Genomic DNA, 144,179 nt, shown 5'->3' with positions numbered 1-144,179 from the left:
CTTCTGGCATCCTTAAATAATACCCTTTTCACATGATAGTTACACTGCTCCAAAGACAGTATGATAAACCATGCCAAAAATTCTTCTGTTTCGTTTGCATGAAATTGAACTGACAGATATACCTGTCTATGTTACGTCCAAGAAAATGTCTTGTTAGAAACGTGTGAAAATACATTATATGACAGATGCTGAAAATGTTTCAGATACAGCAATAAATTGATTGTGGTTTCTGGACCAGATGTGAACTCTGTTTAAAATTCATCATGCTGGTCTCTATTCTAGCTCTGCACTTAAATAAATGCAGAGAAGTGGCTTTGCTTTTCAATGAAACCCATTATAAGAATAGAAGAGCTTCTTTACATCTAATAAAGAATAGCCCTGACAGTAAGGCTTGCATCCACAGAACAAGTATTAAAGGCACAAGCTGAACTGAGAGAGAGCTGTGCCAGGTCTCAGTTTTTGCTTTATTAATGTGCATGAAAATGCTTGGCATGTTGAAACCACTGCAACCAAGAAGACTGCGATGTGCATTATTTTCAGTTTAGAGGTAGATTCACAGCCACAAAGCAGGAGGGAAAAGAACGGGGGTTTTGAAGGAACAGTGATATTAAAGGGGAAAGAGCCAGTTGAAAGGTGCTACAGACATGACCGAGAATCAGTCTGTGCTTCCCAAGCCCTTTATTTTGCAGCCATGTGTTCCCTTTCCCTGCAAGGGAGCGGGGTGAGAGCCAGACCCGTTTTTTGGCATGTATCTCAGGAGCTGCACTACCCCAGCTGGGCAATCCAGACTGCTGAAGTCAGGTGCTTAGGCTGCCCCTTCAATCCACAGGCACCTCTGAAAACCAGCCCAGAAAGACTGATGTGCAGAGTCTGGAAGAAGGGAAGAGGAAATGGGGGGCAAATGGGTGTTTGTGAGTCTTTCCAGCCACCTCCCAGCTCCAGCACCTGGCTCTGAGCAGCGAGTTTGACACCTCGAGCTCCATGCTTCTGAATCCCCTTCTGGTATGGAGACAGCAAGCACCTATTTCTCTGGAGCTGGAAGATCAGAGCTTGCCCATCCTTTACTGTTAGTGCCCTGGCCTGAGAAAGAGAAAGCCCCTGAGGGAAAAGCAGAATCTGCTTTCCTCCCTCTGTGCAGATCCCTGGCATGGGACAGGTGTTTTCGCTCAGGGCTGGTTGTGTCCACATCCTCCTCGGTCTGTGGATATTATTTTAATTTGCAGGACAACAAACCTCTTGTGGTCTATCAGAAAAGTTGGGTGTTTTTGCAGTGGCAAGTGTTACGAACATCATGTGAGTTTTATGACTACTCCTCTGGATTTGCTAATTGCAGTCAAGGGTTTTTTTTTCCCCATTCACTCACAAAAAATGTCTCTTTCTTCCCCTTTCTTTATAAAGAAAAAACAGTTGATTTATTCCCCCACCCCAAAGGAACATCCACAAGGAGGGGAGAAATGACCCAATATGTCTCTGCTGTCTTTTAAAGGGTATTTGAGGCTGTCATTTAAAATATTATTAAAGATGCATTAATTCATCTCTGCTGTCAGATGAAGGCTTTCTTAGAGCACAGCAGCTCTTCATCCATATATGTATCTAACCCTCACTAACACAATACCCTGCATTAGAGAAATATTTAGGCTCATAAGATGCCATCTATAGTGATTCTATGTGGATTTTACTACTGTCCCCATTCTTTTTGCCTTCAGATCCTTAAATTGAAAAATATGTTAAAACTTCATATTCCAAAAGCTCTCTAGTTGTGGTAGATTGAATCAGAACTGTTTAATTTCTTGTCTGATACCTATCTGCAACTCCTCTACATAATCACAACCACCTTCTTATCCTCCCATGACTTCTAGTTGTCTGAACCTTCTATCCATAAACACTCCTAAAACTGGACTGCCTCTTTGTTAAATATGTGTACTCAAACCCAGCAAAAACCCATGCCTGCCATGGATGTAACTTCTGTCCTTTCTGTAACTTGTAATCATATTGCAAGCCAGAATCCCTGATTAAATTACAGTTGTTATGTGGGTTGGACTGGAAGGTTTTCTGAGTTTTCTGCTTGTTAAATACACTGTTAACATTGCCAGTTTATTTTGTTGAATGTCACGAATCTTGCCATGGGCCTATAACCTTTGAATGGTATATATTTATTTATATATAACCCTGAATATATATGTACATATATATAATCTTTATATATCTATATCTTATAATATGCATAAAATCTTAATTCAGTCTATAACCATTAAATGTTACAGGCTGAAAATATTAGTTAAAATAGGTATTTTTGGCAGGTCTTATGTTTAACTTGGGGTATGAGAATCTTTAAAGTTCATGTGTCCTGGCTTCTCTCAGAAATTGCCTTTTTTTTTTTTTTTAGCACAGCAACAAACAAATAAAAGTTAAATAGGAGTTTATAAGAAGTTCACAAAAGTCAGGAGTTGAGTGTTTAGGAATAGCTATGCATACTACAAAACTCATGCTAAAATCATGTTATTTGGCAAGATTTTTTTCCTGGTTATGAAAAGATAGCTATAATCACATCCACAAAACCACCGCTGCCCAGAATAGGATTTAAGTCATGATTGATCAAATGTGAGGCCAAGAAGCCTGGCCATCTTCTGATTTAACAAAAACAAATGCTTTCAAAATCAAGACTGAAACTCAGCCACTAAACAGTCCTTTACACATCCTGCCTCATCCAAACAGTCCTGAAGAGGGTTAGTTGTAATGGAAATGCTGACACAAGCTTAGCTGTAGTGATGCTGTAAGACACTGTTATGCTAATGTAAGCATTACACTCTAAGAAAACATACTGGGTTAGTGATACATAATTTTCTCCTGCATAAAATCGCCAGGGGAACAAAGGTAATTTGCCACGAGGATGCCAATGTTTATAAGTGACGTACATGCGCAACTTACCACCATATAGTAAAAATCAGTCCTTCTTGAAAAATAACCATCAACTTGCTGTGGGCCCTCTTTGGCATGGCAAAGCCTACAGTTTTTCTGCCTTTTCTTTTTGAACACTGCTCATTTTCTTTTGGAAGAGATAATGATTGCTAACAGTAACAACACAGATGGGCACAAACTGCTCAGAGGGACAGGGAATCCCCTGGAGCCTGATCCGTTTTTGTAACTTAAGCAAGCCAGTTTTGTGTCTCCGTGAACGTTAAAGTTAAGGGCTCCTGATGGGGATGTTGAAGGCTGAACTTGGCTCCATGGCATCCTTTCCGAAGGGAAGTCTGGCTGTCTCTCTTCATGCTGAACATTTATCTCACAGCACATCTCCAGGTCTTCTTTTGAGCTCATCTTTTTGTGGCCTAAAGAAAAATGCAGATGTTGTCCTTTCCTATGGTGGCCCCAGTTAGATGCTTTACTGTCTTTGTTGCTTTTTTCCCTCTTGCTTGTAGAAAAACTGCTTCTTATGCTTTTTTCTTCCAAGTGCTCTTATCTGTCTCCTGTGGAGAGTAATACAAAGGTTTGTTCAACCCCAGCATCATACACAAAGACCCCAAAATGCTATTCCTGATTAGATACTGCTGCTTAGTACGCTGTGGAGTTGGGCTACAGTGAAGCTTAACTTCTCATAGTCTTTCTAGGCTTCACCCAGCCTTATATCAAACACAGTCATGAGATTTCAGGCACACGGAGCACTGGACCAAAGCCTGGGGCTTTTGTGTGGATTCTCTCCCTCCAGTCGCAGGTGAAGTTTTTTAAAAAAGCAAGGTGAAACTAGATGCTTTGTTCATGTGATTGCAGTAATTCTTGAGTGCATCACGAATCCACGGGCTTCCAGAGTGCAAGGGAGCACTCTGGAAACTTCTGGTGATGTCCTAACACTCTCATGCAATCTAAAAGTCAACAGAGCACGCGCTGAAAGTGTGAGGCAGCCAGATATTGTTTGCAGTTCTGTGTGAGGAACCCACGTTTCCAGCCTCAATGAACCTATTCACTATTACATACCTTAGAGAGAGATTATATTGGGCTCTCCTGGGAACCACCTGATGGGTCGTGCCTAGAATGCCCTGAGTAAAGTTTCTGAGACACTCTTGTGAAATGGATGGGGGAAAGGAGGATTCAAATCCTTCAGAAGAAGGGGAAAAATAATTTAATTCAGATTACACATATCATGGACTCCTTGATCACTGGGCTATGGGTTAAGGAAGGGATAGCACCTGCCTGGGCTTTTATTCCCTCTACTTTTCATCCCAGTGACTGAAAATGAAACAGCAAAACGTGAAGCAGAAGTGAAGAACACCTTTTAGCTCCACCCCCTGACCCCCCCTATCCTTTTGTGCCTTAGGAAGATGATTTGGGTTGATCCGAGCCGAAGCTTTGAAAACCTTTTTCCTTCTGGTTTGGCAGCCAAGCCTGAATGTTGGCTACTTGCACAGCTCTTGTTGGGTGAGCGAGAGTGCTTCCTGGGGCCTGGCCGGCGGCAGCCCTGCACGAGCCCTGCCAAGAGCACCAGCAGCAGGCCTCTCTAGAACAGATTGAATTCTTGACCTCTAAATGTGCTATTTCTAGCCACATTGGTGTCCTCTCTTTAGCAGCACAATTAAAATAAAAGCAAACATGAGTTTTGGTAGAAAGGGCAGGTTGCTGGTGTTTGCTTACGTGGAGGTGATGGGACACAGGGTCCTGGTTTGTGGCTGCTTTTATGGTTTTGGAGGCTGCCTGAAGCCTTGCAGGAGAAGCTCCTTCTGCCTCACCTCATGGCCTGGGACATCCCACCACACACTTATGTAAAGCCTGCCAGGAGCACAGCTTGCTCTCATTACCAGGGTGTCCCAGCCCCATCCCGCTGGCATTGGACAAGCTGACTACCTCTGTCCTATTCGGCTCCCTCCTCCTCTCCTCAGGGAAGAAGGAGATAGGCATAGTGACAGTCTCTCAGGTGGGGTAGCAGTTTTTCCACTGTCTGCTTTCTTTCACCAACATTGCTTTGGATTTTTATTAGCAAAAAGGGGCCAACAAGTGTGTACTAACTTACGGAGCTGCTGGTAATGAGATCTGCCTGTAGGAAGCCTCTGTGCCCAGGCTGGTTTTTACTCTATTGTAGTTTTCATATGCCAGGAGCGCACTTGTCAACCACTTTTCTCCCTACAGCTTTAGGTGAACTTTTAGATGTCACTGTCTATGACCACTGGGTACCTCAAAGACAAAACCTGAGGCTGTGAACTTGAATGTTTCAGAAGGGCAGAGTTGAAGGTGGAGAAGGACTTTAATATGGTTTGATGATGACTGCTATTGAGGAAGATTTTACCCAGTGTTTTTGAGCTGGAGTTTTGTAAGGGCTGACAGCTTCATGTCTGTGTGGATTGCTTTGCTGAGGTCTTGCTGCAAAATGATGAAGGAACGTGTAACCTGTGCCAAAAAACTGTTAGCCAGGATGTCCTGGGTAAACAGGGATTTTTAGAAAGTGTTATTTATAAAAGTTAGCAAGTGAAACCATTGCATCAGTGAGGAATTCAACAACGCTGTTAAATTACCAGAGTGAATTGACTAGTTGTGCATGTGGGCATATCTTCAACTAAATGATACTGGGCGGGGCTGCAAACTCTCCAAAGTACTGTTATTTTCAAGCTAAACCTCAGATAACCTCCAGTCTCTTAAAAATATCTGTTGCTGAAAATATGTCCTCAGATAACCTTCATCCTTGTATAACCCACATAAAATCAAAGGCGGGGGACTAATAGGAGAAAGAGGACTTGGAAATAAAGTTGTCCTCATTGCCCACACATATGAGCAACACACTGCAGCTGACTGGTGACTATTTTTACATATAACCCATGTGTTCTAAGCATGCAAAAAGAGTGTCTACCTTTGCTTAGCAGCATGGTCACTGTCTGTTCATTTAGCCAGGGATGACCCTGGTTGATTACCTGTAGAGCTGTGGATACTGCTGGCACTCACATTCTCGCTGTTGGCTTCATTATCTATGGGCTGACATACTCACCTGGGTAGGATCTAGGAAAGATGGGAATATGAGTCTCAGAAAACTGCCCCCAAATGGTCTGAGACCTTCTGAGAGGATTTCTGTCAGCGGTTTCTGCTAGCTGACAATGGAGTTTTAAAAGTTAAGTTTGGAGTGACTTCTGCTATCTCAGGAGATGTGAAAAAGGCACATGTTACTGAAAAAGAAAAAAAAGAGAGAAAAATTTCTGTACCATCTCAGCACCCTTGCTACCCACTTGATCACTGAGTCTTCAGCTATGGCCAAAATTCAGAGCAAGGTAAGGAAGACACCAGCCAGCCAGCAAACATGCAGCCAGATGCATGCTGGGGGAAAAATCCAATGCTTCCAGGTTCCTGCATGTGAGCTGCTGAAGCCCTAACCCATGCAATTTGATTACAGTCATGGGAGAGTTTGATAGCCCTTGTTGAGTGAATCTACTCTTCCCCAGGGTGGGAGTCTGCCTGTCACCTGGTAAACAGGGTCAGAAAGCATCTGTATGTTTTGTGAACCTCCCTGGATGTCTATGGTCTTTTCTGCAAAGCAAGGACATCATATGCAGCACTTGGCAAATAGTTCAGCTGAGTGCAGGGGCACAGAGGTTTGATAAAACAGTTTGCTGCCCCAGATAGTTCCTCTGGGTGGGATTTGGCAGCTCTAATGGAGGCTGAGAGTAAGGTTTGTATTCATTCATCTGACAATAGAAACCTGAGCCAAAGCTAACATAGAGTTTTATGCTCATTTACAGACCTCTACAGACCAACGGGTTCATAAAGGAGTTCACTGATACCTTGTTGACAATGGTGATGAAATACCCTGACTTGTCATCCTGGGAGATTTCAACACACACATCGACAAGACTGCCGATACAAAGTCCCACAACCTCACCTCCTGGATTTCCTCCCAAACACTCTCCCGGTACGTTCACATTGACATTGACAGTCAGCCTTGAAGGGTCCCCTTCACTGAGTCTGAGTGGCATGTGTCACCCCTACAGCAAATCTCAGTGGGCTGCATCTAGGATTTGGTGAAGCCCCCAGGTCATGGGCAGTACTAGGAAGAGGTCAGCAGCCAGGACCACAGTGTTTGGTTGTGCTGAGTTCATTTTCCTGATGCCTCCAGATGTGAGGCAGTGAGGTTGATAGTCATGCTCAGTAATGGAGCTGAGCTCTGGCAGATCTCTGAGCTTTTGCTGTGCTTGGGGGTCACAGTGTAGGTGTTATTATTATATTTGGGATAAGCTTAACAATACTTCTCACTATCAGTGCCGATAATATTTTCTGATTTAATTTGTGTGCTCTTTGGTCTGCTCCATACTGATAATAATGTGGACCAACCTCAAGGGTTGTCTTGAACCTGAGGCAAGCAAAACATTTGGTCCCCACAAGAGAACAAGAGCAGACTAGATCAGGCAGGGTTAGCAGATGAGATAACAAGCTGGCGCAGAGGAGTAGCATGAAGGGATCTCTAGGCATGTTAGTAAAGATAGGACTTAGAGGACCTTTAGCTCTGATTTAGCTTTTATCAGATTCTTTTCCAGCAGCGTCCCAGAGGAAAGCAGCACTGCACTGGTGGACCAAAGTGCTTAGAACCTGGGAAACTCCTCTTGCCCTTCACGAGCTCTCTGAAGTCCTTACCCCAGTCTCCAAAGGCATCTCATTCCATCCACCCACACAGAGCACCTTGGGGCTGTCACCCTGATGGGCTGAAGATGAAGAGGAGGGAGTGGGAAGCCAGGGTCAGGAACCATGAAGGCAGCACTGTAAACACAACATTTGTCATTGTGATTCCAGCTCCAGCCTTGGTAATCTGGCATGAGAGGTCAAGGAAGCTTCATCAGCTTCAACAGCAAAGCAGGAAACAGTTCTTTATCCACCAGCAGTGATATTTCCAGCCAAATCAGCCACAGGGAGCAGACAGCAAGCACGCCACCAAGAACCACAGACAATGACTCAAGGGATCCACTAATACCCCAACTGATGTAAAACCAAGAGTGGGTGAGGAGCGGCGGAGGTTTGTTACCTTTAAAAATGCATTTTCCTTCTTTCCAAATCACTTGTAACCATTGGGAGTTGTTTCTTGGCAAAAAACCCAAACAAATTAAGCTCCTGCCCATAAAAACTCTTACAGATAAGTTTGAGATTAAATCAAAACACTCAATCAGCTAGAGATTTCCTCTTCTCTCCCTCTCCTTCTCCCTCTCCCTCTTTCTCCCTCTCCCCCTCTGCTCCTCTTGGCTGTCTTAACCTCCTTTTTTCTCCTTTTTTTTTTTTTTTTTTTTTTTCCTAACGGATTTGACCATAACATAGTGGGCATAATTTATTTGCTTTCACTTCAGCAATGTGTTTCTTTCCCCCTGGCTGTTCCAGTTTCCTAACAAACAGCCACAGATTCCCTGTGCTGTCCCAGTACTGTAGGAATAACTGCACAGGACCAAATCTAGTTGCTGAAACAGTGATGAGGAAAACGTCACTTTGCTTTCTGTTGACAGAGATAGCTTGTTGCTAGTCAATTAGACCTTTGACATGATCATCAGAACAAAATTGTTAACGTAAATGGAGACATATTTTTTAAATTACTTGCTAGAAAACATTTAGCCATCATTCCTAAAATCAGTGAATCTTGTCTCACAGGTGCAGTTACCAAGAGCTTTTTTTAGTGTTTTTATTTTCATCCAAGCATAACAGAACTTGACTCTAGATCACATACCTTCTGTTACTGAAATCTGAGTAATACATTAAGTAATGGATGAATCTGTCTGGATTGACTAATGTGGTTACAGGAGTTTATCCTGATTTGAGATGCATGAATCTGGAATGAGAAGAGGCAGTTTTAATAAAGTTTAGATACCTTGTGGGGACTTAGGGGGAAAGGAGATGTTTAGGTGCTCACATTCCCCACCTGCACATGGCACCCACCCACCCTTGCCTTTTCTCTCTCTCGTTTTTTTTTATTCTTCATATTTCACACCCCCCCCCCCCCCCCCCCCCCCCCGTCATTTTTCTTGGAATGTTGCCTAAATGAATGAATTAAGCCTGTTAGGACCTGGGTTGATGTTGTGATGTTTATGGCCCCAGCAGTGTGATGATTGTTTTATGATGTTTGTGTTTTGGCATCAGTGATGCCGTGATGTTTGCACTGTGATGTTGTCATCTAGGGAGGGTAGGGCCAGGGCTACATTACATATATGTATCCCATACGTGGTATAAAACACACATATAAATCATATGAATGCTGCATGCCTGGGGCGTGTGTTTGTAGGCCCTTATCCCACAAACAAATGCTCATGAGGAACAAGTGTGTAGTCACACAGACAGGCACAAATGGCTGGGGACAGCTTGCAGGCCCCACAGCCTGCCAGACTGATGCAAATTTCCATCAAAAGAACTGGTCTGTGTTGGCTCAAATATGTTCAACTCTTGCTTACATCTTCCAAAAATTCTCCTTGGCAAGCTGGAGAGAGGGTCTGGGGTCAGGACTTATGCCCTGGAGCTGGTAGCATTCACACGTTGGTGTGGAGGTGGGTGCCGAAACTTCCCCAGAGTGACGTGGTATTGCAATTCTTCTCAGCACCCAGGGAAACAAGACAGCCTTCGTGGCCTGAAGGATGAAGCCCTTGCCCAGAAGAGTTGCTTAGTCTGTTCCTGCTGATTATTCCACAGGGGCTGCTGGAACCTAAGTGGAGTGACTGGAAGTGGAGAGACCAGGGGGAGCAACAATGCAGCCTGTGGGGCATATGTCACTGTGTTTCATCCAAGGGAAAATGTTTCTCAGGAGATACTCTGCCCACTTCCCGCTCACAGACATGTAAATGATGATAATTATTTTTTTTTTAGTGAGTATTTTCCTTCTGAACTGAAGACTGTTCTGACAGCTGTTCCTTCCTGCTGTATCTTTCTTCAGCTGAAGTGTTGCTGAGGACATAATCATTAAAATGAAATGTAAAGTCTTGCAGTGCTAAAACCTCCCTCTTCCCCGCTCAGCCATCAGACCAGATATTGATTCCCAGCTTATCTTGTGGGCCTTTAAGCCAAGCATGAACCATGTTTCTGCATCAGTGACTGCATGTGAGAACGGCACATTTCATGTTCCTTTCCCCCCCAGCCCTCTGCTATTGTTATCAAACTTTTGTCACTGGTTTCTATTTCAGTAACCAATGTGTAATCTGTAAATGCCAGACCCCTGGTCCCATCCACACGCTAGATCTGCATGTCCTTCTTTAGCTAAACTGTGTTTTCTGCTTAATCTGTCTGCACTCTTACCGCATTTGCTGCAACAAACCAAGTGCCTTTGTTCTCCTAAAGCAATACTGCCCCAGGCTATCCTTCCAGTAGACATCAGTTCTTTTGTTTGGGTAAAAGGGTGTCATCACTCATTCATGATGAGAATATGATTCAGCCCTGTCTCTTCACATTCACAACCCAGTCTTCATAAATACTTGGGTTTACAGCATATTGTATGTGTATTCAAATGGTTGACATCAATGGGCCAAATTCTGCCCTGACATGAATCTGTTTTATTCCTGCTGTTCATGTTATAGGAATTGTGTAGAGTCTAAATCAGAGGAAAGTATGATCTGTACCCAGGCCTATTTCAGTGCAGGCTTTCTTTGGAAATAACAAGATGTGAGAGTGCCAGCCACTGTATGGAATTACTCCCAAATGAAGAACAAACAATAAGAATAGTTAAGTAAACTCATTTTCCATTAAGCATTTCTGTGATTGTGGGATCACGTATGCCTTTGTAAATTGAAGACAGCACAGACAACTTTATAGGCAAGACATGGGGTAATTTTGTCCCTCCCTGATCACCATGAAGATTGGTTTTGAGACCTTTGCACTGAAAACTGTGAGTCTTTGAGACAAAACTCCAGCTCTGTTATCTCAAGGCCATTAAACAGAAAAGCTACATCAAAACAAAGGGACCTGTGCATCATCTCCAGTGCCTGGACCTGTAGCCCAAGCCCCAGGATGCAGCAGTGTTCATACTAGTGCCTACTCCTTTTTACCCTGTTTTCCACCCCAAAGAAACCTGATGTTAGCAGCCTGGTGGCAGTGGTGCTGTATCCCAGCCAAGTCCTTGCTCTGGGGCCAGCCTGCTGAAGCATGTGTGTCACACACTGGCTGCTTGGGCCACTTTATAATCCCCGTAGATGAGCTCACAAAGGAGAATCTGGGAGTTTTATACCACTGAATCACAAAATAGTTTGGGTTGGAGAAGACCTTAAAGATCATCTAGTCCAAACTCCCTGCAGTAAGCAGGGACACCTTCCACTAGACCAGGCCGCTCAAAGCCCCATCCAGCCTGGCCTTGAACACTTCCAGGAAGAGACACGGGTTATATTTATATTACTGGGATTTAAAAAAAAGTCCTTAAAAACTTCAAATGAAGTGTTGCCAGAAAGTAACTTCCAGCAGTTTCTGAAATGGCAGGGTCTTAACAGTGACCTGTTATAGTACATGTGATTCTTCTCATCATCTTCACTGAACTGTGGGTCTGTACCTACCAAGTAAGATCCTTAGTGTAGTTGTTTTCTTTGTGGCTTCAGATAGACAGCCAAAATTTACTTGAAGTGCACTTTTAAAGCTTCCCAATTATGTGTTGTTTCTTCTCTTTTCCCCATGACTGGTTGAAGTTTCTCTTCTACAAAGGCTGTATTTGGGCAGGGATACCACTGAAAAGCAGTGAATAATAATAACAAATAATCAGCATTATCTAAGGCCTCTCTTGCTCTGCTCCTGAAACTTCAGATTTGTTATTATGCCTGTAAGGCAGGGCAAATGCAATGCCTTCTCTGCCCTGAGGTTTCACCCCTCTCTGATTTTCCAGATCAGAACTGCACATTTTAGTGCACAGCCGTGTCCTAAACTGGACCTCTGACAGCTCAAGGGAGAAGTGTGGATGTGAGAAGACTTCTAAAATATATAAAAATACTTTGACTGCAATGATTTAACTTGAGGCTGGGATTATTTAGTAACAGTGAGGGTGTGGTATAAATCTCTGTAATAATTTTATTTTTTTATTATTTTTTTTTCCCCTGGACAAAACCTCCTAAAATTTGTTGCAATAGAGCTAGAAGATATGGAGAGATACAGGATATGAGTGACTTTAAAATAATTCCTCACAACATCTGTTAACACTGAGACGAGCTAATGTTACTTTATTTCATGAACTAAGGAAGTGGAAAAGAGCCTTAAGGAAAACACATTAGGATAAGCTTAAGGAAGAACGTAGAGCATATGGTGGCACATGGGTAAGGAGGCCTGGATTACTCTGGTTAGTAACTTACCCAACACGTTTCTTTTCTAATCTATTAATTTCCATGTTGACCTTAAATTGCTTTACATAAGAATTTCATAGACCTAACCATGGCTTTCCAGCGTATTAGAAGGTTCCTGTTCAGCATAGAAGGACTGTGATCAGCCGAAAGTTTCATGGCCCTGTTGCTAATGTGTTAGGGAGCATTCCTGACATCAACATTTATTTTAAGGAAAGCTTGTCCTAACAGACAGAAAAGCCTCTAAAAGCTCATCTGTTGAGCCCTGAAAGCTTTTTAGAGGCTACTCTAATGTCCACTGAAACCAGCAGAAAGGCTCCCAGTGACTTCAGGGTGTATTTTATTGAACACTTAAGCAAGGAGTTGGCTGAAGTGAATATGTGCTTTGAAGATGTTAACATTTATGGACAGTACAACATCCAGAAATTATTCATTTTAGTATCCATTCAGTTTATTTTGTGAAATAAGAGTATTTTTCATAAGTTTCCTGCCAACATTACCATGACAAAGAGAGTTGTCAGTTCTGAGCTTGGCTTGGGAGGCAATCAGCTTGCTGTTAGTTAATCTGATTGAAAAATTAATGGGTCACGTAACTGGGTGAATGGTGTTGAGAGACTTTATGGTTCTGTCTGTTGCTGAATGATGCAGATGCATTGGATACCTTATGGGGAAAATGATGGCAAAAAACTGTCAAGTTATACAGCGATTATTTTTTTTCATATTGGGTTTTCAGGACTGACAGCAACTTATCTGCTACATGAATCTTAACCCTTCCTCTCCAGGAAGAATGATGGAACTTGGTGGGAATTCTTGCTTGTAAGTGTCATCACAAAAATAGGACCTGCAAAGCTTTCTCTGTGATTCACCACAACAAAAGACTTTTTGTTTTGAAAGCCAGACAAGACTAGTAATGGACTGCATACTTGACTAACACGTCATGTACAAACGCAACCACTTAAAATCATGGAAAATTCAGGACATCATAAATCTTACACCAACTGCATCATTTTATTTTTTTTTTTCCCCCAGATATTTAAAATAAATAAAATATGTTCCTACATAGGCTCTAAGCACTCTGCCAACTTAAAACTGCAAAACCAAAATGCAAAATAATTGACTCACTGCTTCTACCAAACTGAAGTAAATAAACACTGGACCCCCATTTGTCAACCATCAACCTCTTATAGCTTCTCAAAGAGCTGCTCTAACACACGGATCTTGTAGCATGTCCTAAAAGTCAATAAATACAGATGGTGTCAGACTGCAGGAAAGGATTTATGAAGCCTAGGAAGCTTTTTCGGAGTATCTTGCTGGCTATACCTTCTCTGTTATATTGAAGGGAACATAATCCAGTCATCAGTACTTCTAATGCCTGCATCTATGAGAGATTCATTACTGGCCATTTGTCTTAGGAAGGATCTTCCCTGGAGGTTCTGGGCTTTCTAGGCCCAAACCATCATACTCAAATCAGACAGGCCACTCAAAAGTAGCTGACCTGAGTCCCAGAGCAGAGATGCACATACCAGGTGTGTGATTGCTTTCTGCACCAGAACCTGCTTCCAATTAAATTGCAATGTAGCCCCATGTGAAGGATGTGCTGCAGGACTAAGCCAGAAATGACAAAAATACAGCTGATGAGTGCTAGTTATCCATCTGAAAGTAAGATCTGTGGCCATTTAGTAGGCATATGTAATAAAATCTGTGAGACCCACTGTCAAGAATTAATGTAGCCCAGGTGAAGTGAGAGGACTGTGTATGAAAGAGGGCCTCTGTATGAATAGTGTGCTGGAGGTTTAGCAGAGGCAAGTAGAGACCTTAAAGGACTCAGAGAAACTGAGGAGGTCTTGAACTACTGGTCTTGTTAAGCATAATTTCCCTGGATTCAAAGGAAATATTGAATGTGGTGACAGCCCTCAATTTGTTAGGTGACCTCCTAGAACATTAATTTTGATCCCTAAAGCAGAGGGAGACAACCTGAAGAAAGTGGCTGGGAAGTGGCACATAGGTGAGTGCTATGAGCTGACCATCTTTGAAATAGAAGGATGGTTTTGAGCATGTTTTTCTACCTTCTATAAGAAGAGGTGTGAAGTTTGGGTATATTTTACTCATTGGAAAGGGAGGCAGTTTGTTACTGGAGGGGCTGGCTTGAATAGCCAGAAGAATATTAAAATGAAGGAGCTTAGAAAAGGGAACATAATGCTTTTATTGAGTTGAAAATCAGACTCCTAAACAAGCAAAGAATAAAGCTGTCTGAGGATCTGAGGCTGACAACTGCAGTAATTCCTAATTCACTAGTGTTGGGTGACTGGATGAATGTTTCATGCAACAGTACCAAAGCTGGGAGACAAAATTTGCACAAGTAGAATATTAAGTGGTTGGTAATAAATTGACAAATATGATCAGTGGATTTTTTTTTTTCTTTGTGAATTAACAGAAACTTATTTTTGAGGTAGTCTGAATGTTCTTCTTATTCTAGGTGTGAATAATAAGAAAGTGTATATTCAACTTTGACCACAAAAATTAACTACAATCTGAATCATAGAATCACAGAATCATTGTCAAGGTTGGAAAAGACCTTCAAGATCATGAAGTCCAACCATCTGCCCTACAACCCCCAACCACTAAACCATCTCCCAGAACACCACGTCTAACCCTTTTTTTAACACCTCCAGGGACAGTGCCTCCACCACCTCCCTGGGCAGCCTGTTCCAATGCCTCACCACTCTTTCTGTGAAGAAATTTTTCCTACTATCTAATGTGAACCTCCCCTGTTGCAACTTGACCCCATTTTGTCTTGTTCTATTGCTGGTCACTAGGGAGGAGAGGCCAACACCCACCACACTACAACCTCCTTTCAGGTAGATGTAGAGGGTGATGAGGTCTCCCCTCAGCCTCCTCTTCTCCAGGCTCAACAGCCCCAGCTCTCTCAGCCTCTCCTCATAAAGCAGGTTCTCCAGACCCCTAATCATCCTAGTTGCCCTTCTCTGCACCCTCTCCAGCACATCAATGTCCTTCCTATACTGTGTTGCCCAAAACTGCACACAGTACTTGAGGTGCAGCCTCACCAAGGCGGAGAAGAGGGGCAGGATCACCTCCCTGGTCTTGCTGGTCACGCTATTCCTGATGCAGATCAGGATAGTGTTGGCCTTCTTGGCCACCTGGGCACACTGCTGGCTCATGTTCAGCCAACACCCCCAGGTCCCTCTCTGCTGGGCAGCTCTCCAGCCACTCCTCCCCAAGCCTGTAGCACTCCCGGGGGTTGTTGTGGCCAAAGTGCAGGACCCAACATTTGGTCTTATTGAACCTCATGCCATTGGCCGTGGCCCATTGATCAAGCCTGTCCAGATCCCTCTGCAGAGACTCTCTACCCTTAAGTAGATCAACACTCCCACCCAACTTAGTGTCATCTGCAAACTACTGAGGGTGCACTCCATTCCCTCATGCAAGTCATCAATAAAGATGTTAAACAGGAGCGGCCCCAATCTGTGATCATTTTAAACTCTATTTTCAAGGCAGAATGAAACTGGAAAGCAAAGGCTAGGTTTATTAAGGAAGATGAGTTCAAAGCATAATTATTTAGGGGTTAGGATGCTCACCCAGGTCCACAAGGGCCCAAGTTTCCTCTCTGCCAAATGTGTAGCAGAGCCTTGAATCCAACCTTTCCTAATCACTGAACAGAGCTTTTATTTCATCTGTTAGCATTTCAAATGCAATGAAGTTCAGCAAAAAACTGATCTAATTATGACCGATAGAGAGAAATTTATCAGAGAGCTGAAGCAAATGTCTTGTTATGTGCAAAAGATCGTGTCTTGATTATATTTGTGTGCAAAAGGAGTAAAATGCAAACCAGTAATGTACATTCTTGGCTCTTTGAAAAGGCCAGTTTTGTAAAGCTGAAAACAATTACAAGCCAAATCTACTGGTAGAATTTCAATAGAAACATATGAATGATAATTGCAAACTTAAAAAACATTTTACTAAAAACCCATACATGTTATTAAGCAAAACAACATAGCTTAAGTGAAAGCTGTTCCATTATACAAAACCCCACATGTTACAATTGGAAGAGTGAGGCAACAAAAATTAAACTAAACTAGAAGATACGAATGGTGATAAATTTGTGAGGGGGGCAAGATAAATGTAAGTAGAGGTATTTGCCCAACAGAGTTAAAGATCATGTAAGTTAAGAACAAGAACAAGTTTTTGAGGGTTGTTAGGGAAGGAAGCATATCAGAGATGCTTCTCTCAGTGGATATAAATGGTGGAATTACTTATGCCAACAAAGAAAGGACAAGAATAGCTTTCTGTGTTGGCTGGAAAAAAAACAGTTGAAAAGATATAAACCCACTATAGTGATGATGTATTTTCAATTACAGCAACAATTCAAGAAAAAGTTTAAACAGCAGCTACTAAATTAGGTATGTTAAATGAAAGGCTTGAAAAATTTCTGTCCACAAGTTTGAAAAGAACAAGTCAAGAAACTCCTTTGACAATAAATAATGGTTTTCCAGAAGACACTGAGCTTTAGAAAAGTTTGAGAGGACTGGAAAGATACAGTTTTATTTACAGGATATGTATGGGATGAGAACACCAATTGTGCATTTCCATTTGACTTTCTCTGGTCTTAGAGAAATTAAAGTTGATGTCGGACTCTGCTAACAATTCTGTGAAAGAGATTATCATAGTAAAAACCTGTTATTAAGTGCTTGTACAACTAACTTGATATCTTTCAAAAACAAGATGATCATTATGGTCAACACAGCCAATAGTATTTGATGTAAGGTGCTTTGTACTCTCTGGTATTTAGCTTGGTACACGATGAATATTAGATTAAGAATACAAATGTTTCCTTCATTATAGATGTTAATTATATAGATATGAAATTGGCATGTCATACCAAAAGTGGATTAAATGCTGGCACAATGGTTGGTCTGAAAATGCAATTGCTGGTGGAAATTTATAATTTACTTGGTGTTTTGAACAGTGTTCTCAAGAAGTGATAGCCGATCTTCTGCTGTTCAAGAGCTTTGTCTTGGAGATTCCATAAAATTGTTCCTAAAACATCATGCAGGAGAAAAAATCAGCAAAGTGATAAACACAGAGATGAACAAAGAAGGTCCTGGATTAGTTGAGAATCGCAATTAAAACAAAAGTGGTTTGTTTTCTTGTTTCTTTTTAATCATGATTTCAGTAAGATTCCATGTATCACTAGCCATATCTACATTAGCAAATAATTTGGCCAAATAGGAGTGGAGCAGCTCACACTGGGATCTGTACATGTGATGCAGTGTTTGATGTCAAATCAGATTTAGCTGGGTCCCCCAGACTGATCATCAGTTTCTTGTTCAGAGCCTAATGCCTGCAGCAGTGGCTGGGATGCATGTGGTGCACATTGGGGAGCAGCATTAGTGATAGGACAAGGGGGAGGGTTTCAAGCTGAAAGAGGGTAGATTTAGGTTAGGCATTAGGAAGAAGTTCTTTAGTGTGAGGGTGGTGAGACACTGGCACAGGTTGCCCAAGAAGGTTGTGGATGCCCCCTCCCTGGAAGTGTTCAAGACCAGATTGAATGGGGCTTGGAGAAACCTGGTCTAGTGGGAAATGTCACTGCTCATGGCAGGGGGGTTAGAATTAAGTGATCTTTAAGGTCCCTTCTAACCCAAACTGTTCTATCATTCTATGATCCCCTACTGCTTTTCCCCAGCAGGAATCCAGTTCCCACAAATCAAATGTGACTGGGTGACCTACACCCATATGCAATAAGTGGGGTAGGATGAAGGATGCCTCAACTCACCTCTAAACTTCCCTACTGCACCAAACGCAGTGTTTGGTGGATGTGGCCATTGAATCCACAAAGAAGGTGGGATCAGGGTGGGAGATGCGTGTCAGTTGAGCAGGAGCTGCTGGCGGGGGCTGTCCTCCAAAGACCTGGTCCTGAGACTGCTAACTAGGAAGTGGGAGGCTACATCTGCCTTTGGCAACATTGTGGGATGTTGTTCTTTGGGCTGAGTTCCACAATTGAAGAAGGATGCTGGATGAATTGGAGAGAATTCAGAGAGGAAAGCCACAAGAATGATGAAAGGTCTGGAAAATATGTCTTACTGTGATAGACCAGAGGAGTTCTGTCTGTTTATCTAACAAAGAGAAGATTAAGAGGTGACTTGATCACAATCTATAAATACGTGCATGGGGAACAGAAATTTGATCACAGCTTGCTCTTTGCTTTGGCAGACAATGGATGTGATAATGTCCTACTGCCAGAAGATAAAACTGGGCAACTTCAGATGAGAAGAAAGTGGTGTGTTTTTAAACAAGGAGACAATTAATCACTGGAGCTGCTTACTAAAGGTCATAGTAGGTTTCCCACCCTTCACTATTTCAGAACAGAGATTGGTGTTTCTTATTAAAGAGGTGCTCTAAATTACTGCTAAGCATCCTCCCCTTTTCCCTCCCTGCCAGAGGATCACCAAATCCTTTCAGAAATAGAATACACAGATGGCCTGGTAGGGTGCTTGCGCAATGGCTTTCATTTGCAGTCAGCTCAAAATTAGGACAAACTCTGAATGTTTGTTTATTCCCTCTATTTCCCCCTATTTTATTCACTTATTTGTTTGCATATGGGGAAATGTATATACACATGTGCACACACACCCACACACACAGGTGTTTCCCACTACAGAGCTACAGATACAATGACTGTAATAAAATTTAGAGTAAACGGTTTTGCAAAATTTTAAAGATGTTTTGTTCCCCGCTGAAAATGTCCGGGTTCCACTAGTAAAAATGTAATAAAAAGTTTCATATAGATTTTTAAAAAATCTGGCTTGAGCTGAAGTCACCCAAAATGAAACACTTGGTTCAAATTTTTCTCATAGGATTTTTCTCTATAGCAAAATCAAAATCTTCCTGTGGAAAATTTCAGTTCTGTACTAAGTGCATTCCCATTAGAAAATAACTGCTCTGTGAAACTCCCAGCCAACTCCAGTAATGATGGCCATCACAAAGAGGGGAGGGGGGGGAGGAGAGTGGATTTCTTTGCACTCTCTCACTCAACAGAGAGACAACTGAGATTCTCCCTTTCCTTTTTCTTTTAGCAGTCAAGTTTCCTGCCACTTCTTAAGCAAAAAAACCATATGTGTATACATTTATTGCTTGGGTATTGAACTGATAATATATTAAAAGGATTATGATTTACTGCTGTAATTATTGGCCTTCCAACTTTCACCCACAATTATTGTGTGCATGTATCTTCTGGCTTGCAAAATTCCCACATGCCCATATAAATGATGTGATTGCATTACTCTGTACTTTCTTTGCTGCCCTAACTGCTCATTAGAGCAAACACCTCAAAGTGTGCATGTAAATATGTCTGGACGGCTGGGGCTATCTGGCTCACTCCCTCTTTTTCTCTCCTTTTGTTGCCTTTCCCTCTTTTCCCTTGCCATCACCCCCCTTTTTTCCTGCTATTGTATATCACATTGTATTTTCCCTCCCATTTTTCTAAGGGTCCAAATATTCTTGTCAGATTTATTTATGTCTGACACTATTTCAGAGTGCCCAGTTCATTTCCTCTGGGACCATTCTGCTTTTATCTCTCTTCATTTGGATGCTTATTTCCTCCTGCTCTGCTGCCCTACTCAGCTTCTCCAGTACATAGTTTTCCTTCCCTGCCCTGAGTTTCTTTGCTCTGACATTATTTTTTTCCTCCCTTAGTCAGATCCCTTCTTCTCCTCTGCCTCTCCCCATACCCTGTTTGTCCTCTTCCATTTACTTTACTTTTATATTCCTTCTTCCTGTACATACCAATATGATCCAGAGAAGCCACTTTGCTCACCTAACCCTGTTTCTGCAAAAAACCTCCAGCCTGCGCTTTCCCCTGCTCCTTTTCTTCCATTCTGCTCTTCCTCCTTTTCTTGTCTTATTTTTTTTTTCTTTCTTTCTTCTTTCTTCTGTGTCTTCTGCCTTTGCCTGTGTTTAGGCTTACCTAAAGCTTTTTGCTTGATGGGGATGTGCCTTCTCCCCAGCCTCACCCCCCCAAGGTGAGATGAGGGTTGAGGACAGCCCTGGCTGTCCATGTGCTGTCCCAAGACACCCCCGAAGGCTAATCCCACATGTCCCTGGAGCAGGACAGAAGGGTTAAGGAACTCCGTGAGGGAGAAATTGGGGGGAAGCTCTTGCCTGTCCCAGGGCAGCCTCTGTGTCCTACCCAGCCCTGTTGCAGCCAGAGAGGTGTAGGTGGCCACCTGTCACAACACAGACTTGAAAGAAGTCACGGGGTTGCAGACCCAGTTGCATCCTGGGGTCCAGGAGCACATCTCGCCCTGGCCAGCGCTAATAGGCAAGTGAAGCGCCTCGAGGGCCACTGACTTCCCTCCCATAAATCTGCATGTGGTTTGAAGGGATACTTCATGAGGTGTCTCTGTATGCTTGATCCCTTGTATTTTTTTCCTGCTGTGAAGCCTAAGGCTGTCCTTCACAGCTCCTGCAGTAAACCAGGGCCTTGGGATCCAGAGTCTCAGGGGCACCACAGGCAGTGAGCATTGGCTTTCATTGAAGTCGAAGGTACTTTCACCAGAGAGCTGCTGTGTAGCCCATGTCTGCCTTCCTTGGAGCACTGCTGCCAAGTGCTGAAAGCCCATTTAGGAGGTGGGTGAAACTAGTCTGGCAGAGCTTTGTCTCTTTGTTGCTCCAGTGCTCAGGCATTGCTTCTCTTGTTGGGTGTGTGTCCTCTGCCAGTGTGGGAGAGTGGCTGTCTCAGACCCTTTGTCCCCTCTCTGGTCCTCAGCTGAACTAGCTGGTAGCTAAGGTGATACCAACAGTGAAAGAGAAGAAAGGAACAAGGAGAGGAAACCCTGAACAAAGAGAAGGCCTTGAAAGAAGTGATGGTAAGGAAGGGCATAGGAAGACCAGCTGCTGGATCTCCTCCATGGCTATTCACTCCCACAGCTTGGTGCCCACAGAGCATCTCCTCTGACAAGTGGCAGGGCTTCCTTGCACAAGGATGATATGGCCAATAGCTGAGCTTACCTACCCTACAGGAGAAATGACAGCAGGATTTTTGGGATCCCCTCATTGCATCCTGGAATGACATACAACTTCTCTGTGAAAACCAGCTTAAGCTGGTTTAATGAGTTCAAGCTCTATAAGGACCATAAGAATGAATGCTCCAAATCCACAGAAATTACCTGCTGCACAGTTCTCTGAAAAGAGTTCTCGGGTAGTGATCGTAAATAAGCAAAAAAGAAACCTTACCTGCTCCAAAAATCTCTGTTTCAAAAGTCTTGAACATGGTGGACACAGGCTGTAGCTTTCTGGAAAGGAAGCAAAAAATAATGCATTGCATCTGCCCCCTGTGCCTCCAGTCTCATGATGTTACAAGAGGAGAATTAACCAGCTACAGACAGAGTTTTTTGCAGGCACAGTCATATCAACTAGTGATTATCAGATTGTTTGCCTGTAATGGCATATCCAGTCATATGTTTTCCCCATCAAACCCAAAATAAATGAAAGGAGGAAACGAAGGAGTGTAAGAGTCCAGCACTTCATTCTTCATACTTCAAGAGCTACAGCAACAAATGCTAGGGGAAAATTCCCAAGTGAGAAATGATACCAGTTCGAGGTCACAGAATTTGATGCATGGAGGTTCATTATAAGAAAACTAGAAAGCTATTTTTAAGACTGTCATTGTTTATTGAATGCTTGGAGGAATTGTTTTGATGTTCTGTGTTTGGGCTTTGGGTTAGCAGTTAAACCAATGGTTCAAACGGAAGGGGCTGGGAAATGGGCAATTCAGTATGCTGCTCCTGAGGACCAGAAGCTAGTCCAGCTTTTCTGAGCCTCAGAAAAGTTCCCATTTTCACACTCAGGACCACCAACATTGTATGTTCCTGATAGCACTGCAGGAAAAGCTTATTTCTTAATTTCTTAGTGTGATGACAGTCTCTGTTTCATGGGGAAGTGCTATATGTTTTTGTTACTACAATCCCTCATTAAAAGAAAAGTGGAGCCACATTATCCAGGGAGAAAGTATGTAAGAGGTGCTGTACTTCGGAGACATGTCATATTTTATGGCGCTTCCACACATAGCATGGTGGAAAATGTGCTACTGTTTTCCTTCAGCAGCATGGGGTGTGGGGATCTTCTGGATTACTCCTTCCTACCAAAGCTGCCCCTTATGAATCAGGCTCATAGGAACTAGGAGGAAATGCTAATGATGTATGAGGAAGTCAGATCTCATGAGACATGAGAGCAGCAGAGGATGTCCTACCACACTGAAATATGCCTGCTTCCTCCTTCCCTCCATTTCTGTGGGGTATGTTTAGGCCCTAGGCAGTATAGGGAATGTGCTGATCACGTAGATAGCTCTGGGAGTGAGGTTCAGCAGACTTTGCATAGATCACACCACTGTCTGCTGCTTGGGCAAAAGCATAAGAAGGGAGTGACCCAGAGCTTCATATCAAATGTCATTATTTTGGCTTGTTAGGACTGCAAGTTCAGTTGAGCACTGCTTGCATTAACCAAAACTCTGCCTGAAGCTAAACCAGGGGTCAGGTTATGCAGGAAAATGGGCCTCATCTTCCGCCTTCCTGTGGGACCCAGGGCGACTTGTGGTTTCTCCAGGAGGGGTTTTTCCTCCTAGAAACACCACAGTGGGCGCAAGGAAATCTTTCCAACAAGAGCATCGTTGATGACAGCACATTTTTGCTGGCCATCTCAGATTTACCAAACAGACAGCTTGTATGAAAAAACTCCCCTGTGAGGGCTAATAATAACAACACTTGTGCTGCTCCACCCTCGCTCGGTTCATTCATCGCAGATGGTGAGCATGTCTGTGCGGGGACTAACCACTGCATGTGTGCTGGGGCATGGGGCTGCCTCCAGCCTGGGACCACGTCCCTCTTCTTATTATTAGTATTATTAATAATAATAATCTTGCAAGACTGGCATATGCTGCCTGTGCTTCCTGCAACAGTTGAAACCAAGCCTGTGAACAAGTCTAACTTCAGAGATGACTGGGCTGAGCAGCTGAGACCAGACCCAGGAAATGTTGAGTTGTCATTGTTTCCTCAGCTGTGAATGAGGAGCTCCCATGGATGATTAGGAGAGTTTTTCCCAGACACGTGAGCCCTCGCCTCTAACTGCATCTCACACAACCTCTGCCTCCAAAACTCTGGTGACATCAGCCTCTTTTTTTCCCTTTGTTTCTGTGTCCTTAAAGTGGGAGACTGTTATCTTCCTACCACACTTCAAAAAGGGAGAAATTAGTTGTGAGCATTCATAATGGACATTGCTCCAGTATTTGAATAATCACATGTTCAGGGCTTTGTTTGGTGAGGTAGTGCTTCAAATGTAATGCATTTTGTTTGGGCTTCCTGGGAAATTATAAGATGCACGTGTATGTGTGTGTACAGAGTGAGCAGGCGACTGAGACCTGGTTTTATACGTGCAGGGAAAGATTTACGGAGCCGTGCTTTCTGAGGTCTTCATGCCATCAGTCAGTTTAATGGTGCTGTGTACTGCTGAGCTTTCAATGTTTTGTCATTTGGCAATAGCGGAGGGAAAACCTACAGCAAGGCTGATCCCTGCTGGAATGCCATATGTTTGGAAACCTTAACTGTCTTCTGCTGTATCCCTGTACATATAACTCTAGCACTTTGCCATGTGAAAGGCTATCCAGTAGCTCAGCGAGTGCAGAGTCATTTGAATTGGCATATTGGAATATGTTGCACAAGGGAAGATACTCTTTGCACAAGAGGTTTTTCTTGTAAACAAAGTGGTGGGCAGGCTAGAGCAAAACTATTGAGTCGTAGCAAAGAAAAAGGAAAAGTCATACTTCCTTTGTGTTCAGCAGGCTGTTGTCAGTTGATGAATTCTGCTATTACTGACCTTAACAAGGCCTATTTTGTTACTGAAAGAGGTTTTCCTGTTCCCTGTGTGGATTAATTTGAGCTTAGAATATCCCATTATTTTTATTACAGACTTTCATCTCTGCCTGTTGTGTCAACATCTCCCAGGAAATGGGAGTCAACTCATAGCACAACATTGTTGGATGTGAGCGACGGTGCCAGTGTGAGCTCTGGGGGAACCTCATAACAGCCTTTTCACACATGAAGGGGGCCTACAGGAAAGCTGGGGAGGGACTTTTCACAAGGGCTTGCAGTGAGAGGACAAGGGGAAATGGTTTTAAACTGAAAGAGGGGAGATTTAGGTTAGAGATCTGGAGGAAATTCTTTAGTGTGAGGATAGTGAGACACTAGTACAGGCTGCCCAGAAGAGAACTTGTGGAAGCCCCCTCCCTGGAAGTGTTCAAGGCCAGGTTGAATGTGGCTCTGAGCAACCTGATCTAGTAGGAGATGTCTGTGCCCATACAGGGGAGTTGGAACTTGATGATCTTTAAATTCCCTTCCAACTCTACCCATTCTATAATTCTATGATGTTCACTTCCTTTTTTTACTAAGTGGCCATACAGTGTTCTCATTTAATACTTCTATACTAATTAAACCTGTCATTTAAACTTATTTTCATCAGGGTTTAAGAGTCCTCCTTTGGTTCAAGAACCAGGACAGGCCATTTGCAAGGTTATTTGTTTTTTGGGAACTGAGCATCAAAAAAGTAAGAAGCAAGGAAGAGGCTCCTCAAGCACAAGGCAGAGAGCACCAGTTACTACAGCCAGATTTAAGTCAGGCCTCAAACCACAGAGAAATTACAGGGTATTTCTGTGAAATGTTTAATTCAACAGAAGCTGTATTATGGATGGACAAAGGAAGGTATTCAGTTGTATAGTGTAACCATCCCTATTCTTTGGCCCTGAAGACAGAGGGTTTCTATCAGGTTGTCTCCTTGCAGTGCAGCTTCCTGGATTTTTAGATGTTATGGCTGGAGAGGTTTTTGCTATTATCTACTACAACACCGCCTGTGGGCTTGAATCACCAGCTCAAACAGATAGGGAGATATCCCACCCTTAAATACCACACATGGTAGAGAGTCTATCCCATTCCTAGATAAATTGTTGCAGTGTTTAATTCCCTCCCTTGTTAAAATCTTGGCGCTTACCTAGTTTGGATTAATCTAGTGTCAGATTCCACTTACTGAATGTCATGTCTCTTGTCTGTTGATTCAGAGATCCCCCTGGTATCAGAAATATAATACAGCTACTTGAAAGCTAAGACTGAATGAAATTTGGAATTTTCACACAGTGGGCAAATGCGACTTGTTAACATTTGTTTTCACTCCAAATTATACCAAAAAAACCCCTTATTAACATAAAGGAAACCCAGAATGGAAACATACAATCAAACAAATCTAAGCAAAATTATAATTTTCTTTAATGTAGGACCCTTCTTTGAATGTACTGAATTGATTGACCAGGGTTTTCTTTTGTGTTGGTTCAATATTAAAAACAAATATTTTCCCATCATGCTACATTGCTCCTGGGAATTATAGCCAGAACAAATACAATCCTCATTCAGCTTAGGCAGAGGTTTCTTGGCTGGACTACAGCTCCTGTAATGTTATATACAACTTGGAATTAAGTGACAAATTACCCCGTGGCTGGCCCGTAGGAGAAAACAGGTACCTGCACTGGAGATAAATGTGTTCACAAGAAGGTGAAGTTTAAAGTTTCCTTGAACAGAACAAATTGAGGTGGAGTGGCTTACAGTTCACTGGAACTATTTCATTCTGATTGTCTTCAAGGAAAATTAACATTTTTTTATTTATAGAAATTTATGTGGAAATTTCATTTTCTATTGTTGAGACAGAAAACCCAGCCAGCTCAGTTACAAACCACAGACAAATCACCATTTTTTCTCCTGTTGGATAAATTAAATGAGTTGAGATTTTTTTTTTAGCATCTCACTAACAGCTTTTGCCAATTAGAAGTGTATAGTAACTCTCTCTTGAACTCATTCCATTTTGTCAGTAACATTTTTGAAAATATGGACATTGAAGCTGGACCTGCTCTTCTACAAGTAATATTTCAAGGAACAGTGAACATCTGTATTTCCATCCTTGTGTTTTATAGTCCCCTTCTTGCCCATATCATGAACGTTTTCTTTCTTCATCAGTGAATTCAATGAGGAACTCTTGTGCAGCTCAGCTGATTATCAGCCGTGACCTCTAAATCCTTCTCTAAGTTTCTGTTTCTAAAATATAGCCCACATCCTCAGTGTACAAGCTATCTGGGATACTCAGAACTATGCACAACCGTACCATAAAATACATTGGGTTATTATGGCTTCACTAAGGGCAAGTGATGCCTGACCAATCTGGTGGCCTTCTACAACAAGGCTACAGAGATGGTGGATGGTGGCAGAGCAACTGGTGTCATCTACCTGGATTTATGGAAGGTGTTTGACACTGTCCCACACAACATCCTGATCTCCAAACTGACAAGGCATGGATTTGACAGATGGACCACTCAGTAGATAAGAGATTGGCTGGATGGCCCCACCCAGAGAGTTGTGGTCAATGGCTCAATGTCCAAATGGAGGCAGCTGACAAGTGGTGTCCCTCAGGGGTCAGTACTGGGACCAGTGCTGTTTAACATCTTTGTTGGACACATGGACAGTGAGACTGAGTGTATCCTCAGCAAGTTTGCTGATGATACCAAGCTGTGTGGTGGGTTGACACCCAAGAGGGAAGGGAGGCCATGCAGAAGGACCTTGACAGGCTGGAGAGGTGAGCCAGTGCCAACCTCATGAAGTTCAACAAGGCTAAGTACAGGGTCCTGCATCTGGGTTGGCACTGGTGAGGGGCTTTTCAGCAGAGAAGATAGTGATAGGACAAGGGGTCATGGTTTTAAACTGAGAGAGGGGAGATTAAGGTTAGATATTAGGAAGAAATTCTTCACTATAAGGGTGGTGAGGAACTGGAATGTGTTGCCCAGGGAGGTTGTTGATGTCCTATCCCTGGAGATTTTTAAGGCCAGGTTGGATGATGTTTTGTGCAACCTGGTCTAGTGGTAGGGTTCCCTGCTCATGGCAGGAGGGTTGGAACTTAATGATCTTTAAGGTCCCTTCCAACCTTAATGATTCTGATTCTAAGATTACTTTTTTTTTTTTTTTTTTTCTAATGAGCTCAGGTTACTATACAAACCAGATTTCTTGTAGAACAGATCTGCTTTTCTCATTATTTACCACTCCATGATTTTTGTGTCATCTGCAGACTTTACAAGGAATGAGTGTAGATTTTTTATACTGGATGACAGATAAACATACTAAATAATGCAAGTAAATCCAAGTGGCCCTCCTGTAAAATATCCCCACTGTAAGGACACTCTCCATTGAGTTACTCTGGGGACTCCTCAATTTTTAGTACCTTTAGTATGTGCTACAGTGCCTTTCTAGAAAATCCATTTTCTAGTATATTGTGCTGTGCTGAACTCAGACATTAGCAGGAGTGTATTACATGGGAAGAGTTGTGTAAAAGAGCTAACCTTTGTAGCTGCTGTCTAAAACACCCGGCTGACTTTGGGGTTATAAAGTATTAAATTAGAGTTGTAATGTTATCCAGTGTATTCATCAATACACCATTTTCCACCCAACTGCAAAACAGCCTTATTCTACATCGTTGCCAAAGACCTTATCTTTTCTAGCTATTCTGGCTATTGCCTTACACTTATGGGAATTGTGTTTGTAACATCGGATGTGTTTATAACCTTAGTGATACAAGCTGGGAATATTTGCTTCGTGCTTTGATACTTGGCTACTTAAAGGCATTACATTATTCTTTGCACCTATCAAAGCGTTTTTCATTGCATCTAAATTTTGCTCTGCAATGTTATTGCTTTTCTTAAGTAGGTAGAACAAGAAGGTACAGGAAGAGTTCCCAGCATTTAAAATAGAAATAGCTGAAAGTGTGACTAGTGTGCTACAATCCTTCAGAGCGATACTCCCCTGCAAATCACAGCCATGGGAAGGATGTGAAATTGTGTCTTGAGTACAGCCTCCTCTTCTTGCAAGGAAGTTTGACACCATCTTCCTATTTACTTACAAGAAATATCAGAATTTCCAATGACAAATCTAGGCTGCTGCTGATTTTAAAATTAGTAAGTATGGTCTGTGTTACTGGTTTACGCTGAGAAGACATGAAGCTGAGGTTTTGCTTTCACCTCTCCAACAGATGAGATAGGTCAATCAGGAAACATTTACCAAGCCATTTACACTACCAGTGTCTCTGCTAAGGGTCCTGTGGGCTCTGCTTCTCTCATGCCTCCTCAGCAAGAGGTGATAGTTGTTATCATGCCCAGCCTTGCAATGCCAGCTCATAGCACGTGAGACCATGGGCTGAGCAGCACAGCTGGAAAACCACATGGTGACTTCAGTTCAACGTCTGTTTTAAGGCAGCAGGTACAGAGAAAGCAGAGCTTAAGGTGCTTCATGTTGGTATTTGTCAGCCAAGGCTACGTCTGGTGGCACCCACTGTGGAGTAAGGGTTGGAGGTATTTTCTGGAAGGTTGTTTTGGGGTCATTGTCTAGGGGACCACAAGGGATTGTGCATCTTCCACTTGTAGTGGTTTTCTGGGACCTGCATTCAGATCCCTTTCAGACTCTGTGGAAAAGCCCTTATATTACTATTTACTGTGGAAACCCCTCTTGATCTTAGTTGCACATACCAAAAGCATGTGATGGAAAGGCTCAGGTGGGAAGTACAAGAGTTTGGGTTCATCATTCTGCCCCTTTGTATCAGTCTTGCAGGATGTTCCCAAAAGGTATTGATGGAAGTGATGCTCATCCCTGGGTACCCAGAGGATTCAAGAGTGTGCATGACATGATTGAGAACAGGAAGCTCATATACTTCAGCCAATATATTCAAGATTTCTACAGGCAGGGTGATTCCTCCACTGGAAAATTCAAAATTGAAAGGAGTGGAAGGGGCCAGCTCCCTGGTCAGCAAGGAGAGAGACTTTCTGGTTTCAAGAGGAGTTATATCTTCAAGCAATATAGCAGAGCAGAACCTCTTTCTCTCCAGGGTAACTCTAGGCTAAAGTCAGCTGTGGTAGACAACCTGCAGAAAGCTGATGCCACATAGCTTAAATGTCCAATGCACAGCCCTGACACAACATAGAGTCATGGATCAAAAGTGAAAATGCTCATTGTTTGTAAAAAGAGTTTGCTGAATACTTCAAGTACGGTCATATGTGAATCCAGGGAAAACAGTGAAAGGGAAAATAGTTGTTCAGGAGAATAATTTGTTAGGATTAGTTTTTCTGTTTTAATTCCTTCCTCCCAATTCTTTGGACTACAGGGTTATTAGCAATGTTTTAGAAGCTCGATACAAAAATCTAAGTTAAACTCACCTCTGTGTAAAGGCCCAACCTTGAGGTTTTTCTTACACTAGGGTGCCATGAAAGCCTGGTTTTGAAGGTTGCCCTGGTGCATGGGCCTGGTCATGACCATCCAATGTGATCTGGTGATGCCTCAGATCGCTGCCTGCAGGCCCCTGGTTTCTTACCATGTCCTTATTTGCATAAGAAAAGACTTCCTATTTTAAAACCTTCCCTAACCTACAAATTAGTTCAGATGAATGGCCTCTTGTTGGAACTGGAGTGGTTATCCTAGTTCCAACAATAGCACAGGCAATGCCAGATTTTAAACCCTCATAATGCACATAATTGTGTGATATTATACCAGAGGGGAAATTTGTTCTGTAGTCCAGCTGGTGATTAGCTTTACATTGAGGCAATGGGATTGGATACCCCTTGAAACTTTATCCTGGTTAACGTAACTACAGCTGGTATTTTGTGGTATAACAATTCAACCCTTACTCCTGAGAGCAGTCCCACTGGGACAGACCTGGAAGTCCTCACTTGGATTTTACTCAGACAAAACTCTTGCTACCTTCAGTTAAAATTTTGACCCAATAAGGTCTGAGTATGAGCACAAGGAGAGGATCCACCAGTATTTTGTTGAACTTGATGACCTTAAAGGTCTTTTCCAACCAAAATGATTCTATGATTTCTTTGTTTGTTGGACATTGTTTATTCACTGGAGTAAGGATTACAAGATCAAACCTAAAACTAGGTATAAGTACCTGCTAGAAATGTAGGAACTGCTGAGTTGTATTTTATTAATAATTCATCTACACTAATATCCTAGCATCACTGAGAGCAGCTACAACGTCTTTGGAAGTTACTCATAACTCGGTTTTGTGTGCTGATCTGTTTTTTCTCTAGGATTACATTAAGCCAATAATTAATGGATGGATGATAAACAAAACCATATCTATTAATGACTCTTCCTTTCTGCATAACCAATTCTCAATGTGCATGGTCCTACTTTTCCTTCTGTCTCTAATCTCTTTTTGAAACTTACGAACTAAAGTAAATTCAAATAATTTACCTTGATGGGTATTTCCATAAAAAGAATTTTCTGTTATGAAGAATTCCCTCATGTATCACCTTGTTTTGTCTTTTTCATTTTAATTTTTGTGAAAATAAAATTCAAAATGATTTTTTGAAAGTTAAATTGCAACATAGTTTTTATATTTTGTCCATTTTGAGAAAAAAAAAATTCCCATAAAAAAATGAAACAGCCCAATACTGAACAAAAAAACATACAAAAACCAATGCCAGCTGGGAGGAAATAAGATTCTTCCTTAACTCTCATTCTGACTGTTAAAAAATTATGGATTAAAAATGCATTTCAAAATTTAGTCTTAAAAATGAATAATGTCAACAGCACTGATTTGTTTTTTCAAGTGGGAACAGGGCTGAAACTCCTTAAGATAAAACAGAACAGAAAAAAAAACCCCTTCCCTAAGAAAACAGTTAAATCTGTTTGCTATGGATTTCAAAGTTGTGTGGTAGCAGTAACCTTCAAAAGGTATTTGGGAATTGCAAAAAAATCTGTCTTCTTTCACTTGTATTTTGTTTAATTTTAAGTGTTTTGTTTTGTTTTAATTTTTTTTATTCTAGAAGGGTATGGATAGAAGCATAGTCTTGGACTTCCACACACACTCTATGTTATATATCTCTAACATATGTTTTCCTTTGTCCATTGTAAAATAAATGGTCCTGTTTATTCTTTTTTCTTATATCTCCTGTAGAAATTCCCTCCCACGCTATTAATTCTTTGAATCATTTTCATTGCAGCATTTGGAACCTTTTAAATGTCTTCTATGTCTTGTTAAATAGGATCAAAAAGGACTCCAGAGTTGTAGATGAGAGCACATCTTCAGCCTTTCTACAACGTAGTAGTCTATATTATGTTTCTTCTATTTTTATTTTACTTTTTTAAGTCTAGTGTCTTTGCACAATGAGCCACCCAACATAGCACCTTCATGCTGAAAATACAGGAGAGTTAGGACTGCCAGACTGGTTGGGTCAGACCAAAAGTCACTGTAATGTAATAGTTTTTTGAACAGTAGTAAACAGCAACTGAGTGGGAAATGCAGAGAGACGGGTTGGCTGGGGGACGCTTCTCCCCTTCATCCATCCCACAGTCTGTCTCAGGTTGCAGCTAAACCATCATTTTTATAGTCACTAATGGCCTATTCTCCACTAATCTGGATAATCCCTTTCTGACCACTTTTAATACATTTGCCTTCCACAAACCTCCTTTGCAATCAGTTATGGGACTTGTCCTGTACTGCATGAAAAAATACATCTTCATTTGTCCTGAACTGGTTGCCTCATGGTTTAATGTGTGCCCCTTGGATGTGGTACTGTGAGAAGCAGCAGTATCATTCCCTGCTTACCTCTGTTGGGCTATTTGGGATTTTATTTTGTTCTCCATCCTTTTTGTCTTTTCCTTAAAGAGCTGGAAGGTTCATGTAGTCCCAGGAGCTGAATGTCAAAGTAAATCTCTAGTGAGGTAGGCATAAAAAAGGAGAGAAATAAAGCTCTGATTTACTGAATATTTTGTGATAGATGTGATTGAATTCCTGAGAGCAAAACCTAATTGGACTTAGTTGTGAAGCCAGTTGCTCTAGTAGAAACGTATGTAGAATTTATGTATTTGGCTGGTATACTCTGTGGAGTCTATGCTGGCCAATGGAAAGATATAAAGGAACTTGGCAGTGTAAGTAATACAATTCATTGAACTGAATGTTTTGGTTAAACTGATAGGCAATGGGATTCATGTCTAAGCACAGGACTGAAGGGAAATCTTCTGGGGAAAGTTCTGATATTCCAACACGTAACAAGGTGGAAAAGAAAGAAGGAAAGATTAAAAAGCTCCTTTGAAATAATTTCCAGCTTAGTTCTGTTTTAGGGGAAGCTTGTTGCTTAGTTGTGCTCTCTGTGAAAATGCCAGTTGCTTTATAAATGAATGGTGTTCCTTCAATGTCTGAGGATGGTTTAGAATCACAGAATATAACTTTTCTGGGGAGCTGAACCCTGCCTGCATGGGCACAGACCTGAGACACCTGCTATGCTGCATTCCCATGAGCTTTTTGGAATCAATATTGGTGCTGTTTGACTTCTTAAGTATGGCAAGTTGTATTCAGCAATTACACTTGTACCTAGACTTGTTGAGAAATTTTGCATTGAGAGAAGGGCATTTATTAATGCTAAATGCTTGAGTAACAAGCAGCCTATGAGCTCTCTTCCATCTCTCTAATGTCTGTCCTTCAGTGATGTAATTTTGAATCAAGTATTAAATTCTCTCTGAAGCCCAATTTTTTCAGCATTTACTAAACACTAATTGCCAGCTCCCTGAGTAAAACCTTTCTGCTAAATGTATGCATTACATATTAAAAAAAGTAGGGCATATCTTAGGATTTAGCAAGGAGTTGGCTGAAATGTCTCATGATTTCTTTTCAGTCTTCAAGAAAATTATTCAGAAGTAAAGGAAGCAAAATATCCTAAAGCAAGAAAATGAAGATAGGGCTGATCTGCATTACAATGAGATCACCAGAGTCCCTGGGGGAACCTGAGGAAACTGGTACAGTGCTAATTCTCTGCTGGACCCTGCCCCTTGAAGTGATGGAGGGGCATGCACCTTTCATCAATGATAGGAACAATGCAAAGGCGATGTTTAAATCTTTCTTGGGCTTCATGAGAGCCTCAGGTCAGCAGCACCGGTGCTGAGGTTGGTAGGAAAGGGGCAGGTTCATCCAGTTAGAGCATGGAGAACTGGACAAGCTTCTCCAGAACAAGCACGGGGTAGCAGGATAACATAATGCATCATGTGGGTAGCTTGATCCAGGGCCTGCACAAGGTGACTCATGGACTAATATGCTTATCTTACCAGTATAAAGCCTGGAGGAAATTTGGGCCACAGAGCTGCATGGGGTCCATGGAGATGGACAGATGATTTCCTGGGGCTAGTTGGGGGCATCCTGCAGTGGACAAGAAGGCGGCTCCCCAAGGCTGTGGCTGAGCTCCTGTGGTGCATGGGGGAACCCAGAAGGGTGGGTGCATCTCCCTGCAAGGCCTTCGTCTGTTCCCACATGGCCCTGGTTGTGAGCGCGAGGAGGTGCAGGTGAAGAGCAGGGCTCAGGGCAGGCTCTGGGAGCTTGTGCAGAGGATGCAGAGTCCCATGCACTTGAGTAACAGCTCCGCAAGCCCTGGGACCACTTTGTTTCTGCTCAGGTGATCTATCAGCAAGGCACTGCTCTGAGTGCACTTTGTCCTCTCCAGCAAGAAAATGATTACCTATGCAGCTATTGGAAACATTAAAAATGTTCATGCTATCAAATCTCTGTCTGTTGCCTTCATTATTGTGTGAACCACAACAATTTTGAAGATACAAGTATTTTCCATCAAGACTATGAATAACACTACTTGGCAAACCATCCCTATAACAAAGAATAAGCCTCCAAATTTTTTTAGTGACTTTACATACAATGTGCCTTAATTACTGGCAAGCATGTCAAGAGCCTATTCCCACATGTGTCAACACTTCCTTAATACACTATAATTCATCATGTTAGCATGGCAGAAACAAGGTACTCTACATCTTTACACATATCCTTCTCCAAGTTCTGGTCCTGAACTGAGTATTAAATGAACAGAGTCTTCATCTGGTGAACAAAGAACAGACCACAGCATCGAAACAGTAAGGTCCCCTGAGTCAATCAAAGTCATACATCACAGAGCACTTTATCATATTCTTCACAACACTGTTTAAATCCAAGAAGCACTACTTTATTGTCAAAAGGACATTCACTTAATAACAGCAGTAAATCCAGAAAGGCAGGCTAATTTTAGACAGAAAACTTGGCTCAGAGAGAACCCTATCGTTTCCCACTCCTGACATTTTTATTCATTGAGTTCATTTTCATGCTAGTTGTGTGATTAAATGCAGATAGGGATTTATTTCCTTTTAATAAAAAAGTACATGATTCTGAAAAAAGCCAAAATTGCAAATAAGGGACCTGATCCTTTTCCCACAGAAATAAACAATAGTTTTTTGTTGGCTTCAGCGATGACAGGAATCAAATCCATGAATCTCTGCTGGAAGAAAAGGTTAAAATTCCATTTGAAAACTCTTCTTCGACCATACATTAACTCTCTGGCAGTTATGGGGGCAACCAAGAACCAGCATGATTTCTTTCCTAATCTGCTTGCATGTGTGTGCAAATGTATGCGGTGGTATAGGGAGCCATTTCATAAAGAAGCAAGTGAAAATAAATCTGTCCTCAGTGTGTTGAAGTGAAATGTTTTATTTGCACTCGTAAACCAAAGTGCTTGCTGTATTTTCGCATTGCAGTTTTATTGTCAACAGTGATACAATCTCCCTTCCTTATGCATAGATCCCTGTATAGAGCCAAGAATCTTAGAAGAAGGAAAGAGGTACCATGTAGTGAAAGCAAATGTGTGAAATGCTGACTTTTTTGAAGAGCTGGATGTGAGCTCCAGAGACCTTGTATATCTTCCCTTTTAGTCACTCAATCAAAAGTAACTCTGTTTCAGATGTATTTAGAGCAGGTAGCAATTGCTTGGGTAGAAATTACTTAAATTCCACTAAGGACCAAATTTTGATCTTTCCTATACCACTTTAAAATTGTTCGGACTCCACTAAATCAGAAAAGTTATTCTGTAATAACAAGCTGAACAGATTCTAAAAGGTGATGCTCAGAGAGTAGGGTATTAATAAAATATTTGTATCCTCCCACAGGCAAAATAAAATAATAAAGAAGGGAATTTATTTTAAATAAAAAATATAGCTTCCTTCAATGATGTAGATTGCCCTGCTTCAGCAGTGCAAAACCAGCTGCATTTCTACTACAGCTGTCCTGACTGAATGGGCTTTGTGGCAGGAGAACAGGACGAGGACTTCTCCACATACTTTTTCATCTTCTCCACAGATACTTCCTACAGCTTTTCCGTTGCTGTATGGTAGCAGGCAGAGCTGGACAAATAGTTCCTAAGAAGTAACTAAATAAATTTCACTTCCCCTTCTCTGTTAAAAAAGTTTCATCATCTGACCACAATGTTCTTTCATTTGATCATTACTGAAATTTATTTGGAGTGATTAATCAAAAAATTTCTATGAATAATTCTTGGTTTGTAGCTTGTTTGCAATCAGTTGGTCACGAGTATATTGATACTTGAAATTCAAGCTGTTTTGGCTGGATGCAAATAATATTCCCTAAATGAATACATTTAACATCCAGAATCTTTTTTCCAGTGCAGTTTCTCTCCATTACAAGTCCCAATTTGACTTTGCAAAAATATTCTGCAATATTAATTTTAGGTGATTTTTGGTGAACGTTCCTTGTTACAAAAAGCAGCCGGTTCAAGTCACAAGAAGTGAATGCAAGAGGATTTGCAAACACAAGTTGGGCCAAATTTCTGTCCACAGCTGAATTAATACCTTCAGACCTCATGCAGAAGTGACAAGGTTGTGTTGCAGCTTTGGCATCATTCTGTTCCTAATTAATTTCATTGCAGTTTTACAATTGATGTGACAGAATAACAAACTGATTGTGAGTACAGGGACTTAGATGTTTTTCTGGTTTCTGTGCATCCATTCCTCTGCAGCCTCACTATAGTATGTGCAAAAAGGATGTGTTACCACTGCTTCATGTGAAAAACACACTATGAAAATACTAATGCATTTGGTCCACAGTAAGGCACACACAAAATATGATGTGGTTTGGGTCCAAATATGTTCACTGCTTCTGCCAGAACTTAAAATGCTAGTAGAGCTTGTCTCTTAAGGTAATAGTTTGGTTAAACAGGAACATCCAAAATCTGTCTGAGTGTTTCTAAATTACTCAATATGAGATTTGGTGTATTTTTTTTTCCAGTTGTGTGTTTCAGTGAACAGGACAACGTAGAAGGATTCTCCAGGGTAAAAATGAGCTTGGAAAGGTTTTGTTTGACCCTGCCATACCTTTCTGAAAGAAGCTTTCTTGGTTAGGACAGCTAGGTGTTTCTTGTATTGTTGAATAGGATTGCCAGAAGGAGTCTGTTCCTTACGGCCGTAACTGCAGCCAAGTTCTGGTCTGTTCTGTACATGGTAAAGCTATGTTGCTTAGATTTCAAAATACTAAAGAACTTATACATCTGAAATAAAACATTTAATCCTGTTATTGTCTTTACTAGCTCACTAGATAACTATTGAAGAAAGCATTTCTTTATCAAAGAGATTTGTACTCCCCTGTATGTGACAGAGACAGTAGTGAAAAAAGATACTTCCCCCTTACCCTCCTCCTCAGGTTTAATAGAAAACATGGGCCAGATTTTTTTTCTCCATGGAATTAATCTTTTTTCATTGTATGTACTGATAAATGTTATCTCTCAACTCTGTATGAGTTTTCACCAGCAATCGGAAATCTCACACGTTAGAAATCCCTACTACAGACTTGTTGGTTACAGTCCTTGCCCCCTGATGAGGACTGTCTGGTCTGATGAGTATGAACTATTTCATTTCTACTAAAGGAGAATTATTGCTTGTGATTCCTTGGCTAATAGTAGTTCCCTCAAATCAAGTGTGAGTGTTTTCTTACACAAGCCCTAAAACCTACTGGGCTGATTCCCATTTACACTAAGGTCAGTCTAAGTAAACACCTTCAGCTAGGTTATAAATTACACTTTCAGCACCTTTACCTGCTAGAATTGATAAGGTAACTTTAACATAACTGAGAGGCAGGCATTGTTGACTTTAAGTCTATGACAAATTAAGTTCCCCTACATCATCTGGAGAATAGCCAGGACAGGAACTCAATGCTCTCGTCCGCAGTGTTTTGAGTGGATGTTCATCCTCTCTAGTCTTTGTGCTTTAGGTCATAGCTGAGATCTTGGAGGAGATGAGGGAAAGAAAGATTCTCCCTAGCTCTCTAGTTATTAGGGATGTGAGAAACCCTGGTGCAAACTCCTGCTTTGATGGAGCAGATTTGAGTTTCTCGCAGTGCAGGTGGCTGTGCTGAGGGCACAGGGTTTGCTTGTCATGCCAATCTGAGTCTGTGGATGCAAAATGAGTCCTGAAGTCTCCATGTTGGCAAATCAAACTGTGAAAGGAGAAGAGATGCCTGTGTCCTCTGTTGTGATGATGCAATAGACTAAAATTTGGGTTCTTGTTTTGGGACTAACCTCATATCCTTTCTCCAGAAAGAGCAAGGGAATGTTTTGAAACAGAGAGTTCTGTTCCCTGTTCCACCTCTTATCTGGAAGCTTGTGACACATACAAGAAGCAACATTTTTCTTCCTGTACTATCTCCACACCTCCTCATAGCCAGAATATATTAATTGGGCTGTAGGGATTAGGAGAAGCAATCTCACTGACTCCTGGTCAGATCACAGATGAAGTGTCTGAATTCCCTCCAAGGAGGATTGAACACCCTCAGAAGAGGACACTGAATGCAGTTTATTATAAACACAAAAAATAGGCTTCCCACTGAGCTCATGCACAAAGGATGCAGTAGTACAGTTGCAAGTGTTGGTTCTTCCACCCATATTTGTGGTGAGATGGATTTATCCAAAATGCCTGGAGAAGCAGGTACTTCTGGAGAAACCAGCTTTAAAATGTCCCTAGAGCTATCCAAAAGCTCAATGGGATTTCACTAGGTCTGAATTTTGGAGTGAGGCACCTGAAATGACTGTTAACCACCAATCTGTGTTTTTTGTCTGTTCATGCTGATGAGCCCATTAATGGCATGACTAGAAAAACATCTTATCTTTTTCTATTCTGGCATTTCCTTTAGACATAGGAGGCTCTTCCCTGGACTTTGCTTTCCTAGCCCTCATGTGTAAGGTAACCCATACAAGAGGATGCAAAACCCTTCCTCCTTTACACTGCCTGGCAAAAGGCAGGCCAGCAGAAAAGCTAGTTTGACTCTTTGTGTCACTAAATACCTTGTAACAGACAAACTGCTGTAATTTTGACTTGCATAATAGAGGATTTACTTTTTCTACAAATTAGACAATAGCATATTCAATAATTACAGTGGAATGAGAATTGTCCAAATAAGTGCACATTGTGATTAATTATTCCTGCTTTTTATTGTTGTTCTTCATTTGCTTTAATTTAGTGTTTTGAAATGAGTCTCCAGTTCTTAGAGTGAAATAGGGAGGACCTACTGTTCAGTCTTTTAACTTAGTAATAAATAGTAAAAATAACCTGATGGGTCAAAGTCTGTCACTAATGCGGGTGTTTTGGAAACGATTGTCCAGCCTCACTACAGAGGAAGTAAATAACTTGTGGTGAAGAGAAAATAAATATTTATTTATTATATGTACAAAGCATGTAACAACTTGCTGTCAAGAACCAAGAACAGCTTGTCACTACAGGGAGTATGTGATCCATTATCATTCCATCTTCTCTTCCCGTTTGCCTCTGCTATTTGGGAAACACTTCCCTCTTTCACTTCTGCTCCTCTGCCCAAGTCTCAAAGCCTTTGCCTTTCCCAGTGTCCAGAGCACTCACTCTTTTACTTCTGTTTTTGATTTAGCTTTCGTGAAGCCTTGAGTTCACTTCTTTCTCTCCTCTTCCTTAAGTTTCTAGCTGACAATTTTGTTGTTCTTTGTCGTGCACTTTGTTGACTACTGAGGTTGCAAGTGATGTAGGAGGACACGGCAAAGATGGAGGTGGGGTCAGTCTTGCAGGTCTGGAATGTTGTGGAGGGAGTCTTCAGAGGATCTTTGTCATCATGTGAAAGGGCAAAAAGATGAATAAAAGGCTCAGGATGAAGTATGGAATTATCCACAGAGGCACAAAGATACTCTCCTGCAGTGATTCATGAAGGACCTGAGGCATTTATTAGATGTGCAGATGACAGCCCCTATACACCATCTCTTCCTCCAGCACAGCGCGATGCCTTACCCAGAGGTTCAAGTGTTCTCCCCAAGGCTTCAGGTAGCTTTCAGTGTGTGGCAGCTTCCCTTTTCTGCAGATGGAGCCCTTTCTCATTTCCAAACTGCTTACCAGGCTGATTTGCTGGGGCAGTAGCATAGCTATCTGTTCTGTACTTTGCACATGTGAAGCTGGAGAGGTGCCTTCAACATCCTGGGCAGATGGGAGGGGAGCAGTGTAGATTGCAAGTACCACGCAAGCCTCTGGGTGCAGGATGCTGCCACATCTGATGGAACAGTACTCTCCAAACACAGTCTCCTCTGAGAAAGGGCAGGGTGGGGATGAATAGAAATGTCTTGTGAGCAGCCCGTGTCCTGTCACATGGACTGTGTTGGCAAAGCAAGATATAATAATACCACTGACTGGAAGAGCTTTGGTTAGTACAAAGACAGATTTCTGTGCAACTGTGATTAAAAAAATAAATAAGCAATCAAATAAAAAACAACAGAGAAAAAGTTGTTATGCGTGGAAACTTCAATGTATAATATAATGGATCAACCATGCGAAGCGTTGTCCACCAGACCCATAGTGGCTCAAATTTGTGCTTAAATCATAGGAACTCCTAGTGCCCTTACTATTTCTAGCTAGTCTGGGGACTCTTCCTTGCCATAAGGTATTTCCACATTCATTTTTCTTCTCAAAGGCACCATAAAACTTTGCCTTCTGACCAACATCTGGAGACTACACTTCACCTTTTTGATGAATCTGAGATGAGCCCACCAGTCAGAACAAGAGGGGTTTCTTTCCAACAGTATTTCATCATGTGGCAATGGGCAGCTAACACTGCTGAGAGCAGTATCCGCTGCTAAGCACAACGTCTTTCCTCTTGCCATGTGCAGAGACTGCAAAGCTGCAGACCCACCAGGCATGCCAGCACCTTCTGTTTAAAATCTATTTTTCCTTTGGGCTTGGGCCAACAGCTCAAAGCCAATTGCAGTTGTTTGGTCCAGACTGCTACAAAATGGCTTTCTTGGGTAGCATCTAATACCTTTCCTTGACAGCGGGCTGTGCTGGAGCATGTTTTCACATCCTGGCTGGGGCTTAGACACATTCAGCATATCGTACAAAATGGAGGCTCAAATGCAAAATGGAATTCACAGTTTGAGACCACTGTATCCCACTGTGTCATGGCATAAATGGTACTCCTCCAGCTGCCTGGAACGGCACTCTCGCCACTGGTCTTCCTGCCCTGGAGAGAAAACAGTAAAACTAGATAGGAAGATGGACAATAAAAAAAGATTGGAGGCATGGAATGACTTCCATATGAAGAGAGACTGAAAATGTTGGGATCATTTAGAGAGGAAATGAAAAAGAAAAGTATATGGTTGAGCTATCCAAGATAGTTAATTGAGCTGGGAAGATAAATCAGATGCTCTTCCTTACCATTTTTCCTTACAAAGAAAAGAATCAGGGGAACAGTCAATGGAAATGAGATATCAAATTAAAATTTATAAAATCAATTGCACTACATATATTTAACTTATGAAAGTCACTGTTCTGGGGTATCATTGAGGTCAGGAATATACAGGGCATAAAATGAGTACAGAAATTTTTGTGTATTGGAAGCACCTATAGGATATTAACTATGAATTAACAAGTAGAAAAAAACCTAAGCTACTCTATATTGGTTTGAAGATCTGTAAAACCTTCCTCTTGTTTACTGAACCTGGTTTTGATGCACTTGGAGAGAATTTGGTGTCCTTGATCTTGCACTTGCAACTATCTGAAGAGAAAGGAGAGCCTCCGGAGGATGGAGATTAGGGGGAGGTGCTGATGCCCTCTTCTCCATGCCAGCACTTTGAGGATTGAAGCCATCAGCACCTTTTGAAACCACTGGCAACTGCTGGACTATCGGGGGCTATTGAGTTTGGCATAAAGGAAAGCCAGAGTAATGAGACATCAGGGACAGGACCTAACTGTGTGGTAGAACTTTGTCAGCAAGAATGTCTGCAGATCCTAAGACCTCTTGGTCTATCGGTGCCTCTGCTATGGATACATACCTATAAGGCCCTCAGGGCAAAATTCAAAGAAGGATGTAGATGCCTAACGTATGATTTAGACTGTCTCCAGGTGCCAAAATTTGAGCCAAGAAAGCTCTTAGGTTCCTACAACTCTGCAGCTGTGTACACTGAGAAGTCCTGCTGGTTTGGCTGAGCTGAACCTAAATCTTTCAAGAACTAGAGTTCAGGAGCCCCTGTCACTGGGGAAGGTGTCCAGAAAGGAAGAGCATTTCTCTGTCCTCATGAACTCCCATGTCTCTTTTGACAAAGGGGTTGATCTTTGTCAGGAGATGTGGGAGCTGCTCCACCTGCCTTTCAGGCAAACAACTGATGCAATCCACGGTTGGGTGGTTAGGACACCTTCGTGGGAGTGGGTGATATGGGGTCTGAGCACTCAAAGATGAGGGAACTTAACCTCTCTCTCTTTGAGGAAATCACTGGCTAGCTGCTGAGCTGTTATGTGTAAGACTCTCACCACCATCCCTGTTAATGAAAGCTTTCAAGACTGTCAAAGAACTTTAGGTGTGTTTTGAACATGTTTACTGGATCCAGCCTCCATGAACTGAGGCAAAAGCCATGAATCTCACAGTCTTTGGCAGAGATGGAGAAAAAGTATTTGGCTCAGCCAGTATCATGGTTCCATTGGGCATGCTTTGTAGCAGAAATGTTGACGCCAAACTAAGCTTTCCTGTCCAAACTCAAGAGCTTATAGACTCTCAGATATCTAAAGGATTAAGCAAATCCTTTGTGGATCACATATTTGGACATGGTTGACTAAATTCTGCCTAAACTGCTTGAGAAGTTGGTTTGTGCACATTGTAATTTTCCAGTTCCTTCCAACTAACCCTTTGGTGTTCTATTGGTGATAATGACCTCTCTCTCTTTGACTGTCTGTCTCAAAGGAGCCTCTTGTCTCAGTAGCATAACTTTTTGCGCAACTGGTAGAAACCATCTTCTCTCTCAAATCACCTCGCTGATAAACGTGGCAAAATTCAGAGCAATTGTTCACATTCCAGATACAGCTCTGAAGTTTGCTGCTTCCCTTTATGAACTAATGAACAGCTCCTGTATCTCATCTGTTTTTTCCTAACCATTTCAGCTGGTATGATGCAAGATGTTATTTCTTTCTATCAACTTTACCTTGTTTCCATGAGAGCATTATATGTACAAGAGCATTAAATGCCTGGGAAAGACACATCCAATGTCACAGAGCGCTCTCAACAGCTCAAAGGAAAACTAGGCATTTGTCTAAACATGTACCTCTTGCAGCCAGAAAATAAATATTCTGACCGTGAGTGGAAAGAAAAATGACTTTTCTACCACTGACAGAGAACTGAAGATCTGTGGAGGTAGACACAGTTATTACAGTCCTACTGCTCAGCCACTGTGCTCCCCAAAGAAAAGCTGTGCAGCTGTTCTTCTATTTTTCACAGGAGACTGACTCCTTTTCTAGCTGGTTGTACCCTGAGGGAGCTACGCCAAGAGTTTTCCCAGACAGAGTAAGATTTGGGAGGGCCAAAGCCAGCTCCTCATCAGGAGCAGGCAGGAGGCAAAGGCTACCTGTTGCAAAGAAATATGAAGGGTAGTGAAATATCCAGGGCAAGACTCATCCTGGCCAGCTACTGATGTCAAGTGTAGAGACGTCCACACCTGTGTTAGTCATCTAGCTCCCCTAAGAGCCCATGGAGATCTATTTCAGGCATTCTGTGTTAGAACAAGATGAAGTGTGTCCTAAAGTGTCTGTTTCTCTCCTCTGTCCCAGTGCCAGATGAGCCCTGTGGTAACTGGGTTAGACATAGACATCTACATCTTACCAATCCCATCCTCAACAAGCACTTGCCAAAGATGAAGAAAGTTGATGCTTGCCTCTTTGTTGAGGCTGGCTGGACCCACAGAACTTGCTCTCACTCTGTGCAGTGTGCTGCTGCTCCAGAGAGGGAGGCCACATTCTCTTTGGTCCTTGCTACTCATGCCAGAAAGGCGGTGGCACATTTGCATCTCTCCTTGGTCACATCTGGTTAAGATGCAGAAACAGACCCTCTGTACAAGGCACCTCCTGAGGGCTACAAGGCGAAGACTTTGCCACAGTGTTTGAACTAAGGGTGGCCAGTGAGAGTTGCATCCCTCTTCCACTCATTTTATTTTTACCCACATGGCACGTAGCTGCTTATGGAATTAAATCTGGCCGTCTAGGATACACACGTGCTTGCATGTGTTGGGTGCAGACATATAGATATGTGTCTGTATGTGGTTTATTAAGAATTAAAAATGATTCTTTTTGCCTCAGACAGTAATTCCAGTGCTTGCCTTTTCAGTTGGGGGGACTGTGTTTTTAATCTCGCTAATACAAAGAAAACAATGGACCTCTTTCTCTGCTAGCTGTAAAGGGTCATAAGTAAAATGAGTTTTGGCAGACTTGTTCCAACTAGACATGCAACCACATGCAAAAATGACTCTAAATTTAGCATGTCATTTGTCAGGGTTAACCCTTCCCTTCCTCAAAGAAAATGAACTTATTTGCTATCTTCTTGCAGTCAGTATTTGCAAATGGGTCTTGCCTCTGGAAAACTCCGAACTGTGGGAATTTATAATGGCCTTTTCTGGTGTAAACCTTTATTTCTCTTCAGAGTTATGATAAATGTAAGTTTATCCCTGCTTCTGAGAACAGCACAGAGTACTTTCATGCAAGAACGAGTGCACTTAAAACCTAGGAAAGTGTTTTCCTCTCATATTTCAGATGGGGGTGGGATGCTCTTGATTTTTTATATGGACCTTAAAAACTGTTAGACTCAACCCTATGTATTCCTGCAAGTCCTGGTCACAAGTATGAAAATAGTTTAATGGAATAAGGTTACTGCTGTGAGAAATCAGTGAACTTCAGTCAGTCCAGAAGTCTCTGAGAAATATTATATTGCACCTGAGACATTATGCACACAGCCATTGGTGTAATACCTGTTACAGCAAGAGAAACAGGAACTGACCTTCAGCTGCAGCTATTTCCAACAGGAAAAGAAACACTGAAAACATCCCAGTCCATTTTCAAGCCTGTGAGGTTTCTGACCTTAGTGAGTGTTGTTTTATACAGTTATCAAAGATAAACAAGCAAGGGCTTCAGTGCAAATGAAGTTCACATAAATCCTTGGTGTAAGCTAAGAAACGGATGTCTATAGAACAGTGCCAGTAATTACGTTGGGCAAAGCAAATGGTTTGGATGCATGAGAGAAAGTGGAAGACTAACCACTTTGAAACACATTTCTTGGAAAAACTGGCCTGAACTGGTCTGATTCTGTCTGTGTTTCTCCCTCTTATTCTCTTTCCCCTCCCCCGACTGAGAGAACACCATTCCCAGAAATCCCAGAGGACATTCCTAATTGAAAGCAATGATCATGAGTCATTCCTGTATATTAAGTGAAATACTCTTGCATGCCTCCCAAGGGATAAAGTGATTAAACCCACTAGAGAAGGGCCCAGGAACTCCTGCTGTCCCTGCAAACCTTGAAATTAAAAATCAAAAAGATAAGATAGTAGAACAGTATTTTCTTTCAAAACATATCTTTCTCAGAACTACTAGAGCCCGCATACAAAGAGGCAGAAAATGGATGACTTTTCTGACAGTTTAAGATTCAGATTTTGTCAACTGAGCCTGTTTGTTCTTCTGAACAAACTCTATGTTACGCTGTCCTGTTGTCTGTGATATAATGGAATATAATGTTAGCCTCGGACAGTGGTTGTTGAGCCAGTGCCAGCCTCACTAATGAGCATGTGGTTTCAATAATAATATGGCTACTTGTAAGATGGCTGGGCACAAGCCAAGCACTTAATATGGAGGGGGCAACAGATGTAAAAAAGTACCATCCCTGACATGATTGCATTTCCAAAAATTCTCTGGCAAAAAAGTTAAGACTCAGCAAATCAGGATAATGAAGTATCTCCCCATATCGGGAAAGGATGAAGCACTGACAAATGAAAAGGAGCCCTATGGGCTTTGTGCACATATGGTAAAAAATGAGAAATATAAGAACAGGGGTGATAAAGAAACTGATAATTCTTTGTGGAAAAAAATCAGGCTGATAATAAGAGGTGCTGAATGCTTTCTTTTCTTTTCTTTTCTTTTCTTTTCTTTTCTTTTCTTTTCTTTTCTTTTCTTTTCTTTTCTTTTCTTTTCTTTTCTTTTCTTTTCTTTTCTTTTCTTTTCTTTTCTTTTCTTTTCTTTTCTTTTCTTTTTTTTTCTTTTCTTTTCTTTTCTTTTCTTTTCTTTTCTTTTCTTTTCTTTTCTTTTCTTTTCTTTTCTTTTCTTTTCTTTTCTTTTCTTTTCTTTTCTTTTCTTTTCTTCTTTTCTTTTCTTTTCTTTTCTTTTCTTTTCTTTTCTTTTCTTTTCTTTTCTTTTCTTTTCTTTTCTTTTCTTTTCTTTTCTTTTCTTTTCTTTTCTTTTCTTTTCTTTTCTTTTCTTTTCTTTTCTCTTTTCTTTTCTTTTCTTTTCTCTTTTCTTTTCCTTTCTTTTCTTTTCCTCTTCTCCTCTCCTCTCCTCTCCTCTCCTCTCCTCTCCTCTCCTCTTTAAAGCTGTTGACATTCCAGGCTTGGACCTAAAAGTTCAAGTGCATCAAGACAGTGAAATGAATTACAGTTTAATAATATTCCCACCACACAGACAAAATGGATTCAATTACATAATGGTAGCATTAAATGTTATTAAGAAAGGGATCCAGAGTCTTGAGGCCAAACTTTCAGAAAATCATGATAAGCTGCTTAAAACAGCTGAAATAGCACATTTATAGGTTTTCCAGCCATAGGTTTGCTGAGAAGAAGGAGCAGAGGGAAGGAGTCATTACATTTGCTCAGAGGCTCTGGTGTGCTAATCTGTTATCGAGGATTTAGTGTGTAGAATAGCAGTGCCAGAAAGTTTCCAATTTGATTATTACATCTTAAACTATACTGTTTGGGGATGCTTTCTGGAGTGGCTGCTGTTACAGGAGAGTGCACGTGAGAAGGGTTTGGATGGAAATACTGGTTTTCAGACTCCAGTCATGGTGGCAGGGGATGGTCAAGCCAGCCAAAAGGCGGGCGCTCCCAGCAAAGCACAGGCAGAAACAGCCTTGTGCTTTGTGAAGCTGCCCAAAATGCTCCTTGCAGAGTCACCTGTAGGCTTTCAGGTGACATGAAAGTGCTGAGTTGCATTAATTCTGTCTAGGGGTGCTGAGGAGGCCTCTGAGTGGATGGGACACCACTGAAACATGGGGCATGCTGTGCAGCTCTCTCAGAACGGGGCAGGCACAGCTCAAGCACTGTTTTTTTTCCTACTAAACCCTAAGAATTCTATTATAGATATTTAGAATTACAGTTACAGATAATATTTCATGTTCCTTTACCCATGCGTTTGGGTTGTGGGTTTTTTTTTTCCATTTTTTCGTTTGAAAAGTTGGAGATACTTTGTCAAAAAGAAGAATGGTCAGAACACTAAAATAGAAGGATGATTTTTTCTGATCACCAGCACACAAAAAGATTGTTAATTTCAGGTAAAGGAATTATTCATTCACATTGCAACAGCACGTAAGACATAAATGTTCCCCCTGAATTTTATGGCTTATACTATTAACCAAATTTCATAGGGAATTTTCAATTTCTATAATTAATATATTTCTATGGCCCCTTTAAAACTTGAGTTATTTTGGACAATTATGGCATAAAGTGTTCCAAATACTCCAGACTCCTTGCTGTTTTGATGGTGTGTTCCTGAATATTTCACCAGCTTTGAATGTGTGACCTGAGTTCCTGTTTACTACTTACCAGGGAATGCTTCTTTGTGAAAGATACTTGCACCAGAATAATGGTGTGTGCCAGGATTGGAAGACATTTCAAGCCCTGTTGAGTTGCCAGTACTTTTGTCAGGGTGCTTGCTGATTCATGGTCTTATGATAAATGGTCTGTGACCAGTGAACAGCATACATTCATTGGTGGTAGACAAGAGAGCATTTCACTTCTATGCTTCTTCTAACAAAATGTCCACAAGCATCTCAGGTCATCATTGGTCAAATATTAATACCTCCCAGCTGTGGTTTGGAGGTTTATCTTAGACGAGCCCTGAGGTTTCTGAGTCCTGAACAGTCCTGTGCAATATGATACCTGGGACGATGTACACACCCTGGCTACTGAAAAAACCAGCCGTGTGAGGCTTCCTCCATCTTTGATGAGGAAGGAGAATGACAGAGGGATCTCTGCAGGGTGTTTCATCTCTGTTTCATCAGTAGTGAAAGAGGAGATGAATTGTCCTGTGAAGGTGCTGTTTATTTATTTATTTATTTATTTAAATCTCAGAAAGGGCTAAACATCTAGCTGCCAAGATTGCTAATGTTAACTGAGATGTACCTCAGCTGTACCATGGACTGTTGGCAGTGTTGCATCCTTTGCATCCTGCCGATCTGAGAGTGCTCTGCAATTGTCATACAGCTTTACTTTCAATGAATTGATACTGCAGATTCTTATTTTGGCTACAGTGCATTAACGGTATAAACAGTCGAGTAAACTGGGCACCACAAAAGCTTGCTGGCTGGTTGCTGCAAGCCCCCTAGGCAATAAAAACATGTGCAAGGAACAAAGAGCTGCACAAATCAACTGCAGATATGACCACACACGTTAAGATGTGACACGTCATTGAGACAGGAGAAAAAGCCTTTGTAGCAACCAGCACTGGGTGAAACTGGCTAATCCCATTAAAGAGCACCAAACCCTATTGATAATGGGCCAGCTTTTGTGCTCTCACTTACGCTGGGGAAAACCTACTGACCTCAGGGAAAAGGAGCTGAGAGCAGAACTTGACGAAGCACAAGTCCCCATCCTTGCCTGCAGAGATGGCAGCATGTGTGGTAGGCAGCAGGGTTGACATGGGAGCGTGTGTGGCACTGGTCTCTCCCAGCACCCTGCTGTCTGAGAGACAGAAGGTCAGAGGAAGCTTATAAATCTACTCACGCCAGGATGTTATGGCTTGTGAATATGCAGATTTCAGAGGAAAAACAATGAGAACTGTATAGAAACAGCAGTTCTTGGGAAACCCACTGCTGCAGGCTTCAATCCTCAGAGCTTGCAGGCTCTCCCAGGCATCCCCACATTTCAGCATGCTGTGAAGCTCTGGTAGCTCTCTGCTAGGTGCCTGGATGGGAGACTGGGAAACACAGAAAGTAAGGTACCTGCCTGCATGATCCATGAAGGAGGTGCTGACCCAGTTCCCAGCCAAGACAGGTACCCAGGGATTCCCAGGAGGTATTGTGCTGATACTTGTTTTTCAGACTGAAGGGAGGTTGCCACCTCTGTTCTTGTAAGTGATCACACAAAAAGTATAAAGGAAACCGAACTATCACAAATAGCTCCTGTCGTGCCATTTTATACTCTTTTGGATTTTGTATCAGTGATGGTTTGTCTCATTTGGACTTGCATTCTTTGACTACAAATGCCCTGACCCTGTGATGACAGCCGGAGCGTATCCCAGCTCCCCTCCAGCCGAGAGGCACCTCGTAGCTGAGCGCACGTTTGTAACCTGCCTGTGTGCTCACTTGCCAGCCAAAAAGGCTGTGCTGGCTGCCCAGGCTGTCCCTGCGAAAGATAACAGCTCAGTTTGGTGCTTCCTTCCCTCACTGGGGTCACAAATTCTTGTCTATCTTGTCTTCCTTCACTTAGTGCTGGTTGAAACTGGGAACAAAACTTCCTAAGGTGTGTGTACTGAGAAGAAGGGGAGACTAAAAGACAGGCAGGCAAGCATGCAGGGCAATTGCAGAATTCTTATTTCCTAAGATAAAATTAACCAAAGGTTGTACAAGCTTTGGTTTGGGGTGAGTCTTGGTTGGAGGAGCAAACCCTGGTGCTAGACTAAGCAAAACGGTCCTGAGGCTGAGATGGGGTGAGAGGACAGAGCCCTGTTCTTCCCAAGGGTCCTTCTAGCCACTTCATTCCTGGGCTGTTGCTTTGGGGCCACCTACAGGAACACCACCATTGGAGAAGAGGGTCCCTCCATCACACTGTTGTGGGGCTCAGGGATCCTTCCTGCTTCCTATATTTGTCAGGGTGAGCCCCTAGATAAAGAAACAGAGGGTGATTGGGCTGCAGGGAGCCCTAGCACCTTCCAGACCCCTTGGGCTGGGTGCCCTGGGAGACAACATGCCTGCTGATATGGTCAGCCTTGCCCAAGTGCCCAAGCTGATGGCAGACTCCAGCCTTTCCTAATCTCACTGCCTCAGACCATGGTGTCTTTGTGAGATCATTTGCTTATGTGAAATGTTTAAAAAGTTTGTCTGACTAGTTAAAAAAAAAAAAAAAAGGTTAACTTTAGAATTCTTGTTTCTTTCCACATTGGCCTGTTCCTATATACAAAAAGTTAAAAATAAAGGTGAGGAATGCATCTCTGTTTTTATAATTCTATTTGGAGGCATTTGCCACATATAGTTACACATACTTAATTTTGCATGAGCTCTCTGCAGTTCATCTCTACGCAGATGTTAATCTACACCTGAAAACATGAGAAGGGCTCAGAGTTGGCTCAGCCAAGAGAAGAGAGACCAATCACCTAACAAGTGAATTTTTACAGGATATATGTTTTTAGACTAAGAACTTTAAAACCTGTGCATGTCTGTGAATGTGGTTGTGGATGAGGCTTTCTTTTTGTCTGTCCCCCAGCCCCACTCCCTCCTTTTCTACTCCTGTCAGTTTCCTACCTCTCCCCCTCCCCATCCTGCCTCAGAAAATTAGCTTTCATTTGGCTTTTATAGCTGCACTTTTAAGTCAGTCAAGAGTATTTTCTGGTGCTTAAATTCCTAGTTAACATGTCATGGTGCCATTCAGTGCTGGAAATGATGTAATTTATTGGGTAGTTAGTCAATTGCACAAATAGCTGGAAAAACAAGTTTAGCTTGATATAAATAACAAGACACAACAGTATACACAGTACAACACCTTGCCTCCTGCTGCAGACCTCCTGATTTCTGTTATTCTGGTTTCAGTGTGCCTAGCTGCCTCCTGAAATTCACTCCTATGAAATAAGATAATTATAGCACAAGTAAATATTACCCAGTCAATCTAATGTAACAACTGTTAAAACAAGCCATCTTATAAATTTTGCTAAAAAAATATGCCTCAACCCAATGTACACAGAAGTTAAGTTTCTCTGACCTTGAAATAAATTTCAAGAGCAAAACCATGTATAATGAAGATCCAGTGATGAGAGGCAGAGCTGAGGTCCAGCCCTGTTTCCTCTGACCCCCTGAAATATTCCTGAGCTCAGTGGCAGAAGGATGGTGTATTTTGTAGCAGCTTCTCTTTTCATGTACAGAGTAAATAGGAGCAGTCTTTTGAAATCACAATTTCCCATCTTCCCTGAAGCCCACTGAATGGACTCAGGCAAATTAACCCTTCTTCCCAGGACAAAAACAGATTCCAGTTATTATGGGTGTGATGGACACACACAACATCAGCTATTTGGTTCAAGGAAACCATAAAGCCTCTTCAAGAACCAGAGCATCCTTTTTGTCTCCTGACCAAACCCATTTAAAAAGAAAAAATAACAAACAGAAAACACAAACATAAACAGAGATCAGAATAAGTTTCTCTATGGCAAGCTACTCACATTTTGATGCAGAAAGTGCTGTGTGCATCACAAAATTCTGTACAGCAGAATATTGCTCAAATCAAGGCCAAACAACTGTAGCAGCAGGTCTGTTTTGAAATGGTTCTGGATTTAAAGTTTCAATCCAGGCAATGCTCTGTAGGTAACCAACTCATGATTAAAAGACAATTTCTACTGGGGTGGGGTTAGAGAAGAAAATGGAGCCAAAGTGCCTGATTTCAAAGATGGATGCCTTTTAGAATAAAATAAAGTTGTTCTGAATCTGTGTGTGGCAGAGAGAGGTCTTGAAGAAGCAGCTAATTATGATATACTGCTTAAATATCATTGTGCACTAATTACTGTAGAAAGACCGTGAATCTGAAAACCTTTGTGTGACTAAATGCAAGCAGAGCAGGGCCAGTGTTTGCCCTACTCTGATTTTGAAAACCGTACCACAAGAAGCAGTCGGATAATGCGTTACCTGGACATCTCCCAGCCAGCATGTGTGGAGTTGCCAACACAAAAAGTGAAATATGGCCATGTGACCCCTGCCATATCAAGGTGTCAGAGGGAGTAGGTTAAGGGTGGACCTGCTGGAAAGAGTCCGTTTCTCTGGAGTTATTCAAAACCCACCTAGATTCTGTCCTATGTAATGTGCTCTAGGGGATTTTGCTTTTGCAGGGGAGCTGGACTAGATGATCTCTAGAGGTCCCTTCCAACTCTGACAATTCTGTGTGTCTGTGATTCTTAGATTCTTGACACAGGCTTCTTAATGAACTTTAAAGCTCTTCTGCCAAACATTCCAAAAACTGACCAACTTTGCAGAAGTAAACCTACAGGCAGGGGGAAGACACACTAGAGAGCAGCCCTGTGGAAAAAGACCTTGGGGTACTAGTGGATGAAAAGCTGGACATGAGCCACCAATGTGCATTTGCAGCCTAGAAGGCCAACTCCATCCTGGGCTGTATCAAAAGTAGCAGATTGAGAGAGGTGATTCTGCCCATCTACTCTGCCCTGGTGAGACCTCACCTGGAGTACTGTGTCTAGCTCTGGAGCTCCTAACACAAGAAGGGTGTGGACCTGTTGGAGCACGTCCAGAGGAGGGCAATGACAATCATGAGAGGGCTGGAGCACCTCTCTTATGAAGACAGGCTGAGGGAGTTGGAGTTGTTCAGCCTGAAGAAGAGAAGACTCTGGGGGAACCTTATAGTGACCTTCTAGTACCTGAAAGGAGCCTATAAGAAGACTGGGGAAGACCTGCTCACAAGGGCATATGGTAGGTTCATGTAGGACAAGGAGTAATGCTTTTAAACTAGAAGAGGGTGGATTTAGACTGGACATTAGGAAAAAGTTCTTTAACATGAGAGTGGTGGATCACTGGAATGGGTTGTCTAGAGAGGTGATGGGGGCCCCATCCTGGAGACATGCAAGGTCAGGCTTGATGGGGCTCTGAGTAGTCTTTTCTAGTAGGAGATGCCCCTGCTTATTGTCGGGGGGTTACACTATGTGACATTCAGTTGTCCCTTCCAACCCAATACATTCTATGATTCTATGATTTTATTATTTGTTTGCTGGGGTGTGACTTCCCCTGGGATCTGGCTGAATCTGCTGCTTCTGGCAAATTTTAAAAACCATAGATGAAAGCTGAGGAACATACAGAAGATGTCTGGAAATTCAGTCCATGACCTGGTGCTCTCTGGTCAGAAAGCAAACCCGTTTTTCCATTACATTTGATGTATTTTGGCTAAAAGAAGAAGATTTACTTTCTGTCCTTCCAAGGAGATGCCTCTGGTTTCTGTGTGTCACCCATAGTCACCCAGTCCATAGAGCTGAACGGAATTCATTGTCTGACATATGTCTTTTGTTGCTTTTTGCTGTAAATCTGGTTTTCTCACCAAGTTATATTTTGTTTAAGGAAAATTCTCAATTTTGAATAAAAGCAACGGTTTTTTTGTTTAGTTTAGTTTAGTTTGTTTGTTTCATTTTTTAGAAGAACAAGCATTACTCACCCTTAGTGAGGTGCTGAGTGTGCATATGGGGAGGTGCAACCCCAGATACTAGTATATGTGAGGAACACCCAGCTGGGAAGCAGCTTGGCATAAAAGAACCTGTGAATCCTGGAGGACAACAAGTTGAGCATTAGCCACCAACAACAATGTGCCCTTGTAGCAAAGAGTGTGAATGGGGTTTGTATTGGAAAGAGTGCTGCCAACAGGCTAAGGGAGGTGATCCTTCCCATCTACTAAGCACTGGTGAAGCCACACCTGGAGTGCTGTGTCCAGTTTTGGGCTTCTTGGAATGAGAGAAGTGGACATACTGGAGAGTCCAACAAAGGGCCACAGAGATGATTAAGGGACAGCAGTAGGGAAAGGAGTGTCTCTCCTCTGAGGAAAGGTTGGGAGAGCTGGGACTGTTCAGCCTGGAGAAGAGAGGACTCAGGAGGATCCTAACAATATATATAAAAACCTGAAGGGAGAGTGCAAAGAAGATGAGGTCAGGCTCTTTCCAGTGATGTACAGTGACAGGACCAGAGGCAATGGATATAAAATGAAACACAGAAGGTTCTCTCTGAACATCAGGAAACACATTTTCACTGTGAAGGTGACTAAGCAGTGCTAAAGGCTGCTCAGAGAGGTTGCAGAATCTCTTGGAGATATTCAAAAGCCTACTGGATGTGATCCTAGATATCCTGCTCTAGGTGGCCCTTCTTGATCAGGGGTGTTGGACCAGATGATCTCCCAAGGTCCCTTCCAACCTCAGACCTTCTGTGATACTATGATTCTGAAAGCCTACTGGGAGATAACACAGCAATAGCGTAGGAAACTGAAGCAGCTATTATCTTGCCTGTGCTCTCCATACAGAGTGGCCCTTGAAGTCAGATATTCCAAAAATCATACATGGAATTACATTTTTAAGAGAAGTTACTGATTTGCTCCAAAAGAGAAAAAAAAAAAGACACACAGAGAAGAGATGGGGACCTGGGAGTGAAGATAGGATCAAGATTATGTGAGAGGCACCTTGAGCTGGGTCTAAAAGGAAGGAAGAGGTTCCCAGCAGGAAAGAAAGTTGGACTGGCAGAGGCAGAGCCTGCTTGACAGCCTGGACAGGGCAGGGTGGGAAAGCTGCTGCCCTTCTCCCATTGGAAATCCTACTTGTTCCACGCTGCCTTGTGTCCCAGCATGGGGCCAGCTCTCTCTGAATAAATATAATGCCTGGCATTCAAAGCTAGACATTCAAAATGGCCTCAGCACAGCTTTCCAGTCAAAAAAACCAGAGCGAATGTGCAGATCTGACTGCACTCAGCTAGAAATGGAACAGGCTCCACTGGTTTTCTGCCTCGATGGAAAGATCTAGGTTTGTCACTGCAAAAGCTAGAGGCAAGCTCACAAAGCCAAGCCTAGACCAAACAGAGAAGAAAAGAGAGCAACACACTGTGCAAGGGCGGAGAACAGGAGCATGGGATTTGGGGTGTGTGGTTTTGGGTGTGCATGTAAATTGTTTGTGTGGGTAATTTGCTGTTTTTACCGTGAAAAATCCTGATCTTCCAAAACTGCCTGTCTGGAAAAAAAAGGGAGTGCAATTCTCGCTACTCAGATTTATAATCTGCTCTTGAAGGTATGCCCACAGGAAGTAAAATTAGAATTTTCTTCTCAGGACAGTGCTAGCTCAGGAGTTTAAAATACATCTTGAGCTAACATTTTTGTGAGTCATCCTGCATCACTGAATGAAGATATACATGATGCAAGCACTGCAGATTTAGGAACAAGCCAGTGTTGTTTTGTGTCTTGCTCCATTATTGAGAATTTTCTGATTCTGCCACCAGTGGTTCATAAGGGTGAGTCTTTCCCTCCTACAGCTCCACAGGATGTGATGGATGACTTAGGTCCTATAAACATGCTGCTAAAACCTGAGCAGCCAAAATACGTGACTATGGATTTTTGTGGCTTTCATGGGTATCATTATACAGAATAGGTGGGTACCAGCTCACAGTCTTACAACCTCAAAGGGAAAAATTAACTCCAATTTCTATGTGTTAAATTACTGTGTTTAACAGGAGATATATCAATGCACTTCAACAAGTGTGTTTGGTTTGTAATTACACCAGCTGCATTGGGAGAATAAAATAGGGGTTAAACAAGGCCACACGTTTAATCAGAAGTCTCACAGGTCTATGAATACAAGGAAAGCTGATCTTTTTAAATGATATCAATACAATGCAGTCATCCTGTGTGGGTTTTGCATACCATCCTGTCCACAGCCAGAGGAGTGATTTTCTATTTCGGTAAGAATTAAAGCAGAGGAAGAACAAAGGGGTGAGGGAGCTGATCTGCAGGAGATGATGATGAATCCCACTGCATCTTGTAAAACCCTCCTGCTCTTTGCTCCACAGCAGCATTATTTTCCCATCATAACCACTTCCTTAATAAACAATTAAGCTTTGTGTTTGTAATCTAAACATAATTTTTTGGGGCAAGGGGGAGAGGCACTGGGTGGCTCAGGGTTTGGCAGTCATACAGGCAAGAGTCTACAGTGGTTTGAATTTGATCCAGGTTGTATTGCCCTTGATTCATTACCCATCCTGGTGCAGGGGAATTACTGTCTCCCCTCTGTACTGTTCTGGTGTGTCTATTCTGTAGTAATATAAAGCAAGAAAAAATGGCATGCATTTATTTTCTCATAAGTATCTGACTGATTTGTTTTGAGAAGGGAATTCTTGCTGATGCTGTTCATGCCCTTCTGTAACAAAAACTCAGCTCAGTAGTCAAGTGAATGCTGAATAAATGAATACAGGTATTCAGTCCGGATGTTTGATTACAAAAGTGACAGGGACAGAAAAACAATGAGCCAGGTGGCTACATCTGCAGGTAGGGTCCATACCTCTGCTGATAGCTGTGGGGATGCAGCATGCTCAATCTGGCCTCACTGCATGAGTGGACCAACATGTTTCCATGAGCAAAGCAGCCACAAACATTGCATGACTGCCAAGCTCTGCCTCAGGAGAGGCCTTGCCTCCTTCCCCCCAGCTAAGGGACATGTAGCACTGCTGTGGCCTTCTGGCTGAGCCCTGGGGTGATGGTCACCCAGTGTGAGCTCTTTCCCTTGCTTTTGGTGGCCTCCAGCCCTGACCTGCACTGAGCACTAACCTCCCTCCTGGTGCTTGGCCTGTGTGGCCTTAATGTGAATAGTTTGTGAATAGGTCCTGGGCTGAGAACTGTTTGACAGTTCTGATAAATAAAACTATGAAATCATAAGCTTTCTGCAGAAATACACTCCTCAAATCAGAAGTGAAAAAAAATAACATGGAAAAGGACAATCTAGCAAGTGGCTGGCTATAAATAATTCCTTTGTCTCCATGATAAAGCCTGGTCTCCCAGCCTCTGCTCCCTAACTAGAGGCTGTGGGGACAGCTACACTGCTACTGTCCACACTGGTCTGTCCATGGCCTGAGATATTCCCTTGCTTTTCAGTGCCATCAATATGGCAGCTTCTCATTGTGTGTAATTATTATTATTTTTTAATTTTGTTTTTCTCCTGAAATGCTTGCAAAATGATGAGATAGTTTGCTAACCAACAGTTTTCATGTAAGAAGCAGCTGGGTTGTTCTGCTTCTAGCTCTCTACAAAGGCTTTCTGCATGTCTGTCGAGCCAGGGTGTAGCGTGATGAGCTGTTTCTGTTGAGAAACCAGAGTTTACAGAATAAACAGAGTTGAGGTAAACCCTGATTATGGGGAAAGTCTGCACGTCAGGCTCCCTCACAGCCTTAGCTCACACGACTGGCCTGTATTTTTGGAAACACTTCCAAGGTTTTTCCTTTGTGAATTGGTGCAAATGGCTTGTTGGAGCCAGGCGTGCCTAAATTCTCACCAACTTTTCCTTAATCTCTTTGACTCGAGCAAAGCCTCAGACAGGCATGAGAAGATCAAGAGGGTCTCCAGGGAGTTCTCAGCCAGCAGGGTACCATCCAGAAGAACTGGCTCTGCGCTTCCTGCTCCTGGTCATGCACATAATTCTATACTTTCCTAAATGGGAGAAGAAACAAAGTGATGTATGTCAATAAACTAAAGGAAATTATCTGGTGTACAAGGAACAGCAAGCTCTATGTTTTCCCTTGTTTGTTCTGGGATTCTTGCAATTTGTACTAAATTTGGCATGCCAGAGGCTGAGCACAGCCTGCTCTCCCTGAGGTCCACAATTCAGACATGTTGGGTCCTTGGAGTGGAAGTAACACAAAGGGGGGTATTTGATAAAAAATCAGCTGCAAGGGGAAGTGGTGGAGCTCAAGCAGCTCTTTTTCTTGGACTTTGTGCCTCTGTACAACATAACAGCAGCCTCATCTGAGCATTGTGACGTGGGATGAAAAAGTTCTCCTATCACCTCCAACTACTCCTGCTCCTCTCCATGTCCTGCCTGAGCCCCCACACAATGAAAGCATGCAGAGCCCAAAACCTTTTAATCAGACAGCTATTGATTTTTGCATAGTTACTAATATTGGTGTAGGTGGGATGAGGCATGTGCTGATGTGCTTCACCAGCCCAGAAAAGATCGTGCAATTCAAATGCTGATGTATGAGCCTGATTGCTTGTTCTGCCATGTGGTGGGAGTTATGCAAGTGTCCTTGGTGGGCGTGAAATGCTAGATCATTATTTGGACAGACAAAAAGTATCTGAGATCTGGTGTTGACTTTACTTCAGTCCTTGCTTTAACAAAATCTCTTCCCCCTTCGTTGTGGGATTACCTGTAACAGGGCTCTAGGTGGTGTGGCATTAGTGGCTGCTCTTTCCAGTGCAGTGGGATTTTGCAGTTTTGAAACCAGGAGGTGAGTGGCTTTCTAACTAAATACTCCAAAATTTCTGTTTATTTTATTTTGCTCAGAAGAATGTTCAAAGATAGGAGGCTGATTAAGAGTGATGATGTGTTCCCACTCAATTTCTGACTGTCCTTTATCCAGACCTTCAAAGATAATTTTATTTGTTTGTGTTATGAACTGGATTTCTTGAGATTTGTGCTTACAAAAGGCTGTGATATTACCTGGGAATTATTAATTGGGAGATGCTTACTACCTTCTCCCGCTTAAAAACAACTAGAACATGTTGTTTGTGAAATGTGAAAGAAAAATGAAAACAATTTCCTATTTGCTCTCTTTGAAGTTAAGGGGGAAAAAACCCTCCGAGTATAGCTGAATTACCACATACAGCAAAATTTCTTTTAATTATTATTACTATTATGTAAAGATCAAAGTAGAGAGAGAAAAGTATTGTGAGGAGTTTACTTTGGTGAGTTTGGTTAAAAATCAAAACTTGGTTTGATAGGAGAGATACAGACACAAAGCACTATGTGCCACGGATTTGCTGAATATGTTTAAAAAGTGCTGAGCAGTATTAAATTAATGCAAAACTGAAGATTACACAAGGGTAAACACTGCAGCTAATGTTTGACTAGAGCTGAACTGAGGGCTGAGTGCCTCCACTTAATTTGCAGACCATGCCCACAGCAACCCCCAGGAGGCTGGGAGTGGAGCAGACAGACATTTTATAGTGAGGAGCCACATTATTATTTTTAAATTTAGGGGAAAAAAAAAATACCTGGCTAAAGTTACTGCTTCTAAACATTAGGGAGAGGCAACTGAGAGAAAGCAAGGAAGAAGGATCAGTGAGTGGCTTTTGGAGCTGAAAGAGAAAGATCTGCTAAGCTAATACCTAGTAGGTGCGAAATTCTCTAGTAAATACTAGATCATAAATAGAGCTGAGAAAATCAGCGATGTTCAAAAGGCGTGCTGCAGAGAGCTATTAATCCTGGAAGGGACTTGCAGAAGCTGTTCAAGCATGTGCATGAAAATCCTGCTTTCCAGGAGTGTTCATTTACATACCATCCAGGAACAGAATGGTTGTGGTGAGTGAAGACCACAGCACAGGGAAAGCAGTAAAATACAAAGTGGCCTTCAAGATCAAATGAATATTTGAAAATTATTTCTTCTACTCCACCCAACTCAGATCATGATACGTTTTCCTTCCCTAGCAAGATGGGCATCCCCATCATGCTGCTTGTTGGCCTGATCCTGCTTTCTGGAATGAAGACCACAAAAGGCTGCCTTGCTTTGCAATTAAGAGTTTTGTGCAAGATCTTTCACTTACGAAGAGCACGTTCGAGCCGCTTACAATCTGTTGCAATTCCTACCTACAAGAGTGGTTTAAGAAGTGAAAGGAAAGAAAGGAAGTCAGCACAGAATTGGGACGGTAGCTGATTTAAGCTTATTCCTCAGATAACTTTTTTTTTGGTCATTGAAGCCATAAGTGCCTTTTAAGCATGATATGCTGTGTCTTCAGTAGCACAGCTGTGGATATCTTTAGATTGGGTTTTCATCATATACTTTAGTTTGCTAGGCTGGGGGATGACCATAATTGCTGAACAATTCAATGCAATGGAATGGGCTAATTCAGCACTTTTTACTGCATTTTTCCACATAATATCTAAATTTTTTTTTTTTTTTTACCATAACCCATGTTTATGAAAGCAAGTACTTAACCCGCACATTTCCTGGGCTTGAATCATTTCCTTAATAAGGCATAAAATTTTGCAAAATCACTCCCCTTACATTAACACATCATTATAAGGAGATATCAGTGTTTAGCACATCAGAGGCATACACTAGTCTGTGCAATGTACAGCTGCACCACTCAGCTTCAGAGCCATGTACCATGGCTTTCAAATAATAATTCTATAAAAGCAAAAGCTTTCCTTTCCTTTTGTTTCTTTCTTTATTTTTTTAATTCATTGTTTTCTTCCTAGCTTTTATAGGCAGCTCTCTTGCCCAGGATTAAGTATGTCAAGCATGCTAGCTTTACTTTTAGTTTTGGCGTTGAGTTTGATAAGTGAAAACAAAGCAGCAAGCAATGGCTATGGTTTGAAACTGCTATAATCACAGTTCATAAAACAATATTAAAAGATGACAAAAGCCATAAAAATCTCCGTGTTCCTTTTTGTTGCTTTTCTCTGTCAAGCAAGAATCTCCTTTTCCAGGGAGACACTGAGAAGGCTGATATATGACTTTAAAAATAAAAATAAAATATGTATCCAAACCAGATTTTCTCCTGTCACGGGGCAGTGAACTTATTTTACTGCTGCAGGACTCCTGAACATCCAGCCCCAGTGACCTGGGCACACAGGTAGAGTAATTCCTGTGAGTTATTCCTCTGACATCAAAAGATTTGCTTGCTTGCATTGACTTAAGCATGTGATCAGAACCTGATCTTCATGAAGATTTCCCATTGCTATGTGAACTTTGGGTTTGAATAAGACTTTTTACCAGAATAATTTTGCTGCAACAGCTTTTTGCATAAACAAGATGACCAAGCTAAAAGCTCCATACCTTCTTATGAGTTGAACGTCTCTCTGTGCTCATTGAAAAGGTGGAGTGATCTGTGGAGCCAGGGGTGTGAGCCTGAATCTTGCTCTGTCTTCATGCATGTCTGAGATCTGTTAACTTAAACCACTCTATGGGAAGGGTGAGGTCTCACAACTCTTGAGAACTACTAGTCAAGCAAGTTAAATATTGCTTAATTTGTGAGTGGGGACAGAGCTCAGATCTGTGTGCGTTTCAGGCACTTGGACCATATATTTCAGTAGTCAACTTTTGCTCATGAGAAGGCCACTCAGCAGCTTTGTTCCTGGCTAAATCATAACAGGCTCAGGTTTAGATTAATAAAAATCATTAGATGCCATAATTTCACAAGCTAGCAGAACACAGGGTCTTTGATGGTGTCCCTGAACCTTCTCCCATTTTGTGAGCACACAGTAGGATTTGACCATTCAAGACATGCTAGGCTGAGCACACCAGAAGATAAAAAGAGTTAAAGGTTTAATGAAGACCCGAATGACACAGGATTAATGAAAAGTAAACACATGAGGTACCAACCAGAATTAGTGCTGGTAGCCTCCTAGGTCAGTTCTTTATAGTGTATTCAGGTTTAGGCTGAGTGGCTATCAGCATGTTACTACAGTGAGGTTTTTTCTGTAGGACTAGACTTGGTTCTCTTGGAAATGTGAAATCGTAATTATTTGGTTCCTTTTAGTTTAAAGCAATCCAGAAGTGATACGTCTTCTGAGTTTGTGGGAGCAGAATTTCTTTTTTTTTTCTTTCTTTCTTTCCTGCTTTCTCTCTCACTTGTCCTTTCCTACTTCTTGATTCTAATTTGTGACAGTAAATAATACTGGAAGAATTATGAATACTGAATAATTTTTGTCAATGTATTTCCTCCTGGAAACTCTTCAAGCACATTGTAATTTCTCTAGAAAGCATTTGAAAAATGCCGCTAACTGTGAGCCACATAGTATGGTTTCCCTTTTCTAGATGGATGACTGGCTCTGTGATGATGCCTCTGATGAGAGTGCTCAAACAGGTCAGGAATGTGAAGCATCTCCAAGTCTCGTGAATTTTTAATGAGTCATGGAATTTCCATCAGGTCAGAGCCAATTCCTTTGGTTAAAAACCCCCAAAAGTTTATCTATGTCATAAATTTCAGTCCAGATCAAGAAAAACCCCACTTCCCCTTACTCTGGCTGCCCATGTTTTTTTCCTGTGTTCTGGGTGAAGAGCAACCCATGAGAGCCCAAGTTGGCCAAGTTAATCTACATCTCACAAATAGTTTTGTTAGGGACACATATTTCCTACAGACTTTCTGCACTAGTAGTAGAGATACTCTACCAAAGATTCTGGGGAGAGCAGTCTGAGCAGAAATTTATCTTCCCTCTGAACACCAGTGAGCCCACTGGGAAAGGAGATGTCACACATGCTCTGACTAAATGAAAATATTCAGAGCTCAAGCTTTACTCCTGATAGGATAGTCCAGCACTGGCCAACAATGAAATTGGTCGGGTCCTGCACTTGGGCCACAACAACCCCAGGCAATGCTCCAGGCTTGGGGAGGTGTGGCTGGAAAAGTGTCTGGCAGAAAAGGACCTGGGGGTTCTCATTGACAAGAGGCTGAAGATGAGCCAGCAGTGTGCCCAGGTGGCCAAGAAAGCCAATGGCATCCTGGCTTGTCTCAGAAATAGTGTGACCAGCAGAAGTAGAGAGGTGATTGTCCCCCTGTCCTCAGCACTGGTGAGGCCACACCTGGAGTATTGTGTCCAGTTTTGGGCACCTCAATTCAAGAGAGATATCGAGGTGCTGGAGCAAGTACAGAGGAGGGCAACGAAGCTGGTGAAGGGCCTAGAGGAAAAATCTTATGAGGAACGCTTGAAGGAGCTGGGAATATTTAGTTTGAGGAAGAGGAGGCTGAGGGGAGACCTCATCAGTCTCTACAGCTACCTGAAAGGTCATTGTAGAGAGGTTGGTGCTGGTCTCTTTTCACAGGTAATTAGTGATAGAACAAGAGGGAATGGCTTCAAGCTGCAACAGGGCAGGTTTAGACTGGACATTAGGAAAAATTGTTTTCACAGAATGAGTGGTTAGACACTGGAATAGGCTGCCCAGGGAGGTGGTTGAGCCACCATCCCTGGATGTGTTTAAGGGTCGTTTGGATGTGGTGTTGGTGGATATGGTTTAGGGGAGAACTTTGTGGAGTAGGGATGATGGTTGGACTTGGTGATCCCAAGGGTCTTTTCCAACCTGAATAGTTCTATGATTCTTTGATTCTATGAAAATAATGTATATAATAGAGTCAATAATCCAGGCTGGCACTTCTTAGGCAATGTATAACATGCAGCATGTATGTGCCTGCTTTGAGGGCTCTTGTTGAGGAAGGCAGACAAATGACAGAAAACCACAGATAGGAGAAACTACAGTCTCCAAGTTCATCAACAGTCAGCAGCATGACATGTCTGATTCCTCCTGACAGTGACCTACTGCCTCCTCATGTTGTTGTCTTGGTAAACAACTATTCAACACCAAATACTTTGTGGCCCTCACATGCCTTTAGCATCAAATGTCTAACTGAAAACACTACTGGTTTTATATGATTCTCTGGACCTTACCCAGGGCCCTATTTCCAGATAGTTTTTCTGTCATATTCGACCACACATGGTTACACTTGGGTGGAGAAATGCTCTAAAATGTAATTTGTAATTTCAAGATAAATGTTTCAGATAAAAGGGTTTTTAACAGGTGCTGAGTGATCTGGGGAGTAGAGAAAATCAACCAAGGGCTGGAAAATTAGGGAAAATGTTTATTACTATGGTGTGACTGAACTGTAAAGGGACAAAAAGTAACAGTAAATAAGCTAAGAGTAACATGTGTTTCGTTCTTTACCTTGCGTCTTTCTTGTTTAATTCCTTGCTTGCTTTCTTGCTTGTCAAATTTTCTCTTCCCCATCAGTCTCTCCCACTCCCTCTCCCTCTCTCCTCCTCTCTTCTCTTCCCAGCTGTAATGAGGAAAGACTCAGGTTGGTTATAGCTCTGATGGTGGGAGGGAGGGAAGGAGGGAGGGGAGAAGTATCCTGGGGTGACCTCACCTGACATCAGACTTTGTATCTACTGCCTTTTTCTGTTTCAGCCTGAGAACTAAATCCTGCATGGTGCTAGTGCAATGTTGGTGGGTCAAGAAGGTTTGCCTGTTACTGCTTGCCTTTCTAACCAATTGACCTAGTTAAATCAATTAACCTAGTTAAGAACCTAGTTTAATCAAAACTTGTAACTGGAGCCCTGATTCACAATATAGGAAGAGCTTTCTGTCTAGGTAGTTTCTGGGGACCTAATTTTTGGTGCTCTCAGCAAACCACTGGGGGGTCCTGACAGAGCTTACAGGAGATGTGCATAATCCACTTCCAGAGTGGGTGCCCTGTCTGGCAGAGAAGCAAAGCCAGGAGAGAGGGAGAAAATGAGAGAAAGATGACATGGAGGTTTGCAAGAAAGAGGAGGAGAATTTAAAACAAAACAAACCCCAAGAGTTTAAAATAAAGACTCACAAAGAGTCTGTTACTGAAGAATCTTGAGCTTGGCATAGCAGGTTACTAGGAAAGCACCATCAGAAGTGTACAGGCAGGTTAATGTCCATAAAATAAAGTATGGGCCAGTAATAACAGGGTCTTAGAAAGATCAAGCTACTGCTGATCAGAAAGTCTGCACAGTAACACACCATTAGATTTAGCAATCTGTGTATATACAGAAATCTGTCCCCACTTCCCAACAAACACCAGGGACAAACAAAAAAAAGGCTTTTGCTCCAGATGATAACCCAACGTTGGGGTGAGACAGTGCCCAAGAACAGAGCAGAGGCTCTGAGCCCCAGGACCTGAGGATGCTCTCCTTCATTGGTATAGCACCAAACCAGGCAATCTCATGAAGAAGTCACCAAGAGAAAATTGGAAGTGTTACTGTGAGGCAACATCATAAAACTTTGTCAATATAACAAAACAATGAACAATACAAACACTATTTCTTGCTCGGTTTTCATATGTATTGGGAACTGTGCAGGCATAAATGAATTTTTCCCAGATATTTTTTTGACAGTGAAATTCCTCTCTATGGAGAAGAACTAGAGATAATGCATGAAAAGAGACATGGTATCCTATGATTTTAAAATGAAAAAGAACCTTAAATGTACTTTGTGAAGTAGTTCACACTGAAGTTCTGTTAACAAATTCTTTCTTTTACGATTTTTAAATACTAGTCCTTCTCCCTGACACCTGTTCATGTGCCTTCTACCACACTATGCATATATCAGACTATTTCTTCAAGAAATACACTCTGAAAAATATCTACGTCTTTTGGCACAATGACAAGCATTTCCCTGTGTCCTCATACAATTTTATTATGGTGAAAGCACAGAAGAAGCCGCCTGCATATGAAATATTGTGTCTGAAAAAAATCCATACAGATGGGGATATTAAAAATGACAGGAATGGAACAGTAATCTATTCCCATGTATAACTGCATTCGTTCTGCAAATGGCATGTTGTGCAGTCACTGGGAAGCCAAGGGCTAATCTCCTGGGCTCTCTGCCTGCCTCTACATTTTCACAGTCTCACGATGGCACTACCAGTTTTTGGGAGGCAAAAATCTGATGCAGGAAATTAAGAGTAATTCAAGTAAGAGACTTACACCTTGAAGGGGTCAGCATGTCTGTCAACTGAATATTTACATACCTGTCAGAGTGGGGGCTCACTGAATGGGGCTGCTCAGGAGCAAAGGCAGATGGTAAAACAGGATTGCCCAAGAGCAAGGGTTTTCACTGAAGGCTGGCCAAGATAAAAGGAAAATGGCATCTCTTGGCTGAGCAGGCTGTGGCAAGCTATACCTGTGTAGGAGCAAATCCCTATGTGGTCTGTCCATCTGCAGTTTCTTGCAGGATGAGGGCTGTAAGTTTTTCTGAGAGACTTGATGATTCAGCAGAATAAAATTAGTCTCTTTTTCTTGGCATGAATACTCTTCTCAGGATGTTCCTCTGCCCAAGACTGAAAATGCTTTTATAAAGAGATTAAATTCAGAAGTCATTGACAAACAAAGAAACAAACAATCAGGCAGTAAGAATGCAGAAGATATTCACCCGTCAAGTCTATGTAGCTGACATTATGGGGAATCACAAAAGTCTCAGCAGTAGACTAAATGTACAATATATATAGTTAACATGCAAGGGACACAAGAAAAAAAAGATAAAAAGCAGGCATTTGTTGTCTGCAACCCAGGGGCTTTCTGTAAAGAATGTGATAACTTCGTGAGAGCAGGAAATCCCTGATCAATAAGAAGGGTAGACATATGTGTTCACTATGAACTAGATAAAAAAAGAAGGAAGAGCTAACAACACAGTCTCAGAAGGATCTGCCTTCCAAGACATTATAACACTGCTTTATGCACAGCTCTGGACAAAATGGACCCCTTGACTAGGAAGAGTGGTGACTGGAGAGAGGAGGTTTGGCTTTGTTTGCCCCAGGGAAGGACCTTCTCCTCCCAGCACCTCCAGCTTCTCCTGTGTTTGTGTGAATGTAGAAGACATCAGGTTGAGTGGTTGCAACCAGGATGTGATGCTGTGTCTTCTTTTTAACATAACTATTAATTAGCAGATTATCATGGTTCCTCAGTCTAAATTGCCTGATAGTGACTCTCTTGGGCCTGTTGCCACTGATGCTGGTTTATAAACCCTTGTAATGCCACTGATTTCAGTGGAGTTAATCTGAAAGGTACACACGTGGGAGATAGATGAGAATCACTTCCATGCTGAATGACAGGGCCTGGCAAACGTGTATGTTTAGTGGCACCACCACACACTTGGGATAGTAGATGTTGAAATTACATTAATCTGAATTGAATATTCCAAGCAAAACTACTGCCAAAATACACACCTGTTTTGGTAGTGGCCACGGAGGGAAGGCAGCGCTCCTTCTTCCACCCTCCACAAAGAGTTCATGTCTTCAAAAAATTACTGAATGCTCAAACCAGGGGAATGTCATCGTCACCTGACAATAATGATCACATTTCATGGTAAATAATTACCAGCTTCTAATTAAAAATATGAACATCTTAAAATGCCAGAATTCATGGCAGTATGCTTGCTGCCTCCAGTCATAAATCACAATTTTTACTAGGGTGTGGGTGAAAGAGCCATCTGTGCTGATTTGCAGTGAAGCCTCCAAAAAGCCCAATTTATCAATATTGTGTTCATCTTTCTGGCCATCTCCGTTGGCCCAAGCTTGTTTCAATAAGTGTCCTGCTTTTCCCTTCCAATTCAAATCTCCAGGACAGACCCTCCAGTATGCACATCTGACCCTACAGCACCTGTTCCCGCTGTGCCTGCAGTAGTGGCAGAGCTGCTTAACCCATGCATACTGACGACCCCCCTTTTAGCAACTCCCTGGTATGCCTTGTTTGGTTTTCTGCAGCATGGTGTTTATGATGAGACTAGCAGGCATTATTCATTTTTTGCCTGGAGGTACACCCAACAACAAGGCTCCTTGGTAAGCTTTCAGAGCAGCAATACCTTAGTGTTCACGTCTCTGCCACAGTCCAAGTGACTCACATACAGTGCTACAGCTGTTTCAGCCTTCTCACTTTTATTTCTTTCTTTCTTTTTTTTTTTTTTTCAAAGCCAGCTCTATTTGTGACTAAAGTTTATGTAAGTAATCTAGACGCTCACTATTTACAATATAAAAGCACCACAAGAAACCCCTCTCAGACCTTCAGCTTCTGTAAGATTTAATTTGGGGGAATTTTATTTGAAAATGCAATATCCTTCCTTCCTTCCTTCCTTCCTTCCTTCCTTCCTTCCTTCCTTCCTTCCTTCCTTCCTTCCTTCCTTCCTTCCTTCCTTCCTTCCTTCCTTCCTTCCTTCCTTCCTTCCTTCCTTCCTTCCTTCCTTCCTTCCTTCCTTCCTTCCTTCCTTCCTTCCTTCCTTCCTTCCTTCCTTCCTTCCTTCCTTCCTTCCTTCCTTCCTTCCTTCCTTCCTTCCTTCCTTCCTTCCTTCCTTCCTTCCTCTCTCTTTTTTCTCTTTCTCTCTCTTTCTCTCTCTCTCTTTCTCTCTCTCTTTCTCTCTCTCTTTCTTTCTTTTGGAATTAAAAGAGCAGGTCTTGGATGGAAATGCACTATATATAAAATTGAGCATACCTTGTTTGTGTAAGAAAGCAAAGACTGTCAACCTTGATTAGAAAGCAATAACTCTTTAAAGAAGTCGAGCAAGGCTTCATATTACTATTTTCTCTAGGCCTGAAATGATAGCAGTTTTCAGAAATTTTAAATAAATAAAAAAACCCAAATGAATATGCAATTTAGGAAATTAGTGTGTGTAAGAACTACTGCCAGGGCTGTTTAAAAAAAAAAAATAATTAAAAAAGAAAGTAAAAACTCATCCTGTCTTCAGGTTCTTAGGATTGGAAACATTACAAAATGCTTAGAGGAAGCACTATCAAACTATGCTCCGTTCTGAGTTTTACTACAGCTATGGCCAACTACAACTCTAGGACAGCAGATTTACACTGAATTTTTGCAGTGCTGAATCAGGTCCAAAGTGTCACTCCTATTTCTGCTTATTTCATTGGCCTTTTTAGCTCATGCTCCTTGCCACAACAGTGGGTTAAACTCCACACAAAATTGTTTTTAAAATTATTTCGTTCAACTGGTGCAAGATGTGGTCACTCAGACCTATTTAAATCTGCTCTGTATCAATGTAGTTTAAGTCATTTCCTGATCACGTTAAGCCAAATCAATGCAAATCAACTTTAAATAGATTCTAGTATTTGCACTGGCTTAACTAATTTGATTTTAAAACACACCTTTAATTAAACCAGTGCAATTCTGAGTGTGGAAAAGGCTTTGCAAGACAGAACTGCTTGTCAGTGGTAATTGGGTAATATTTTACTACCTTGTTGTGCTAACTGTGACCTGTAAAATACAGTGAAAATGCAATGCTATACTTAAGAAGTGTGACACTATGTGAGATTAAAAAAAAATAAAATGCTATGTCTTCCCCATGGCTTAGGGCAGCTCGGGTTTGGGAAGGTAGTTGTGGCCTGTCAAAAGACAATATATTTACAAGGAGGACATGTTTCTTTTATCCAACAGGCCACTCTCTAGAGAACCAGTAGCAGTTGCAGAATGCAGCTGGACCTGTAGCTTGGTACAGCTTGTTTCATTTCACTTTTTATTTGGTTTCCATCTTTTTGACTTGGATGTTCTGACCATTTCTCAAAATTTTTTTAGAAAGGGTAAATTTTTATTCCCTAGAATCATAGAACTATTCAGGTTGGAAAAGACCCTTGGGATCACTGAGTTCAGCCATCATCCCTACTCCACAAAGTTCTCCCCTAAACCATATCCACCAACACCACATCCAAACGACCCTTAAACACATCCAGGGATGGTGGCTCAACCACCTCTCTGAGCAGCCTATTCCAGTGTCTGACCACTCATTCTGTGAAAACAATTTTTCCTAATGTCCAGTCGAAACCTCCCCTGTTGCAGCTTGAAGCCATTCCCTCTTGTTCTGTCACTAATTACCTGTGAAAAGAGACCAGCACCAACCTCTCTACAATGACCTTTCAGGTAGCTGTAGAGACTGATGAGGTCTCCCCTCAGCCTCCTCTTCCTCAAACTAAATATTCCCAGCTCCTTCAAGCGTTCCTCATAAGATTTTTCCTCTAGGCCCTTCACCAGCTTCGTTGCCCTCCTCTGTACTTGCTCCAGCACCTCGATATCTCTCTTGAATTGAGGTGCCCAAAACTGGACACAATACTCCAGGTGTGGCCTCACCAGTGCTGAGGACAGGGGGACAATCACCTCTCTACTTCTGCTGGTCACACTATTTCTGAGACAAGCCAGGATGCCATTGGCTTTCTTGGCCACCTGGGCACACTGCTGGCTCATCTTCAGCCTCTTGTCAATGAGAACCCCCAGGTCCTTTTCTGCCAGACACTTTTCCAGCCACACCTCCCCAAGCCTGGAGCATTGCCTGGGGTTGTTGTGGCCCAAGAGCAGGACCTGGCACTTGGCCTTGTTGAAGCCCAAACCATTATTAACATTAGCCCAACAATCTAATCTATCCAAGTCTCTCTGTAGAGCCTCCCTGTCCTCATGCAGATCAACACTCCTGCCTAGCCTGGTGTCATCTGCAAAGTTACAGGTAATACACTCTATGTCCTTATCAAGATCGTCAATAAAGATGTTAAACAGAAACGGTCCCAACACTGAGCCCTGAGGAACACCACTTGTGACTGGTCGCCAGCTGGATTTGACTCTATTGACCACCAAACACTCTTTGGGCCCAACTGTCCAGCCAGTGCTTGATCCAACAGATCGTGTGCTCATCCAGGCCATGAGCAACCAGTTGTTGTTTCTTTTTATGAGAGTTCTATGGGGAAACCGTGTCAAATGCTTTTTGGAGGTCCAGATAGACAATATCCACAGCCTTTCCCTTGTCCAATAGTCGGGTCATCAGGTTATAGAAGGAGATCAGGTTCGTCAGGCAGGACCTGCCTTTCATAAACCCATGCTGACTGGGCCTGATCCCCTGGTTGCCCTCAATATGTCTTCTAATGACATTCAAGACGATCTGCTCCATGATGTTCCCTGGTACCGAGGTCAGACTGACAGGTCTATAGTTTTCTGGATCCTCCTTTCTGCCTTTCTTATAGATGGGTGTTACATTTGCTACCTTCCAGTCCATTGGGACCTCCCCAGTTAGCCAGGACTTCAGGTTAATAATGGAAAGTGGCTTGGTGATCACATCTGCCAACTCTTTCAGCACCCTAGGATGGAACCCATCCGGTCCCATAGACTTGTGTGCATCTAAGTGGTGTAGCAGGTCTCTGACCACTTCCTCTTTCATTGTGATGACCTCATTCTGCATCTCCTCTCTGTCTCCCAGCTCATGGGGCTGTGTATCCATGGAACAGCTAGTTCCACTGCTAAAGACTGAGACAAAGTAGGTGTTGAGCACCTCAGCCTTTTCCTCATCCTTTGTGACTAAGATTCCCTTTGCATCCAATAAAGAATGGAGATTTTCTCTAATCCTCCTTTTGCTGTTAGTGAACTTATAGAAACATTTTTTATTACCCCTAACAGCTGTAGCTAGTTTGAGCTCTAGCCATGTTTTGGCTCTCCTAATTTTCACCCTGCATAGATTCACTTCATCTTTATAGACTTCATGAGTGACCTGTCCCCTCTTCCAAAGGTCATAGACCCTCTTTTTGTTCTTAAGGTCCAGTCAAAAGTCCCTATTTTAGCCTGGCTGGTCTACTACCCTGCTTCTGGTTTTTCAGCACACAGCCTGCTCCTGTGCCTTTAAAACTTCTTTCTTGAAGTATGTCCAGCCTTCCTGGACTCCTTTATCCTTCAAGGCAGCCTCCCAAGGGACTTTGTCAATCAGTCTTCTGAGCAGGTCAAAGTTTTCCCTTTGGAAGTCTAAGGTGGCAGTTTTACTAACCCCTCTCTTTGTTTCTGCAAGGATCAAAAACTCAATCATCTCATGATCACTGTGCCCTTGATGGCCTCCAGCTTTTGCTTCCCCCACAAGATCTTCCATGTTCACAAGAAGCAGGTCCAGGAGGGCACCCTCCCTGGTCTGCTCACTAGTCAGCTGTGTGAGGAAGTTATCTTCCACACATTCCAGGAACCTCTTGGAATGTTCCCTCTCTGCTGTGTTGTATTCCCAGCAGATATCCTGAAAAAACTGACCATTTTTTGCAAAGTGAAGTCACATTATAGGAAAGATTTACTCGAGGAGAATACACGAAACTCGCAGTTTATCCCAGGGTTAGAATTTTGACTGTTCTTTGGGTTGTTGAGGTGATTTTTTTTTTTTTTGCTATTTTCACAAGCATTGCTGTGTATACTCTGCAAGTCATGTTAATTATGTGCTTGACTCAAACTCTGAAATTTGCACAGTATTTTTGGTTAGTAGCCTAAAAGTGCTAGAATCATATGTAATCTCCTCTAAATAATGGATGCTTCAAATAACAAACTAGCCAGGAAACCTATGTGTTGTTACTGCTATTTTGCTAGCAGGAAACTGAAAATCAGTGAAACACAGAACTTGAGATCCAGCCCTCCTTTCCTGTGCATCTTGCATGTCACCAAGCAGGCACACACATCTGCCTGCAACATCTGCCTGGGCTGCTGGAGACATGGGTGGGAATCAAGAGGGGCAGGGAGAGAACCATTCAGGATCATTTTTCTTTCTCCATCATTCTGCTGATTCTGCAGAGACATTGAGCTCCTCCTGGACTGATAACATCTTCTTAAGCAAAATGTCTTCTTCCTCCTTTAAGGACTGAGAGTCATCAGGAAACTTTATGTGCCTCCACACACTAAGGATGCACATTGCCCAGTTTTGTTTTTTTTTGTCTTTTGTATCTTGTTTGATTGGGCCAAAGCAAAATGGATGTTATGAGACTAACCAGGTGTTAAAAAATAAAAATCCATCTTCTCCATGGTGTGAAATTTTAAAGGTTTTGTTACTTTGTCTTAGAAGTCTGCTAAAAAATAAATAGGGCTTGGCAGCAGCCTACATATTTAGCGGTGGTGCTGACTATTGCAGCTGGAAATGACCTGCTCCCTGTGAAACCCCACAATGCCTCAGGGCTGTATAAACAGGGAAAGAAGTGACTCCACTGCTTCGGACAAGGAGAGGAAGGTAACCAGAGCTGTTATCCCTGTGCTCCCTCCATCCTCTCAAAGCAGGAGTGGAAAAGATGTTACACACTTCCTGAGGAGTAAAGAGGACAGGCTGTGTAGAAACCTTGCAAATACTGTGACGAGACGAAGCAGCTGAGGGGGACCTTGACCTCTATAGTGACATCAAAAAGGTGTAGGCATAGCCTACACAGTCTCCCACACATCTCCCAGCTCTGAAGGGTGAAGAGAGGATGGCAGATACAGTTCTCCATCCCAGAACAGGTTGACAAGCCAGAGTGAGCTTAGCTCTCCTTGGGCTGGTTGACAAGTAACTAACTTAAGTCTTTCTGCATGGTGCAGATACACACCTCACCCTCTGCCTGAGAAAAGTCAATAGCATTGCATTGTTCCACTTATTGCTTGGTTTCACTGTGTAAAACTCACCTATGAGTGTCTTCATTTACATGAACCACAGTTGCAAAGAAGACTTTCTTTTAGATTTGATGTGACAGAGTTTGCTGTCCATAGGCCAGTGTCACCTAGGAAGAGCCACATGGTAGCCTGCAGCAGTCGTCCTGTTTTAATTAATGAAATGAAACCATGGGGGCCAACTCCCCCAGTGCAGTGCCTTATCATGGCTACGGGGTGTTTCCTCTCATCAAGATGAAATGGAGCATAAAGGAACCTGAAGCCTGAAGGCCTCCTAGATGGGTAATCTAGCTGTGCTAGTTAATTAATTCGAATTGGTTGGGACCCTGACAAGCTGCAGGTGTGTCTAACAGTTAGAGGGTGAACATGTATTTTCTTTGGATACTTCTTAGAGCATACAAGAAGTTAAAAGTATGCATCCATGTGAATCATAGCAACTTGCATCCCACCTTGTAATTTCTGCTTTTAAGACCTATCTGGATGCATCAGAAGCAGCACACAGAGAATTCAGCTGCTAGTGCAAAGAAAGCAAGTAACCAGGACCCCTTCACTTACTGTGCGATTAAAGCCTGCAGTCACCTATGTTGAGCTGTTATTCTTCGTGTTGTGATGGTGCCCAGATTTCCAAATGGTATTTGGGGCTGAATACTGTAAGCACATTAGAGACCCTGTGGGGCCCAAGCCCTGGCCCCTGAAGCTGAACAGCTCGACTGGTGTAGAAGGATGGGGTGAGAAACAGGCATGGAGAGATAGCATGACTTCTGCAAGATCGCTCCAGTTGCAGAGACAAAATTAGATTAAAATTGAGTCTGGTGTAAGAGGTTATTCACTCACCATTTGAGAAACAGATGTGAAACAGCCGCTGATGGGGCTCAGACCTGCTCACGTACATGTGTAATGAAGGCAGGCTAGAATTTCGACCTTCAGCCAGAAATACCTCAGCAAACCAGCCATGCTGAGACTCACACTCTTCCCATCACAGGGTTTATGATATCATGCCTATTCAAAATTGCACAGAAGACTGAAAGTTGGACCAAAGTTTGTCCTAGTTAGTGATGCAGAAAAAGTCTGGGCAGAGCAGATGTGGAAGGAGAATCACAGGGATCAGTCTGAGGCCAGGTAAACATAGCTGAATGTGGAGGCAAGTGCACACACCCTTACTTTGCTAACTGTAGGTGATATCTTAGGGAAATATCACCATTCCTCAAAGAATTTGATCTAGTCACCACTGGAGTCTGTGCAGAGGCTGCTACAGAAATTAAAGGAGCTATTATCAGGCCTTTAGAGAAAATCAGGGATATTCTGGTGAATAAAAAATCTGTGTCCAGGGTACACAGAAAGCTGCAATAGTAGCTTTCTCTTTTAGTAATAGTGCAGTGCTCTACAGGACCGTGGGTTTGCACTCACAGAGACATCTCTGCACCAGCAACACACCCACATTATTCTTGCAGACTCCTGAATGGAAACTTTCCAAAAGCAATACCACAAAATACATATATGTCTCTCTCTTCGCGATAGGCAGTGGTGTAGTTAAGGGTAGACTTGGTTAGACAAAGTATAATCACTTTTTATTTTTGGAGTCAAAAGTTTGCCTCCGTTTTGGCAACTGTAAGTGTGGGTACGCTAGCAAAAAAACCCAACATCCTTGTTTACCTTCAGTAGCTTCCAACCCTTTCACTTTCTGAAGCTGTCCCTTGGATGATATCCTGTATGTATACCATGGTATGCATGATGGTGCTGTGATAGAAGTCATGATAATATCCCAGATGCTTGATAAATCAGACATTGTCTCCACATAATCATCTGGGATGCTAATTAAACAAAGTAGGAGAAAAGCAGAACTTTGACTACTGACTGCTTTTCTCCCCTTACCAGTACCAAAGGTGGCTGGCTTTCTCAGCCAGCTCCTGTCAGACTTTTCCCCTGCTGAAAAACATGAAATGTCATCGCTCTTCACAAGAGTTCATCTTCATGGCTTGCATTTCCAGAATTGGCAGCCACATCGACATATATGTACAATTGACAAAAGCACTGTGGTGAGTCTTATCTGGCAGCTGGCTTGCTGAAAAGGACGAAAATGGGACAGGAAATTTGCTGTATCTGCATTAAAGGACTGTCCAACGAGCAAGGTTTTAAAAAAGAGCTGTCCAAAGTAAGAGATTTTTGACGTATGCAGAGGTACATGAAAGTAGTTTTTTACTAAAGAAGCAAGCAAAAGCAGAACTTGAGCGATAGCAATTTATAGACAAATCTCTTAAAATATGTAAATATTGGTTCCTGGGCCTTACATGCTCAATTTATGGAGCTAGTCAAGAGATTAGGATAACTATTTATTTACATTTTGCTCAGGACCGCATTAAAATAGTAAGGCCTGATCTTACATCTAGTGCAGTGAATGGGCAACTTTCCACTCATTCACAGGCTTTGGATCAAGCCACCAACTATCATTTGGTCTGTTTTACTCAAAAGCCAGAAAATGTCAGAGTTGATGGTTTTGTTTTGCTTTGTGTTGTTGTGCACAGCCAGTTCACATAAGGGCAGAAAATACTTTCCCAGTAAACAACACCAACAATTTTTCAGTGATTTTTTTTATAAAACCTGTTTCTAAGATAACTTGTTTTCACTGAAATTTGAATCACCTTTATGAGATGACATGCCACTAGTGAGAGCTGCCTTAATTTTGTGTTCCCTGACTTTGCATATTTAGTTAACTTCAGTGTTTCAGAAACATGGATTCCTCTCCCCAGAAGTTTCCATTGTTGATTAAGCAAAATAAGGACACAGAAGATAACTAGATACATTGTTTGGAGGTTTACTTCTGCAAAGTTGGTCAGTTTTTGCAATGTTTGGCAGAAGAGCTTTAAAGTTCATTAAGAAGCCTGTATCAAGAATCTAAGAATCACAGACACACAGAATTGTCAGAGTTGGAAGGGACTTCTAGAGATCATCTAGTCCAGCTCCCCTGCAAAAGCACAGTCCCCTAGAGCACATTACACAGGACAAAATCTAGGTGGGTTTTGAATAACTCCAGAGAAACGGACTCCACAACCTCCCTGGGCAGCCTGTTCCAATGCACTGACATCCCCATAGTAAAGAAGTTCCTTCTCATATGTAAGTAGAACTTCCCGTGTTCCAGCTTGTGGCCATACTTGTAGGCATTAATAAGGTCTCCCCTCAGCCTTCTCTTCTCCAGGCTAAGGAGTCCCAGCTCTCTCAGCCTTTCCTCATAAGAGAGATGCTCCAATCCACCCATCATCTTTGTTACCCTCTGCTGGACTCTCTTTATTAGCTCCCTGTCTCTCTTGAACTGCTGAGCCCAGAACAGGATGCAGTATTCCAGCTGTGGCCTCACCAGGGCAGAGCAGAGGGGAAATTACCTCCCTTGACCTACTGGCCCCACTCTCCCTTATGCAACCCAGGATTCCATTGGCCTTCTTTGTGGCAAGGGCACATTGCTGGCTCATGGATAAATTACTGTCTACCAGGACTCCCACATCTTTCTTCTCAGAACTGCTTTCCAGCAGATCCACCCCTAATCTATACTGCTGCATAGGGTTCTTCCTCCCCAGGTGCAGGATCCTACACTTGCCCTTGTTGAACCTCATTAGCTTCTTCTCTGCCCAGCTCTCCAACCTGTCCAGGTCACACTGGATGGTAGCACAGCCCTTGGAGTGTCAGACACTCCTCCCAGTTTGGTATCATCAGCAAAGTTGCTGAGGATACACTCTGCAAGAATACATTGCAACCCACTGCATTACAACCATGTCAAGAACCTAAGAACCCATTCTTCTGGGTGAAGAATACTGGAGGAAACAAAGGTCCGACACCCTATTGGAATCATACTCAAAATTTCTTAAAATTCAGGAATGTTCTGATCAATGACTGACTTTATTTCCTAGTAGATAAAGAAGGCCAGATTCAGAACTTGCTTGTCAACCTAGGTCCAGGCTTCTCTGAGGTTTGTTTTGGAGCTGAATAGTTCTGCTCCTAAAATACCTGGGAAGAGGCCCAGTGGAGAATTCAAACTACAGGAGTTATATGATGACGTAATGTGTTTATCTTTTGCTATTTCTTCACATTTACTTAAAAAGCACCCATCAGGAAGACTCCACACACTTGGGTAATTATTTTAAATACACATGGTCATGGATAAAAATCCAAGATATCTTAATTTGCTCTACTGCAACATTTCCTGTGCCAAAGCAAGAGTCTCCCTCAACTTGCTGTGTTGATATTTGCTCGACCTGTCATCTCCAATAAAAACCAAGAAAAGAGATGCATCTTGCCAGGATGCCCTCAGGTCTGTGAAACTGAGGTTTTTTCACACTAAAAGGGGGGAGGCTGCTCCAGAAAGGGGGACCCTGTGGGGGAAAATACCTCTTATCAGTGCCTCCTTCTGAAACAAAGGATCTCTTTGCCCAGGATTGCACCTGTGGCAATATCATGTGTGGGAAGAAGATCTGTTGAACAGCCACAAGCCAAGCACTCTGGCTAAACCCATCTATTCCTCCTTGACACTTTATATTCTGGCTTATGTTCCAGTGGTTGTAAAATGCTAGCCTTTTGGAGCTCTTCCACACTGGAAAATTGCATCATGATAAAACACAACCCCGAGGAATCTTGGTAACTAAGACAATGCTAAATATGCTGCTAAACACTGAACACAGGCAGGGACAGTTGTAGTTAACATCACATCAGCTGGTTGTGGTTAAGCCCATGGGCTGAGCAGCTGCCACAATGCTAAACATGATGGTGACTGCCTGTGCTGAATATTTGACTGTGTGTTAGCAGCTCCAACTCTCAAGGGTCTTTTTTTCTTACATGATCTGGTTTTCTGGCATAGGCAAACATTATACTGATATATGTGACTGTTGCGAGCTACCAAATTAACCAGATTGGAAGTGTTTACATGGTAATCCGATTTATGTCAAGGACATCACTAGTTGAACTCCTGACTAGAGCAATTGCAAAAACCATCTTAGTTCATGCCTTGCAATTGTTCCTGCACGAAGTGTCTCTGTTTCCAGCACAGCTGGGTTGTTATTGCATTGGTCTGATGGTAAAAATAGCAGGCAAATGGTACCTTTACAAACCTTGTGTTTTTACAGAGTTCTTATCCTAGCACTGGACAAAGGGAAGACAAAATGCTTGAACAGTATTTATGTACCAGCTAGATGGTGAGGAAAGAAATGACAAGCATCTGCTATCCTTCACATGATTGGGCATGATGTATTGGAAGTACTCTCAGCTCTGCAATGTAAAAGGATAACACCAAGTTATCATAATGGATCAGTTCCAGAACTATTTCAGCCCCAAGAAATATGTGGTGTTTGGATGTCTCTTTAATTTATTACCAGCTACCATACTGCAGCAGAAACCATAGGTCAGTACGTGAATGGTCTAAAAATTAGGGCCAAGTTTGTGAGTTTGTGCAGCTTGGTGCATGACATTTTCCCCAAAAGACTATTGGGATGACCAGATATTTGGCTTGTGAAAGGGAAAATAAAAGCATGCAACAAGTGAAATCAGTGATTTTCCTTAAAAAGAGATAACCTCCCCCAAACAAATTACACACATGATTTTAAGGTGGGAAATGGATATCTGGGTAAGCATTTTTAAAATAGCATATGGTCTGAGAGATGGCCAGCTCTTATTGCAGCTTTGCCACAGTCAGAAGGGATGTTTTGGGTTTTTCTCCTCACTTTACCTGCTGATTTCCCAGTCACTGAAATCATGGCTTCAGCTGCACTACTTAACATTTCAAAGTTGTGGGAACGTAGAATTTTGAAGTTTCTTTACAGCTGCCAAATTTTACTGAAATTATTCAGTGGCTTCCATTATGAGGCAGGAATTATGAAGATAATTAATAAAATCTGCCTTTCCTAAGAAGCAGGGTTAAAATGAATGGGTTTCATTTTAGTTAATGACATTTTTTTTCCTTTTAAATAGTTTTTGATAATTTTTTAACATTTTTTTTTCTATAATTTTTTAAGAAAGGCTGGTATTAGTAGTGCAGGTCCAAACAGAAGACAGAAATTTAGAAGATACACAGGATGAATCTGAGGCTATGAAAAGAGTACCCAAAAGACATATCAGAGTTTTCATGCAAGCACAGAAGCTGCTCAAGGAGGAAAAGGAATACACAGGTGGAGGAAGAGGAGGGTGAGCTTAAGTGGGCTGAAGATTTATGAGATGGGAGTAAAAACCCTGAACCCTGTGTGGCATCCTTCTCCCAAATCCATTTTCACTTCAAATAAAAATCTAGACCTGGACACAAATCTAAAGTGAAATAACATCCATGTACGTAACATTCTATATGTAACCCTTGATAGTCTTCAACAGAATTTGACTCCAGCTAAGAGTTTCCAGTGGCAGAGAATGAGCTGAAGAAGCAGCAGCTCAGTGCTTAGGTCAGCTTGCATGCTGCAGAAAAGAATTTGAATATTCTGAATTTAGGATGATTCAGAGATTAATAAGAATCCATTAAACTCTGCAGGTGGGATATGTTGAGTAAAAGAGATATTTCATTCTCAGTACTTACCCATAGATTTCACTGTGCCAAAGAAATACTGCAGGTACAAGTGAGGTTGCAGAGACCCTCTCCTTCATGTCATTAACAACTTGTAAACCTATTGTCCAGGCCCAAGGATGCTCCTTACCAAAAGGGAAGCAAGACTGCTGGTGGACATTTGTTGTCAAAGCCAATTTGCCTCATCCTGGTAAGGATTTAAATTCTAAACTTCATGGCCAAAAAAATCCTCATTTGACCTAAATTCCATTGCCATGTCTAAATCAAAGGCTTCCTAGGCTCTCACTGGACCCCAAAATTACTTTTGTCAAAAGGTGCCCAGGGGCTAAATTGGAGTTTAAATGAGAATCATTTGGACAGAAAGGATCATGGTATGATGGTGTCTGAATTTCCCCTTAACATCAGTCATCAATAGATCCTGTTCTATACCCCTAGTACTCCAGTGCTCTGAAGAAGGATGAGGTAGGTGAAGAAGTGGCAACAACAACCAGCCTACTTTCCTGACCCCAGAGTGTGTGGTAGGGTGAGATGGTTATTTATTGTCTGTATTGCTGTAGTCTGTAGGATCCTTTACACTCACCGTTGCATCCTGATTTTGGAAAGGGAAAAACTGTTGTGTGTAAAGAGACTGTGTCGTCTCAGCTCAGCAAGAAACGCACCCTAAACATTCAGGATTTTCTGCTTGCAAAGGCACAGGATTGTGAAAATCTTTCTTGTCTAGCTCCAAGGTTACCCTGTCTAATGGGATAGCAGAGTAAGCAAGCAGAACTGTTGAAGGATTTACTTGCTGAGCCAAAAAAGCCTATAAGTAGTTAACCAGTGTTTAGCCTTGCTGAACTTTCATAACACTGCCATTGATAATCAAGTGGGACTTGCACAACACAGACTCATGGAAAAAAAGAGCTGGACTTGTCCTTTCTCGATTATAAGAGACCTCGTAAGCCCCTGGTGCTGAAAGATGTCAAAGTTAAGATGCCAGTAAAAAGAGACAGCTGAAGGCAAAGCCATTGCCCACTTTCTTTGACAGAAGTGTAGTAAAACCACGAATGGGGTGGTCTGGTACCGCATGTGCAGTTGGAGTTATATTTTGTCCCCCTGAAGCATGGATCTGAGGCACAAGACTGCAGAAAACAGAGAGAAGGCCACTGCCATGGGGAAAAGCTTTCCTATTCAAGCATTTGGGTGACAATGTAAGCATGTTGTGAGTAAGAGGCTATGGGAAACTTAAACCAAGGTTATTCACATTTTTATTTGTAAGTCTAAACCCAAGGCTTTAAAATATTGGGGTTTTTGTTAGTTTTGTTTGTTTTGTGGGGTTTCTTTTTTGTTTTGTTTTTGTTTGTTTGTTTGTTTGTTTGTTTTTAATTATTATTTAATATGCAGGCTCGTTTCTAATTTGACCCCTGATATTCAAAGGCCTGTCCCTGTTGGATGAAAAGTGGGACTGGGGAAGGTTTTAAAAGAATTTTCATGTGGTGACTCTGCTGTAAAACTAAAGCAAGATATCACATGACCAATTTTTATAAGGTTTTTTTTCCCCACAATGGAATGGATTCAGGTAAATATATATCTAATTAGAGGACAAATACCCAAACATTTAGGCAGTTATCTTCCAGGGATATGAAACCCAGTTGGATATAGTGAGTTTTTTAATTCTCTGTGACTATTCCAAATTTACAACTAGTAAGAAACTGACTAGATTATTCCCTGTCTTCAGGAGTTGATGAACATCCCCAGCTACCAAGCTGTAATGGGTCTGATTTACCAGAGGGGAGTAGCCAAATTTCTGAGCTGTATGCCAGTATATAAAACCAGGTGAGAGTTATCAGTTACCTCATCTGTCAGAAGGCTGAGGAAAGGGAAGACTTAGGAGCAGGAGCTTTGCCGATGTCCCACCACCACACTGCCCACTGGCCTGGGGCTGACCACACGATGGGCACCCAGGGTTACCCATAGCTTTGGCCAGAGCTGTCTTCCCTGCCCGCCTTCTGTCCCAGATGGAGAAGCAAATTCCCCAGCAGCCTCGGTGCCCCGCTAGCCCCAGCCCCTGGTTGCTCGGCATAACTTCAGGGGAAGAGCTGCGCTTAACAGTCATGTACAGCTTAAAAGCAACGAGTTTCCCCTTCATGTGTTCAGCTCTGGAATCTTCAGCACAATAAGGACATGAGCCTGTTGATGCAAGTCCAGAGGGCTGGAGCACCTCTGCTGTGAAGACAGGTTGAGAGAGTTGGAGTGGCTGGAGAAGAGAGAGCTTCAGGGAGACCTTATAGCAGCCTTCCAGTACCTGAAGGGGGCCTATAAGAAAGATGGTTTTAATCTGAAAGAAGGTAGATTTAGACCAGGAATCAAGAATAAATCTTTTACAATGAGGGTAGTAAAACACTGGCACAGGTTGTCCAGAGAGTTGGTGGAAGTGCCATCCCTAGAAACATTCACGATCAGGTTGGATGGGGCTCTGAGCAACCTCATCTAGTGGAAGATGTCCCTGCTGACTGCAGGGTAATTGGACTAGATGATCTTTAAAGGCCCCTTCCAGCCTGAACCATTCTATGTTTCTATCATCCTATAGTATGAACTATCATTAATAGCTCAGGGTATTTAAAATTACATGTTATGGCACATGAGAACTTTATGGAGCCAGTCTACACTGGATTATGCAGCTTGAGAGTGAAGACAAAAATATAGAATATATATTTGGCTCTAAGAACATAAATTTGGAGTGTATCAGAGCGGAGAGAAGAAGCAAGTGGCAATTTTGACTGTAGAGCAGTAGTCCTCAGTATGGTGTGCTGCTAACTGGGCTGAACTGCTTCAAGATCCAGAGAGGCTGGTGTAGTACCTTGCTGGGCACCTCCACAACCACGTGGCTCTTCTTGCAATCTGCATGACCACCTTGCTGTGACCAGGTACAAACTGTCTGGGAAACCTTGTGATTGCTACTGGATTCTTTCATTGTTACTAAAAGGGTGGATTTTCTGTTTTGCACGCAAATATACAATACAGTCAGCAGTCTGGGAAGTTGTGCTCATGCCACAGAGATGTAGAAATCCAGTCCTCCCCTTGACAATGTGCAGTTTGTTGTGCTAGTGATGGAGGTCACAAGTAGCAAAATTCTGCAGTGCTACATCTAAAGGCTTCATTTCCAGATGTGCACACAAAGCAAGTTCCCACTGTTTCTCTTGATAGGTGGTTTCTGTCTGAAATGCTACATTTGCACATGGATCTGTAATAATGCAGAGTTGCTGTGTCCTTTCTTGCATTTGCTAGGTCTGTTGAAGAAGAGTGAGAAGATTACTTTTTTAGTAGAGGTCTCCAAACAGTATCTGTATAAGCAGAGTTAAGCCCAGAAAATCTGTAATTATCTGCTAAATAAACAATTTAATTAGTACAAACTCTGGGCTAGATCCCAGCCTGACTTGGCAGTTTTATTCTATTTTGGGGAGGTCTAAACCAGTGCCAAAGCCCCCAGATCTAGCCTTAAGGGATTTTCCTTTTGTAAGAAGTCCAGGTGTCATGCAGAGGTGAGGACCTAGCCCTGCAGGTTAGAAAAATGCTTCAGAAAAAAATAAGAACTTACCCAACTGAATCCTTTTCCCCCTTTTAGTTTCTTAAAAAGGAACTCTGTTCCTCACCCCAATCTCCCATCATTTTTTTTTCATCTTTACATACATACACGTTCCCTGTTTTTTGGCTGGGACCAGATGTACAAGAGCCAAATACTGTTATAGATGTTTTAGTGTTGGTTTCAACCCAATTGGAAGCAGGAAATACTACAATTCTCCTGGGTAATGCTCCTCTCTGGAGACTTCCAGTCCAATTTTGCAGATTCATGAGTGTTACGTGCTTTAGGCAGAGTTCAGAGATGCAACTAAAGCCGATTGCTACAGATATGCTGAAATGAGACACAGGGAAGGCAGTGAGTTTTGCATGCCTGTAACATCCTTTGCTATCAGGGCACTTGCTTGCGCCAAACTACTGCAGAGTCTGTTTAGAACTGAGTCCTACATCATCCTGTTTCTGCACATGTCCAGAACTTATTCTGCACTACTTACAGTCTGAGGGTTCAGGGTGAAGCCATCAGAAGAGACAAGCATAAAAGGAGCAGACTGCACCATCCTCACTTTGGTTCTCATCTTTGCTGAGTTGTATTACACCTCCCTGTCAGTAAGACTGTGTGTGACAGACATGCCCAGTGTGGCACGAGTGTCTGGAGGCTCCGTTGGTACCATACACAGTAACAGTGTTGAGAATTCAGGATTTTGTTATTGTATGAAGGGCCAACTGGGCAGGAAAATCCAACTGCCCTGCACCCAAGCAGCATTTGCACCAGCTGTGGTGGGGACAAGACATGTGAGCACTGCTGGAGACAACTTGGATGTCTTCTGCTAGCTTCTTTCTTCTGAGGACAAACAGCAAATTTAAGCTGGTTGGTTCTGGGAGGAGCACTCAGGAGTGATACTCCTGCAAATACAGTTCTCCACCGTGAATGTGAGCTCAGATCTGCTGATGGCAAGCATGATTAGAACAGTTACCATGCAATAGCACTACCATGTAATGGAAATTTCTACTGGCAGTGAAAAAATGACATCTTTTTGAGAAAGAAAAAATATAAGACAGATTAAACTGAGGAGCTGTTGGAGGAATGGGAAGGGAAGAGTGCTGAGTTCTCCTCGTATCAATGTGATTTTTATCACTAGTGCACAAATAATCCCACATGATACTCCTGTCCTCACTGTGTGCTTAGCAAACAGCACGGACACACAAAGATTTATGGACATCAGCCGCTGTCAGAGAACAAGGGAGATTTGCTTCATGAGGCCTGGTTCTGGGGGAAAAAAACCTGAGCATGTGTTTCTTTGCCTGCTCTGGAGCTGATCAGAAGATACTTGTTTAATAAGTCTATTATTTAGTATTGTTTGCAGGACATTAGCACAACATTAGCACCCATTGAAAGTGGAGACTCATTTCAAGTGGCACTGTACCCAAGCACAGTAAGAGACAGTAGTCGTTATGCTTATCAGCTGAAGAGACAAGATGTGGTATGTCCCTTTCCAAATGGGGAATTGATACACATGAGAGATGAAGTAATCTACCCCACAGATATTCAATATACAAACACAAGCATGACAGCCAGCTGCAATACTGAACCATGGTAAGAGGTTTAACAACACAGAAAACAATAGGCATTGTATACTGTAGGCTTATAAAATAGGGCTGGATTTAAAAAAAAAAGGTTCTTTTCTGCCTTGAGAAATGACAGATTTTTGTCAAACAAAATTTGGCTGAAAACTGGAATATGGACTGATTGGAATATCTTTTGTTTGGTAGCCTTCATTTATTTTAAGGCAAAATGCAAAAGCAGACACCTCTCATGGAGAATTTGTTTTTGGCTAAAAAAAAAAGAACAATTTTCAATGAAAATTTGCTTCAATGAAAAATTTGCAGCCAGCTCTGATGTAAAGTACCTTATGGTAGGTGCCACCTTTCTGTTTGCTCTTGCATCCAGCTCTTCAGTTCTGCACTGCTTTGGCCTTTACTCGGATACCACCTTCTGCTCCGCATACACCGCTGCCAGCTCCAGCAGCTCGAGCATAAATCTTCCTAAATTTGAATGTTTGGGTGTTGTAAGGGGGGAGGAGGAGATGAGGAAGGAAGAGACTAGCCAGGGACAAGGAGGAATTCAAACCCCACTATTAGAAGACAGGTGTGCAGCTTTGGTTAAAAATTAAAAAGGAAATGGAGTTTTACCTGTTGTGGAGAAAAGATAAAAAATGTGAAGCTCACAGGCTGAAAAACCACTCAGCCATGGACAAAGATTCCTGCTTTTCCACTTTGTTGGTAATGCTGGTGGTTGAGGGCCCTGAATAGGTCAGATGCATCACAGCTTGCTGTGGGCATTTGGGGCAGGAGTTTTTCTCAGCATCTCTGTCTTGGTGTCTGCCCCATGCTGGCCCAGGGGAGTTCTCACCAGCCAGCTGCCCCTGCTCCTGCATGGCCTCTGCACACCTCCAAAACTGGGGAGGAGGAAGAAGCAGCTGGTTTGTCCCACTGCTGATTTTCCCTGATGAGCTGCAGAGGTGGAAAGCTCAGAAGAAGAAGGACCTTGCAAGGACTATGTACAAACTTTTGTCTGGAACAGCTCTGTTGCAGTAGTGCTTGTTGCAAGTAACATGCCCAGCAATTATATCACCAGCTGTTTCTGGACTGTTAGTGATACTTATACCCATATGGTACAGGGCTACTTGTATCCAAATGCTGCATGCTGGTTTTGTGAACCCTAACTACCCTCTGCCTCTTCCAGCATGAGCATCTTTGCACCTTTTTTTTTTTTCCTGGCTGGATCTCCCTTCTGTTTGAAAGCAGGGTTAATTTTCTCCCCATTAAACTTCCTCTACAGTAATAACACATGAAATACTGTTTTTTCTTACCTCAGGTTAGTCACTTCCCTACTCTGAACCAAAAACCTGAACCACATTGATCTTCTGGTAGCTCTGGGAGGCCTTTGTGTAGGACCTGTCACCATGAGTCTAAGCAATATGTTGAATAATTTCAACAATATTCTGCATGTCCATCGCGTGGCAACGTGGGTGCTGAGGAGGGGTTTGGTGCAGTTTTCAACTCCCTGGGTTGCCTGCCAGGTGCCGGGGGAAGTCAGAGGCAGACTTCAGCTGCCAAAGCAATAACTCTGGGGACAGCTGGCAGGAACAGAAGCAGAACAGAAGTAAGAGGGCAGAGGGGGGCTGTGAAGTTAAGTGGAACTGAATAAGCAGAGATTATTTATTGCAGAAGAACAAGAGCTTGTTCAGAGGGTCCGAGCAAGGCACTTCCCAGAAGAACTTTGGGGAAAGGCTGAGAAATGCTGCACTGGACACCTTCACCTCTGAGGACCAGATCCACCCATCAGGAAGGATGTTATAAACTCCTGGGAGTGCAGGGGAATATGTCTTTGCCTAGATTTCATTACAGAAGTAGTAGAAGTAGTGTGGAGTCGTGTCTAGCTTCTATATTTATCCTACCATGAGACAATGCTACTGTGAACAAACTCTCCTGCCAACATGTTTAAAACAGTGGAAGAATGTAATGATTTAAGCTTTTTCATACCAGCAGTTTGCCCCGTAGCCCTAGGTACATGACATTAGACACCACCTACAGTACTGCTGAAAATCTATTCCCCTGTCAAAAAATTGTAACTTTTAGTTCTTAGGAAGTACTGAGCTACTCTCATACGTAGCAAGATATGTAGGCCAAGTGCTCCTTATCAAAATAATTTCACAAATTCTAGAATGTTAGGAAACTTAAATCAAAGCTAACACCAGATGTCCTGTGACATAAACACCATAATGAAATACTTTCAGATATTTTTCTCTTCTTTGCCTGTTACTTTGTGTGCGAAGTATACCATGGAGTAATGAAAAGGTTATGCCAAGTGTTTAAGAGAAAATTCTGAGCTTCAAATACTATATAAAAATGGGAATATAAACAGAGTTTTTAGAAGATGTGTCTCCAGGGGGCAGACTGGGTGGCCCTAATGGTTAGAAATGCCTCATTGCACAGGGTGTCTTTCACATACAGTTACTTGGAGGACAACACACATTGTTTGTTAATTAATTCCGTAGCAGAAAATGGGTTGAAAGAGTGAAAACCACAAAAATGTGGGGAAAAATGTTTGCAGATCTGCTGATACCTTTTGAAGTAAAATCAGTTGAATAGTTACGGTAGCACAAAGACTTGTTTGGGTGGAAAAGACCACGGGGGGAAAAAAAAAAAAAGGAAATTCTTAGCATCTCTGTCTCTGTAATGTTTGTTTGTTTTACACTGTTTTTTGTTTTTCCAGTTTCCAACACTGATTTGTGTAACTGCCCTTCTCTTCTCACGGGATTGTTGGGTGAGGGAAGCATGTGCTGGTGGGTCAGGATGCTCTCTAAAATGAAAGATTAAGATGTACATTACTCACAATGAACACGGCACGTATTGCCTGCATGAATGCTTCTAAGCAGTTATTGAAAATTAAATACAGTGATTCTCAGAAAGGAGGAAAACCATTTTTATAAGGTTTGCTGTCAGACATCACTTGTCTGCTGTGAATTTATTTTCAAACAGTCATCTTAAGTCCTAAGCTGTTCTTGATATGAATGCACTCCTGCAAAGGTTGTAAGTAGCGCTTCCTTGATTGATTGCGAAACCTTGTATCATCTGGATTGCCATTTAAGTTAGTGGGTACTTGATGCTTGAAAGGACTATATATGGGACTGGAAGGTGTGTGAGCAACCAATACAGATACACTTGACATTGAATCACACTGAACTGGCCCCATTGGTATGGCCACTAAGTCAAGACCATATGTGTGTCACTTAATAGGCAGTGGAAGAGCTTGAAGCACTTTTATTGTTTATCAAAGCACAATACAGACCATCTGTATCATGGTATCACCTATTATCCCTTTGTGACTGAAAACATTTACCTACTACCAAATGTCTCTTTTTTCCTTTCAATAATTTTGATATGTCTAACATTCATGTTTCTTCCAATCTCAGAGAGCTGCTTTTTTGTATACTTTTTCTAACTGACTGTATGTTTCTTAAATTCAAATTCATCAGCAAGTGATAAAAAACACCTTGTGCTTTCTCAGCTTATTTTCCTTGCAGATATAAGAGTCCACACAGAAGCTTTATTTTTGTCCTTACTATCTTGGTTTGCAAAAGTTACCATACAAGTACCCCCTTAGATGCAGGAGAGAGTGTACACACACACACCCATATATATTTTTATATATATATTTTTATATATATATATTTTTATATATATATATGTATAAAAACCCCTGTACACACTGCGTTGATTACAACTAAATTGTAAATAGCTCTTGCAGCAGGGAATTCCCCAACTCTGCATTACTCTGTACTACAAAAGTAGCAGATGACTCAGGTTTTCCAGTAAACAGGACCAGAAAGCAACAGCAGTGAGGAAAAGCAACAGCCACAATGAGACTTGTCATGACACGAATGTCATTACATTTTTGTCTGTCAAGTGTGTATTAGTGAAGGGTACCTCAGTTACTGAGTTATTACTTAAAGGACCACAGATAAATCAGAGAAGCAACCAACTGCTTTCCACACAGAGGACTTTGAGGTTTTTCTGAGCTGTTAATCCACTAAAATGCTCTAGCAGTGAGTTAATAATACACCTATTGCATCATCAGAAAAAAAGCTGCCACTGGTTGGAGAATTATCTGGGGGATTCTCCTCCTGGGAACTTAGGACCCTTTCATGGCTGTGTAATGTGCTGCACATCTGGGACACCAGGGTCTGACCCTTCTGTACAAGTAAAATGGTACCAGTTAGGACTGTTTGATAAACGGGGTTTTCAATTGGCCATCAAGGTCTCCCAAGAAGAATAAATCAGGCAACAAAGCTGGTTTAGCTTCACCCAAAATTTTCTCCTAGTTTTTCTAGCTGAATTGAAAACATGAACACTGTTTGGAGCAAGTGGAATATCTCATATCAGAAGAAATGTCATCTTGCCCTTTCTCATACTAATGGGCAAATTCAAGAAGAAAAAGGACTAGAAGTGAAAAAAAGGTTAGGGAACAGTGCAAATGTGTGGGGTTTTATACAATGGTCCAGCGGCCATGGCATGCACCCACCTACAGCCTGGTTCTACTAAGAAGCTTCAACCCAGATGTTGACCTTCCCAGGCTGTACCCTCACTACTAGGTGACGCAGAAGGGACATTGATCTTTTCCTGGTGGCACCAGTCTCCTCCACACAGTGCCATGGGGTCTAAAATGCATCTATGCCCCCTGCTACATGGGACACCAGGCTTCTGTACCCACTCCACCAGGCATTTGTCCATTTATGTACAGCAGAACAGCATCAAGAAGAGAGATTGAAACTGACCCACAACCCCAGGAAGATGAATGGTGTCTGTCTGAGGCTTATGCAATTGGCTCAATGAATAGGACTTAGATGCTAAATTGGTCCTGAATAAAATTGTACAGCTCCTGCTTCTGTGTCATATAAAATCTTTAAACCACATAGGTATAGCAAGACTTGGAAGAAAATCCTGGAGCTGATTCATACTTTAAACCCATAACAACCCAAGAATTGAGGCAAAAGGTATTATTAGGCTGGCAGAGAAGAGGAACATGGGAACTGTAACTACGGTGGATGGCAAGTATTTTTTTAAATGTTGATGGGAGGTGTTTCAGGAGAAGACAGTGAGGCAGGACTGAAGAGGCTTATTAGGTGACATCTGAGACACCAGCTGTATATAATATTTGTGATAATTTTAGATCAGAAGTGAAGAAACTGTAGAAAAATGAATGGGATGAGAAGGGGGATTTGCAGAAACCCTCTGCTATTTCAAGTGAGAGTTTGAATGTAGGAGGGAATACCTATCCCTCAGTATGCCTAAAATATGTCTCCAGTGTATGTATGCAGATCTGTCGGTCTGTCCCTTGTTGCCTGAAGCCCTGATCTATGGTTAATAATCATCATGCAGTGTTTGAAAAAGTAGGAGTAAAGTGTTTATACTAAAATTAGAGTGAAAAATAACCTGAATTCCTGTTTTCCTTACAGAAGAAGTGCAGAGAATTGCACTAATTATAAAATCTAAATGGAAAGCTGCAGCCCTCAAAAGGCAAGATGAGGTTTGTGCACAGAAATTACTTGAGATTTGCTGTGATTTAATTAAAACTTGTTGCATCCATCCATCCATCCTGGCCAAGTACTTTGTCTGGTGTAGCTCTAGCCATTAAAGGATCAACTGCAGTGAAGCCAGCATCAAACTGCTCACAAATTCAAGTAAGAGCCACTCCAAGTGAAGGAAATAGCATTTAAAAGCCACCCTGGTTAAGTGGCGCATGTTGGTATTGATCATGCCTGGCTGCTGGTGGGTGCCGGGCTCTGAGGTGGGTGCTAGTGGGGAGCTGTGTTCCTCCCATGGGTTCAGATGCTAATGCCAGCAGCAGGGAGCAGCAGGCAGACCTCGTTGGCTCTGAATGCAGCCCTTTGGTGGCAAAGTGAGCCAGGTGCTTGTTTTGAATTAATGGGCTTTAAATCCTATTTATTTCCTATCCTTGCTTTCTCTTACTAGCTTGCAACTCTGCTCAGGATCTGGGATTTCTATAGGGATCAGTGTTGTGGGGGAGGCTTCTTCAATTATTAGCCTGTTTTACAATCTTTTGCTTCACTTCTAAGGCAGACAGATTGATGGAATAACTACTGTACAGCGGTGCCACAGTTGTAGAAGTGCACGTTCTGTTACATTTTGGTGTGGTTTTGTTTTCACGCACTGGCTATTTTTTTGTTGAAGTAACGCTTTTTTTCCTAATACCTCCAGCCACAAAGTAGTTTCATCTCAGCAGATGTCTTAAGCACAGTTCAGCTGCATCAGCAGATATTCCGGTGATGGTATTGCTCTCCTGTGACTCTCAACAGGGATTTTATTTTATTATTATTCTTTTTTTTTTTTTTTTTTTTTTTTTTAAGTGCTGGCAACATGGTTTATTTATAACAAGGAACATATTTCAAGAGCATTTTCTATATCCATATCTATTTCTTCAATCTTTATCTCAGTAAATAGAACTTCGTGTTCGTATTTAGATTTTTCTTTTCCTCCCCCTCCCTGTACTCTCTGCACTTCAAACAGCAGCATGGCTAAGAAACGTTTGGTGAAAGTGCTGTTGGACCAGCATTACAGTCTAGAGCAGACTCAGCGGCACTATGCAAACATTTTCTTTACAGCATTAGTTCTTTCACCTACCAGATACATCAAGCTAAAAGTTTGTAACACTGCTTTTTTCCCTCATGTGTGTTTCAATCTTTCTGACATCTGGAAAAAGTGGTTTTTTGACTTGGTCTTTCCTGCATAACTTCTGTTTAAACTCGATTCACAAAAAAGATATAGTGTTTGCCTAGGGTTTGGGTGATTAAGACCATTTCTCCTTTTGCCTGGCAGCGCTACAACTCTTTGGTAGAAGGAGCCCCAAAAGGACTACTCTGGGAATTGTCACATTTTATGATGTATGAGCTTCTCTTTCTTTTTAATTTTACCACAAGAAAAGAAGAAGCAGTCTCCCATCTGCACGGATCTCCTCAGCCTCACAGAAGGTTGAGGCTCAAAGCTGTTTAACCATTAAAATGAAAGGCCAAAATCCTGCAGAGTCCTCTCAGGAAAAGGTCCTGTCTCCTTTGGTAGGTGCTTTGCTTGATTAAACATGGAGAGCCAAACCCTTAACAGATGAATAAACAGGTTTTGTTGGCAGATGAGCCTTGCTCCGTGGACTGGGATGGGGTCCTTCCCCTGAAGTAGGACCAGAGCACTGCTAGTGCCCGCTGTGCTGTGGTAACAGCTGCCATCTTTTAGTCTCCTTTTAAAGGGAGGGTTTTGTTTGTTTGTTTTTTAAAGTCAGTGATTCTCACTCTTGCAGAGCCACTGACTGGGCCCCATCCCCCTTTCCTCCAGATGCCTCCAGAAGTAGGGCAAAGGGCCAGTCACTTCTGGGCTCCCAGAAGACCAACTAGTCTTCACTATACATTCAGATTCAGAAGAGACATTTACATAATCAGTGAGGGAACTAGGGTAGGACCTGAAGTTGGAAGTTTCCACTGGCATAAAATGATCAGGATGGAAGACTTCCAGCTTCTGCACCTTAACCATAAACAAAGGGGAAAATGATTGAGCTAAATGAAATTTGTCTGTAGGGTTAAGCTATCTTGTAAGTGAGGTCTGGTGGGATCCTGCCTCCTGGTAGCTAAAGAACGGTGGCTCTGTATTTCCAGCCCCTTTGGCTGCAGGAAAGTGATTGACCACAGTGCTAAACTGTTAGTAGGGTCCTTAACATGGGTTTGGCTTAGGTCAGCTGTCACCCTCTGTTCCTGACTGGTGGGACTGGAGTTAGCATAGGGAGGTAGAAACTCCAAAGAAGCAGTTTCATTGTGGGCATCCCATTTTGGAGAGTAAGTGAAATGAGTAATACAGATGTGGGTTATTCTCAGTGTTGCTCTCAGGGCCAGAGGCTGGTGCTTGGCATGTTTAATTTACTACTGTATTTGCTAGTATAGACTTCAGTGCCCCTTACTGTTTTTGTTATGGATGTAGAAAAACACGAAATAAGAAGCTTTGAATGTTCCAGAAATCTGCTTTGAAGTCTTCCTCACTATTCATTGCTGGAAGGAATACTCATTTACTGTGTTCATGTGAAGATGAGACTGTTTCAAAGGACTAGTGTTTTTCTCTTCTCAGCACTAGATCCTGTCATGATTAACAAAGCCATTTGAAGAAAATTTTCTATTTCTCTTTTCCAGCTGCCCTACCTTGCCCTGACCTCTAATTAGTCAAATGAAATGGTGACCTTCCTGAATGTGCCCTCTCCGTTTTGTAATTCCAGGCTCTGTTTTGTCCAACTTGAAACATTGTTATATGGATAAACTGTCCACCTTCAGCTCCACTTTTACTATGTCCCATGGTAGCCCTGCTTTACAACCCCTTTCATTCACAACCGTCTAGTATTTTCACAGGAGAACCACTGCAGACAGTATAAATGAAAAAAAGAAAGAACTCTCCACTGTCCATACTCACAAAACACAGTCTGACCGTTCAGCTGCAAAAATCTTCAGAGCAGAGCTACTGAGTCCCATTTTCATTCCTGATAGTGTTATTTGTGCAATGGAGAAATAATCAAACCTCTTTCCTTCATGCACATTTTTAAAACACCAGGGACATTTCACAGTACTGAACTGGGAATGAATTGATTCACCCTTTGTAACCTCCTTATGGTCACAGGAAAGGTTTGTTGGGAAAAAAGTGTGGTTACACAATTTCTTCACTGGTGATTTGGGTCGTACAAGTAGCCAGAGAAGGACAGGGACTGCAGCTGTTGTGTGTCCTTAGCAAGGGACCTATTTCTATCCTGTCTGCCACCACCGTGCTGAGTCTTGGGGCTGCCTGTGCATGGGGTGTGCCTGGGCTGTCAGCACATGCCTCCTGCCCTTGCACCACCATGACTCTTCTGAGAAGGTTCATATGTGCCTTCAAGCCTTTCTGGCCTGATGCAGTAACTTGAAGGACAGATAGCTAGTAGGAAACCTGGAAGTTGCCTGCTCTGAGGGCAGAGCTGCCCTTGGGTGACCCTGTAAACCCTGGCCAGAGATTAACTGCTTCCCAGGAAGTAACTCTGGGATTTCTCCAGCCTGGTTGCAGAAATGGTGTTGCTCCAGGTGGTTAATGAGGGCTCCTGGCTGCCTTATCCTCCAACCTACCCTTCAAGTCACTCATTGCCACTGTGCAGGTGGAGCCATTTGTGATGTCACCAGATTGAAGCTGAGATACTCTTAGCAATGGTGACAACTGAGCTGGAGATGGCAGCAGACCCTTATAATGAAAAAGGAAGCTTACAATTTCAAACTATCTTTTAAAATTGTCTGTTTCCAGAATGTCCAAGGTGCCTTTTCTGAATGGAGGCAGCGTTTTTTCAGATCACCTTCTTGCTGTCTGGATTTTATAGGCCTGACACCCAAAGTCACATTCATGCCAACCTATGCACAGAAAGCCTCCTCTGACCCCATGAAACTCCCTCTGAAGTCTCAGAGTCTCCATCGCAGCCTCCACACTTTTGCCACTCAGTGCTTCATAGTATCTGGAGTCTGTTGAACTTTATGGGAGATGAGCACCTCCACCTTGTCTCCGTCAGAGAAACAATCCAATTCCCTTGTTTTTCTTAAATCAGGGGGGCAAATTTGTATTATTAATATTTCACCAAGTACTTGTAGAATTGCCACCTATCTGCATGCCTTGAACATATGACTTCTGCCTAAATTGAGATGGCAGTAGAATCTCACATGCTGAAAGTGGCAATCCTACTCCCCCATTTCTAAGCTTGATCAGCAGCTTCCCACTAAATACGTGTGTTTCATTCTCATTTGGTTCTTTTGTCATTAATTGGTTCTTTTCTCCTTTTATTATGTTTGTCCTTCACTTCTGGATGAATTCTGGACACATACAAGTGTAACTCCTTAAAATGAAGAGCCACATTTATTTTCATTTATCTTTTGCTGGACTCTCCCATATTTCACTTAGAAATGTATCAGATATTGTTCTCCATAAAGTGATATAAATGTGGGATAATTCCAGAAACAGGATTTTCTCAATTTTTAAACACAATTTGGCCTCCTAATGTGTCCAAATGTCTATGCAGTGGGAGAACCGTGACCCCATGACACGCTATAGCACAGTAACAAAGCATTTCAGCAGGTTGTGTAATAGTGTTGTGGCATCCATTTAAAAATATATTTAGCAACAAAATCCAGACCAATTAAACCAGGCTCTGCAGTGGATGCTTAGGATCAAACCATTGCTTTTAGCTTGTTTAACTGAGAAAGCTTTAAAGCACCATAGTTGTTTGCAAGAAAAGAAAAAAAAAGTTCCAAAGAAAAAGTACTGACATGGCAACTAAATGCCTAAATAACAATATTGAAATATTTTTTTTTTCTGCTGACAAAACAAGGTTCTGAAAGTAATGTGGAAAAAGTTATTTCATTTAAAGAACTCTTAGCCAAAAACCCATATGCTGCTCTCAGTGCAGGCTGAGCTTCTTAGGAGACTGGATATCCTAAAGATTCTTCACACCCTGATGTCAGTTGTTTGGTCACTTCCAGCAAGATAGAAGTGCAGGCATGGTGAAAGGTGAGCATTGGAGTCTTGTGTCAGCCAACTGGATGAGGTCTGTTGTTAGATGCTGGTGCCTTGTAAGAGGACAATATTTCTGGTGAGTGCAAGAAAAACACATGGTGCCAGATCTATAATAAGGTTGTTGGCATCTTGGCAGTTTTCAGGTGAATAAAACCTGTGGTTCCCCAAACTTGCTCTCTCAGCAGATTTCTCATCTGGCCATCTCCTTTTCTGGTCCCAAAAAGCATCTAGATGCTGACAGAACCATGTAGTCTTTGGGCTGCACCTTTATCCCAACTAATCAGATAAGTATTTTTGTCAATGAAAAAGCTATCTTTATCAATGACCTTGATGAGGAGATAGAATGCACCCTCAGTAAGTTTGCATTTGACATCAAGTTGGGTGGTATTGTTGATCTGCTTGAGGGTAGGGAGGCTCTACAGAGAGACTTAGACAGAGTGGATCGTTGGGCTGGGCCCCTCAATACTACAAAGACATGGAGGTCCTGGAGCAGGTGCAGAGAAGAGCAACCAGGCTGGTGAAAGGCCTAGAAAACAAGTCTTAGGAGGGGAGGCTGAGGGAACTGAGGCTGTTTAGTCTAAAGAAAAGGAGTCTGAGGGAACACCTTATTGCTCTTTACAACTACCTGAAAGGACATTCTAGAGAGGTAGGTGCTGGTCCTGTCTCAAAAGTAAATAGTGATAAGACAAGAGGCAATGTCCTAAAGCTACACCAGGGGAGGTTTAGGCTGGACATTAGGAAAAAAATTTTCTCTGAAAAGGTTGTGAGACGTTGGAACAGGCTGCCCAGAGAGGTGGTTGAGTCACCATTCCTGGCTGTGTTTAAAAATCATATAGATGTGGTGCTTGGGGACATGGTTTAGGGATGAACATGGTAGAGTAGGGTTAAAGGTTGGACTTCATGATCTTAAAGGTCTTTTCCAACCTAAACAATTCTATGATTCTACCTCTTAGGGCTACCTGAGGCGTGTGACTGCAGAGGCGCACTCCATGCACAGTGACCATGAGACAAGAGCGTGTTCGCTATCAGTAGTCCCTGTCTTATTAAAAAAAAATCACAACCTTAGTGCCTTTTCACATTAGGGTGTGAGTTGTGTGCTATGACTAAAGGGCAGAAAAGCTGGGTACACCACCCTCATCAGCCTGAGGACATTCAGAACCACATTTACTACTGAACTGGGGGGTACCTTGAATCATGCCCTTGAAAATCAGGTTGTGTGGGAGAGCTCTTCCAGCCCTTGCTGCTGAAGTGGTGTTATGGTGTTGCAAATAACATGCAATTCATATGGCTGAAATGAAAACCAAGAGGGAAGATGACTCAGGCTACTCAGGGTCAGGGTGTTCAGCTGATGCCATGGACCCAAGGACTGGTCTGTACTCCAAAGACTGTTTATAAATCTTTGTTCAGATAGACTCAGGATTGAAAAAGAAATAGTCATGAGAGCCTGTCTGCTAGGTTACAAAGTCACATGTTCTTCTGTTCTGGATGAAGCTTCTGCTGTTTTTGTTGTCTGTATGCTAATGATGGAGAATAGCTCTTGGATACCAATCTGACTAGAGGAAGAGAGGGAAGAAGTGGATGGCCTTCAAATTGAGGTGAAAATGGAGCTTGGTCTTCTGCTTCCCAGTTGAATGCATAGTCACTAGGATTTTTTAATTTTTTTAATTTTTTTTAAAGTATTTTGAATATAAAATACTGAGATTATTAAAACAGTGACCCTAGACTTGCTTTTCTAGGTAACTTCGGCAGATCCCATGGAGCATACTGCAAGTGTTGGGTAGCTGGAGGCTCCTCTTGCATTTGGTGCAGAAGCTCCAAAGTGAGGCAGGAGTCCAGACATATTGCTGTGGCTTGTGGTTCCTGCAGAGTCACTGCAGAGTGCAGGGTTTGGTGTTTTCGGGGGTATTTTTAGATGCTTTTACTTAGGCCATGACTGTGCCCTAGTTGAACCAATATGAGTTTTGGATTCTGTTCTGGTGACCAAGATCCCTGCAGACCCATCTCAAACTCCACCTGGACTTCAGTGAGTGCCTTGGAGATGCTCTGTGAATCTCATTGCTGAACACAATGTGCCACACCATCTACTTTTCTTAGCCAGCCAAGTGTCCAGCATTGTCACTGCTTGGTAACTAACGTATACAATTTTGACTTTACACAATGCAGTGCAATACATTTGGCTCCACAATTTGAAAAGGGTCTGCCCTTTGTCTGTCTTTATCAGTATTATCTGACATTGAGTTATGAGCTGCTAATGACCCAGAGATAATGAAAGTCATGTCTCAGAGAGCTCAAAGCCTGAAGCACTCATGCAAGAAGACAGGAGAACCACTCAAGAAATCCAGTGGGAAGAATAATCTGTGGCTTTGAGCATAATATATATTTTAATTACTGTTTGTTTGGCACTCTGGTAGGGAATATAGAAGAAAAAAAGCTTTTAGGAGAGTTTTCAATGGGCTGACGGCAGTGGTTTAGTTTTCTCCAGTTGAATTCCCCTTCCCCCCTTAGTTTTTCTTCTCAGAGTACTGGCACTTTGATAAGTGTTGATGGAAAACACTGTCTTTTATGCTTAATGTGGGTGTAAGTAGAGGGGAGAGTATATTGAAAGTGCTGCATGCAAGTGCCAGAAATGCCTGTGGTTCCCACACTCAAAGCAGCAGAAAAACTCCCCTCAGCAGCCTGAGCAGTGTCAGTGGGTGCAAAGCAAAAGGAAGGTGGGTTTTAGCCCAAGCTTCTGTCTCTTCTCCAGTTCTGACTGGTTTGGAGAACCTAGCAAGGTCATGTAGGTTAGGAGCTCAGTGGCCTGGGATTATTTTTTGAAGATGCTTCTCTCAGGTGCCTTTACAATAAAGTCTTGCGGACTTAGGCCTGTCTCCTGTTGGAGTCTGTTGGACACTTATTCTCCTCAGCTGAAAGACCATAATGACTGTTGTCAAAACTGTTCAAGATCTACACTGGTATGATCTGAACAAGAATCTGGTGCAAGTACCCTGCAGATATGGCAAGAAAGGAGGTAGTTGTCTGTGAACACATTCATTGTACATATTACCCCAGAGAGGCAAGCCACGGTCTCTGCTTGCCACTTCAAAGGAGTAGAGTGGGTCTGTTAAGAGAAAAGCAAAATCCTCAAGATGCCTTTCGGGAGAATAATTGAGATTTAGTTGATTTGTACAGACAGCAATGGAGACAGAAATCTCACACTTGATTTTAGGTTTGTATGGCACCCTTTTCTCAAGCACACTGTTGTATTTGAGTCTGAAAGCTTCAGCTAAAACACTGTTGCCCAGCCATGAGGCTCCACTATCTTCACAATATGCCTTTGTTTTTGTTTTTATAAGTCAAGAGTATGCTGCTGATGAAAGACTGTCACAGATTCCCTGCAGAGCACTCCCAGTCTGAATCTCTCTCTCATGCCATCAGAATGAATCAGTCTGCAGACAGCAGTTTTCAGCAAAGATGCTTTATTACCAGGTCTGTAGCACCCACTAGAACGAAGGAACTCATTACTTTTAGAAAATTATTCTGATGTTTGAAGTTCTTTCACAGCCCCAATCTGGAGAAATTGCAAAGCTCCACATTTCTTTTTAAAAGAGAATGAATGCACTGGATCTCTTTAATTAAACAAAGGTGGAAATGTATTAATTACCAGAAGACAACTCTCCATCTTCAAGTAAGAGTACAGATGGACTGGCCCAACTTCCAGGTAGTAATAAAGCATTCTGGCATGTTGACTAATAGCCTTAGTGCCTGCTGGGGTGAAAAGAACTGGTGGGTATTTCCAAACATTCACTATCATGAAGTAGCATGAACAGGAACAAATACTGTACACCTTTGGAATGCTTAATTTGTAATTATACACAGTGCTTCTGTTGAATTTTGCTGATTTATGAACCAAAAATAATTGGTTGTTCCGTTTTCCTCTCCGCTTCCACACCATCCACTTTTTAGCAGCAGCTGTCTAGAAGATGGAGACAATAGACTATGTTTAAAATATTGTTACTTCAATTTTAAGTGGTTTAACTTCAAAGTATTATTTGCAGACTCTAGGGGGTTTGTGAGAAGCATGGTTACTAAAACTCATGCTGAAACCAAAGGAGAGGAAGGTAATAGCCAGAAGAGTCTGATTTTTAACTTGGTTTGTGAATTAACTTATTCAGCTGGTGTTCCTCTCTGCTGTTGTCGTTATCAGCTGTTGTCATTCCTTCATCTGTTACAAATGCCTGAATAAATTAGATGGAGAAAAACCCTGGATGTCAAAAACATTGACTAGAATCCAAAGGGGTTGGGAACAGTTGCAGCACCTATGGCTTGAACAATGAACAGCAAGTGTTCATGACATCAGCAAAGGCCTGAGTACAGAAGAGGTTTTCTAGAGTTGAAAGGTAATTACTGACATCAGGACTTGCAAAAGCACCAGAACTTTATTGCTAACAGGAGATTGTGCATCCTTCTGCTGAATGTACACTTTTCTTCCTCTAAATGATGCATGAATGAGACTTTAAAGAGACCCCAGGTATTCCCTGGCCCTGATAATTTTATTTTCAGATTTGACAAATTAAGAGCAGATAAAGAAAATCTCATTCTATTGACCAAGATGATTTCATTTCATCATTTCAGTTAGTGGAAGGAAGTTATACTAGCTTAACTATCTCTGCAACTATCAGATTTTCTTTATCAGCTTGAATGGTGCATTAACTTACAGTTTGAGCAGTTCCATGAAAATTACATACCCAGAAATTGTGTGAGAAAATTACTGCTTTCTATTAGGACTACATGTGTGTTTGTGTGATATCAGCAGTAGTTCTTAGAGTAAGGACACAATGTTATGTAGTCATATTGCAGGTGTGTACGTTGGCCCTTTTCCTCACAGTGAATGCTTCAATTTGTTTGTTAATTTCATCAAGATTTAACAGAAAATTAAGTCTTCAATATGCAAAGTTTCTGCAAAAAAGTCTGTGAAATGCATCATGAAAGAGCACAAGGATCCTCACTTATCTGACTTCCCTCATGTCCTGTCTTCTCCTTCCAAAGGAGACATGGGGCAGAATTTGTCAGAGAGCAGCTACCACACCAAGATGGGCTGTAGAAAAGTGTTTGATTGCTAAACCAGCAACCAATGTGTGTTCTGGCCAGCCAAACTATGTCCATGTAGTCCTGGTGACCCACCAGCAAGCTAGACAAAGCTGTTGAAAGATGTGGGTAGGAGAAGGGAGAGAAGAAAGGGCATAAGGATGTTGTTAAAGGACTGAGGAGTCCTGCAGTGAGGAGAAATGAGGTACTGAGGTTATTGTGGTGCGGCTGTAGGTGATATGAAGATGAGTTAATTGTTGTGATCTGTTTGAAAGTTCAGTTAATCATGAAGAATAAAACCAGTGGAAATCAGAATTAATTAGTGATGAAGCTCAGAGAGTTATTTGATAGTGTGTTGCATTCCTCTTCTTAGGTCCCTTTGCCACATTGAGAAAGTGTTCTTTTCAGACCTAGCTATATGAAAGGTCATCTTTTTTGACCCAAAAATGTTTACGTAATGGCTTTAAATGATGGATTGCTCTGTATCTTAACTTAATGGCAGTGGCACTTGAAAAATGTGGTGGTGATGTATGGATGAGAAAAACAAGGCTTAGATGCTGGTCTCATGCCAGGATCATGTTAGTCAGGCTCTGGTGTATTCTGTTTTGTTGTGCTTAAGTGCGTTCACAGAACCCGTCAACACTGTGCTCAGAGCACCTGATTTCTGAAGTCATATTGAACAGTTCACTTGCCTCACTCTGATCTAATGGTAGGATAAATCAGCAATGATTTTATTTAAATTGACAGAGATAGAGCAATATATTTAATGTGGTGATGTCAGAATCAGGTTCCTAGGATCTCATCTGAATTCAGTGTGCTCATGCAATAACTGGAAGAAGTGTTAACTGTAAAACAATATGCTCTTTGCCTTTTTTTTTTTTTTTTTTTTTTTTTACTCACAGTTTTTACACTGGCTCTGAAGAGCTGGAGTCTTGTGGGAAGCACTGTAGCCTTCAGGCCTCAATTTATCCCTGGACTAGAAGCAATGTTGGTAGCTGAAACTTGAGCTTCTCTAGAGCTCTGTAAATTATCTCCCTTTGGTCCCAGAAGATCATCCTCTCATGGGGTAAGAGGCAGCTTAAATATAGCCTGGTATTCTAAGCTGGCTTAAATGCTTAGGACCAGTGGGCATTCTGTTGAAAGAGCAGATATGCTCGTTTTTTACCCTATATTTAATACTCTCTGAAACACTTCAGGTATGGAAACACATTCTGGGAGAACCTCAGCCATCCTAAACATCCCCTTCTAGTTTTAAATCCGGTGGTTCTCTTCAGTAGCAAAATTATGCAGCTCTGGGCATTTGTGATGGGGATTGTCCATTATTTTTTGTTACTCACCTCAGTTACTGATGGTTTCTACTTATTTATATTCAATATTTTTAATCTTCAATCAGTTAAAGGTCATTCTTCTGACTGTGGCCTAATCATTTAACAATTTTCTTCTTTTGGGAAGGATGCCACTGGTTGGAAACACCCATCTTCTAAAAGAGACAGACATGGCTCTCACCTTTTACCATAGCTAACGATGAATGTATGTCTCATATGAGTCAGAAGTAATTTTTCTGTGTCTACATGAAGAGTGTTAGGTCCTCAGCACTGCCACCCTGTTTACAGTGGCAGGCTGATTCATATGTCTTCAGCAGAGATCAAGGATTCACAATGATATCTCAGTTGGGTTCAGGTCCAGGAGTATCCTTAGGAGTCCTCAGAGGAGAACCCACTCAATGGGAGGGAATAAAGTTGTCATGTTACAAGCAGTCGTTTTAGTTTAACCTTGAGAAAGTTACCTGTCCTGTTCAGGAAACAAAACAAAACAAAACAAAACAAACAAACAAACAAACAAACAAACAAACAAAAAAATAGCACCACACTTTCTTCCCTCTTCTAGTAGTAAATAGTTAACACTCACTTTCTCTTGAGATGTGGTAGTGTTCAGCAGCCTTTAGAAAGGGTTGCTTTGTGCTGCTGCTTGCCTGAGAGCTGTTCTCCTGCCCTGACGAAAGTGATGTTTGTGTCATGTTCTGGTATATAAACAAAATGTTCTATTTCATGTACAAAATGTGAAATGACTTACCATGAGAGTCTGATTAAAGCAGTTGAAAAGACAAAGAATTGCGTGAGTGGGATTAGTTTTTCTTTGATATCAAAGACTTTTTGGCCTGGACATTTTTTGTCAGATGGGAGAACAACTGTGCAGATAAATGACTTCAGTTTCTGTCTGAGCACTTCTCACATCACACGTGTTATTTGAGGCAGAGGATTTTAGTCTGGAGACTTTTTCTTTTTTTTTCTGTGCCAAGTTGATGTAAGAACACTACAAAATAGTTTATGTAGCATTTGGGCTAAGATAGAGCCAGGTGGGCTGCTTGTCTATGGGCCTAAGTGCTTGCAGCCATCCCAAAAAGCACATTTGAAGGTCACTAAAATGTGTCTTGTCTTTCCATATAGCTGTTGGATACTGATCTGTATGGAGAATTTGCACGTGTGAGTAGTGATGACAGTGCTAACATTAGACATCTTACAAGTATGTAGCACGGCCTAAAATGTGTGTTCACCACAGCTCCCTGTGGTGTGCCACGTGCCATGTATTTCCCACATTGAGTTTGCATTAGCTCAAGGAGTAATAAACATATGGGTGCTTGGTGCTTTAAGAAATGAGCTCTGCTCCAGGGTATCACCATGAACTTCTGGCAGTCAGTTAGTGGCAGTGCCTGGCCAGTTTGATATAGTGAGTACTACCAACAGGATTAGAGGAAATAGCAGGGGAGTTTAGTATTTTCTAAGTTTATTAAGATTCCTTGAACAAAACCAATTTAAACTCATATTTTTTTCAGAATCGTGTTTTCACATAGGGTTTATGGTCCTGAGAGCTGTCTGAAAGTAACTATAATTAAAACATGTACAACTGTAGCCTGCACAATTTTTGAGAATAGCAGAGGTATGTTATACCCTTGTCTATATATGGATCATACCTAATTGTTCAGTTTCAGATGCAACTGAGAACAAAATTTGTCTTTTAGCTTTCTTCAGATAGTGAAAAACTGTATTTTAGTTAATATCATTCTTATACTATGCTAACCTCTGTAGTATTGACTGTCTTTTGATATTACTATCAAAGTAATCTCTGTTGCATGTTTGCTCTTTTGGTTTCTTAGGGAGAGATACAAGCATAAGAAAAAGTTTTGATTTTTCAGCTGTATGAAATGTGTGTTTTTACAGATGCATGTGCACACCCCCAATCTGATATATTTGTGTCTAAGTTACTTAATGATCACATATGTCATTGGAAGTAGTTATGAGTGGTTCAGTTCAATCAACTGATATTCTGAAAATTTGTTTCAGGTTCTCTTGTACTTCAAACTTAGTCATCTTACATGGGAGCGTAGCCAAGAGGTCTCATTGCTACATGATGTACTGTGAAATCAACACACAGTATAGACTAAACTAAAACTGGTGTTAGATAAACAGATCCAAGCATGGAGGAAGTCTGGATGACCTGAATGGATGTGTCATATATTGCTATGAGTTATTGATGACCTTTCATAATTCACAAGTGGCTCAGGTTCCCTCCACCACTTCTGAGCTATGAGATCATTAATAATGTATGCAAATAAATAACATATCTTGAGTCAGCTCATTGTATTTCCTATTGCTGTCTCTTTTCCTCCATGTATGGTATGTATCCATATAATATTTATTTCAGAAACAGCAAAATTCCCACCAGCAGCTGTTGGGAAGAAAGTTATGTCTCATAGTTATATCATTGGAGAGCTATATTTCATAGCTGTGAGGTTATAGTCATAAAATATAGCCTTTTAATGTGTTAAGAAAAACTTCTGCAGTGATTTAAACGAATAGGACTATTGTATTCAAATTAACTAAACTTTAGAGTACAGTTGCATCCACTGGGTCAAATTCTACCCTGACTTACACACTGAACTCATTGGAAATTGCAAATGGCATCATTGGTCAGTACAAAACTGACTCTGCAAATCATCTGGGTATGGTGGAATCACACCAGGGATGAATTGGTCTAGCAATTCAGTCTTTTGACCCTAAAGGTGCTGTAACCCCAGTTATCATTTGCCAAGTCTTCTCTCTTTTAACTTGGAGTAATGTGACTCTCTCAGCCAAAAGTTAAAATGATCCCAAGTCCATTGAAGTTAAATCTTTCCATTGAATTCAGTAGGCTTTGGATCAGCTCCTAAGAGCAGCTGCCATCTTGGAAAAAAATCTATGTGAAAATTGTGCTTGATTTTGCTATTAATGATCTTTGCCCTGAAGTTACTTCATTCCCATATTTTTCTAATACTGTACTTAAACACTGTTTTTCATTCCTCATTGTTCATGCAGCTTTTGAGGTCTGTTCTCATCAGTGGGTTTCTTACTGTGCTAATAAGAAAAATATTGCAGTTTGTAATCTCTTCTTTCATCTTTGTGTTTATTATCTTTTGAGAATGTATGCAGTTCCATGGGTCAGTCACGCCAGTGAAAGAAGTTTTGTCATATCACTCAAGCTTCCTGCTTGTAGCTGCACAGCCTTTTATTCCAGTTTCTGATAGGCTCCTCTTGGAAAATACTGTAGTAATTGAACCAATGAGGTGTATTCTTGGGGGAAATAAGCTGAAGGCTTTAATGTTTGTATTGATGCATATATGTTAGTACCCTGGGATTTCATTGATTGGTTATTTAAGGCTATTTCAGCACATGGGCAGTAATCCAGTGTGTCAATAGACAAGTATAACACTGTTGTTAATCAGACTGGCCTGATTATATATATTAATTAAATATGAATATATATATATTAATACTGGAAACCTCTGTATTGATCTGATGTCAGTATTCACAAAGCTAGGTTTTCAAGCAGCAGAAGGCTTAAGTAATAGTATAAGCAGATGAATCTTATTTAGATTATTTCTTCTTTGATACTAATTTTGCTGTGATTGTGCAATCAGTCAATTAAAGAAAAACTACCAGAGTGATAAAAAATATGTACCTAAACTAGTTTTCATTCTGACACCTTTAGCCATGTTCTATGGTCTTTCATTCCAGGTCTGAAGAGGAATATCTTGCTCCCACCACTGAGCATCTTCCTGGACAGGCTTTTTCACTGGAAAGCAGTTTTCACAGTTCAAAGCATCCAGCATGTGGAAGCTCAGAAGTAGGGAGTTATTACTGGTTTCTCTATGGCCTAGTCTGTTTAGGACAACTAGCAGTGCTTTGCTGCATCCTGGAAGAGATTAACTTAATTTACCTCAAGATAAAGGAGGTTTGGATGGAGGTTTGCAGAGGAGTTTGGATGAGAGAGAGAGAAGCAGTTGAATTCAAGATGTGTTGCCCCTAAGATAGTATGGAAGGTCTGGATGGTGATCCCCTCTCTGGAATGAAGCAATGTTGGTGTTCATAGCAACTATGTGAGATTATAGCTGAGCTATTTGAGATTATATAAATGCATTCACTGAAGATCCACTTCCCACATCTCCCAAAGTGATCAGGAAACCTGTTACTTCCCAAAACTGCTACTGAAGTCACTGCTGCTGTTAGATCACAGGGGCTATGTTCTTCAAATTGAAGTGTCCTTCACTTTAAATATGATCTTTGGGGGCTGCCCAAAATGTGACTCATTTCTTCACAGTTTTTCAAAAATTGCTGCCTCTTTGTTAGCAGATACCCATCTTTCTGCTAAATAAGCCAAGGGTTCTCTTAGCTGTGGTAACTGTGCAGAGTAAATCACCCTTTGGCCCCTGGATGCATCAACCTTTCGCCTCTAACCATGAAGTAATTGAAGGAACAGCACAGGAAAGCCTGCATTCTTGGACTTTGGAGAGGTGAGTAACTTAAATCTGGTAAACATATGAGAGCAGAAGTTACCTTTATTTTGCTTAGAAATTAGAGGAAAATGTTGCTTTAAAAATTCACCTAAATATCCTCCTACATGAAATGAAAAATACTTTCTAATCCACCTAAGAAAATGTATAAAATATTTTTTATTCAGGCTACCAAGTTGCAGTACTACCCAGTGGGGTCCTGATCAAGCTTCCACTGATGGAAAACAATGGGGAGTCTTTCCATTTACTCTAGTGGAGTTTGTTGTGTTGCTCAGTGCTGATTTGAGAATCATCAGGAAGCTGGCAACCAGAAGCTACTCTGATTCATTAGAACAGGGGGCAGATTTACTCATTGTAGGAGTGCATAGGTAACTGGTTTCTGAAAAGTTTGATTAAGAAACTAAAAACTTGTCCAGGGTCTCTTTGATGTGAATGGGGGAAATCCCACCAGCATTAGCAGGTGCAGGACTGAGGTTTTAAAGCCAGCAGAGAGAAATGGCTGGAGAAATGGGCTGACAGGAACCTCACAAAGATCAACAAGGGGAAGAGCAAAGTGCAAAGTCCTGCACCTGGGGAGAAACAAGCCCAGGCACCAGCATATACTAAGGGCTGTTAAGCTGGAAAGCAGCTTAGCAGAAAAGCAGCTGGAGTTCCTGGTGAAAAACAAGTTGGTCATTAGTATCATGGCCTGCATTAGACAAAGTATTGACAGCAGGTCAAGATAGGCAAACCTTCCCTCTGATCTGCATGGGTGAGTACCTGGAGTATTGTGCTGTGTCCTGGGCTCCTCAGCACAAGAGAGACATGATCATACTGAAGAGAGTCCAACAGAGAGCCAAGAAGATGATCAAAAGTCACAGAGTCACAGAGTGGTCAGGGTTAGAAGGGACCCCTGAAGATCACCTAGTCCAACCCTCCTGCTAGAGCAGGATCACCTACAGTAGATCACACAGGAACATGTCCAGATGGGGTGTGACTGTTTCCAAAGAAGAAGACTCCACAACCTCTCTGGACAGCCTGTTCCAGTGCTTGGTTACTCTCACAGTAAATAATTTTTCCTTATCATTAACTTGAACCTCCTATGTTCCTGCTTGTGCCCATTTCCCCTTGTCCTGTCATTGGGCACTGCTGAAAAGAGACTAGATCCATCTTTCTGACAGCCTCCCCTTAGATATTTATAAGCATTTATGAGATACCACCTCAGTCTTCTTCTGGCTGAATTGACCCAGCTCTCTCAGCCTTTCCTCATAGGGCAGGTGCTCCATTCCTCCAATCATCTTTGTGGCCCTACTATGGACTCTTTCCAGTAGTTCCTTACCCTTTATGAGCTGGGGAGCCCAGAATTAGTCACAGTATTCCAGATATGGTCTCACCAGGGCAAAGTAATTGAGGAGGATAACCTCTCTTGTCCTCTTCTTAATGCACCCCAGGATGCCATTAGCTTTCTTGGCCACAAGAGCACATTGTTTGCTCATGGTCAGAGAGTGAGACCACAAGAGACCACAGCATCTCTCCTATGAGTAATCTCAGAGCTGGGACTGTTCAGCCTGGAGAAGAGAAGACTCAGGGAGGGATCTCATCAATGTATTTAAATACCTGAAGGGCAAAGGGGACATCACTGGGCTCTTTTCAATGCCAGAACCAGAGGTGATGGGCCAAAACTGAAACATGGGACCTTCTCTCTGAATATCAGGAAACACTTGTTTACTGTGACAGTACTGAAACAGGTTATCCAAGGAGGTTTTGGAGTCTTCCTCCTCGGGGATATTACAAAGCTGACTGGACACGGTTCTGGGCAGCCTGCAATAGGTGGCCCTTCTTGAGCAGGGGGGTTTGGACCAGATGAACTCCAGAGGTGCCTTTCAGCCTCAGCCATTCTGTGACTCTGCAATGAGTGGAAGATAATTAAGGTAAAGCAGAATGTAGCTGTACTCAAAATGGAGGCTGTGAAGAGTACATGTAGCCTCAACAGAGATTATTCCATTGGTGTGACTTCAAATCACAATGGGACAGCAACAGTAATAAAATATACAGCAGGGGCGGAGGATGAGGAAACATAGCCAAGACTACTCAGAAACTGTTACATTCAGTAACTGTTTGTTATTAGTGTGGAATAAGTGTAAACTGGATGAATTTGTGTGTATGGTGTGAATTAGTCATTGAGATTAAAGAGAACTGAGGTTTCAGAGAATTCAGGTTTTCTCTCCTTTTTTTTTTTTTTCTTTTTTTTAAGAGAAATGGTTCTCTTCTGCATCAATAAAGTCAATAACATCCTTATCCTTGACTTTAATGACTGCAAGACAGAAAACCTGGGAAAAAATCAATTGGGAACTGAGAACATGCATGTAATTAAGTGACAATTTGAGACCAAAACAATGAACACCTTCATAAAGTGTTTCTCTAAAAAGTAAAAAGGTTGTTAATTTTGTAGAATTCCATCATATGGTTACTTAAGGCTAAAGACAAAACAGTTAGGAAATACAAACTATGTCTTAGCCAGCTAAAAGACTTACCAAATGCTGGGCAGTTACTATTTAAAAGATGAGAGCACTGGGAAATGACTGGAACAAGAACAGAAGTGCACCAGTAATTTTCAAAAAAAGGAATATTCTTTGCGATTACCATTTTTTAAAGTACATTAATCCAAAACACAACACCTGATAAGGAAAATTATCTTTGAACATCTCAAAGACAATAAAATTAAGATCAATAACAACACAGATTTGTCAAGGTTAAATGTTGCCAGACAAACCATTTTTATAGCCTAGAGTAATTAGTGGATGAAGAAAATGAGGTAAATGTTATATTGAAGGTCAGAGTCTCAGCTGGATAAAGGAAACATAACCATACTGACTTCATCGTACTTATTAAAGCAAGCTGAAGATCAACATTTATACTTTATAACAACATTTCTCTCAGCCTAATAAAGCTTTACCTGAAAAATTAAATCAAGTTGTTTCTAAACATTTCACATAACATGAAACCTGGGTAAAATGATCACATAACTGAGCAATTTGGAATGTTTTTAAGTGTTGCAAAGATGGTTTCTAAACCACATCTCATTTCCTGACTTTGTTAATAATCTAGGAAAGGCCCAGATTTTACTAACAAATCCTGGTATGTGCTATAACATTTGGAAAAAAAAAAAAATTATTTATATATATATATATATATATGTATAAACACACATTGAGTAAGGAAAAAAACCTGGGGAATAAAAAAAATATGATATTTTTAGGAAAAAATAATTAAAATACTGATATTCAGAACGAAGAAGAAACCTGGAACCAGTAGTTCCATTTTGCTGACACAAAGAAAGATCTAAGCCAAATTGTATTATATGTGTATTTTGACTTATAAACTGTATCTTCTATGTATATGTTTCCATTTGCATTAAATTAATTCAGTGGAAAGGATTTCAATTTTTTTCCTCACATTTTTAGGAGGAAATACTTTCAGTAGAAAGAATTACTTGATGTTGACATGGCATAGTTACTGACACATTTGCTAATCTCATAACAAGATATTTTAGTACATAGAATAAAATAGAACAGTATTTTACACACTAGAAGACAAGAGACAAGAATTAAATGCAGACAATCAAGGAGAAAATGAAAGGGCCGTGACACAAAAAGGGCCAGCCTGATAAGCAATGATTTTGGTGGAAGTAATATGAATCTGTCCATTATTAACTCTGTCTTGAGGTCAATGCTCTCAGGTCAGCCTTGGTCAGAGGTTACTCTCAAGTTGAGATTCTCCAGCCAACCACTTGCTGCATGAGTGCTCAGTTATATCTTGGACATTACTTCAGCCTGAGGTCTGGAGCTGTCTAGAGAAAAATCCAGGGCTCCCACCTCATTCAGCAGTGGGCCTGTATTTTCCTCATTCTTCCTTTCACTACTGGTATACTTGAAGAAGCTCTTTTTGTTCTCCTTTACTTCCTTTGCCAGTTTTAGTTCTAAGAGGGCTTTGGCCCTTCTAGTTGCCTTCCTACATACCCTAACAACTTCCCTGTAGTTCTCCCAAGTGACAAGTTCCTTCTTCCACTAAATGTACATTTCTTTCTTCATGAGACTTTCTTCAGAAGATCCTTGCTTATCCACGCAGGTCATTTACCACCTCTGCCCAATTTTCTACTTTAAGGAATGCATCTATCTTGGTCTTGGACGAAGTGGTATTTAAAAACTGGCCAGCTTTCCTGGACTCCCTCTCCTTTCAGAGTTTTGGCCCATGGCATTCCTGCAAGTAGATCTTTGAGGAGTCCAAAGTTAGCCCTATGGAAGTCCAGGGTTGTAATCATACTTATTGCCCCGCTTCTTTTTCCTTGTAAAATATTAAACTCCACCATGCTATGGTCATTGTCACCAAGGCTATTCCCAACCTTAATGTCCTCAGCCAGACCTTCTTTATTCATTAATATAAGGTCTAGCAGTGCTTCTCTCCTCTGTTGGTTCTTACACTACTTGCATTAGGAAATTATCATCAGTGCACTGCAAGAACATTTTGGACTGAATCTGCTTTGCTGTGTGGGCTTTCCAACAAATACCAAGGTGATTGAAATCACCCAGAAGTACTAGGGAGAGTGATCTAGAGGCTACTTCCAGTTGACTGTAGAAGACCTCATCAACATCTTTGTCTTCGGTTGGGGGTCTATAGTAGACACCCACAACAGCTTCATCTTCAATTGCCTGTCCCTTAATTCTTACCCACAAGCTTTCAACCTATTCTGCCTCCCTCCCTGGATAGAACTCAGTGCATTCCAGTTTCTCTCGTACATAAAGAGCAGCACCACCACCTCGCCTTGTTGCTCTGTCTTTCCTAAATAGTACATAGCCATCCATGACAACGTTCCAGTCATGGGAGCTGTCCCACCATGTTTTGGTGATTGCTATTACATCGTAGCCATTCAACCTAATGCAGATCTCCAGCTCCTCTTGCTTATTGCCTATGCTTCGTGCATTGGTATATAAGCATTTCAGAGAGGGAGTCAAGCAATTAGCTTTCACTTTTGATTTCTGACTATACCCAGCCACTTCCTGGTTAGCAATCCATTAGCGAGCTCTGTGTTTTTGTTATCATATTTATCTCCATTTCCCACTTCAAGTGGGATAGCAGACAGAAGACCATGCCAAGGCTCATTTCTAATGAGCCTGGTTTTATCCCTATTCCCCTTCGAGCCTAGTTTAAAGCCCTTTCAACGAGCCCCACCAGCTCCTCTGCAAGAATCCTTTTGCCCCTTGGAGTCAGATGTGTTCTATCTGTCACCTGAAGACCTGGTGCCATAAAAACTTCACTATGATCAAAGAACCTAAAGTGGGGACCCACATATTGATTAGGTGTGTTTTCCATCCTCTTACAGTATTTATTCCTACCACCTGAGGAAGCGATGAAAACACCACCTGGGCTCCTGAGCCTTCAACTAGTCGCCCCAGTGTCTTCAAGTTCTTTTTAATAGCCTTTGGGTTTCTCTCTGCAATCTCATCATTACCAACGTGGAGGACTAACAAAGGGTAATAATCAAAGGGCTGCACCAGATCAGAGAATTTCCTTTTAACATCTCTAATCTGAGCCCCAGGGAGGCAGCAGACTTCCCTGTGGGATGGGTCTGGTTGACAAATGGGCCCTTCTGTTCCCCTAAGAATAGAGTCACCCACCACAATTACTCTTCTTTTCTTCTTAGTTAAAGAAGTCCTAAGGCATGAGGGAGAATGACAAGCCCTAGGTGACTCACTAGATCAATCTTCCTCTCCATCTTCATTTGCCTGGCCCTGGAGTTCCAAGGCCTCATTCCTATTTTTCAAGGGGAATTGGGAGGGTTGGGGGGGGCGTGAAGGTTTTTGCTTGCCTCTCTGAGGAGGGACCTCTCTCCATACCTCCCTGTCCCGTGGGTCCCCTCCTTCTGTCTGATAACAGGAGGGATCTACCACTTCTTCCAGAGCCTCCTCCTTCTGACCTTGCCTCAGGGTGTGGCTCCACCAATCTATTTCACTTTTGCATTCTTTGATGGTCCTCAGCCTTTCTACCTCCTCCCTCACTTCAACCACCTGCCTGTGCAGATCATGTATTTGTTCACACTGCACACAAGCCCTGTCACTGGCTCCTTCCAGTACAAGTGCCAGGCTCAGGCATTCACAGCAGATGGAGACCTGCATGGGTTCATGTCTGCACAGAAGCTCGGTCTGAGTTCCCACATTCTTTCTCACTGTGGCTTTTGGTTGTGTTGTGACCATGATCATCTTTCTAGATGAGGGCAACCAGCTGCTGTTTGCTGCTCCTCGCATGCCCTTGTGCACTCCCACTCTAACCTGCTCACGCTGCTCTCCAGGATGGCTGCTGTCACTCTCCATGATGGCTGCTGTCACTCTGTCACTCTCCTCTCCACGTTGCCGTGGAGTATATAATCAGAAATATTTGCTATTGGAAACTGACATGTCCAGACTTGCACGTCGGGTTTGTGCAGGATCACTCTTGCCTTGCTACGGTTTGTAGCGAGAGCGTGTGGGGCAATTACGAAAGTGAAATTTACTTTTTCTGCAGTGTGTGCAACATTTATTTAAAGTGAATTGTTCCAGGGAACATCTTTGCCAAGAAACTCTTTCAGGAGATAATTTAAGGAAAATGAGCACCAAAGAATGGAAATTACGGGATTGAATTCGCTCAATTCAAATGGAAAATGTCTTCATGGTTTCTACCCAGCAGGTAATGCATATGTTTATTGCATTATAGAAATTACAGAGCTAGTTAAATTATTTCAGTATTTTTGACATTGTGAAGATCTTTCCATTCCTTGTGATTTGAAATTGATACTTTTTCTGCTTATTTTACAATGTATTTCCACAGATTTTTGCCAGTGTTTTTTATGAAATAACTTTAGAAAATTCATATTTACTAATAATCTATTTTTCTCCTGAAATTAAGGAAAATAATGAAAGCAAAGTTAAAATATATTTGAAAAATATTGGCATATGCAGTTACCAAAGTTTTAAAAGAAAGTACTGATACTACTTGAAATGTTCCCCTCATAAAAGAAGTACAGGCCATTTATTCAACAACATAATGGCACAAGATTTAAATAAAACATAGAATTAGGGAAAAATTCAGGCTGGAGGGGACCTCCACCAGTCTTCTAGTTCAACCTTCAGCAGAGCTGGCTGAGTTCAACCAAAAGTGAGTCGACTTTGAAGTTCGATCAGGTTGCTTAAAGTCTTGTCCAATTGCATTTTGAGTATCTCCAGGAATGGAGATGCCAGAGTTTCTGTGGGCAACTTGTGCTAGTGCCATGGTAAAACCTTTTCCTTACTTTTGATCAAGGCCCAAAATGCTATTGCACAGGTATCTTCACAAGTGCTGAGCAGAGAGGAATAACCATTCAGCCAGCTGCCTATTCTGCTAATACAGCTCTCTGTGTGCTCAGTCTTCATTCACGCCAACTGTATCCTGGGCTGTGTCAAAAGAAGTGTGACCAGCAGGTCAAGGAAGGTGATTCTTCTCCTTCACTCTCATGAGACCCCACCTGGAATACTGTGTCCAGTTCTGGATCCCTCAGGACAGGAAGGACATGGAGCTCTTGGAGCAAGTGCAGAGGGCCATGAAGATGATCAAAGGGCTGGAGCACCTCTGCTATGAGGACAGGCTGAGAGAGTTGGGGTTGTTCAGCCTGAAGAAGAGAAGGCTCCAGGGAGACCTTGTAGCAGCCTTCCAGCGCCTGAAGGGGCGACAAGAAAGCTGGGGGGGGACTTTTCATAAGAGCTTGTAGTGATGGGACAAGGGTGAATGACTTTAAACTGGAAGAGGGTAGATTTAGGTTATATATTAGGAAGAAATTATTTACTCTGAGGGTGGTGAGATATTGGAACAGGTTGCCCAGGGAAGTTGTGGATGCCCCCTCCCTGGAAGTGTCCAAGGCAAGGTTGGATGGGGCTTTGAGCAACCTGGTCTAGTGGGAGGTGTCCCTGCCCATGCAGGGATTTTGGAACCAGATGATCTTTAAGGTTCCTTCCAGCTCAAACCGTTCTATAATTCTATGATCCCCACAAGCTCACAGGATTTGTTAATCCGCGCTGGCTCTTCACTGTTGCTGTCTTTCACTTCATGTGCAGTGAAATTTCCTGCTTGGAGACTTGCTCTATAATTTTCCAAGAACTGAAGGAAAGCTACCTGACTGTCTTTTAGTTGCCTGTATCCTCTTCTTTACTTGTTTTAAAAAATATTTTTTTCTCTTACTGCAGACCCAAAGAGGCAATCCTGCCTGATGACATCTGTGGGGAGACATTTGGTCAGAGGAATCACATATCATTGTGTAAATAATCAAGTCTGTCCTCTCCAACCCCAAAATATTCTGTTTCCTTCGGAGAATGGGTATGTCAATGTTGTCTATTAATCATGGGTCTTTCCTGAATACCCTATCCAGGCTTCTCTGTTTGCATGCAAGCATATGCTCAGGTGTAGGCACAGGCTGAGTTTTGGAGTTGTTTATGAGAGTCTAAACACGTCTGGCACCTTTGCACAGGACAAAGATCTTGTTCACCGAAGCAGACTGGATAGAGGAAGGACCAAGCATTCCTGCTGGGTTTGCTGACGCACACCCCAAGCATGGCTAGCCCTCAGCACTCCATGTAAGCTTCAAGCTTAGGCCACATTTGAAGAAACAGCCAGGAATAAAGATGGAAGTGACGTGGGTGATGGGCTCTTACACCATGCAAGAGGGGAAAAAGGACAGTTTCCTCGTAACTCGCTAGTCTGGGGGAACATGCTAGACTTGCTGTGTTGTGTGGTTTTGTAACTGGAGTTGAAGAGAAGGTTGTGGGATTAGTCAGGCTTTGCTTGTTTTATGCACTCACTATGAAAGAAATGCTAAAATAACAACTATTTGGTCTAGTAAAAGAAGACTTGTAGTTTGCTTTCTCAGAGTCTCTGGGTGACTTTAGGCAAAATTTCTGGAGAGGAGTTAGCAATCAGGCTACAAAAACATTTCATGTCTAGCCTTATTCCACGCTTCCCTATGGCTGAGCACACTCTCACAGCAGCTCTCAGCCAGTTTGAAGGACTTGATCTGTGAACCATTCAGATAACAAATGTTTTCCCAAATCAGAATCACAGCAACTCCTCTTTTCATTAAAGGATCATCCAGAAATGAAGGGGACTTTCACATCAGAAGGAAGTTTCTCTGCCTGGGCTCTGGAAACCCTTGTTCCCCTGTGAAATTGAAGGCAGATGAGTGCCTGTTCCTAACACGCTGCTGACAGCAAGGCGGCTCACGGCAGCCTGGCAGCTCCCAAAGGAGCCTGTGCAGAAAGTGGCATTACCTCATATGTCACCGTGATATTTTAAAACGGTTGCATAATTACTTCTACTGTTGCACTCAGACTGGGTGACAGGACTGTGAAGACTGAAATTTATTCCAGAAGCTGTTTGGATTTTATCCTTCTTCCCCCCTTTTTCCATTTTTCCCTTTGTCACATAGGGATACACAGCAACCCGAGATGTTACTTTGGGAGGCAAACTGAATGAGGAGGGGATAAAATTGGTGATTCCAGACCCACACACACTTTCCATTGTTACTTGAAGCTTAAAGGAGAGGAACGCAGCCACCTGATTCCTATTACCATGCAGGCCCCACCAATGTGGTGGACCCCACCAATGTGGCAGGCCCAGTGGAGTGTGCACATACATTGCTGGTGGGTATTTTGGCACAAGGTAGCCATGTCCCAGCTGTCGTCCTGTTGTAGGAGGAAAGACAAGGCCTTAGGGACACCATGCACATGGATCCTACAAGATATGTCATGACCAGAGACGACAGCAAACATTACCATGTTAGGCACCCCTCTGCCCTTTTTGAGGCAATGTCTGCTGGACTTTCCCTGATAAGTCACTTTTTGGAGCACAGCGATGCCTGCCGTGCCCCTGATGATTGTGGTCTGTGATCAGAGGGATGTGGGGACCTGGTCCTGCTGGACCACTGCAAGCTTGGTACCTGCCAGGGGCACGGAGCACTCACATTGAATAGTGGCCCCAAAATGAAGATATAATGAGGTTACCCCATGAAAAGTAAAATCAGTTCAGTGCAAAGTAGATGTCCTTGGCTTTGAAGGAATAAGGAGAAAAAGGAGTCTTTGTTACCTTTCTAATGTATATTTACATTCAGCCTTTAGACCGTGACCTGTGTTATCTGATCCAGACTAAACTGCTGTTGGTTTTGGGACCTCACAGGACCATGGTTAAGATGAGCATACTTTGAAGCATGTGAGGATCTACTGAGTGGTCTGAGCTTTTACACAGATTTTGTAGGGCAGGGTTGAAAAACGGGTTTCAAGAAACATATTTCTCACAGGCAGATAGAAAGCCCTTTAAGTGTGGACTCTGCTCCACACAGAAAAGAGACCACATTAAAAAGGCTTTTAAACCCCTGAAAGTCTTTTTGACTTCTGACTTCAAAAGAGGTCCTTGCAGAACTGTACCCGCAGTAGCTGCCTCCTGATCATATGGTTAGGCATGAGGGAAATTCAGCTGATTTCTCCCTCAGCTATACAATGAAGCATGTCACAAAAAGTAAAATTGGAAAATTATGTTGGGTTCTTAATCTTTTTATGCCAAAAAAACATATTCTTTATTTTCCACTGTATCTACTAGAAATGCAGATGGTGATGTATAAAATGGGTTTTGAGGCTAGGGGTTAGTGAGGTTACGTTTTCAATTTTTTTTCTAGGGATGTGGGGACCAATTAGACCTCCTTGCTGCCTTATCCAAACTGAAAAGACAGCTGGTCTTCTCAGGCACTCTGCAGCACAGTGATGTGGTCCCTGACAAGAACCAAGCTAGGCAGAAAGTGCCAGAGAGAAGTCTGGGACAATATGGAAACAACTGGCCTATCTCACCAAGACCAATAAAATGGAAATGGGAGAAATAGGGACACTGAGGGTGTATTGTGTAAATAATCAACTAATAAATTCATTGCCTGATCTGAAAAGTAATTGAATTAAAAAAATGTAATGCAGACTGAGTCCTTCTCTCCCATTATCAGGATTTTCCCCCTATGTGAAAAGACCATAAAAAAAAATAACAAACAAAAACTTTGGCATAAAAATTAATAGAACATTTTCCTCTTGGAGGTATGAAGTAGAAACCAAGAAAATCAAGTTCTAGATTCATAAAGCTGACAGCAGCTTGGGCATCTCTTGGACTCAAAAGGAACCCCTGGCTATTCCTCTGCCCAGGATATGAGGGAATGTGGGATGTGCTGATGTAGGCAGCTCTGCTGGCTGCCTGCCCAGCCTGGGACTCCCTCCTGTGCATCGGTCATCCTCCCCTCCCAGCAGTCCTTGGAACATTTTCAGCCTTGGCAGAGGCTGGCAGAATACTGGGAAAAACTGAGAAGGACCATCAGCTGGTAAAGTTGCTACTCTCCTCCAAAAAGGTAGAAGACTTTAGTTCAAGTCAGGTCTTTTAATCAGAAAGGACGCCTAGTTTGCAGAAGATCCTCAATGATCCATGAGAGCAGGAACATGCTGGCACTGACTGAAGGACAGTCCTGTTTTCTGGGATGAGGGTGCAGCTTCTTGAACCAGAGGAAGAAATCAAACTTGCAGCTTTAATATTTCATCTGAGGCCATTAATACTGTTCTATTGAGTAGAAGGTTAACTACCACCAACATACCTTTATTTACACGACTTTCATTATAAGTATCCAAGAAGTTAAATATTTCAAAAATGTGAAGGGCTTATGTTGAGAAAGTGTCTAAACAAACTGTTTCTGACACTTAAAAAACCCTAGTCCTAATTTGTTTTGGCAAAAACTGTTTATTGAATTTGGTCAAACTTCAGAAATTCCCCAGCCAACCTGATACAGTAAGTTGGTTTTTTTTTTGTGACTAATGATTTACCAAAGGAAATACGCTGTGTTCTTCCCAGGAGACTTATAATTCATTTGGGAGTTGATGGTAGATTCTCCTTTATTTTCTCTCCTTTACAGGGGATTTGAGCTTCCCCAGGAGACAGGTCACTCACTGCCTTTTGCATTGGCTGCGATTTGGGCTTTCGAAGTGGGAGATTTTTCACCTCTTTCTTTGCACGTGAGCAGTGGACCATTACTTTTGCAGTGCCTCACCAAGGGGAGAGGGCTGATGCTGGCACCCTTGGCCTGCAAGCAGAGATGCCAGTGGCTAAGGAAGCCTGAAATCAAGAGGGCTGCAAAATCAGTGTCAAGTAGGTGTCTTGATTGACTTCGCATGCTGGTTTTGGGCAGATTTGAAAGCAGGCAAAGGGCATTTTCTTACCCATGTTTGATTTTCGCCATCCTCAATCAGCTAGGCCATTGACTGAACCCATTCAGATCTGTGGCTCTTGCCTGAGGGAGTTCACAAACTGGTTTCAGGGAGGTGGGCTGAGAAAACACAAGATGAGATTGCTTGAAGACTTAGACCCCCTGGTGCTCCTCTAAAACTGCCCAGCTATTTGCTTAAATTAACCCCTTCCAGGTGATGTTGCAAACTTTTAGCTTTGTGGCACTGCTGATGTAACTGCAGGAGGGTGTTTTCCTGGGAGAGTTTTCAATGCTGGTGAATTAAAGACAGAGCAAGTAATGGAAGCAGTTTCCTGGGTCTCTTCCCTCACAGCTGAAGCAGAGGCCCGCCCAGGCAAGCAGTGAGCAGAGAAAGGACAGCATTAGCATCACATGGAACACTGAGGAGCCTTGGAGAAACCACCATCTCTCCTCATGAGGTGAGCTTCTTCATGCCCCAGTCTTGTTCCTGCCCTAAAACGAGGGCAGGGATCTTGCTGGTCACATGCTGAGCGCTGTGTGGGAGCGGAGTTACATTAGCTTGGAGTCATTCAGCTGCTGACTGTGGAAAGCCTCTTGGTAAAGCGGGTGGTTATCTTTAAAATTATCTTTGTCCAATGGAGCAATGCTTTGATTCAGTTTTGTTAGTATGGAATACTCCCATAACTTTAAATCATATAAGGATCTGATCATGAGTTTAAATCTATGTAGTGAACATTTAAGTCCTGTGCAAGCAAAGACCAGACAGGGGCCAAGAAAAGCTGATGCACTAGCAGCCATGTTGTTCTCTGTCCAGTCCAAGAACTGGATTCTTTCACAAAATCCTCTGCGTGGCAGTGATAAAAAGACAAATATTTGACATAGTTGTAAGATAACACTCTGATGCCCTAGTAAGCATAAGTGAATTAGTGGTTATGAAAGAGATCCTATGATGTGGTTGCTTGCAACAGCACTGAGTTCAATGTGGAGCCCCAGAAGGCACCTTGCAGCCTGGTCTTATCATTTGTTGGTACAGATTCATGGGGAGATGTTCAACAGGATTTGGGTTGCTGTTTTGTTTATAGAAAATCTCACCTACTCTTGCTACACAATGCACTCAATGTATTGGAGCCACACTTGAAAAGATAGGTCTGGTGATAATATCTCTCTCTTTCCCATCACACCAAATTGTCATACTCCTATTTGCACTGGATTAATAATATTCTAAAAGTCAATAAAGCTACTTGCAGAACAAGCAGTGCTCAGTGCCCTGACCTCAGCTCTGCTAAGTGTCTGGGAAGCATAGCTGCAGCTTGCTGCTGATGGAGTGGCCACTGATGCTGCTGCACTTGCCTGCTGAGCTCAGGGGCCTATCAGAGAAATCATGCTGGTGTTCACTGGGTTGCCAGAAGCTAACTGCATAATCAGAAAAACTGAAGAGACTTTGAATCTCTGCAGGCTTTAGCTTGTATGATATTAATTAAAAGCTCAGATGGGAAAGTTTACCAACATAAGTCCAATTTAAAAATTTAAATAGATGGAATTTCAGTATCCTCTGCAAATTTGGCATATAGTACTCTTACATCAGCTTTCAGTCCCTGTCCCTCCTGCAGCATAGCTGGTTCAAGTTCCCCAAACTTGATTTGTTAACGTCTGCTATCAAAAGGTCTGTTTCTTATTTTTGTTGAGTTATACCTTAAATGTGTCTTTTTTTGGCTACTTATGTTCTCGTTTCTGCACAGCCTTAGCCAAGCAGGGGCCCAAGTACTCATTCCTGGCCCTCAGATTTATTCCCATCACTTTAATGGGTTGAGTCTGTTGCTGCCTGTATCACAGAGCACCTGGATGGGCCGATTACAGACATTCACTGGCATTGCAGTCTCAGCTGTGGAAATAATTTTGCTGGCAGTGGAAGCCCAGTTATGTCGGGAAGGGGCCCATATTTCTTGTTTGAAGTGTGTGAAGCCTCATCAGAACTCTGTTATCACACCCACTGGAATTTTTTTCCTCTTGCTTTCTTCTTCTTCCTCCTTTTCTCAGTCCCCTAAATATTACTTCTGCTTCTTCTCAAAGTCCTTAATGTATCTTTTCTGGCTTCTTTTGCTGTAAGCTCTCCCCTAATTTTTTTCTTCACCCATTAGCTCTTCCCTCACTGTGCTTCTCCACTGCCTCCTTCATTATTTCTGACCCTCCTGTTCATGTCTCAGGAAGAGAAAAATGTGTGCCCCATAACGGGGTACAACCCTGTAAAAGACAGCTCTCTTGATCCTCAGAGACTCTATGAAATGCAGGTCCGGGTGACATCACTGCCATTAATATTCTATTAAGAGGTGCTGCTGGGTATCCAGGGTGCCAAGCATTGGACAGTAAAAGATGGCATAGACTCCAGAAGTCCTTGTGTTCCACCAGCATAAAGGGATCCCAAACTCAATCTCAAACATCAGCAACTGAGACTTATGGAAAGTAATGATACATTTATTAAGCTGTTTAGGCCCATAAAGTTGCAAATACATATTTCCTCTCAGCTTGATCTCCTTATGCATGGTAACTGTGTAATTCCATTTAACCTATTGGTTTTACTGGGGTATAGGAATGACACTCAAGTAGAACCCATAGGAAACTTTGCTCATGGTGACCAGTTCAAGGCCACACAGAGAATTTGAGATCATCCATTTCTCTCTAGCAGTCTCATGGAGGAAATGAAAGCTCAGCACAAATTAAGGTATGGAGAGAGAATAATGGGAGAAAAAAACAATGAACAGTTATATATAGATTGTGCTTATCGTGGTGTATCTGACTCTGGCTCAAGGGCCTGGACTGAAAACCCTGTTTTCCTAAAGCATGGCTAGACCTGAAAACTGCAGCATGGTCCTCGTATTCTGTGACATTCTAGTGCAGCACCCATGAAATGCTGTGTCAGCTTCACAGATGTATTAAGTCAGAAGGCTGTAGAAGATGGAATATCTAAGCATGAATATAATGATGCACATTCTCCTCCTTTCTGTCACTCTGATGTTTAGACTTTTGGTTTTATGTTGTCTCCCAGTTAGCAGGTTTTGATATGCCACAGGCTTTTCTATCAACATATGGTTGTATCATTTCCTGTTACTTGGAGGTCAGTTGGTGCTTTGCCAAGAGATAAGTGGACCTGTTAAGTTTGAAAGCAGTGAAACGGTTTATTTGATAAATTTTAACTTCCCAAATCCTAACTATGCAGAGGTAGCATGCTCAGGAGTTGAGCAGGGCAGCATGATCTCCCTTAGCTATCATTTCAGGATGCCTGCAGAACCAGGAAAACTGTGTATCAGTTTACACTCAGCTTCATAATCTTGCATGGGGCCTGTTTGTGTCTCTTGTGTTGAAGGCTGAATGTAAAATGAACATTGTTAGCCAAGAAAGCAAATAAAGGGAACTATTTCCCAAGGCATTTTACTCTGTTTATTTAACGCCTCTGAACAAACCCCTTCCCACATCCTCTGAACCTACTGGCCACTTCAGATAGCTCCATTTCCTGCTGGGTGAGTTTTTTCTAAAGTGTTTATTCAGCTCCAGGAAATGATGATTTCCTGAATATTCTGAAACTTCATATTTTTGTTGTATCCCTGTTTATTTAATAGTCTTATATATTGTGCAAGTGTGCAATGCACAGCAACACCCGTTGCAAGGTAACTGTAAGGAAGGAGTGGAACTAGACATAATACATCAAAAACCAGTTTAAGTGAAATAAAATATGTTTTAGCTAATTTATACACTAGCGTATTTCCATTAGCATGAGCAGTGACTTCTTATTTATACTGGCCTTAATGAGTTCAGAAGCCGGCTTTTAAATTTATCCTGCTCTTTAAGGAAAAGTACCTAAAAATTCAAGCCAGTGAAAGAGAATTAATTAATGTAAAGATTGAGACTATAATTCATCATTTTCATTAATGCTTTTTTTTTCTTTAAGCAGCAAACCAACAGAAGTGACTATATGTCCCATCCTGCACTGGGACTGAAAATGACCTATGCTTATTTTGTGAGGTTGAAGTTAACCTGCAGCCAGACCTCCAGTCTGACACAGATTTCACTATAGAAAGTTAAATTTATACACAGTCTTAATGGAAATACTTCATGCGCAAGGACGGAAACCAGGCGAAAGTATGCTGAAATCACAAGAGCTTCTCTAGGGTCAATCAAATGGGATTGGTCCCACAGGTAATTCAGGAATTGTGTAGCTTTGCCGTTAACTCTGGACTGTGTTCTTCTTTTTTCTATTTTGTTAACCTGCATCTGCTGGCATCAACAACTGTAACTCTGACTTTTACAGGCAGAACAGATAGTTCACATCTCTGCTGAGTCTAAAGAGAAAGGCAACATGGGCATACTGCACTGCCACACCCCTAATGACAAGCTCTTGCAGCATCCAAGTAAAACGTGCCCCATCCTTCCCTGGAAATTCTACCCTCACAGAAACCACATTTTTCAATGGCCACCATGCCTCTATTTGGAAAGGAATTTGAAGGAGAAACAGCCTGAGACTCAGACTTTCCTTTTCTTGGGCATCCTTTTATTTGCCTTGTTCCAGAAACCAGCCTGTTCCTTTCCTGCAAGTAATTAAGTAATTTTTAGGTTTTCTCTATTCCTTCCTTCCTTCCTTCCTTCCTTCCTTCCTTCCTTCCTTCCTTCCTTCCTTCCTTCCTTCCTTCCTTCCTTCCTTCCTTTCCTTTCCTTTCCTTTCCTTTCCTTTCCTTTCCTTTCCTTTCCTTTCCTTTCCTTTCCTTTCCTTTCCTTTCCTTTCCTTTCCTTTCCTTTCCTTTCCTTTCCTTTCCTTTCCTTTCCTTTCCTTTCCTTTCCTTTCCTTTCCTTTCCTTTCCTTTCCTTTCCTTTCCTTTCCTTTCCTTTCCTTTCCTTTCCTTTCCTTTCCTTTCCTTTCCTTTCCTTTCCTTTCCTTTCCTTTCCTTTCCTTTCCTTTCCTTTCCTTTCCTTTCCTTTCCTTTCCTTTCCTTTCCTTTCCTTACCATTGTAATACCATTACCCCTATGCCGAAAAGGGCAATGTGTTTTGGTTTTGACAACAAATATTTGATATCCACATTGGTGAGCTGAGCAATCTCTGAGGATGCTATTCCTGCCACGTTACCTCCTCCCAGAGTTCATGTTGTCTAACTTTACAACCAGGGTGCAGATCCATCCATGACCATTTGATTTCTGAGCAGGCTTGGACTCTTTTTACCTGATATCTGACTAATTTACCTGACACCATTTTTTGTCTCTGCAGTGCGACATTGCCTCTCTTCCTTATGTCTAACATGGCCAGGCAGAGCTGCAACACTTTAATATTTTTCTTTACAGGGAAATTTTTCTTCCTACCTTGTCTGCTTCATCATAGCTCCGATACCAGGCCATCAGCTTCAACAGCCTCTTCCCCAGCTTTAATAGAATGGTGCCTCATCCTATGATTTTCTTATGTTCTAACTATCTTTTGGCTTAGTGAAGTTTTCAGAGGCTGCATGGGACCCATGGAGAATGGTTTTTACTTCTTACACAAGTTTTGGCTACTTGGCCTCTATTATCACTTCAGCTGAGGCTGCTGGGAATCATTTGCAGCACCATGTTTAAATATGAAATTTCATGAGAAAGATCTATTCTGGGCCACTATTACATTCGTAAAGTTAGCTGCTGGGTGCTAGGAAAGCAAGGAAATCATGCAAATAAATAGGTTTAAATTAACTCCAGGTCTTGTACTAATGCATGATGACATTTACAGCTGCCTTGGCTTACCCTGCCATCTTCTGGTGATACCTGCTGCAAGATCAAAAGTTGGAGGTGAAATGAGATGAAATATTTTATTGCTAAGAACACAAGGGTTGGCTCCAATCCAATAGAACATTTTCCTTAAATAACCATTTTTAATATACAGCACCATATAAGATTCCTGCAATAAATGTTAGGATTTTAGATTTTGATTTAACTTCTTTCAGTAATGTATTTATTTTACTGAATGATACTTCTCTAGGCTAAAGAAATGTTTCTGGCCTGACAATGCCTGCCCTGGCAATGGCTGATAAAAAAATTATGTACCACTCATTTCTCAATCCTTATAAAACAACCAAGGATATCGAGGCAGCCAGAGCCATTGACTGGCCAAGCATTCAAGACTGTGACTACTTGGTCTCCAAGTCTTTAGAAGCTCAGTTACAAACTGTTTCTCAGCCATCCAAACCCAGACTATTCAACACTTTCCACAACAAAACCACTGATCTGTGCTCCAGTTCTCTCACTGTGTCTCTCAGCCTAATAACTTCAATGACTTTTTAAATTTCTTTTTTCCCCCCTGATTTTCCTGTTTCTTTCCATTTCTGTTTGCAGCCTGTCCAGAACAAGGCTGTTTCCTTGGTTTTACCCTTTGCCCAGACCCCAATACTGTTTCTTTACAGACGCCCAAGACTGGCCGTTTCTAAAGGCAGGAATTAAGTATGAATTTTTCCTTTTGACATTTAAAGTGCTGCTGGTTTGGAAAGTCCCCCCCCCACACCCAGAGGAAAATTTGGACTTTTTATTGGAAAACCAAAAAATATTCAATGTTTGGCAACAAAGAGATTAGTCATGTCTCAAAACTACAGGTCATTTTGTAATGCTCACCAAAAATGTTCAATTTTTTTTGTGTCTGAAAATGTTCAGTTGCCATAAACAGAGGGTTGGGTTTTTTGGTGTTTCCACAAAATGTTGAAAATTTTCATGGAAAGCAGCTGTTGCGGGTAAAAAATAGTATTAGACAGAGTAATCATATAAAAGTACTCTTTTTGCTGTTCAGTAGAGAAGTTTTGATGGAAAATTTTGACCAGCCTTGCTTTAAGACCTTTTATGGTGCTGTGTTATGAAAGGATTAGACTTAGACACCCTATCTGGCTTCTTCACCTATTGCTGTTTATACTTCACTATGTCAATCTTCTCAGCATCCTCAGGTCTGTAATCCCCTCTCTTCTCATATCTACAATATTTATTCACTTGCTTAGTTTAAATTGTTTACTCGCTTCTGGTTTCATTTAATCAGCTGGGCATCTTAGGGGTTTTTTGTTAATCTACCTGATTTCTTCCTGGCTGCTTAACTCTCCTATGTAAGTTTGCTTTAAAGGGCTTCTCTAGTGTCATGGCCCTAGGTCTTTAGGGCATTTCAATGTTGCAGACTTTTCATGGCTCCTTTAATGTGCCTCAATGCTACAAGGCTGTCTTGGATCCTTGCAACATCTTTGTCCTGGGACCTGGCAGTACACTCAGACTCCTGACTTCCTTGGTGTTTCACTACTGAGGAGCTTCAAATTTATAGCACAAATTGTTATTACTCACTAATTGAAGGAGCTCTTACTCAGTATTATCGAGTTATTGCCCATTTTTACAGTATTCAAGGTGTTTCTGCTGTTCTGGCTCTTAGTCTTCTTCTGCCTCAGCTCATGTCACCTATTCTGCCCTGAGACTGCACCCTGAGAGGCACTGTGCTCCCACAGCAGCACTAATTAGGGCCCTAATTATAGGAAACTGCCCAGGCTAATTCCAGATGATGATTGCTTTTGGTACCCAACAGGGAAAAGTACCCTGGGGTTGCAGGACCACCACAGTTATGGGAACCTGGGATTCAGACAGATGGAGACACTTTTGGATTCCTTCACAAACAGCCAATAACAGTGGTGTTCAGAAAGCATGCACAGAGTTGTGTTGGTGTCAAAAGTGCATGCTAATTTACTTTTTTCTTTAATGCATTGAAGGTCTACAGGGAAATGGCAAGTTATTTTGGCTGATTGGTGTCATCCCCCTCAAGTGTGTTTACCAGAAACAAGACTAATTAGCTCTTTAGACAATATGTGGATGCAAACATATCGACATTTATTTTCCTTCCTCTAACTCCCATCTGATCTCACTCAATTGCACCTTCAAGCAGTGAACACATTAGGAAGTCTGCTGTCAGTCCCTGGAGCTCACAAGAAGGTGATGCAAGGGAAGGGTGGTTTGCTGCAATTTGCAAGGTCGTGGTGGGAAAAGTTGAAGCCCACAATGTGCTGTAGTGGCAGGTCTGAGTCTTCACCAACCATCAGCTGAGGTAGTTTTAATTCTAGCTCAGAAACAAGTGTAAAACACAATCAAGTTAGGCTACCTATAACACATCCATGCTTCTAAGGCATTGAGAAATATATATTTTTTATAACTTTAATATTTTTTTCCCACAGAAGACCCTTTTCTCTAAATTGGAGAGACAGGGACTTGACAGATAGATCACAGTTGGAATATGGAATTGGCTGGTCACTCTCAAGGCCTTGCAGTCAAAGGCTTGATGTCCCAGGGGACACCAATGCTGAGTGCTGTTTTTCAGGATTTGGGTTTGGGACTGGCACTGTTTAACATCTTTGTCAGTGAAATGGGCAGTGGAACTGAGCGTACCCTCAGCAAGTTTGCCAACACCACCAAGCTATATGGTGTGGCTGACATGCTGGAGGGAAGAGATGCTATCCAGAGGGACGTTGGCAGGCTTGAGAGATGGGCCCATGCCAATCACATGAAATTCAACAAGGGCAAGCGCAAGGTTCTGCACGTGGGTTGGGGCAATCCCAAGCACAAACACAGGCTGGGCAGAGAATAGACGGTAAGCAGCCCTGGGGAGAAGGACTTGCGATTATTGGTTGATAAGAAGCTCAACATGAGCTAGCAATGTGCACTTGCTGCCCAAAAAGCCAATCATATCCTGGGCTGCATCAAAATAGGTGTACCCAGAAGGTCAAGAGAGGTGTTTCTCCTCCTCTATTCTGCTCTCATGAGACCTTGCCTGAAGTACTCAGTCCAGTTCTGGAGCCCACAACCCAATAAGGACATGGAGCTGCTGAAGCAAGTCCAGAGGAGGGCCAGGAAATGATCAGAGGGCTAGAACACCTCTGCTATGAAGTCAGGCAGAGAGTTGGGGCTGTTCAGCCTGGAGAAGAGAAGGCTCCAGAGAGACCTTGTAGCAGCCCTCCAGCTCCAGAAGGGGCTACAGTAAAGCTGAGGAGGAACTTTTTACAAGAGATGGTAGTGATGGGACAAGAGTGAGTGCTTTTAACTGGAAGAGGGTAGACTAAGGTTATATATTAGGAAGAAATTATTTAATGTGGAGGTGGTGAGCCCCTGGCACAGGTTGCACAGGGAAGTTGTGGGTGCCCTATCCCTGGAAGTGTTCAAGGACAGGTTGAATGCTTTGAGCAACGTGGTCTAGTGGGAGGTGTCACTGCCCACACTGAGGGTCTGGAACTAGATAAGTCCCTGCCAAACCATTCTATGATTTTTCTCCTCAGACATTCAAAGCCCTAAGTCTGCTGTTGTAGGTAGGACAATCCATCTGTGTGGAGCATTGGTTCAGATAAAAGGAAGAGTTTCCTGCATCAAACTTTATACATACAGATTATGTGGGCTTTGCCTTTCTCTCTGGCCTTACCAAGATCCTTGTGTGCAGTGTAAGGCAATGTCCAGGCTAAGCAGTGACCCAAAATATTCTGCAGGCACTCACACTGTATTCATTGTGAAGCTCAGTCCCACTGTGCCCCCTGGAGTACCCAATGCTACAGGACACTGAATTTTGCAGAGGTGACGATAGTATTTGTGATAAGAATGACCAGATGGTGAGAGATTTCTGTTAACCAAGGATATGCTCCTAGCCAGTCCCTCTACCAGGGAAAATACATTTTTGGCATATTTTTCTGAACATTCTTCTTAAGACAGGCAGAGAGGTAGAGTTTGAGCACAGTGACACTGGTGCAAGTCCAAAGTACCTGCTGTGAGTGACTGAATTATGCTAGATTCACAGCAGGGTAATGAGGTCAGACCCTGATCTGCACCCGCAGGGACTACTCTGGTCTGCAGTAATTCCTGTTTGAAAATGGCAGGGGCTGCAGACATAAAGGCTGGTCGTGATTATAACTGTGTTTTACATGAGATGCAACTGCCTTTTGAACCTCTGTGATTAAAAAAAAAGAAGAAAACCACTCAATGCCTGTCTCATTTTAGGGACCGGTGGCACCTCACAGGTGGTGAATTGCAGGCGGTTTGCTCGGGTAGCCACAGCAGTGCCCTGCTAGAGACTCTGGCTCTCCTGCTCACAGCATGAGGAGCAGGCAGCCTTCCAAAGCATGGCAAAAATTGACACCATTTAATGCTGCAATGCTAGTAAAACAAGCCTGATCAAGAAAAGTTCAGTTCCTTATTTTTATGTCTTACAGGAAGATCACACAGTCTTCAGAAACACTTAACTGTGCTTCTGGGACACCACACACTTATTTAGTCATGTTTGAAGCATGGGACAGGTGGCTTGTGAATCTCTGGATGAGGAACAAAATAGCAGTTCATTGAAAACGTACAGGAGATCATAGCTTGTGAAGACTGTGCTAAAATGACAAGAGACAGTATAGCCTCCTATTATTTAAAGAAGACATAAATAGCCCCTCAGAAAGGCAAACTGACCATGGCTGAAAACAAGTCAGTAAAACAATACATCCACACACTGGGATATGCTGATCTGGGGGAGGCTGGATGAACATGGCTGAATATGGATCTAAAATAATTTTTAGTTTAGCTTTGGTAAAGCAGTTAAAAAAAAAAATCCCATGGTGTTATTTTTCAGTGTTTACTTTCACCATGTTTCCTATTTGGAGAGCTTACGTTCTGGTGCACATACAAATAAATAAACCTGTAAAGAGTGTAGCTGAAAAAAAAAAAAAAGAAAGGGAAGTGTTTGTGAGAAATGTGTGTTTTTAATTGTAGCTTGTATTCTGGGACAATTGTTCAACAATTCTGCCTTCTGGTTGTGGATTTCCCCACCCTATCTATGACAGGATCTTATAATAAATCCCAGGTTTCAAGATGAAAAGCATTTCTGTATTTTTGGTGGGCTTGCTTTAAGTGAAAGATGGAGGCAGATCCACCTGATCCCCATGTCTGGCTTCTGCCACACCAGCCCATCCTGCTTGAAAAATAATTAGCTGCAAAATATGTAAGTTTGGCTGAGACAGTGAGGGCTTAATGTTTGAACCTGGCTTTGACATCCTGTTGGGGCTAATAAGAGAGGGTTTTCAGAGCTCTCAGCTGTGGTCTGGGGCTGTGGCAGGCACATACCACAATCCCTATACCTGTTTGATGGCTGGAAAATTATTACTGCCTAGAAAGTCAATGGCTTAGCTTTAAAAAAAATAAACAAAGAAGTGGAAAACGGGGTTTTTGTAGTATCTGGACATGCTGGGTAGGCACAGGGAGGGTTTGGTGAGGACCAGGCACTGCATCCTGCTTTGCTGCTTCTGCAGTGTGGGCTGCAGGGCTGCAGACTCTGGCCATGTGGGAATGTGGGCATGGATGGCATCCAGCACCTACCCTGGAAGGTGAAGCCATCACATCTTTGTTGGGCTGATGCAAACAGCAGGTAGGACGAGAGGTGGATTTGGCATGGCCCCTGCCAACAGTGAGCTGGGGTCTCTGCCCGGGCTGGTTATGTCTGGGACCAGGAAATCAAGAGCAATGTTTAGGGGCAAACACTTTGATGACATGCAGGGTTTCACCTGAGGGAAGTCCTATTATGAGGACTTGAAATAAAAATATTAACCTGTCAGGCAAACACTGAAATACTAGGTAATAATTCTAACTTTTCATTCCTTTTCCCCTTCTGAAATAAATTATTATGGAATTTACTTTCAGTAGATCAGTAACCGAAAGAACTTCTTAAAAATGGGATTTAAACACCCAGATAAATCTGGTAGGACATTACCCTTCTGAAGTATGCAAGATATTCCTTGGCATGCTGCTTGTTATTTAACACAGCCATTAAAAGTGGTTTATCTGTGGAAGGGGAGGGGGAGATTAATGAGACCAGCAGAAATGATGAATTAACTGACTGTGATGAGGTGCACTTGCAGAGTGAGCTACTGTAGCAAACAGTTTTGTAGAAACAAGAAATATTAAAGCTGGATCTCTGGGGAGAATGGAAGTGTTATGACTATAGACAAGGTTTCTGCTACAGAGGCTGCAATGGGGTCTTTCCATGGGAATAGGAAATGGTTTTTTCACAGGACCTGTGGGAGTCTTGTGGGAGTCAGGACTTCAGGGTACCTATGGTCCTATCCTGTGATCCCACAGTCACACATTGTACCACACCTCTCTAATGCTGGCCATGATATTTTGGCAAGCAACTTAGCATGTAAGTTTCAAACGTAGACTCAGCTTTTTCCAAAGTTTCTTGGGATTTCTGAGTGACTCACATTTGACAGAGTGTCAAAGCCTCTGGATACACTTGAGAAAGACTGAACATCGTAGCATTGGACTGAATAAAGTTAACTTAATTAAACAAATCTAATTAGAATGAAATAGACTTTAGAAGATAATTTAGTGAAACCAGTGCATAACTGTGAATATGCATGAGTGAACACCAGAGTCTTCCTGAGATGTGAAGAGGAGTAGAGTAGAGCCAAAGTACTCAGGGCCAAGGAGCAGAGGAGCTGTGGGATGTAGGAGGATGTTTTCTACCTCCGCTAAGCCTCTGTTTTCTATTTGATTTTGAACACAAGGCTAAAATTGCCATTAACTTCTCAGGAGCATTGGCACCTGAGAGTGAGCAGAGTGAAGGCATAACTGGGTGTTGCACATATTGAGTGCTGTGGTGCTACCTGTGCCCCACTGGCTGGTACCTTTGGTTTGAATGACATAGCCTTCAGTAGTTTAAGATCAGACCCATCCTCAACACCAGGTTATTTCATCTTGGACATGATTATTTGTGTTACAAAACCCACTATGACACCATGGTGCAGTCGGATTGCAAGAGATAGGTTGAGACCCCACAGTGAGGTCAGATGAGTGACTACTTTTATTTTTTGGGGGAAAAGCTAAAAAATTTGCTAAATGTGTTGAATTCAGAAATAAAATTTTAATGTAAAAGCAGAGAAGAATTTTTTTAAAAAACACCTGTGGCATGAACATTGTCAAACCTTTTACTGAATCGGAACACAGGGAAAAGACTTTTGTTTCCAAAATAAAAATAAAAATTTCATATTGGATCAAATGCAATGGTTTGGGCTAACTCAAAACAAAATGTTGCTAGTTCAGGTTATGGGAATGCTTTTTCCCCAGCTAGAGCATGATTTCTCATGTCTGCCTATGGCTGACCTGTCTTCTGGCTGAGGGTCTAGGCCAGCAAGGACCTGGATGCCTGAGCCCATTTTGAGGGCTCTGATGATGCCTTCAGAGCTGGCCCAGGCAACATTAAGGTATCTCTATCCCAAGTTGACTTTAACAACCAAGGTAAAAAAATGCTGAATGTGCAGAAAACAGTTACAGCTGTATATATTGTTCAGTCCTTAGAGGCACAGATGCAGGAATCTCTTCCTCTCTGGGGCCATCCTCAACTTCCCACCTCGGTGGTACCTTTCACCCCACTTCCCATGAGGTTTTCCCTGTAGCTGCTAAGCCTTGGTTATCTCTGGGCACAATGGGCCAGGGTAATACAGCTTTAGGACATGGCAGAGGACGCTGGAAGGCATCTTCCTTCAGAGAGCAGATGGGAGCAGAAGGAAGCTCAAAAATAATAGAATCATAGAATCATTTTGATGGAAATGACCTTTAAGTTCATCAAATCCAACCATTAACTAATCACACTACCAAATCCATGACCAAACCATGTCCCTAAGCACCACATCTCATACCTTTTAAATACCACCAGAGATAGTGACTCAACCACTTCTCTGGGCAGCCTGTTTTGGTGCCTGACAACCCTTTCACTGATGAAATGTTTTCCTAATATCCAATCGAAACCTCCCCTGGTGCAACTTTAGGCCATTTCCTCTCATTCTATTGCTTATTTCTTGGGAGAAGAGACTGACTTAGCCTTGCTACAGCCTCCTTTCAGGTAGCTGTGGAGAGTAATAAGTTCTCCCCTCAGTTTCCTTTACTCCAAACTAAACCACCCCAGGTCTCTTAGCTGCTCCTCATGAGACTTGTTCTCAAGACCCTTCATCAGCTTCATTGCCGTTTTCTGGACACGCTCCAGTACCTCAATGTCCTTCTTGTAGTGAGAGGCCCAAAACTGAACACAGTACTCAAGGTGCAGCCTCACCAGTGCTGAGTAGTCCTGCTGGCCACTACTTCTGATACAGGTCAGAATGCCATTGGCCTTCTTGGTCACCTGGGCACACTGCTGTGGCCCAGTGGAGTGGGCTGGGTGTTGGGATGCTGTGTTATATCCCAGGGAAGAGAGGAAGAACTTTGGTGCCTCAGTGTTTTCAGGCCATACCCATGAAATAAAATTGAAGCCCTGGGAAGAAAAGGAAGGGCATGATTCTGCTGGAGGAGTGTATGGTAGCAAATATAAGAAGCATCATGCTGGGTCAGACTAATGGTTTGTCTAATCTAGTAACAAGTATTTGGCAGTGATTAACAGTGGCTGAATGCCTATGGTTAGGGTCTAGGTGTACATGCCACTTCCCCACACTTTTTCTCAGCATCCAAACATTTGCAGCTCAGTGACATCCCAAGGTTCTGAGCAGCTGTATTACACTGAACCATCTTCAGTGGATTTTTATTTGTCCAGTGTCCCCTTGAGCATATGTGTTCTCTTAGCAACCATGGTTGAAGTGCACACTCAGTGCAAAAATGCCCTCTTCCACTGGTTTGGATCCAGATACCAGTTGCAAACTCCACAGTGTGCACTGGAAGAGGCAGTGAATGGAAATTTCCTACTCACCCTTTCCATGCTACTCATGATTGCTTGATTATTGACTGTTTTAAAACCTTTCCTTCACTCCCTGGTTTTCTGTTTTCCAGGCTGAAGTGTTCTAGGACTTTCAGTTGTTTCTTGTGTGCAAACCACTCTGTACCTTTGACCCTCCTTGCTGCTTTTCTCTGAACCTCCTCCAGTTTCCACTATGTATTTTTTAAGATGTTGCGGTGGAAGAACAACCAGGACTGTACAAAGTGTTCATGATGCAAGCCCGTCATAGCTTCACATAGTGGGAAATGCTGCTGAGTTAGCTTTTGGCTCAGCTGTACCATTGTGAATGGTACTGCAGACAGAGACAGACAGAGAAGCTCTGATGGGAACAAACCTTCTGGGAAAGGGCAAAGTACTCCCCGAGAGTGTGAGAGCCCTGTGTCCAGGAGGCCCCATTAACCTAGCGGGCACAGCTACCGCAGACTGGTCCTGGAGGAGAAAGAGGAGGAGAGGATGGTCACAAGGTGTCTGTTCCTTCTCATCTAAAAGATAGGAGCCCTCCAGACTGTAAGTTGTGATGTGAAGCTCCCCATGGATGGCTGGGCACTCTGCACAGGAGCAAAGGAGACAGGACACAGGACAGGCTGTTTGCCAACGCGCGCAGGCTGGAACAAGGCTGGTTTGGTAAAAGCAACAGACTTAGCAAGGGGAAAGACCTGGAGATGTCTGGAGGGAACAGTGGATGACTGCTTGTAAAGTAGATGGTCTGTTAGGGTCTGGTGCTGCAGCTTAAGAAAGGGACATTATACAGACCACCCAGGAAATGAGACTTCTTCTGGGATCATGTCTTTTCCAGTAAATGGCGGAAAAAAAAGGGGAAAAAAAAAAGAAAAAAAGGAAAAAAAGTAATTGCCATTACTGTTAATGCCAGTGCAGTCAGAGTGGTCCATATTCTGTGTACAAGCAGCACTGAAGATAGTCTCTGGAAATCTGTCTTGTTTGCACTGTCTCTATTATAAACTAATTTTTCTGATATCAAGTAAAAGAACAGAATTGCATTTTAACCTCATCTGTCCCCTTGAGCATGAGAAACCCATGTTGAGAAGCTAAAAATCACTCATCCAATGGATGCAAAGACTTGGTAGTTACCTATGAATAAATACTATTAGGGGCAACCCCATTTTAAAGCGAGCAAGGTTTTTGAAGATTGGACACTAAATATTTACTTGGAGGTTCAGAGTCCTCAGGATGCCAGGTCTCAGCTGCTGCTGTTCCAGCTGTGTCATCTCTGACTTCAGCAAAGCTACACTGAGGTACTCCAACCAGGGAGATGCTCCCCGCCCCCCCCCCCGCCCCAGTCTCATTCCTGCTGCATCTGCTTCATAGGTGTTTGGTTTGCCAAAGGCTTTAGCTCGGTGTTTGTGGCTCAGTTTATCAAAAGCAGAGCCAGCCCTGGCAGTTGTAAGGGTGGGGCCACATGCTGAAATTTCAGTGCTTGTGATCTCTGTTTCTGATTAAAAAGAGATTAATTTCTGCTTTTCTGTGTTTTGTTTTGCAGATGGCAGGTAGCTCTCATTTACTTGAAGAATTTTTTTATGTCTTCTGTGGGAGCCCTTGGAATAGGGTAGGCTGCGTGAAGAAGTGGGAAGAGTTAATCCAAGTAGGGCAAGTTTTGACTGCAGCTGTGTGAAAAATGGGCCAGAAAGTGTTTTATACATTTATCTTTGTTTCAACAAAGACTGTTTCTTTTTTGTATTACAAGTACATGAGAGGGGATAATCAACCTGAAATGGTTTATTTAATCCAAAATAGAACCTCTTGGTTTTGGACTGCTTAATCCTAGTAAAAGAAGTAAATAACGAGAGTCAGTCTCTAACTGAAAACATCTTCTAAACACTAATTTGAGAATGTTTCAGTTTGAGAATGGTGAAAGAATACATCTAGGCTGTAAAAAAAAAAAAAATTATTTCTAGCAAAAAAAATTATCTCATTTTGAAATAAGAAAAATCTGTTGGGGGAGAAAGGGAGAGAGAAGTCTACTTTCTGGTGCTTGCAGTTAGAACAATGACAAGGCTTGTTGAGCAGGATTCTGTCCCACATGGAAGATCCAGGGGCACCTCCAGTGAGACAGCTTTATCAGCTGTGTCACCTGTAGGTCAGACAAATTTGGTGTTCTTGAGGAGCTGGGGTCTTTCAACCTGCGTTTGGTGCTCCCTGATGCTTGACCTAACTGATCTGCAGTTGTCTGTGTGGTACCATGCCACCACAGTGGCAAAGAGGCCACCCAGGATGTCTTCTGTGAGTCCTTGGTTCAGATAAACCCATCCTGCACCACCTTCGTGGTTTTCCCACTAGGCATGAATCTTTTACCTGGGAAGATCTGCTGTGTTTGGCTGCTTGGTGGCTGAGCAGGGCCACAGATCCTGTGCACACTCTGCTGCCATGAGAAGCAGCATCAGCCCAGTTCGGGCACTGAGGCTTGGGTGGCTGAGCTGCCTTGGACAATTATTGCAGCCTGGAAGCCAGACGAAATCTTGATTGAATCTAGCTCATAAAGAGTAACTCACTGAAAACTCCTTGAGTTACTTGCACACATTTTTCTAATAAGTGAGCCATGCAAATACTTAACCCTATTATTGCTTCTTAAGAGGAACATATTAATAGTTTATCTTTAATAGTATGATATTGAAAGGTTATCTGCAGTGCATTAAAGTTTGTAATGTACAATTTAATACATAATAGTTAGTCAAAGGAGACCAAATATGGCATGTGTGATTGGGTATGACAGATCACGAAATTTTCTCATAAAATATTTGGAGTGGGTGCACAAGATTTTCCTGCAAAAGGAGTCTTGAGGAAACCTGCTGGTGTCCCTACATTTACAGGCAGGTTTATGTTGAGAAGCAGATCCATTCCCTGGGACCTCACACCAGCCTGCTGGCTTTCTTGGTACTGTGGGTGCCATGGCAGCTCTCTCTGCTGGGCACCTTATACCCTCCTCTCCAAACCTCAGGGAGCAGCCTGATTAATTGTTATGGAATAAATCAGCTCCAGATCTTTTAAATTTGTTTCCTTTCAAAAAGTAACTTGCAGCAGTCTTGTCTCTCTAGCTCAGAGGAGGAACTTTCTTTTTAACACCAAAATTCACATGCGACATGGAAAATCCTCATTCACCAGCTGTTTCCACAGCACAGACAGTAATGCAATCCCACACCCTAGGTTCCTTACTGACCCTGGGCCCTGCCAGAGTGTGAGATGTGTCTGTGCGCTGGTGGAACATACAACCAAGGGACTGTCTGAGGGCCTGGCCAAGCAAGGAGGCAAACTGGATGCTCATTGCCATTCATGGGAGGTGCCAACTATGGCCATCAGTTCATCCCTTTGCTGTCTTCTCACAGTGCCACTCAGCATGCTCTCCTCCTCACTCACTCCCTCTCTTTTCTCCATCTATTACAACCTACCACATATTAAAGCCCTTTCCCTGTTTCTCTTTCCCTCTGCCTGTGCATGGGGCAGCTTTCCCTCTCCATATGCAGGCTGGTGGTGAGGGGTTGCCCACTGGATGTTCTGCCCAGCACCAGGTGAGTGGGGCAGAAAAGGAGCATAGGCACCACTGCCCAAAGCCCAGCCCTGCTTGTGGCAGCAGCAGGAGGTTTCCCCTGTAGCTGGGGTAGGGGAAAGAAAGACAAACAGCTGTTTTTACAGATCCCAGGTGCCTGCGTAAGCGTTGTGTGTCCGTAGCTGGGCAGGAAGCATGGGGATTCCTGGAGCCACACGCTTCCCTTCTCCTACTCCTTTGCCGTGTATATTCTGCCTTCCCTGTTTGGGAGACACTAGCTTAGGATCTACCTCCGTTTAAGGAAAAAAGAAAAAGAAAAAAAGAAGCTTGTTCTGGCTTTTGAGGCATGCGCTGCAGTGTGGGAGCAGCAAAGCCTTGGCGGCGGTCACAGAAAGCAGAGCCATTTGCTGAGTCAGGCCCTTGATGAGCTGGCAGCGCAGCATCGCCGTCTGGCATTCATTGTCGGCAACTTGCAGTCTCAGCTTCCTACATCATCTCTTAATCCTCTAAAAGATGTGTTTCTCTGACTCAGAGCTGAGCGCCCTCTCGCTCCCTGGGCGCTGAGTGTGCGCCTTTCCCTGGAGTTGCGAAGCACTGGGCTGGAGGATGGCTGACTGTCCCGTGTTTGGACTGTCCACCCCTGAGCTTACTCTGTGTAGCAGGCAGATGCCTCCAGCTCATGCCTGTCCTTGTGGTTGGAAACCTTTTCCTACCAGCTAGAGTATACCTGTGTTCTTGCTCTGCTCCTTCTGCTATATTCAGGGTGGCATCATTGGGTGGGTTTTTTTCTGCGGTCTCATCCCCACCAATTTTGTCTTCTCTAGACTAAACAGCACTGGACCTTCAATCTTTCCTCCAGAATAATTTTTTTCTTGACCTCCTACCGTTTCTCTTGGGCTTTCTCTGCTTGCTCAAGATCTGCTGTGCTAGAAGACATATTTTTTCTTTTGACAAGCAGCATTTTCTCAGGGAGCCAGGATATTTCATAGCAGGTGGTAAAAAAAGTTACACTCAAGCCAGATCAAGCTTTCTTGTTACAAAAAGTTGCTCTTTGCCCTCATGTTCTTGGCCTGGCCTTTAAATTTGGGCATTGGCTGCATGCATAAAAGTAGATCAATGGAACTGGCACTAACTATCATGAAAAAATAAGAGGACAAGGAGTTATTGAGAAAGAAAGGATGTTTTAAATCAGTATAATATCTTACTCATTGTTTAAGAACTAGCAGATCTTTGTAGATGTTTCTGTGACAGACCTTCAGTTAATGCAAATAGGTTAAGCTCTGTGAGCAAGTTATGCTGAACTACATCAGTGGAAAAATTGGCCCTGTGCTGAAATTTGGGGGGCTTTAAAGGAAGAATATCCAGTTTAAAAATCACAGTTGTTTGACTTCATGGTTTTTTGTTGTTGTTTTTGTTGTTGTTGTTTTGTTATGCTTTGTTTTGTTTTTAATTAATATTAATGTCCCAAGAAATCTAACTGAAAGAGAGCAGACAAAACTTTTCTTCCAGGTTTTTTGTATTTGCTTGGTTAGTGGTGTGTTTAAACTGAGCCATCAACATCCCTGATTATCCCCTATTCACTGCATCTGAATAAAGAGCGTTATTGTTTCTACAGGTCCCTCTGTACCTGGTGGAAGGAGAAGCATCTTTAAAATGGAGAAGGGACGTAAACAGCAATAAAATTGGATGAAAAATTCAGCAGAAGTGCAATGCTTGAAACATAATTTTATTTCTAAAACTGACTGGACAGAATCTAGGTGGGAAACGTGTGGAGAAAGTAGGAAGCAGCCCTCATCCTTGAGGACATGTTCAAACATATCTTCTAGGTCACTTACTGCTGCCCTAATCATTGGAGTTAAAGATTATTCTGAAGAGAGGAAGAAAGAGGAAGTTTCATTTAAATACCATATGGATAAATGAATGCTATTACCTCCCTCATTCCTCGATGTGTGTTTTTTTTATCAAAATACAGCTACTGTAGCCTTTGCTTATCCTAATTCAACCACAGACTAAATAGAAAAAACTCTATTTGCCCTTCCAGACTTGCACAGCAGTAGAAATACTCTACAAATATTAGCTGCAAAAATTACAATGGGGGAATTTTTATTACTAATTAAATAACCACTTTATGGAAAAGCAGTGTGAAATTACATCACGTGTAAAATGTGTTTAGTAAAAGCAGTTACTACAATTAATAAACAGTTTTGTTACAGATCTTTTTCATTGGGCTAGAATTAATTTAAAGTCCTTTAAGTCCTTTCCCTATATTGTCTGACAGTACAATGCAACAGTTAATTAGTGACACCGTTAACTGATTTTATTGTATGCTAACTTAAAAGAAACAGTTATGGAATTGTAAAGTAGAGAAGTGTATGTCCACATGTTGCTACAGTAGCTGTCTTTGAGATGATAGCATTTAGATATCAAGAAAATCAATTAGAAACAAGCACTGAAGAGAGTAATTTCCAGTGATGTCTTAGTATTTTTTTTCTCTTTTCTCTATGTGCAAGCACATAACAAAGTTGTTCATTGCTTTTGCTTCTCCCACCCTGTTGTTACAAACTGTTGTGTGAAATCCTGTTCTGAAATTCTCCTTTTCCCCTGGTGTTTCAATGAGAGTAATTGATCTCCTGGCCTTCTCCGAGGGGGACTGTGCTAGCAAAGCAGGCTCTCCTCATGTTATTTTAGGAGAATTATTTATGGGAAAAGAGCTAAGGAAATAGGGTAATTACTAAGGACTTGGGAATGGGGAAAGATGAACAGAGCTAGAGGTTGTAAATTAGATAAAGAATGGGACTGAAGGAAATAAAAACACACAGCAAATCCCGGGATCCGGTTCTGCTCTTGCTTCACACCAGTTTGCTGTCACTGACCTAAACACTTCTACATAGCTGTAAGGGGAGTTCAGAGTCTGTGTTCTTACTGCACGTAACAGTCCGAGCAAAAAAATAGATCTGGGAAAAATAATAAAATTGTGAATATTGTGGCAGATTCCCAACTGACAGTAAATTACACAAATCTCAGAGTTCAACAGGGCTGATGTGATTTGGGCTTTAGGAGGGTGTGGTGTGTTTAATTTTTTTGGGTATTATGGATAACTGATAATTATGTTACTAAACTTGTTTCATTATTTTGTGTGTGACTTGCTATTTTGGGGATGTAAAAATACTGTATATATTTAGCTAAACCCAATACAGAAATACCCATCAGATTGTCTCTATTTGCTGAACTTATGCTGCCACAAAATGGGCACAAATCTCAGTTTGGTGTTCAGGTTCTTTGAAATAAATCACCACATTGCAACTTTGGTGTTTTGCCTCTTTGACTCACTGCACAGCAGACCCCCTAACTCAGGAAAGTGTATTTTTTCAGCCTGACAACCTTCTTTGTCTTGTGGGTGGGACAGGTGGACAAACACTTTTGAGGAGAAATGCTGGAAGCTGCAGCTAAGTTCAAGTCTGTGTCTTCTTGAATGTTTTGGAAACCTGATGTAAAATGCTGTATCTTTTATAAATAATCCAAATGATCTTTGAATGGGAAACTGCAAGAACAAGTAATCCAGCCACAAATTAATGATGAAGCATTAATGAACTGTCACTTTCCTAAGCGATTGATATTTTCATCCAAAGCATCCTTTCTATTCAAAAGCTTGGTTGAATCACTTCCCAAGGATTTCTTTCTGTGATATGAATCTCTTCTTGGCCAAATAATTTTTGCTTCCTGTAGCATTTTAGGTAAATGAGATTGTAGGAAGAGAAAAGCAGAGCTAGCACCATTCCAGTAGAGAATTTCTTGGCTCCACAACTTGTCTTTTCTCACTTCAGAGACTCTCCAAGTAACAGAACATATAATATAGCCTTTTAATGTGCGCATTGTTTCCAGCCTTCATTCTAATGGCAATGCTGTAAATTGAACTAACCATTCGGTCATGTTTTAATAATTAACACTTTAACACAAAAGGGTCTTTTTGGTATCCTGTCATTGAGTGAAGTTTCATAGGTGATTTAAAAGGTCTGTTTTGTCAATCTGCTCTGTAGTTACAAGGAAAGAGATTCTAAATTAAACCTAATGGGCCATATTTTTTTAAAAGGGCCTCAGCCCAGACTTAATTTGTGCCTGTAATACCGCGGTGTGATATGTGTGATTTTACTGCCTCTCTGTCATAATGTCTCCACAGCAGTTGCTGGTCCTGTTGTAGCCCAAGGCAAAGCTCTGCTTCGAGTCACTTTCCTGGTTCTGGAGGCACAGGTCCTGCTGCCAGGTTGGATATCTGCCTGGGGTACAGCCAGTGACATGTCCTGTGTTCTCCTGATTTAATGGGAAACATGTTGGTTTGGTAGATTTGCCAGATGTTTGGGTCTGAAGACCCAAACAGGTTGGTTCACCAACCTGATCCTCTGGCTAGAAATGGAATTTCCCATTATATGATGGGGGTGATGAGACACTTCCGCAGGTTGCCAGGGAAGTTATGGATATCCCTTCCTGAAAGTGTTCATGGTGCTTCCTTACAAAAGGTATGTTTTGGGATACCAAAGGGGCTCATACTCTGAAATTGTTCAGCAGTGCTTGATCTAAAGACACTTTCACATCACTGCATGTCCAGCACATACCTGAAGTACCTAAGTTAAGGGGTTATTCTCTGTATCTTCATATCTATAGCCAGCTGAGGGAAACACATGCTTCAGTGTTTATTTGCACTCTGGAAAGTGAGGCAGTCCACTGTATAAAAAGAGACACTCTCTTCCTAGCATATACACCTGCCATAGGGAGGTATGGATACTCCTCATGCTTGTTTCTGTGACTCAACAGAAGGGATGTTTCTTTGCCTCTTCTATGACCATAAAGCATTAAAAAATGCATCATCTGCTATGGCTTTCCATTGCCAACTTCCATGTCCTTTCCTCTTCCTTGTTTTATTACTCTAGAGCTACAAGAGACACTTTGGGGCAGGTAGGTTTATGTTCCACAGTCAAGCACCCTGTAGAGAGAGATATATAGGATACTCTTGGATGGAGCACTGTGGTCCAGCAGGGTGCCAATCAAAGGTGAAATTAGCCTGTGCAAGGCTCTGCACTGCTGCTTCAGGTGGGCCATGGCCACTTGTCTCGAGAAGAGCCTAGAACCCGACAAAATGTAGATGGTACCTCAGATGAAAAAATTTATTTAATGACAAAATGGGAGATAAAATAAAATCCTGCTCAGGAGGATGGTATGCTGCTTATTGGTGTACTACCAGAGAAATAACAGCTCACAAAAATTTAATCCAGAAGAAAACTATCTACAGGGACCACACCCACAATATGAACCTAAATTGCCAAATAACCCACTCTCCTTATGAAATAAATACATAACCACAATGCCGCAATGAAATGGAAAAAGCAATTCTTGCCCAGAGAATATTGTTCCTAAAGGCACACAGGGCAAAGCTCGTAGCCCACCACACCCAAAAGTCAGGACAACAGCAAGAAATGAAATGCCAGAAAAATAATGCAATCTTGTAAAAAAACCCCAACCCAACACACACTCACATACAAATTACTTCTCTCCTTCCCACCCTTCCTCACTTCCTTCTGTTTCTCATCCTAAGCATATTTCCAGATAGCTGCTTAGCTGTATGGAATTTGTGAAGAGAAATCCAAATCCTGGGCATGTAAAGCACCCCTGCTCATCAAAACTAGTCCCAATCCCTTAGCAAGTAGCTCATGACCCAGCACATAGCCAGTATTCAGGGTACTGAGTGTTTTTAAAGAATAATGTAGACCTGTGTACTTAATTGGGCTGAAAATCTAGCAAAATGGTCTGCTCTCAGCTAGTCCTCTTGCATTGATTCTTGCTGCTCATGCATATACTGTGAACACTGTCCTCTTGCAATCACAGAATACACAGTTAAAATGTAGGTTTGGGTTTTTTTTTCCAGATAGCCAGGATTTTCCTTAATCCGAAATTAAGTTACTTCTGGTTTTAACATGTAAACAGTCAAAAGAGGCTTGGTGGTTGTGACTTCTAGAGGTGTTCTCCTCTGGCCTATTTCTGCATGTCTTAAGATGGGCAATAACATTCTCATCAGCTTCAGTAGAAGGGGAGTTGTGTCAGCAATTAATTATACTGGAAATCTTGTCTTTTGTGTTGGCAACTCTTTTTTTTCTTTTTTTTCTTTTTTTTTTTCATTATTTGAAATAAAACTGACACTACATTCCCTCTCTCTCTACTTTTTCCTATCCAGTCATGAGGGCAGACTTGGTCTGTCTCTGTTCCAGTATACTTCAGTGCCACATAGTATCACACCTATCAAACTGTCCCTTTAATATCATTTTGATAATAGCATTTAAAGGCATTTAATAGCATTTTGAATGCTTTTGTGACCTTAATTAGGAGGTTGTTAAAAAAACAGGGCAGTGGCTGTTTTTTTTTTAAATATGAGTTTTGTCAGGAGGGTGCACTCTGGTGAAGGCAGGGAACAGAAGTGGGTGGGCCTGTTTGAGTTGTTTGATGGAGGAAGTTTGTGAGCAACAGTGGCACTGAGGCTACCACAGTCAGTGTCCATGCCATAGGAGGGGGATCCTGCTGAATGGGCTGGGCATCCTAAAGGAGCCAGCCATCCCTCTGAAAGAGCTGACCCACGGGCAGATGTGTTGGTGGAACATTGCTTAATGCTATGTACCAGGAGAAATGTGGCATTGGGGATCTCCCATATGTGTTGCAGCCTGAAAGAAGCCTTCTCCAAGGTAAATTTGTTTAGGAAGAGGCAGGACACCTGACTTATCCCTCTCCTCAAACCCAAAATATTTTACTTATTTTACTTTGGCTTCCATTCCAGTTAAGAGTGGCATCTTCCAGAGCAACAGCATGGTCATAATAATGAATGAGGCTCCAAAGTCTGCTCCCACGGGGCCAATGTCCCAGCACTGCAGTCCCCGGGTAGCAAAAATCATGAGTCAGCTCCCTGTCCCTCCCCAGCAGCCTGGTCAAATGCAGTCAGGTCATGTTTTCAAGCTTTCCTCTGCAAACAGGAAGGATGGAAACTTCTCCTGCAGGAATGAAAGTTGAGGTTTGTGTTCAGTCCCTTCGTTCCAAGCTGGGACTCGAATACCAGCTTTACGTTTGTGAAATGCTGGATAGATCAGGAGAGCTGGCAGCAATGGAGAGTGTTTTTATGCTGGTTTTTGTGGGGATGAAGTCCTAACAACACCCCAGGATCTGAATGCTTGTGGGTTTGAAATTCAGCCTCACACTTTTGAAGATCTTTCTACTCTAAATTATATTTTGAAAAAAAAAGAAATTAAAAAATTGTATTCAATGTATCTAAATGGCACAGCTCAATGCCATGACAGACAGTTTAAACTGTCCCTGGACTTTTTAGCAAACCTAACTAAACATAAGATAGGAAGTCCATCTTCTTGAACAACTACTCCCTTCTCTTCCACCTAAAAGTTTCCCTGGGTGAGAAAGACAAAACAGTCTTTGGATGCAGACAAGCTGGTTTCGGGATGAGCGAGAAGTAGAGCTGTATGACTGCTCAGAGGCAGGTTAAGTTAGATTTGCACTAATGAAGCTGTCTTGTTTTCAACATTTGAGCAGGAGTGTCTAGACCTACTTCAGGTGTCTTTATGAGTAGAAAGAAAGAGCAAGGATGAGTGCAGGGTGGCTGAAATGTGACACTTTCCTTTCTTTGTCAGGGACCATCTGTGATCTGCTGCTCCCTGAATATTCCTGCCTTTGAGTTTTAAATGGAAAGGTGGTTGTAAATTTTCACATAATTTTTTAAAGACAGAGCAAAGGAGTAAGACTCAATGTGAAACCAGTGCACCTTAGGACGAATGAATAATGGAAGAGTACCATCGTTGTGGCCACATGTGGTATTGTTTACTCCTGACACTGTAAATTATTAATGTCGAAAAGCTGAATTTAAACAAGTGAGATTGATGAGAGCTTTACAGGCTATTTTTGGGTAATTTAAAACAGTGCCTATACTGGATGGCAGAAAGAAGAATGCAGATGAGACAGCCAGTGCTGTCAGCTTTTCTCCCTCCTAATTCA

General features: G+C 42.1%; 1 long non-coding RNA gene across 3 annotated transcripts; it reads left to right on the top strand.

The window, feature by feature from the left end:
- Positions 1–57,787: 57,787 nt before the first annotated feature.
- LOC127386195 (uncharacterized) lies at positions 57,788–139,445 on the top strand. Of its 3 annotated transcripts, XR_007889829.1 has the most exons (8): positions 57,788–57,884; positions 104,870–105,645; positions 112,218–112,344; positions 113,874–114,003; positions 117,614–117,846; positions 118,257–118,362; positions 121,851–122,095; positions 137,758–139,445. It is a non-coding gene; the product is annotated as an uncharacterized LOC127386195 (long non-coding RNA). The 3 variants fall into 3 exon arrangements; XR_007889828.1 differs by lacking the exon at positions 121,851–122,095; XR_007889830.1 differs by lacking the exons at positions 112,218–112,344; positions 121,851–122,095.
- The last annotated feature ends 4,734 nt before the right edge of the window (positions 139,446–144,179 follow it).

The sequence above is a fragment of the Apus apus genome, chromosome 1, assembly GCF_020740795.1.
Source record: "Apus apus isolate bApuApu2 chromosome 1, bApuApu2.pri.cur, whole genome shotgun sequence".
Lineage (NCBI taxonomy): Eukaryota > Metazoa > Chordata > Aves > Apodiformes > Apodidae > Apus > Apus apus.
Note: the sequence above shows the minus strand (reverse complement) of the source record. Positions and strands in the feature narration are given on the sequence as shown.